Source organism: Clarias gariepinus, chromosome 5, assembly GCF_024256425.1.
Source record: "Clarias gariepinus isolate MV-2021 ecotype Netherlands chromosome 5, CGAR_prim_01v2, whole genome shotgun sequence".
Classification (NCBI taxonomy): Eukaryota; Metazoa; Chordata; class Actinopteri; order Siluriformes; family Clariidae; genus Clarias; species Clarias gariepinus.
The window spans coordinates 37,829,917-37,974,095 of NC_071104.1; the positions used below are offsets into that span (position 1 = coordinate 37,829,917).

Genomic DNA, 144,179 nt, shown 5'->3' on the forward strand with positions numbered 1-144,179 from the left:
AATTCAAGAGTGTGAGCACTGCTAGAAGGCTTTGTCACGTATACATTACAGCACAGAAGTCAGAATTCTGAGATAAAAATCAAGTTAAAGTATGAACTATGAGATTTAAGTCAGTTCTGAAAAAAAAGTCAGAAGAGAATTGTGAGACTAAAAGTTATCATTCCATAATAAAAGTCAGGACTCTGAGATCTTCTGAGTCTAAAGTCAGAATTTTGAGGGGAAAAAAATCTCTGAAAGTAAAGTCAAGACTCTGAAAAGGGGGGAAAAGTCAGGACTCTGAAGGGGGGAAATGTAAGGACTCTGAAGGGGGGAAAAAGTCAGGACACTTAAGGGGGGAAAAAGTCAGGAGGGGGGGTAGTCAGGACTCTGCGGGGGGGGGGGGGGGGGGGGAGTCCAGAGTCCAGACTCTGAAGGGGGAAAAAAGTCTGAACTCTGAAGGGGGAAAAAAAAGTCAGGACTCTAAAGGGGAAAAAAAAAGTCCGGACTCTGAAGGGGAAAAAAAAGTCCGGACTCTGAAGGGGGAAAAAAAAGTCCGGACTCTGAAGGGGGAAAAAAAAGTCCGGACTCTGAAGGGGGAAAAAAAAGTCCGGACTCTGAAGGGGAAAAAAAAAAGTCCGGACTCTGAAGGGGAAAAAAAAAAGTCCGGACTCTGAAGGGGAAAAAAAAAAGTCCGGACTCTGAAGGGGAAAAAAAAAAGTCCGGACTCTGAAGGGGAAAAAAAAAAGTCAGGACTCTAAAGGGGAAAAAAAAAAAAGTCAGGACTCTAAAGGGGAAAAAAAAAAAGTCAGGACTCTAAAGGGGAAAAAAAAAAGTCAGGACTCTAAAGGGGAAAAAAAAGTCAGGACTCTAAGGGGCGGGGGGGGGGGGTATAGTCAGGACTCTGAAGGGAGATAAAGTCAGGACTCTGAGATTAAAGTCAGAATTTGGTGGGAAAAAGTCCTAATCCTCTTTTGTATGTCGGGAAGCTGGGGTCAAAGTGCAGGATCACCCATGATACAGCGTCACAGAAGCAGTCAAGGTTAAGGGTCTCCAGGGCGTCTTGGTGGAACTTAGGCTTAAACTGCTGACTTTCTAATAAAAAAAAACAAAGCCTTAACCCGCTGTGCTACTACGAGAAGCAGGCCAGGCATGGGGACATAGTGGGAAGTTCCCATGGGAAGCTGTGATCATCAAGGGACAACTATGGACTAGTCAGAAAAAACGTCAATTCAATGCCTCAAACTGAGTTTGAAGGTTTCTGTAAACATTGGCTTGTTTCAAATCTTGCATAGCGTAGAAATATTCGTTAAAAGAAATTATCAGCATCATCTCCTACAACATAAGTAACAGTGTTTATGACGCTTCAAGTACTTATACAATCCTCACACTCATCCAAAAAGATATGCAAGATACACCTCACAGTATAGCCACACCACTTCTTCTACATCTCCATAATCACAAGGTGCCTCCAATTATTGCTTAATGTAGCACAGCGTTCTAGCGCACATCATCCTGACCGGCGGCCGCCTCCAGCCCTGCGTAGCATACGAGCTCACGGTCACCCTCATTAGACAGCTGGTTGATTCGTAGACAATAAAACCACGTCTGTGGAAAGTGGGCCGTGATCCTGACTCCTGCTGCAGAATGTCTTTTCGTAAGTTTGTTAGTGTAGGTGTGTGTGTGTGTGTGTGTGTGTTTGGAGTGCTGATTAATGTAGAGGAGGTTATGTAAATGATTAAATCCTAGATAACTTCATTTTGGCGTCTACAGTCATAAAAGCTTCAGTGTTTAATAGAAAAGAGATTGGTTTAAAATTAAACAAGTGTATTACTGCACACTGCGGATAAATTGCACATGAGGGAGAGATGTGAGAGAGAGAGAGAGAGAGAGAGAGATGACAGAACGTGGTCGGTGGTTTAGAAGGAACGGGTTTGTCTGGTATCGTACACTCAGTGTATGCATGTTCAATACGATTTCCACAAAGACTTAAATGATTCAATTTTTTTTTTCCATGGCTATTGTATTTCTGGAGAAAAATAGTGTATGTACTAATAACAGTCAATACACACTTAATGAAGCTCCTTGTGAGTCTCAGTTCGGCATCTTTACGTTTTTTTTTGATAATGCATTTTTCAATATCCTTCTATTCTCAATATACTGTGTACAAGAAGACAAAGTGTTTCCAAGTCACAATAGCTGAATCTCATTTCCTAGCACTGCATTTTCTGTAATGTGGTTAGCTCTTTATTTTAACTTTAGCAGAGAAACTCCGCTATAAACTCCTATACAAAAAAAAAAAAACCTTACAGCATCATCCTTCTCATTCGCTTCTACCATCGCTGATACCTTTTCTTCCCTCATCTGGACGACTCTGGTGTCTTTTGTAGGAGGTCAGCCATGCAGGGATGCATTAGGCAAAAACCAATTTCACACAGAGCCAATTTCATAAATATTGAAAGCGAGCCTACCTTCAGCTCTGCTTGAGTAGCTTTAGAGCGATACACAAAGCCATCAACAAGAGGCCTGGGCTTCAGCGCTCCTCTCCACTGACGCATTTTATTAAGCTTCACTTGACAGATTAAGGAAGCCCACGCCAAGGCTACAAGGCTAACTGACTGCTCGACCTACGGCAGGAAGTGTTCAATCCTATACCACACCACTCGACCCTGATTGGACAGAAAGGTGTTGGTTATTATTTAACAGTAGCTTTGGTGTATTTTAACGCACTCGTTTTTAATACATGACATTTTCTATGGACACAAATTAACAAGTTATGTGTCTGTTTCCTATCATTGCCAGCAGTAACTTGTATGTCCTTACAAAACACCCAGGCACCATAGCTATCTCCAAACAGATTAAGCGTGCATTCTTTCTCTAAGAGTATTTCACACTGGAAATCTAACTTTAGGTGCGAGGATAAAAGCCAGCAAAGAGGGCAGATGATAAAGCGTAAAAAAAAAAGGTAATAGAGGATATAGGATGTGTGGGGAAACCAGGTGTAATGATGAACCTTGCTCTCTTCTCAGCAGAGAAATCAATTTGGAGCAGCATGATGCGAGAGGGAAGGAGGTCGGGTCACAAGTTAACACCATGTTCCTTCCACGGTTCCACTTGCAAACTGAATACATCCTTTACTTTCTGGAAAGAGAAATGCTCTCCATGCTGGGTTGACCCACTTTCTAATAAGAAAGTTTGACAGTTTTTAGTAGAAACGGATTTGACAGCAGGAGAAGTAAGCTATAGAAAGTTTTACGAAACTACAAACGAGGTGCGGCAACAACTGCAACGTGAACATTTTTGATGTGCAATAGAATGAATTTCCAGATTGAAAAATCAACCTTTTCAGCATTTCATAAAGAAGAAGCTTGTGTACTTTGCTTAACCTCAGGAGCACTAAGGGCCAGCTTTGGTGAAAAGATCTGACAAGAACAAAGCAAAGTGAGATCCTCAAGCCTGCACTTGCTTATATTATATCTACTGAAATTCACCCATGGAGTCAGGCCTGGGGCTGGAGGTGGGTCTGCAGGTGAGCATCTGGTGATCTGGCCACCTCAGTCTCAGCCTCAATTAGTGAAACAGATTCGTCTTATAGTTTAAAAGGTGATGCCGGTTAGGGCTGTTCAAATCCAGTGCTGAAGGACCAGTAGGCCAGGAAAGTTTGGTGGTTTTTCTGCTCAAGTAGGGCTAATTTTCCACTCTTGGGAACTTTACCCTGTTTGCTTAGGGTTGCCATATCATCGCTCGGCTACGTAAAGTAACTAATTTTGTATTTTTTCTCTGTTGGAGGTTTGCCATCATGGTGAGCTCACTGTCCACTCGCATGAGCTCAAAGACACCCAGTGATTGGATAATATCGCTGTGATTGGTGTAAGAGTGTGGGTGTGCCACCCCTCCAAACTTTGAGAGCATAGCCAGTCTGCTCTTTAGATTCCCAGCTACAGATGGCTGTACCCGTATTGTAATATGCATGTGACAAATAATAGCATTCCTCTGTTTCGGAAGAGAGGAGCCCATCCAGTGGTGAGAGATTTACCCTTACACCAACATTTATTAGAGAATCTATGAAGCAAAAATGTTAACTAGAGGTTTACTCTGATCAAATTGCCTGTGAATTGTTATCATCTGTCCTTGTTATTGGTAAAACAAGCAATTACTTAGAAAAAGTGGGCACTATGTTACCGTGTGCATTGTTCAGCTGATGCAAATACTGTACCACCATCATCATTTTTCAGCTCTGATTTCTTCAGTATGTACAGTCAATACAGTGTCCCAAACCATCACCGGCAGTTGTAGTGTTTATGGTGCCCCAGGCAAACTCCCCTTCAGCACTATGCCAAATAAAATATACAGTAAAATCAAATCAAAGTTGTCTTGACAAACATAAGCAGTATACTAGTCCATTTTATTGCATGCATTTTATTATATTCATAAGGTGATGACATAATGCATATCTTTGCCTTTTACCCATTTGCCATTTTCTTTCCTCTTTTTTTCTTTCTAAACTGGAAACCTTTTTGAAAGTGCTTTAATCGTTTTGGTTTTTATTTAACAAGTAACAGAACATTCACCTCAATTAAGAGTCAAGTTAAAAAACTTATTAATACACACCTTGGCGGTGGTTAGACTGGTTACATGTTATAATTTATTATTATTATTTTTTTAACAGAAGTGTGAAATATGCCTGTGGAACTACAGGATACAGTACTGTATATATATTCACAGTGTTTCCAGTGGGGAGACCTGAGCTGATGTCCACTTACCCACATCCATCCTGGTCTCATATTTCTGAATGGGAGACTTTGCCAGTCAGTACCCTGCCTCACCCACAAACTAGAAATCACAGCACCAATATGTTTAATTGGTGTAAATGAGTGATAGAAAATCGATACCAAAAATGTTAACCCCCCCCCCCCCCATTGTGCTTTAACCCCACTCCTCCATTTAGATTCCACCTTAGGCGAGTGCCCATGTCACACCCATATACACATCCACCACTGCCCACTACATTCAAAAGGATAACAATGTAAAGACGCATCTTCTTGTCACCGTCTTGCTGCCCATCTTTGTCCCTGTTTTGGTGTTTCTTCTGATTTTACAGGAATTTTATGTTGATGTTGATGTTGAAATCAAATGAGGTCATTTGTATTCACTTACATGCCTACATCCCACTTCTAACATAACCTTTGGAGACCGTGGTGGCACCAACAGTTAGGGCTCCAGGTTACTCATTGCAAGTTTGGGTGTTCAAGCCCCAGTTGCCACTGTTGAGTCCTTAAGCAAGGTCCTTAACGTGAAAAATAATGACATATACACCTTTGTATAACTGGGATTAGTCAAACATGCAATCCAAGCCGCAACGGCTGGGTTAGCAACTATAGGCTAATGCTAACGCTAATTTTAAGAAAAACAATAGTGCAGATCACAAATGCAAGAAACAGGTTGTGTTCCGTTCCACGGCATGTTTTAAAGGGTTTCCTAAACCGACGTGTAGGGAATGTCAGTTAAGGGGACTTTTCTTGACAAATGTTTAACCAAAATCTCTCGAACTGAACCGGAACTGCATGCAGTGGGTGGGTGGTATAGGGTGTGGGCAACCCACCGACAGCAGTGCTCAAACCTAGATCCTCAGATGTAAAAATCAACAACCTAGACCCTTACCCGCCTGAGCCACCGCTCCCACATCTTATGTTCTTGTAAAAAATAGTTCCCCTTGAAGGTAGCTCAATCAGACAGCTTTGGTTTTATCCAAACTTCCATCTAGAAGCTTTTTATAATGAAACTTTCCGTTCAGCAAACCTACAGTAATGCGCCGTTATCACACACAGGCGGAGTGATATCAAACCGCACTGTGATTATGGGAAGCCGTTAGGATCAAACTTGGTCATATGATTCTTTTGATGATGAGAAAGTCTCTGCGGTTTGGAATTTTGCCTAACATGGCTGAACACTGTGCAATATACTTTTCAGGAACATCAAGCTAATTGGACCGCACCCTGAAACACAGACTACGTAGGTTTTTATAACTATAACTCTATGTGTAGATGAAAAGGTTAAAATTGTTTAAACTTTATTTAAATTGTGTCTACTAGATGATTGCTTCACTGATGTATCTAGCCAGATGGTTAGGCCAGACTAAAAGACTATGACAATGATTTTACTTTCAGTAGATCTGGAGTCTATTTTGCTACCATGTTGTTCGAGGTGAGAGGTCTAGCACTCACCCTGACTCTAAATCTGTCTTCAAAATGGGACTCGTTACAGATACACATCAAGCTGCCAAACTGAAGGAAGGAAAAGCGAGGAAGAAGAAACTAGTCATTTGAGAGTCTTCAGCTGATGGTGGTGCTGCGAGGAAATGGATGGTGATAGTGTTGTTGGCTGGGTATTGATTATCCACACTGTGCTCCAGCAGCTGATGGAGTTCATCACTAACTGCAGCTATAGGAGAAGACTGAGAGAGGAGCAGGGGAGTTAAGGACAACTTTTCCCCTATACCTGCCAAATCATTCTGTCACCACGGGTCTGTGTCACTCTCTGCACATGATTTATTAATAAGTAGTGAGTGCAGTAAACCAGCAGAATTTACACTTAGCTGTAACCTTTAAAAATGCTCTCCAGGATTCTGGATCTCCGAAAGATTTGGACAAATGCATAAGTAGAAACGATTCGTAAGTAGAAAAGAAGGAGCCTCAAGTAAACACAAGGCAAATTGTGTTAACCGGCCATCAAATTCCAGATAATCTTGTTCATACTTCTTCCATTTAGACGCCATTTCTACTATTGAAGGGTCTAATAAAGGGTAAGATTTGGCCTTTACAGTTATCAGTGCATAGCGAGTGCACATTTTATAGATTCCATCTCAAAAAGTGCACGCTCTTAATAAGCTTTTTGCAGTAATTAGGAGTAGATGACTTCCTCCCCAGAGCAACACAAAATCCTAGGATTTTCTTAAGGGCATTAATCAAGCTTTACCATAACTGGACCGTAGAGAAGCTTCCTTCACCGGCGGAATACTAACTGCATCGTCAATGCCTCTAATTGCGCATGTTCCTCAAAAAACATGGGAACTGATAAGACAAGCACAATTTTTCGCTACTGTATAGTGACTGCAAGAGGCTTTTATTTTTCATGTGCATTAACTCTTCCTTGAAAATACAACAAAGGAGAATTGCCGGACACGTTTTCCAGTTCTCTAACACAATCTAGGGCTAATTAGGACCTCAAAATTAGTGGTAAACTGAAGCAGTTCTCAGCAGTAAGTAATTTCAATAAGAATAAAGCAAAAAGAGAAGAAGAAAAGGAGAAAATGGAGGTGGGTGTGGGATGCAATACTGAATAGCTTTTTTTTTATTTTAAAGGAATATTTGCTTATTCAGATTGAACACGTGTTGAGGGGAAGTTTGCTTTGGCTTAGGTGGGTTTAAATTAATGTATCCTAACTCTTCTCACAGGTGACAAAAACATGATCTTGGTAATAAAAAGTGTCTCACCTACTGTAGGTGAAAAGGTGAGTTTTTTAGTTAGGATCATATAACAGCATTTTTCATACTTTATGCTTCTTATCTCCTGATTCACGCTTCACTGTCCATAACCTTTTTAAATTCAAAGCTTTCAATGATCTCTAATGTCATTCAGATCAAATTTGCCCAATTTACTGTAAATTTCACATGAAAAGACAAACCTGAAAAAGTGTATTATTCTAAAATGTTTAAAATATTGCACCATGAATTTGACATGGTTACAGACACTACTGATTTTTTTTGTTTTTTACCAAAAAACTATTTAAGCAACAATTTCTTACATGCCATATGCTTCTAAAAGCTTACACCAATTTTTGTATCAGTATTAAAACAAATATAAATAATGTTCATTTTTAATTATTATTGTTTGAAGCGAGACAGTATAACCCTGAAAAATTGCCATTTTTGGGGGACATAAATAAATCATCTCTCCAAAACGGCTAAAGTTTAAATTTTTAAGGAAGCAAGATTGGTCACTTTCATGTTGCATAAACTTTAGAAGTAGCTTCTTTGGCCAAACACATTTTCTGTATTATATGTATAACATAAAAAAAATTAAATCAGCACCAATACTGTTCTTTGGCCAAGGGCATTTATAAGAGTGGTTGGTATTTTGGTTGCAATTCAAAAATTTGTTATGATGGTGGAAGAAGGCAAATTAAATTTTAAATTCAAATCAAATTCTATTTGTCACATGTACAGTCATACACAGTACGATATGCAGTGAAATGCTTATACGACCGCCAGTGACCTTAAAAAATCAAAACTTATACGTAAAAAATAAATATAAATAAAAAAAACACTAAAAAAAATTTAACTAGTAAAATAAACTGTACAATAAGGGCATAATAAAAATATTACAAAATATAGAAATATAAAAGAAATATAGAAGAAAAAAAAAGAATATATATAGAGAGAGGAATTTGTAACATTTGAAAGTGACAATGGTTGTGCAAATATGCATAAAAAGTGTCTTATTAAAGTGTCTTGTGCAATGGTCCAGAAATGAAAATATAAATATATAGTGCAAGTGTGTATGAATATGTCTATAGTGTCCATGATTGTCCAGTCAATGTTGGGAGTTTAAAAAGATGTTATCAGTCTAAGAGAGCTAGTAAAGTGGATAACTTCAGACAGTGGAATGAAGAAGGCCAGGTAAAAGTGCTCCTAAGAGCTGGAGGTGCAGGTTCGAGTAGCTTCAGAGACGTAAAAAGGGCCACACCAACTGGAACGCTCCAGACAGTTGTGGTTTCAGAATTAAATAGATAGCTGCATCGCAATTAGAGGGCAGGACCAGGTGGAAGTGCTCCTAAGAGCTGGTGGCACAGTGTCAAGTAGGTGACTGAAGGGAATTAGGATGGGGTGGCCAGGTGGAAGTGCTCCTAAAACTGGGGGTACGGAAACAAGCCGACACGAGAGAGTGAGACCAAGGGAAGGCTTCAAAAAATGAAGGAGTGGGGTCAGCTATCAAATCGAAAACTCGGGATAGGGGCAAGTAGATGGCTTCTAAGAGCTGATGGTCAAAAGGGAAGTCTCAAGAGATACAAGGGTTAGGTAGAACGCAGCAAAAATGCTATGGGTGTAAGGTCAGGTCGACGGCTGAATACAGGGGCAGGGGGGCGGGTTTGAGGGCAGATTCCTGAAGGGGGCAGGTCTAGAGTCAAGGGCACCAGAAAGGTGAGAAGGCAGAGCTGAAACTAGAAGTTTTGCAGCTAAACACTCTACCTCCACTGATTTTGGTTTATAGTATAAGTGCATTAAGAATTTTAGAGTTAGAGGTTTTTAGTTAGAGGTTTTAAGAAATCGTAGAACTATCAGACAGGCTCATTTGCTTCATTCACAGCCACAGAGAGCTCATTATTTCTTTCCTGCTAGTGTGAGACATATTGATGTAATCTCCCAGGGCTTCTTTCAGCCAGTGGTGACACACCTGCTACTTGCACGAGCTGCCACTTCTTCCATTACGGCCGAGTCCTGTTTCGTTTAACTGTCAGTCACAGCACCGTGTCTCATGGCAGGACTCTACTTCTCACTCGGCCCTGTGCATGGATTATTCATTTGTCTCAGCGGGAGTAACCAGCGTCAATTAGCGCTTTAGTTTTTCCTTTCTTCGGTGAGCAGCAGACTTTCGGCCACATGGTGTGCATTATTCAGGGAGCTCCTGTCTTCACCCTCCATGAGCTCCGAGCCGTCTCTCGGCTCCACGCCACGACCGTCGCGTCCTCCTTGATGAGCTTTGGTCGCCTCTTGCAGTGAGGTACCACAAGGGTACAAAAGTAACCATCAAGAGAAGCCAAATTGTTTTGTTTTCTGTCTACTCCTTTATTTTTGTCCTTGTGCTCAGCTTAGCTCTCACGTTAGTGCTTGAGACTTAACAAATAAACATCTACTCACCCAGACTGATCAAAGTTTAAGGTTTTATATCAATACAGCCGTGACCTTTCTTTTATTTACATGCATTTAAAGCTAAGTAATATTGGTGGAAATAGATGCGACATGCTCAGGGATCCTCTAATAGCGGGTGGAAGTGGAAACAAGCAGGGACATTCATTAAATAAACAACAGCCACAATGTTGTCTCAGACTTTCTAGCGGCACAGATGTTATTTTTTTTAAACATGAACGAATCCCACATGTAAAACGACCTACACCAGCCGTCTCTAAGGTCCACAATTAACCAATAAAAGCAATAGGACAGCTCTTACCTGTGTTGGAGAAAATTTCATTACTTCACTGCAAATCCTCAAAGCTAAATCTTTTAAAACTCGACTTTCCAAAATCCACAACAATTTACTGGAAATCCTGAAAGTGTGACAAAACACCAAAGTAAAGAACAACTGAGGACAGGAAGTCAACGTACCAAATAAACCAATTGTAGCCAGAGTGCTAACCAGAAACTGTTTTCTTTGCTGCTAGAGAATAAACCGAATCCACATCGCCATCTAGTGGATTGAGTAGGCATAATATTACACGTTAAGTCAATGTTCACTGGTTTCCTTTGTTCAGAATAGAGCTGTGAGTCATGGGTGGACCATCGATTCGATTTAATTGCGATTTTCTACTAAAGCACACTAATGTTTTAACGTTTTATTTTGTATTTTATTTGCTTTATTAAGGAGCTACATTTATTTCTTACAGGCTGTATTACAATGCGTTACAAAGTAACGTTAGAGTACTTGGGTTACTTTTTTGATGTAACGAGTAATCTAACGCATTGGGTCCGCCATTTAAGTACTCAGTTATTTTTCAAAAATGTAATCCGTTATTTAGACAAAATATTTAGTAAAAGTCGTCCTACAAGCCCCGCCCCCGATAACCCGCCCCCTTCTGTTACTCCTGCTGTTATACCCCTATCTCACCTAGGCGGTTTAACTATGCCAGGACCGATGCGCGGAAAGATGGAAACCTAATCACAGCACCAAAACTTGCGGTAAATCAAGATGAACCGTACTTACAGCCACTGCGCGAATCCGCTAGGGGTATTAGTAGTTAACAGATTATGGGCCAAACTTCACTGAATGATGATGGTAGAATAATTATAAAGGTCTCAAATAAAACAACATGCATGAGGAACCACAAAGGAGTTTTAATTTTCTGCAATGGAAAAGTGCTCGAACTAGTTACTTTTATTAGAAAGTAACGCTGTAATGTAACTGATTACTTTTTAAAGACGGTAATTTTGTAATGTAATAAGTTACTTTAAAAAGTAACGTCCCCCAACACTGATTACAACTAGTACTAAAAATTATACTAAAATTATTAAATAAACGCTGAAACATTGTGTTACGTGTTGTTAATTGATTAAATGTCACGTCTCTTATAGTCTTTATTCCTGGCAATCTTCAGCTCCATACTCCAGTCCAGTAGGTGGTGATGTTGCACCAGCTAGTCATAAACTCGAAAGAAGAAATTTTTGCAGCTTTGCAGTTCTCACTAACATAAAAAGCCACATGTTTTTGATATTACTAACTTAAAGGTTCGGTTTCCAGATAACATCAGTTTGAACTACAAGGAGGTTTAAGGAGGGTCCCATAACACCATCTGATCGCTGATTGTTTTCTCAGACCAGCATATTATAAAGTTTAAATGTGTGTCCTAAAAGTGTTTAAAAGAATTTTATGAGCGATGTGAATCCTACAGGTGCATGTATAATATTTATCTGGTAATCGCCGGCATGTGGCCATGCGCTACAGCTGGCTCCTTCTTCCCCGAGGCGGAATGCTGAAGACTGAATAGCAATTCTGGAACACAAAAAACTCACACACACTCCTCTCTGTCGTTAAGATACATAACACACACACAGACTCAATGTGTATTTCTTTGGCGTTTCTGTCTGGGTTTCTCTCATCATCACTATCCTTCACCCTCTGTGCCTTTATTGCTCATTCTCAGGCCATTTTGGGTCGGTTCACAGGGTCACCTCTCTACTCATGCTGCATCATATCAGCCTTCACTCTGACAGCGGGGATCGATTCTGATCCGTCCGTCCCGCTGCGTTTTTTTGCTGCTGTATATAAACCACAATCGCAACCTACTGTGGATATACTGGAACATCAACAAATCAAAAATGCAGGAGCAGATCAGAAAACAGCAGCAAAACCACAATAACAAATAAATTCTTATTGAATATGCGCTTTGTTGATTAAACATGTCAGGAAAAAGTCCATAAATGGGAAGCGTAGTCCGCCATTGGAAGGTTAGAGATGAGCTTAGACTTAGGTTAGAGTTTAGGGACTCTCAGCAAACTCTTCGCCAATTCAGCAGAAATTGTAATAAATGTCTAGTGGCATTGCATCTGTTTCTCTGGGGATCCTGAAGGCTTGTGGCTTTATCGGACAGATTTCATTGAAGGTCCAGCCCTAGTCTTAGCTGAGTCAGCTTGTCTAGGCTTTTGTAGCTGATTCTGCACAATGCTTTAGTGGAGATCATAGTGAAAGGCCAACGTTCTTAACAATAACAATAAAGATTTGGCGTAATCTATTGATCCAACTGTGAAGGATCATGATCAAAATTGCAGCTGGATGGAAAACCAACATCCTACATCGCAGTTATCTGAGAGCTTCTGGGAGCAATAAGGCGGGTTAGTGTCCTCAGTGTACTTATCCAGTGGTGCTGAATTGCTGGTTCTCATTCAAAGGGTGAAATTCCGATTCTAACAAAACAAAATAGGGAATTTTGCATTCTTATGAATCTGTAGTGTTGTGCATGATACCACGACTATGATACTTGTTTACTTTAGGTCTACTGGTTTCTTCCCACCTGCCACTGTATGGACTGGTGCAGGAACAAGCATGTGCATGGTGGCCTGTGATAAACTAGTGTCCTCTTAAGAGTCAGGACGTCCTCAAGTCCAGTGTTCCCAGGTTAGATCTCAGATTCACTGTAACCCTGACGTGGATACTGTATGCCAAGCCCTATTCCAGAGCGATGGTTGCATTAGGGTATCATGCATAGTGTCCACTGTACAAGCCTCTGGAGACAGTGTTATGATCTGGGGTTGATCAGTTGCTCAGGTCTAGACTCAGTAACGTTATGAGGCATGTAAATAAAGTCAGCTGTTGATCTGAATGTACTGAATCACATATATGAAGTTTGTTTTTCTTCTCTGATGGCGCGGACCTACTTTCTTCCAGGACTCAGATTGTGAAATATTGTTCACCACATTGTGTAGGTATGAAAACTAAAGACAAAATTAGATATAAATGCTACAAATAAATGCTACTTTATAGAGACACAATCTTTTGGGGTTTTTTTTTTGTGCCTCTAATGCTTTTGCATCATATTGCATTATATCATTATCTGGCGGCTGTGTATAACCCATGTCGGCGCTTCACATATGATGCTTCATTACTTTACGCCTAACCGTCTTAGCAGCCTATTGTTAGAAATTCAACAAAGATGATTCAACATCCCTTTAGATAAGCTTTTTTTTTTTTTTTTTTTTTTTTAACCACAGGCAACACCAGCTCACTCTCCAGACCAGACAGTATTATTACCCTGCTGTGTTCGGAAACCTAGACACAAGGAATGGCAAATATGATGCGATCAAAATATTTAACTTAGAGAATCTGAGATGGTATAAAACCCACAGAGAATTTAAAGGCACATATTTCCTTCACTATCTAATTAGAGTCACAGTCTAAGGCACTTTGTGAGTTTTACACAAAAAGCGTTTTTGTGCCATTATCCAGCATCCATTCTTTTACATGACTGGGTTTCCTAGCGTCCTAGCTTTTGATTTTGGGCTTGTATAGATAGATGTTTGTGTTCAATTGTTGAAATCCTTGGAAACACCGTGTAAATGTACTGAAATGTTTGTATGAAACCAAACTTTCAATGGAAAAAGTTTAAATGGAGAGGATGGGAAAAAGGCAATAATGTGTAACTATTTGATCAGACTGACCTGAGCACTGTCGAGGATCTGGGTTCATGGAGTTTGCATGTTCTCCCCGTGCTTGGTGGGTTCCCTCCGGGTACTCTGGTTTTCTCCCACAGTCCTAAGACATGCAGATTAGGCTAATTGGCGTTCCCAAATTGCCCGTAGTGTGTCTCCTGGGATAGGCCTGGAATATTTGGGATGGGATGCTACATTGTTACTGTAGAACAGTTACAACTACTTTTCACTATTACTTTTACAAACAGTTACAATTGCAGTTACAATTACTTTTTTAATTTCTTTTTCACACACGTTGTGGAATTTACACACTACTTGGACTGTTTACAGTATATATATTTGATATTTTTTTTATATTTTCATATTCTGCTTTTAATTCTATGTTTAATATATAACTTTTTTATCCATTCTTTTTTATACTTTTTATATATTTATTTTGTTATTTAAGCCGCTAAAAAGACTTGTTTCTTACTTAGTCATTTTCAGCAAGATTTTAACAACTTGGTAATAAAATCTCCAAAATTAGCAAAGATGCCAGACTCAGAGTTGAAGCTCGTGGCACTGAGTCAATGAGACTTGAACCCCTAATATTCCGTCTGATCATCGCTTTAACCACTGAGCCGCTACTGCACCTCTGTTGAGAGAATGCATTTACTTTAAGCATTTCACTGCATATCATACTGTGTGAGATTCTAAATTTGAATGGCATTGTGGGTAATGTAGGAAAGAACTTAAAACAAGGTGTAACAAGTCAGTATTTGATGATCATAAACATGGACATTGAAATCCTTCATTGGACTCTAACTTCATTGCTAATTATGAATGCGATATTACACGTGTTTCTGTTTGGAATTCATTTTAATTCACCAAGCTAACACCTTCCAGATGAAGGCTGTGGTTACACGCGAACACAACATGGACCAGCCCAATCCGTTTCGGTCATCCTGTGGCGGTCGTTAGCAGAATTAGCAGAAAACAATGCCTTTGAATCCCTTTCCTTCAATCGCCCATTAATGTTTTCGAGCCCTCCTTGTAGAAGTATCCCACGCTGTAATCTTTGCCTTATCATATTTCAGCGTTCGACTTTGCCAGCTAAATTCAATCAAAAGCTCAGTCTTGTGTGACTACTTAATGATGACCTCCGCTAGTGTCTCTCCCAGCATGCAGATCCCCGAGGACGCCGCGCGATGACACTGAGGAGAAAAAGCCCGGAAACTGATTAAAGTATAATTAAAGGTTCTCGCTGCATACAGAATATCAAATATTCAAAGAGCATTCGCTTGACTTTCAAACTGCAGGGGGAAAAACACACACATACAGTACACACACACACATACAGTACATACACTTTATTTTCACATGCCGTAATCGTGCCTCTGCATTACCCTGGGTCTGTATCCTGCAGTCAGAACGGGACTTAAACAACTAGTAGTGAGACACTTTGACAGTGTTGTCGAACTCAATGTGCCAAATTCCCCTCAGCATAAGTGGCGCAGGACTGTATGGACAGGAGTTCAGCCTGAAAACACTAAACCGCCAGAGGCAAGACAACACCTTGTGTCTGTGTCTCTCCGTGTGTGTTAGTAAGCAAGAATTCGAGTTTTCCTGTTTCACCAAAAGTGAATAAATATCTGAAATTAAATCTGGTTAGCTGGCTCTTCGCCTAAACCAGAAAGCTGAAGCACACTTTCACAAAGACTTTCAATAGGATTACGATCTGGTTCATGTGCTTAATTCTTATTTGAGTTCTGGAATATATAATAAACCTCCATAGATGTGATAACCTGGTGATTCAGTACATTCAGGTGGTCATTTTATCACCACATAACGTTACTGAGTCTAGACCTGAGTAACTGATCAACCCCAGATCATAACACTGTCTCCAGAGGCTTGTACAGTGGACACTATGCATGATGGGAGCATCGCTTCATGTCCTTCCCTTCTTACCCTGACACGCCCATCACTCTGGAATAGGGTCAGTCTGGACTCATCAGGTCACATGACCTTTTTCCATCGATCCATAGTCCTGTCTTTATGCTCCCTACAGTAGCTCTCAAACCTAAACCTTTTTTTTCTGATGAGTCTCACTAACTAAGTGGTTTTCCTATGGACACACGGCTGTTTAGTCCCAGTCCTGTGAGTTTAATCCCACTTTGTGTGTGTTTTATATGGAAATGCTTACTTTCACTTTTAAACATAGCTCTGATTTCTACTCTCCATCCTTTTTACCATCCAAATTCATTAGGTGTCTTTTCATTATTATGATTATTGGACTATGATAGTGGCTTTCACTTACAGTACACACAGCTCTCTTAAGGTCCAGCCACAGCATTTCATTTCGGTTAAGATCTGGACTTTGACTAGGCCGTTCCAAAACCTTGATTCTTTCATTTTTCTGCCATTTTGATGTAGGTTTACTGGTGTGGATGGAATCCTTATCCTGTTGCATGACCCAGTTTCACTCAAGCTTTAGCTGTCAGACAGATGGCCTCACAGAGGAGTTCATGGTCGACTCAATGACTGCAGGATGTCCCAGGGGCTGTAAGTGCAAAACAAACACGAACAATCACGCCTCCACCGCCGCGCTTGACAGTGGGTTTGAGGTGCTTCTGCTGTAATGCTTTTTGGTTTTTACCAAACATGGCAGTGTATAACTCCACTTTGGTCTCATCAGTCCATAGGAAATTGTTCCAGACGTCCTGTGAAGTGGTTTGTTCAGATGCAGTTTTGTGGACCTCATTTGTGCTTCCATGATCTTTTTAAACAGAAGAGGCTTGCTCCCGGAAACCCTCCCAAACATGCTCATGCTTTTTATTTTTTGGGTTGAATTGGGTGAATGTGCTGGGATGTCCACTTCTGGGAAGATTGGTGACTGTCTCCAATGGCTTTCCACTTCTGAATAATCTTTCTCACTATAGAATGTGGAACTCCAAATAGTTGGATAATGGTTTTATAACACTTTCCAGATTGATGTGCAGCAACAATTGCTTCTTAAACACCATTGTCTTTCCCTTTTTGCAGTGTGTTAACACACCTGAATGTTCCAGATCAGCAAACTGCCAAAACTTCTGCTTTTATACAGTAGCAGTCTGTAGAGCTGCTGATCATCAGTTATTCATAGAAGATTAGCAACACCTGGCCTTAATTTACCCTCTTAAATCAAGTAGAGGCAGTTAGGGAGTACTTAGTTTTGCCCGCATGTTTTTTTTTATTTGTTTTTGTTGATAAAATAATGGTGAAAAAAGTTATAATAATGAGACCTGCTACAATCAGATGATTTTATTATGTTTTTACACAAAAAGAAAAACAAAGAATTAAAAGAAGGGACAAACTTTTGACTGTATTGTTACATACTTTATTAATGTATGCAATAATAAGGAAAAGCCTGCACTTGCGCCCCTCTACAGTATGTCCTAAATCCAGACACAGCAGGTATTTTTTTAGATAAATAATTAGCATTAATAGTATAACAGGAAAAACTACTGATATTGAAAATGTATCTGACTTCGCATCATGTTAAACTGTTTGTTTCCGTCCTTATCATAACCACTTCCTTTGACTTTATTTGATAAATGATTGATAGATCAGTACCGTAAGTTTATTTAACTTTGCATTATATCATCATTCTGAGCACAAACACATCACCTTTGAAGACTGTAAAAGTCAGACTGTGTTAGAGCTGTAATTTTTTTTTTTTTCCAAGGAAAGAAAGAACAAAGCTCACGCTGGGTTTATAGACTGGTGAAGCCAGTGCAGTCTCCCAGTTTGTGGAGCGTGTTCAGTAAAAGCTATCAGTCTCTGCGGCTCGGTTAACGGCTGGCGACTGGCGACTGGGAAGAAGGATCTCATCAGCGCCGCCAGGCTCTCTGGCTTTAATCGGATTCGCGCTCTCAAACACTCTCGAACAAATTAACCTCCGCTCGCTTGAGGAACGCTAAAGGAGTCTTCAAACTCGATCAGGGCAACAGAAGGTTGAAAAACACTCGGAGCTAATTGAAGCGATCTGTTTGGACCTTGGGAGAATTCCGCCGAGTTGCTTTTTGGGGAACGCTTCGTTCGCTTATCTGCTGGATTAATCAGCCTGCTTAATGAATGAGTTAATCTGCGGGCAGAGAAAAGCAGTGTTATTGATTAGGAAACGTACTCGTGTTGTGTGTGTGTGTGTGTGTGAGTGTGTTTGAGGGGAGCCTTGGGCTTAATTTGCACAATCAATCAAACAATTAATGGAGTTGTATGAAAGAATGTGGTGTGAAGCGAAACCAATGCAGGACCCTGATGTCCTGTCCTTAAGAGGTGTTTCAAACTGATAAAACTTTACTCAAACTAAACAAAATGGTTAACTGACCTCGAGTTAACCCTATCAGGTACACCAGCCAAGCTGTGTCTGAGCATTTACCCTGCCTGGACGATGCTACAGGACTGGCTGAAATAGCTATCTTGATTCATCAGAGGGTGTTGATTAATTTCCTACAACAGCATGACACGAGGCTATTCAATGTGCTTGTTTATTATTTCTATAATAACTTATACAGGGCCTTATGAGTACAGCAGACGCCCCGCATTAACAGATTAAAAATACACTGACTGGACAAAAACAGTAATGCACTGGAAGATTTCTTTGACCACCCTGGATTTTAGTTTTGATTACGGCGCACAATATGGTGAAAATGATTTCTCATGCGTCCAGAATCAGAACTACTCTTTCACATTTAGAGTTCTGGAATATATGATAACCTGATCATTCAGTACATTCAGGTCATCAGCTGACTTCATTTTATTGCCCCATAACGTTGCTGAACCTGGACATGAGCGACTGAAGCAGCCCTAGATCATAACACCGTCATAACACAGAGGACAAGTCTTAATCCAACTTAATTGGGGTTTTTTTTTGGTACTTGATGCAGGCCAATAAATTTGACCCTTTTAACGTGGGTTTTTTTTTTTTTTTTGGTGGCCAGTGTACATTTGAATTTTTCCCCTATTTATTTGCTGTAACATTCTGTAATTTATTTATTTATGTGCTCAATCTAATACTTTACTGTTTCTACAGTAACGATTCATTCCACTGGGATTTGCACCTGAACGATGGATGCTTCATATTATAAAGCCCAAAAAAAGTTTAATCACTAAAGTGGTGAAGTGTATTGCAAGGACGTTGTTATTTTATGTTTTATTTAACGCACATTTTTGATAAAATTATATTTTTTGTTTGCTCGCAACAGAATCACTCATTGTCTATACCGCTTTATCCTGTATATGGACCTGGAGTCTATCCCTAGAGACTTAGGGCACGAGGCGGGGTACACTCACTCACACACTCATTTACAGTACACACTAGAGGCATTTTGGGAACATCAATTAGCCTAATCTGCATATCTTTGGACTGTGGAAGGAAACGGGAAAACTTGGAGGAAACCCACCAAGCACACAGAGGTGGAAATCAAACATGGCCTGGAATCAAACCTGGACCCTGGAGGTGCAAGGCGACAGTGCTAACCACTACACCACCGTGCCGCTGCGAAAACAGAATCAAAGAGTGTAAAATTACGTGTACACGTCGAATTAATGTGCTGTTAAGGAATTTAACTAAATCAGGACATACTTGTATATGCTGGAAAAAAACCAATCGATCTCCTGAGTGGTATCAGGAACTCTGTTTTACACCCCTTTCACTGATAGTTTCTCTATAACAGGACACCACCGGGAAAAAACAATAAAAACACACACTGTAGAAAGTATTCATTAAAACCTCAGTAGTAGTACATGGTAATGGCGTGGATAGAATTGTTGCCTTACCGCCCCCAGGCCCTTGGTTTGCTCCTGAGTTCTGATGTTCTCCATGTGCCCTTCTGGTTCCCTGGAGTTCTCCTAGACTGGTGTAAATAAGTGATAATGTGCGTGATGGTAGTCTGGGAATAAATGTATTGTGAAAGCGATTGGAAATATCAAGGTAGAAAGTTTTCTCAGTACACCAGGAGCCATGATCGGACTGCCTGTCTGATTCACGTCTGAAACGCTGGCCTCCCCAGAACTCCTTTAATGGCTTCCCAAACATGTGGAAATGTGACAATTACTCCCAGCCAGGTGCAAGTGGGGTTGGTGGGAGATTGTGTGAACAGTTTCCACAGACATGCGTTTCTCCTGCAAGTTGGTGACACTGACTTTAAAAGATCACATGTTCCACTCGCTGACTCTTCACGAGAACGACTGCAGGATGATCATTCACAGACATACGGCCTTCACCGTTCAGATGTGGGGCGGCTAAGAGTCTCATCACCGTACTGTGCCTCTGCAAATTCACGAGAGAAATTTCATCAATTCGCAGTTTGACTTGAATGCCCCTTGCGTATCCTTTCACAGAAAGACATTTGAACAACCTTAGACTATTTCCCTTTGCTCAAGTAACAGGACACCAGGAGCATGAGATCAATGCAACACTCTGACCTCATTACGCCTTTAGGGAAACGCTAGCATCGCATGATCGGACCTGTTTCCTATCCGTATCTACCTGGCAGGGAGCGGTGAAGTTCCCCGTTCGTGAAGCGCTGAGAGTTAACATGAAGCTAACTCTAAATCTCATAACGTACCGCCACTCGATTGGGATTTCTTGGAAGGTGTGGTAAGCACGAGCGAGAAGTGAGAGACTCTGGCCTGATCGATGCTGCATTCTCCCCGATTGATAAACAATGGCAATCAGCTTTAAATTCATCAGGGAGGAAAACACTATTAACTCGCTCTGCTCGCCTTTATTAAGCCGGGGGATTTTTTTTTTTCTTCATTCCGAGTCGCTCAATGTCTCCCGCGAGTTCAGCCGAAAGCCTGGTTCAGCAAAGTGGCTAAATAAAGCGAGGGAATAAAAACAATTCACGAGAAAGAGGCGAAATGTAATGCCATTTAAAAGATTCATAAAAAAAAAAAAAACATGGTTTATGTTAATGAAAAGCAGAATTGAGAACGCTTATTACTTAGCATGATAATACAGTATAACCACAGCCTTACTCAACAGGGATTTACTGTGTATGTGTGTGTGTGTGTGTGGTGCAGTGCATAATAACCAAAGAGTAACGATATGTAGAACATATCTTTATACACACACATTTATTTATTAAGGAATGAACAGCTCTTGCTCCTTCTTTCTTACGGTTACAGTCACGCAGAGACTACGTACGTCATTTCAGCCTGAATAAACAGGCTACATAACAACACACACACACACACACCCCTACACGGAACAAATAATAAGAGGAATCCACAACCTATAAAAGGCTCTGGTGGTCCGGGAGCCCCCTTTAGGGCTAAGCGATAAACGTTTAAATGAATCCTACGTCCACTCCGCAGGAAAGTTAGCTGCAAATGAGTGTTTGAGAAGTTGCATTAAGGTTAATTTGGGCACAAGGCAGGTTTTAAACCCAGCGAGCGCCTTAAAGGCTGGAAACCTCCTTCAGGGGTGACGGAAACAGCGCCGCGCGGCTTCGCTTTGGACCGGAGTCTCGGTGGCGTGGATTCAGCAGAGGTCTCGGTGGGTGGATGGATGGGTTCGGGAGGCTTTAACCCTGCCGTCCTGCCTCCCGCTGGCGATAGTGGAAGAGACTGGTCGTGTCCAATTTGCTTGAATACTTAATGGCCTCTGCGAATAGCTTCACCACCTGCGAGAGAAAAGGTATTTAATTCCGAGTCAAGAAACCGTTTTATTACCATACAGCCATTTGGATTACTGACCATATATGGTGAAGATTAATAAGTATTTGGACACTTGCATCAGGCTTGCATTAGGTTCTCCACAACCTGCTCTTCTGCACAGCCTAATCCACTCATCATGAATTAGGGATGAGAGTCCAAATTTAATAGGATTTAAAAAAAAAAACGTTTACAGAATTGAAGGCAAAATATTAATGTTATATGTTTTAACATTCCATATATCTCTTCTCCTTTAAAGGGGACCAATTAAGCTAAATTCTCTTTACTATTCTATATATTATTTGATGAACAAAAAAAAAAAAAAAAAAACGCCCTGCTTTTTGCACATTTTTACACTGGCTGGAGTTTAAACAGGTCGATCTTACATTACAGCATGTGGCAGACGCCCTTATCTAGTGCAAATTACATCTCAAGGGCTGCAACTTGGTGGCGCTGGAGTTTGAACCTGGGACCTTCTGAACAGTAGTCTAATGCCTTAACCAGTGAGCTCCCCCAGCTTTCCTCCTATTGTGACCTCATAGAAGAGGAAACCCCTCCCCTGGCTGGCCGCTTTGCTCTGCTGTTCTCAGGAGAGGGCATGGCTATGTATGAGGCAATTGAGGAAACACACTTTGGGCGAGCTCTGAGACCTGTGTTAACTTGTCAAAGAGATAGTACAATAAGGGACCTTTGATTCTGAGTTCACTTTCGGTCTAATGTGGTGTCTTGAGCCTAAGTTGGAAAAGACGTAATATCTACTGAATAAGGAGTCTGGGGTATCAGCGCGTCCTGATGAACGGGACACGAGAACTAAAACCAACACAAACAGAATCAAAGTTGTGGAAGGCGGGACCAACCTGGAAGTTAGTGATAAGGGGGACGCCGTAGTCCACAGCCATTCTGCGGATGAGGAAGTTTTCCTTGACGAACTTGGTGTTGTTATTCGGAAGGTTCACCACCAGGTCGATATGGCCGTTACCGATCAGACTGCGGAAAAAGAAATGTCCAAAAAAAAATGACAAACACGTTTAGCTAATCTTTCACACAAAATTGCCATTGTGTTTATTTCGATTATTCATGCACGACTCGCACTTATCGCAGAAACTTCAAAAACAATGAACGTAATTTGCAAAAAAAAAAAAAAAAAAAAGCAGCGAAATAAATTGGCCTTAGGCACCATGTCCTCAGATCAGAATGCTAATCGAGGATTTGTGATGATTAGAACACTGATAAACCATCAGCCTCCTTTCACCAATCGTGACAAACTCCTACAAATCAGAGCCGTTAATGCAGGTTTTCAATGACTGGTGTCTGTGTTCAGGGTGAAAATCAGCTGGTGTGGTGTGTTAGAGACCCAGCTTTGCCCTTCCTACATGTTTTTTGTCAGCACCTCGAATGCCATCTGATAAAAATAAAAGAAGAAGCTGGCAACAATTACATAAACACAGAAAATGAGCACAAACTGATGCATTTCTAACAACTTTTTTTGCAGTTAGCTGAGAACTCGAAAAAAATCTTATGCCATGAATTATACATGAATAAGTACGTCTGGGATTTGTTTTTCCTGTCCTCGTGAAAAGAATCAACAGTTACAGGTACAGATGCCATTCTGTCCTATTTGGAAATTTAACTCTTGAGGATGAAGACAGTTCAGGAAGTGTTCGTACTTTTCTATCATCTCCAGACCAAAACCAAACTCATGGTCATGTGACCCATCAACAATCAAGTGCATCTTGTGTAGCCACGCCGCCTACAGCACACACTTATAGTAAAGTGTGAATCAATCTGTAATAAAATTGGGCATAAATAATAAACTTAACCTTATTTTTTTACATGCAGACAGTCCCATAGAAATATAGTCAAAGCAGGACTTTCGATTGTGCAGAATAACAGAACACAGTTCTGAGAGTTCAAACCCCCTTTATTTCTCTAGTCCCAGTGTGCCACTAGTACGCTGGAGCCATGATCAGACTGCCTGTCTGATTCACGTCTAAAACGCTGACCTCCCTGGAATTCCTTTAAAGACCCAAACATGAGAAAATGGCTTGGAGTGAGTGGGTAATGATTGTGTGTACAGTACAACGATTGTGTGTACAGTTCCTACAGACTTTTAGCCACAGTGAAACATCTGGACCGTGCAAACATTGTAAAAAAGGCCGAAGCGGCTTGGAGTTGTTACTGTGAACATTCTGATCCTTGAAAATCCACGGATTGTTGGATCTTGTTGCCAACTAGCGGAAGAGACGCATCTGTTTGTGTGAACTGTACACGCAATCATTCATCAACACCACTTGTACATAACATGAACTCGAATGGGAGTTATTGCCGCGTCCCCTGTACAGTACAGAACATCAGGACGCAGGGGTAAAGGGGAATCTACCCCGAGATACGACTTATGAAACTGGATGTTCTATAGTTTGGATACTGCCCCGACACCGTATTACATTACAGCAGTGCAGATACTGTACTTAGCAAAGCTTTACGGAGATACTGCAGTGTACGAATGCAACATGCCCACAGTATATCCTTTTCTCCATTTCTTTCTACACTGTAAGACAACAACGAAGGCGTCCAAAACACACAATAATCTCCTCTGAACACTTGATATTGAGATGTTTATCTGCTACTTCTGCTCTGTAAAGCTTCATAACGGCTCTAATCTGAGGTTCTGGTTGTTAATTGGTGATTTCTGAAGCTGGTGACTCTAAATGAACTTCTCCTCTGCAGCAGAGCTCATTTTTGGTCTTGCTTTCCTGTGAAGGTCTTCATGAGAGACAGTTTCATCATGGAGCTTGATGGGTTTTGCCAATGCACTTAAACAATACTGTTCTTGCAAGAACTGTTCCAGAACGGCTAACCTCCGTGTCCAAAAATAACAACTGACTGTTGTTAATTGATTACCTAATTTTGACATCTCCAGTATTGGGTTAAAATTTCGAAAATAAATCGCAAAACAAAAGACATTGAATCATAAGGCGGGTCCAAATTTTTAACTGGTACTATTATACTATAAATAAAATATGTTCTGTTGTTTTAAAGTTGGACTGTATTTGCAGCATTATTCCACCATCATATTATTAACATCAATTTAACATTTTTATTTTAGAAACAACACTGTCATGATGCTGAGTTTTATTGCAGACAAGGTTGCAACCTAATTGCAAACTTTTCCTTTTCACTTCCAATATATCACATGAAGCATGGGAGCATACTTTGGAAAGCAATTACAGGTAAAGAAAGTTGTATCTTGTATTTTTGTACAGTTAGAAATATTCATAAACACATTGGTGTATACACACGTCTGGGAAGGTCTTCATGGGAGACAGTTTCATCATGGTGCTTGATGGGTTTTGCAAATGCATTTGACACAATACTGTTCATGCAGGAACTGTTCCAGGAAGGCTGACCTCTGTGTCTTAAAATACCATCTGACTGTTGTCGTTGTTACATAATTGCCTAATTCCGTATGTGTTATTTTATAGTTTTGAAATACCCAGAATTTTTGTAGACTGTATATATATATATATTATACCTGACATGCTCTGTGCTATTTCGTTCATGATACAGTATGAATAGTCAGACATTTTAGTACTGACCTGCAGATAGTCGGTAAGGTGCTGTCTTTACTGTCCTCGCTGGGCCATGAGACCGGTGTCGTAGGCACATCGTTGGCATTGAGCCAGGCAGAGGTAGCTTCTGTGGCATAAAGCTATGGGCACGTGAATAAAAAGCTAGAGTATGCACATGCAATTTAATATTTGAAAATATATAAACAAGGACTAACAGGCAATAAAGTATACAGTGCGGAAATGATCTGATTATTGTGTAAACTTTCAAATAAAAAGACAGAATTAATAGTGAACATTGGCTTCGTTTATTTTCCTCTTGCGTCAAGATTTTGACTCCTGGAATTTGTGTATTTGTGTATCGCAACTGATGTCATGCCAATGGAATTAATCCCAGATTATATCTGATACTGTATGATTTCAACTTGAATCTGAATCTTCTGAGCTTCTACTATCAGGTGCTTCGTGTTCCTCTGTTCAAGTACAGCCTTTATTCGTCACATATACAGTACATTAATGCGCAGAGAAATTCTTTATTCTTCGAATATCCTTGTTAGCTTCTTGTTAGGAGGCTGAGGTCAGAGCGCAGGGTCAGCCATTATACAGCAACCCTGGAGCTGACAGGGTTAAGGGCCTTGCTCAAGGACCCAACAGTGACAACCTGGCAGAGCTGTGGGTCGAACCGCCGACCTTCTGGTCAGTGACTCAGAGCCTTAACAACTAAGCCACCACTGTTTTGGAAGGCACTTATCAGAAAGTGTTTGGTATTTCTCCAGCGATCCAACAAACACTTCCATCGTGCATTAGTTCTTCTCCCAGAACAGTCAAGTCCAGCTTCATGGCCGTGCTGTGGATCAGGAGAACAGGAACGTGTGATGAATGTAATGAGTGGTAATTGCTGAATGGTGGGGGTCTTTCAGAGTGAGCCATTTCCACTTGTTTTTTCATTTACTCCTGATAAACTGGAAGTGTGTTTTTTTCTTCAGCATTTGTGTGCAGCATCCTCCGAAAGTTATCACATTGTAGTGTCTCCAGTTGGTGCAGTTTTTTGGCTACTAACATCAGATCCATACATTTTTGATTGTGGCACAGGTTTTTACATCATATGCTCTTCCTAACTCAACCCTCACACATTTTCACCAGGGCTTCTGGTCTCCAGAAGATATGTGTGGGGCATTGGCTGGGATGTGAACCAAGGCCTTCCTCAGGCGCACAAGAAGCCTACTATTGGACCACCAATGCCCCCTGTAAGGTCTCCAGCATAAACCAAAATGCTGACTTTCCTAGAGCAAGTGCAGCTTGTGTCTTTCTTTAGTAAAGAAGAACCTTATCCGGCATGTTACTAGTCATCACACATCTGTTGAACTAAAGAATCTTCATTTCTTCAGCTTCAGCGCAGTGTCCACCTTCACACCTGACAGCTCCAGGGTCCCCAGTTGGATTCTTACAGTAGCTTATATGGAGTTGTCCCAGTTCTCCAGTTTCCTTCCCTTCTCTTAAAACCTGGCAGTATTCCGGCCAAATAAGTGTGTGTGAGGACTGGTGTCCCATTCATGGAGCAGTCCTGTCTCACACACGTCGGACCGTCCCACTGAGTTAATTCATGTTGAAAGATTTAACCTTTCTACGGATAACACATCCCAAATCACTAAAGCACAATGATCCTGCAACAGACGGGAGATAAAACAATATGTTTGACTCACTTTAAATCCTTTCTCCTTAAGCTGGTGAGCAGTAGACAGGAAGTCTGGTCTGAATGAATGCTGGGAAAAAAACAAACAAACAAGGCAGAGAGTAAGGGAAAGGGGGTGGGGAGGTAGAAGAAAAAAAAGGGGAAGGGGTCATCCAGTGCAGGCAGATAAAGAAGAAGATCGAGACACATTTCTATTTTTCAGCATGTCCGCATCAGAGGCTTAACCATGGCCGCGTAATGAGCGTGACGGATCCTCGGCCCTGCGGCTCGGCCATTAGGCAGGCAGCGCTGGAGCCGAGCAGAGCAGCAGCTCATTTCTGATGAGAATTTTACAATCTCATTTGTACTCCGGATTCCATTAGAAAATAATGCTGCCGTAACAACCTGACAATGACCCCGACTAGACATTCCGCATCTCAGCCCCGAGAGCAGACATGAATCCCAAAATACCAACAACAAATACTAAATAATAAAACCCGCTGCGTGGCACACACGCTAAAGGGCTGTGCTGTGTCAAAATAAACATCTCGGGGAGGCCTCGGGGTCAGCATGGCCAGCAAACATCTACACGCCCAACACTCAAAAACTTTCCAAACTTCATGATACTAGTTGAATAGACAAAACAAGCAGAGCTCAATGTCATCGAGGTCGCCGCCACTGCAACCCAAGTCCAGTCCTCCTCGCTAATAATGTATGGGCCACGAATATCCTTTAAATGAATCTGAATCAGGAAGGAAGCTCTTGAAGAACAGCTATTTCAGACATTTGACCTTGATGCGACCTTGGAACACTTCAAAAATAAAATCAGTTTCTCTTCTGGTTACATTAATAATTACAGTGTATAAATTCTACAAACATTCAGTCACTTGCTCTTAAGATGTCACATTAACAAAAATCCTTTACACTACGTGACCAAAAGTATGTACACCCCATGCTATAACACAATTATGTAGTGTTACCAATTCCCTTCACTGCAACCAATACCCATTTTTCACCAATTTTTTACAGTTTTTTGTTCTCAAAGAACTCTCTAGTCCATGGAAAGACATTTATTCGGAGGTTCACTTTTGAACCCAGCTCTGAACCAGCACTAGCACCAGACTTGAACTAGGACCTGGTTGTCTTTGGTGGAAAAGGTGTATAAAAGAGACCTAAGCCTATTCCACCATGGCAACAATGCACAAAGCCAGCTCCATGAAATCATGAATGGTGTGTTAGGGTTGGATGAGAAGAATTTGAAAGCCCTGACCAGAACCAACCCCAATGAACGCCTCTGGGATAAACTGGAACTGGCGCCTCATCAAAATCCAACAGCCAGGCTCCAACAGCTAGTGGAGAGCCTTCCAGAGGAGCTTTCCTTTTTATATAGTTTATTCAAAACAAACAATTCAATTAAATCCGTAAATATAACATTTTATCATTTGGAGGATGTGATAGGCTCCTTTTTAAAGTGCACATGTTTAGTAAAGCAGTTATTATACGACTGCGGTTGGCTTAGAGGTGTTGATGACCTATGATGAACTGTAAGACAAATACTGTCTATGTTGTGACCTTCAAGTCCAACCATTACTGGTTAGATCCAGTTTTTTATTTCCAGCAAAACAAAGTTGGAAACATTTCTCAGCTCATCCTCAGCCATCGTTCCCCGTTATTTTTTTATGCACCAAAGGTTTGGAAGGTGCACTTTAAAAGATCTTAAAAAGATTTACCTGCACTACCATCATAGCTGCTGTTCTCTACACCTTCTGGCCAATCAGAATGGAGAACTAAGCAGCGCGGGGTATAAATGAGTACATTACACAGACTGCAGTGTAATATGATGACAGATGGTAATTTGAACTTTAAGCTGAGTGCCAAGCTGAACTAGCGTATATTAAGTCTGAGCTCATGAGCCCTGAAGCTTCGGCGACAGTCTTCTCCGAAGTGATTAAATCACCAGATTTGCTTAGTTTGTTCTTAATTGATCTAATTATCTACCCAATTTAACATGTTACACATTTTCAGGGAAGACATGCACGACTAACTACTGGGAGACTGTTAAAATGTAGTGCTGGGAAACGCTGCGCTTGCAAAATTTCCGTTGAATAGTTGCGTTCGGATGTGCCTTCAGACGGCAGTTTAGGAAGTAGATGGGAGGAGTGCAGATTGTGTATTCATCTCTATTCAGGCTGGAGTCCAGCAAGACATTTATTTTGTCACAACGTTGTGGTGAGGTTCATTTGGCAAGCTTATGGACTTTGGGATAATGTTGGTTTTAGGTTGCTTTTAAAAGTTAGAATGATTTGATGAAATGTTGAATGGATGATTATGGAATAACATTGAACGAATGGCCCCAATGACCGCATTGTTGCAAAAAAAAAACAAAAAAACAAGAATTTATTGTCCACATTGTCAAGACTTAATTTCTTCATCTTCCTGAATATTGTTCCTATTATACCCTTTAGATGTTTTTATTACTACTTCTTTTTCTTTTTTTTTGCATGAGCCTGGATCACGACGCTTAATGATACTAATCGCAGGATCCTAATCGCACAATCTGATGAAGATCTAGAATCCAGATTATATTTTATCAGTGTAAAACTGCCTTTAGTGTTCACTGTTTGGAATCGAAAATATGACCTGCGTGCACTAAGACGATTTCCTCTGCACTGTTTTTCCCATTTAAACTAAAATCAGATCAAATCAAAGAATCTACACACATCGTCTTTATCACCTGCTGTCTGCTTTCCCGACTAGACTTTATTCACTCTGAATACCCTTTAACAACGTGGTTCGCCTAATTCGATGCTCACTCCAGTGTTTTCTAAGCAATTTGCCCTCATCACCTCGTTCTCATCTCTCTAATTTTGTCATTTTCTTCCCTGCATGGCTCTGAGGATGAGCCCAGACTGATTTTTACCCCAAGCCTGACTGCCCTGTTCATGGGCAACATGTAACTGCTTTACAGGGAGCATTTAAAGTCACCAGCTTGGTTTATATGCTAATTAAAGATTAAGGCCATTATTGGACTTGCTTGCTAGCGCAGAATGCAGCCACTTTATGCTTAACAATGCTGGACAACCTCAAATATCTTTTTTTTTTTCATCTTTTTTTTAATTAAATATCATGTTCTACACAATATCCTCATTTATGTATAATCATTTATTTTTTAATGAATGCCCTTTACTTACTAACCTAGTTCTGGTATAAACAGCCACTCTTTAACCAGAGGATTATGTTTACTAGGGATCAAAAACCAGGCCACACTTTACTCGTCCAGTTAGATTACTAAATAATGTCTGAATTGTAAATTTAAGAGGCAGCACGGATGAGTGAAGGAAGGCCTGGTTTTTGGGGCTTAATGGTTATCGCTGTCCAACACCTTCAGGGTTAGGGGTACGAAGCTTGTCTCAGGGAGTTTACATGCTCTCCATGTGCACATTCTGAAGATATGCGGTCTAGGCTGATTGGCGTCTCCAAATGTGTATGACCATGTGTGTGTGTGTGTGTGTGTGTTTGGGTCCTGTGGTTCAGGGTGTACCCCGCACTGTGCATTAAGTTTGCCTGCATGGGGGAACCAAATGTGCAAAGATAATAAATGTATATTTCAGGAGACCTACAGCTGTAATTGACCTGAGGGTAAATACTTATGCAACCATCAAACCAGTTTTTTTCCCCTTAACTTTGTGTCAATAAAAAATATAACTTTTTTTTGTTAATCATATGATAAATTTCAATTACATCCAGTTCCTGGTTGTTAGTTTACAAAAAGGTCAATGGGTGGTACTGTAGCTACTATAACACTTTTATGGCTTGTTTCTCTGATTTCTGATAAAAGAAGACGTTATGAGTGTGGGACACAGCAGAGCTGAACAGGAAAGCTTCTTACACTCTGGTCTTCTGAAGTGGAGCTGTATGTTAGAAGTGAAGCCGCTGATACTGCCGCTCCAGGCTGATCTGTGTATTGTATTTTACTAGGTGCATATACTGAAATAAAACTGTCAGTGTTGAAATGGTGTTGCAGTGTCCTTTAAGGCGAGTGCATGATGTAATAAAACGGCAGCACTCCCTCAGGTGAAAAGATATAAACTGTGAAAGGAGAAGTAAAGTGGTGTCGGGAGCAGCTCCATGCCTTCCGAGTATCCAGCACTTCAAAGGTCATGAACGCCTAACATAATGAGGGAAGAAGTGTGGTACAAAGAGAAGTCCTACAGTGATAAGGGATGACGACTGTTAGCCTTTACCTGTGCTCTGTGAAGCACAACCAGAAATAAACCACACTGGTAGAGGGAGATGTGTATGAGGCAGATGGGGATGACGGAGAAGTAGGGTGAGGGAGATGAAGATAAGGGAGATGGGGATGAGGGCAATGGGGATGAAGGAGATGGGAATGAGGGAGAAAGGGATATGTGAGATGGGGTGAGGGAGATAAAGATAAGGAAGATAAAGATAAAGAAGATGAATATGATAAAGATGGGGATGAGGGAGATGGAGATAAGGGAGATGAAGATAAAGAAGATGAAGATGATGGAGATGGGGATGAGGGATATGGGGATAAGGGAGATGGGGATGAGGGAGATGAAGATATGGGAGATGGGGATGAGATGGAGATTGAGATAAGAGAGATGGGGAGAAAGGTGATGAAGATAAGGGAGATGGGGACGAAGAAATTGAAGATCATGGCGATGGGGAGAGGGAGATGAAGGTGAGGGAAATGGGGATCAGAGAAATAGGGTGAGGAAGATGGCATGAGGGAAACTTTATTTAAACATTTTTAGGTCATCAGCAGATCTATAAGTATTCCACTTCATACCATAGTGTGTATGACTGTCTGTCTGAAAAGTAAAATTTGAATTTGAATTCGAGATGGGGGAAATGGAAGTGAGGGAGAGTGAAGAAAATGAGTGTAAGGGAGATGGTGGTGTTGATGAGGGTGGTGTTGTCCTGCTGTTGAAAGATTTGGGGATGACAGAGTTGGGGCATAGGAGATCAAGGGAGATGGACATGAGGAAGATGTGGATGGGGAAAATGAAGATGAGGGAGATGGGGAAAAGCGAGTTGATGATGAAGAAATTGGGGCGCAGGAGATAGAGATGAGGGAGAAGGGGCGTGATGGAGTTGGGGCAAGTGAGATGGGGATGAGGGAGATGGAGGTGAGGGAGATTGAGATGAAGAACTTCGGATGAGGGAGTTGGGGAAAAGGGAAATGGAGATGAGGCAGACTGGGATGAGTGAGTTCGGGATGAGGGATCATGAAGTAGCTGGGTGAGAAGAGATGGGTGTAAAATAGATGCGTGAGAAGGAGATGGAGATGAAGGAGATAGGGGGAGGTGTTGACGAGGGAGGTGTTGTCCTTCTGCAGCACCGCTCCACACACTCACCTGGATGCCGATGAGGATTCCTCTCTGAGGCAGTTTAAATCCTGTGGAGAGCATCGCCTTTAAAAAGGCTGAGTAGATATTGGGTCCAAAGCAAGCAACCTGCACACAGAGGCAGCGGTAATGTCATCATCCTCACCACCACCGTCATGGTCATTAACATCATTAACAACAAGAAAAACAACAGTGATAACAACACAAGAAGCTGAAAGCAGATTAAACCGATTATACTGCAGTGGATTTCAGACTGGCTCAATTCAGTATCTCTCTGCAAGACATGATGACATGTGAAAGTAAAGGAAAGAGGAGAAAGAGAAAAGAGAAGTATGGACAGAGAGGAAAGATGGAGGGCAAAGAAGATAAATAAGCTATAAATAAAGAAGTGATGAAGAAGATAACGGGAGAGAGGAGAACAGCAGTGATGTGGTAGAGAGGAGAAGAAAAGTGATGAAGCAAAAAAGAAGAAGATGAGTGATGCAGTGAGAGGAGAGAGAAGATAAGACAAGGTTAAGGCAGGTAAAGAGAAGAAAAAATAAAGAGAAGATAATAGAAGAAAAGAGAAAAGAACCATAAGGAAAGTGTAAGAATTGAGAGACGGATGGAGGTTGAGCTCGTCTGGACACAAGTTCAAGACGAAAGACGTCTCATTAGGAGAGACAACAGAGTCTACAGACCTCTCCAGTGGAGGCCATCTCACAGCGCAGGACAGGGTCGGCATCTCTCAGACGCGGCCAGGAAAACATCGGTGCCTGGAGAAAGAGAGAGAGAGAGAGAGAGAGAGAGAGAGAGAGAGAGAGAGAAATGGTTTTGAACACACTATTCTGATATTTCATTAAGATTTCTGCTGTGTTGAACATTTAAACTAAAAATATCCAGATAATAATATTACTGAGAGTTTGAAATCAAAACCAATGTGCAAAATGGACCCTTGAAATCAAATACTAAAAATCTGTCGTTCCACTGCCACCTAGAGGTGAGGATGTGAACACCTGTGTGGAAACCTCAAACCCACACCCACATTTGTATTAGAGATGTACGAGTTCTACAGGCCGACTGCGATAGGAATCGCTTTCTCCGTGCTGACATTTAAACTGATGCTGAGAGAACGCTCCTGCGTTAAGTCCGAGAAGAAGAAGGAATGCGGAAAGAGCTCCTTAAGTGGCCGGTTGTTATTCAGCAGTGACGACAGGCTGCTATCAGAGACGCCCCACGCTTTCAACATGAAAAGAAAGCGTAGCAGGCGACCTTTCCTACCTCCTTATTTTTTGGAACAGGACAAAAAGCGGGCAGCAGTCGTACTTAAACGTGTTTGAGACGCGTTGGCTGACTGCCCGTTGTGGTGGCTCGTCCTTATCACCTCAATTAGAGACAGACAGCTTTTGTTACCTGAAGGAGAAGAGGAACAGGAGAAGACAGAATGGAAAATAGAGGATAGTGGATAGGGAAGGTGAGGAGACAGAACCCTAAAGTTGGAGGGGGGGGGAGACGAACTCTAGGAGAGGAAAAAGGGGAGAGAATGTAATAAATGTAGGAGAGGGCAACAAAAGGGGGAATGTTTATAGAGTGTAGAGGGCATGTGATGTGGAAAATTGTTGTTGTAGAAAGGACATAAGAAAGGACATGAAGACAATGAGATAGGAATGAGGGAGTAAAAGAAAATAAAAATGTTATTTATTGAATAAGTTTAAGAGGACAGAAGAAGCACTGAATGTTGAATGGATAGAGCAAGGTGGGGGAAAGGGGACATGAGAAAAAGAAAATTCAATAGAGAAAGGAAAGGAATAGATAGATAATACAGACAGGAAAGACAGACACCCCCAGGACAGATGGACAGAAAAAGACGATTGAGTTAAGAAATTAAAAAAAAAGGTAAAAAAAACAAAAAAAACAATGAGTAGTAAAATAGGACAGAGTAGAGTGGACAAAAATGAGAGTGGATTGACTTAAAAAAAAGGGAGGAAACTAAAAAGAGGACAAAAAAGGAGACGAATGAATGAATGGAAAGAAGATGGAAGGGACAGATGATTGTAAAAGCAGATGAATCTGAGGACAGATTAGTCAAAAGACAAAAGAGAGAAGAGACAGAAGAGTATATGGAATTTAGCACGAAAGAATAGAAGGACAAAAGAGTCAGGGAAGAAAAGAATTGAAGAACAGAAGAGTGAGGGGCAGGTGAGTGAAGAGACAGAAAACTGAAGTGACACAACAGTGAGGGAACAAAAGAGTGAAAATGAAGATAAATACGGACACAAAAGTGTGCGAGGATAAAAAAGTGAAAGGACCAAAGACTGAGGGGACAGAAGTCCTCTGAAGGGACAGAGGAATGGGATGATAAAAAAAATTAGGTGACAGAACAGTGTAGTGGCAGAAAATTGAGACAGGAGAGTGTAAAGACAGATGAGTAAGGTGACAGAAAAGTGATGAGACAGATGAGTAAGGTGACAGACAAGTGGGAAGAAAAAAGTGAGGAGATAGATGAATGAAGAGATAGAAAAGTGAGAAGACAGATGAGTGAGAAGACATAAAGGTGAAAAGACAGAAAAGTGAGAAGACATGAATGAGGAGGCGGAAAAGTGGGAAGACAGCTGAGTGAGGAGACGCAAAAGTGAGGAGACAGATGAATGAGGAGATAGAAGAGTGAGAAGACAGATGAGTGGGAAGACATAAAAGTGAACAGACAGAAAAGTGAAAAGACAGATGAATGAGGAGACGGAAAAGTGGGAAGACAGATGAATGAGGAGACGGAAAAGTGGGAAGACAGATGAATGAGGAGGCGGAAAAGTGGGAAGACAGATAAGTGAGGAGATGGAAAAGTGAGGAGATGGAAAAGTGAGGAGACAGATGAATGAGGAGATAGAAGAGTGAGAAGACAGATGAGTGAGAGGACAGATGAATGAGGAGACGGAAAAGTGAAAAGACAGATGAATGAGGAGACGGAAAAGTGGGAAGACAGATGAGTGAGGAGACAGAAAAGTGAGGAGACAGATGAGTGAGGAGACTGAAAAGTGAGGAGACAGATAAATGAGGAGATAGAAGAGTGAGAAGACAGATGAGTGAGAAGACATAAAAGTGAAAAGACATAAAAGTGAGAAGACAGATGAATGAGGAGGCGGAAAAGTGGGAAGACATGAGTGAGGAGACAGAAAAGTGGGAAGACAGATGAGTGAGGAGACAGAAAAGTGAGGAGACAGATGAGTGAGGAGACAGTAAAGTGAGGAGACAGAAAAGTGAGAAGACATAAAAATGAGGAGACAGATGAATGAGGAGAGAAGAGAGAAAGGAGGCAGAAGATTAAAGTGATATGAGAGAAGCAAGGCAGAAAAGAAAAAAAGACCTGTAGAGGTGTAGTGGATGGAGTGGTGGGGGTGAAACAGAAATAAGACAGGGGACGGTGGGACAGGTGATTTGTGTCCCCAGTCCTATCTGAGGAGTCACGTCCAGGCCACTGGAGGAACACATACTTGAAACAGTCTAATCAGCTCTGAATAAGCCAGCCTCGCTTATGAATGTTAATGTGAGGAGGATAATAAACACCAGCGTCTCACACTAATCCTGCTGAGCTCAGGGACGCATCCATTAAAGATTCTCATCAGAACAAGGTAGACCACACTGACATGCTGCGCATGATCGAAACACAAACCGAGTCCTCAGGGACGACCCTGTCAGCACTGCACGCTCAGGTTCGGTTCGTACCTCACCCCAAATGCAGGTCCAATCTTCCTCAAATTTTTTTTTAGAAAGTGATGCTAATAGAACTAAAATTATCTACTTCACTTAAATTCGATTTGTCTGTAGATATCTACTTTAAACAGCGTTCGGTTCTTTAGGGATGTTATGGAAATGTATCCCTCTTCAGTTTTCAAGTTAATTTTGTTCGCACGGGTTCCTTAGGGTCCTCTGGTGTCCTTCCAACCCATAAAATCATAAAGTGGCGATTTTTGATTTAGAAAGTCACTTGAATCTTTCAACTACCCAGCATTGGGTAAAAATGTCAAACTATACTATATGACTAAAAGTTTGTGCACCCCTAACCATCACAACCACCAGTGCTTGTTGAACATCCAATTCCAGATTTAGTTCTACTCTTCTGAGAAGGATTTCCACTAGATGTTGGAGTGCGGCTGTATAGATATGTGAACATTCATTAATCTAAAAGAAGATTAGCGAGTTCAGATGCTGATGTTGGAATGTTGCTGAGGCTCCGGTTTCAATTCATTCCAAAAGTGGCTAGTAGATTTGAGTTCAGTCCAAGCCCTGTGCAGGACACTTGAGCTCTTCCAACCCAACCATGTTAACTTACAGCATGTCTTCATAGAGCAGGCTGGGTATTGTCATGCTGGAACAGGTGTGTTAAAATTGAATAGAATGATGTCCTCCCAACTTTGTGGAAGAGTTTGGGAAAGAACCATGTACTGTACTGTATGGGCATGATGGTAAGTTGATCCAACACTTTCGTTCACATGGTGTATTTCAATTCAATTCAATACAGGTTGGGTTAAAAGTAACTAGGAATTACACATTGGTAATGTCCATATTTCTCATACAAATTTATTGAAACCAATTGTACTTGTATTTAGCCAATCTTTAAATTTCAACGTAGGCACTGGTGGCATCCTATAACCTCCTGATTCCTTGCCTCCGAGTCCTCCAGTGTGCAAGACTTTGTCCTGTACACCCTCTTGCTTTGCAGAGCCGCACAGGGGGGAAAAAATCACATGGAGTGAAATCTGGACTTTTTGAAGGCCATTCATAAGGTCTGTGTCGTCCCAGCCAATGCTGGAAAATGCTGGTCTAACCACGCATGTGCAGTAATAGGGTGGTGCATTGGGCTGGTGCTCCAGTGATAAACATTCTATAGCCATTAAATATTGCCTGGTTAATTTTCAGCCACCCTGTAGATGCTAATCCACATTGAAACAAATCTCAGCATTGGCATTCACGATCATCTGTTTTTCAACAATATGAGCAATTAAGTGTGACCCAACCACAGGCAGATTTCTTGGTTGAAGTCCTCCCTCATTATTGACGACCCAAAAGTCTCCTGGGAGAGCAGAAATCAATAGTGTAGCAAGATTAAATTAGGGGAAAGTCATCAAGTAAAGACCCTCTGGAGTTCTCCGACTTCAGTCTTGGAGGATCAGTGCAGAGTGCAGTTTAATCGCCTCCTTGCTCTAAATAGCTTTGATGTAATTGAATTAGGTGCGCCTGAATAAGAAAAGTACTAAACCACATTAGACTTGAGCTAAAGGATCTGATGAAGTTCATAGTCGTATGGTCTGTCCTTATTTTCTCTCGTCCGTAGTTTGTAGCTGGACAAACTTTTTTGTAATTAAAATTATATAATATATGTATTATATATATATTAACTTAAGGAGAGGCTTAGAGGTTAGTACTGTACTGGTTAGTGCTGTCCTTTCATGCCTTTAGGGTTGCCTTCATTTAATGATGGAGATGCTTTGAAGGTTCCCATCAGTCAAAACATAGTTTTTTGTCTTTTCTTGGTGGGGGGGTTTGGATGGATTAACCCAAATACTTAAGAAAGACATAGGAACCCCATCCAGGGTGTCCCATGCCCTGTGTGTGCTTGATTCCCGTGGAACAGGCACCCTGCACAGTATAAGCAGTATAGATAATGAATGGATGAAAAACCTTAAGGGTCCTCTCAGGACCTTCTACTGTAGAATAAACACACCGTGCGAGACACCAACACAACCTCTGTGTGAACTCAGACGAGGCTGAGCATTCCCTCACATTGTGTTCCCTGCTGCAAGCTAGTTTTTCCCTCCACGAGGCGCAATTTAAACAGCATTCGTTGCGCACTTCAGGAAGGCAAAGCAAAGCGCACAGCGGGGGCTTGTTAGTCTGAGAAAACCCATGTTCGAGTTCTTCTGCTCCCTAAGCTGGAGAAAAGACAGCACAGAAATACCCAGCACACAATGCCGTCTCTGGGCACTGGAGTTCAGAAGCTGTTTGCAATATCTGTTACTGGAAGATGAGATGAGACAGCGTCCGAGAGAAAGATCCGGAGAGAAAGTGTAATATATTCACACATCCCGACGTGTTTACAAGCAAGAAAAACCCACAGTGGCAGGAGCATTTGTCAGGCAGTGCGATGGTGTGTGTGTGTGTGTGTGTGTGTGTGCTTACTGTCAGATGGAAAACCCATTCGTGGCGAAAAAAAACAAATATAATAATAATAATAATAATGATAATAACAATAATTTGTAAAAAAAAGATGAACAGGCTTTGCTCGGCTTCGAACTGTTTATAAAGTTCACGCAAAGTTTTTCATAAATCTACCAACATTACACATTATTTATAACTCTCAGAGCAAGCAGGCTTTCATTCATCTGACCAGATCTATAGTGCCGAGCTATGGGGGGTGCTTAAGGAGAAAGCAGAACAGAATTTAGTTTCGGTGGGAAAGGATAGGACTAGAGTGAGTTTCGGGAAACCTATTGCACCTCCACTCGCTCTAATGTGTCTATAGTTGTATTTGTGACCTTCCAGGTGAATCTGTTTGGGTTGTGCATCCGTCCATCCATCCATCAGTGATTCTCATTAGTGCATTATCTCTAAAAACTAATGAGTAATTGAAAGAGTGTATGATCAATACGGAATTATTATTGTTGGAACTAATGGTCAAGGTCACAGCAAGGTCAAAAGACTTAAGCTGATTTTTTCAGATAGCTTCCTCGCTGCTCGTCATGCATCAATGGGAGTATACAGACAAGTACACAGATGAGTTGGTAGAAATCCTACACTTATTTATTTATTTATTTATTTTAATAAACCGTTCCCAAGTGCATTCATTATAATAAATCAATAAATCAATAAATCAATAAATAAATAAATGTAGGATTTGTATTAACTTATCTGTGTACTTGCTACCACCAAACATGGTCACGGTGTATTTTAAAGGTGTTTGAGGAATACAGAGTCTATACGTTTTTTTCCCCCAAAAATGGCCATTTTTCAGCGTTTGAGCGTTACTATCTCACTTTAAACCATAATCATTTAAAATACAAATTATTCATATTTCTTCATGGGTATTGATAATAAATTTGGTGTAAGCTTCTAGAAGAATATGACCTCTAACATCTGTAGTGTCCGTAACCACGTCAAAATCATGTTGCAATATCTTAACAATTTTGCATCTTAGAATGATACACTTTTTCAGATTTATGTCTTTTCATGTCAAATCTAAATTGGCCGAGTTTCATCTGAACGACAATTAAGATCTTCGCAAGATCTGAATTCAAAAAAGTTCACCTGATTGCATCTTTCCTCTGATGGAATCAAATTAACCGCATCCGAGTGTGAAGAACATGAAAAATATAACAGATTGTTACAGTTCCACTTAATTCACAAATTTCCATGTTCTCTTTCCGAGCTCCACCTCTGCACAGGCCGCTAGAATATTCACGGCCACGTTTGCTATTCCTCTCATCGACCTGGCTTGGTATTTAAAACTCGCAGAGTGGCAGGAGAAGAGGATTATTCCTGCGCGATTGCCTCCTCATCACAGCCATTGTGCTTCCACTCTTCTGTAATTATACCGGAAATTACTTTGGGAGAGCAGAGACGGCGCTCAAGCAGCAAGTGCCCTAGACTCCAATTCCAAACCTACTGATACAAGTCAGTGTCTCAGCCACTCCTGGTAATTTAACACCTAGCTGGAGACGCCTGAAGCCCCCCCGTCCCCCCCCCCCCTACCCCCCCACCCCCCCCCCCTGGTGGCCGTGTCATTTAAAGACAGATTGAACGCTGTGAGACGGTGAAAAGTGTCTGGGGAGTACAAGTTTTTTAATTGGAGGGCCAGGTATCGGTCTCACTTTCACATTAATTACATTATCGTTTGTGCAGTTAATAACGGGGACGGTACTCACACCGAGGATGTTGGAATGATTTCAGAGCTCGAGCAGTAATTATAGTTCTACTAAAAAAAGCATAAGAGCATTTAAAGCCTTTTCTTATTTAAAAAGGCATGAAAATTACAGCATTGCTTCCAAAATGTCCATTCTTCTAATAAAACACACACACAGACAAACACACACTGTACCTTGATGCCAACGTAGTCTACAGGGATGATGGGGTTCTCCAGCGTGGGGAGCACGGCCTCGTTTATCGGTTCTCCCACCATCACCTGGGTCGCCACATTGATAAAATCCACACCGATGGTCTTAGACACAAACGGGAAGGAGCGCGAGGCACGCAGGTTACACTCGATCACCTGGGGACGACAGGAACTCTTGATTACCCTCCCCTTAAATATTGTAGAATTTAGAGTGTTAGGTCCTGGGGTTAAAGATCTCCAAGAATCTGATCGAGTTATACTTACGCTTACTAAGCGATTTAATTGTGAGTCTACAGTACAGTGTTTTACAGTACGATAGAGCGCGGCTACTTACTGTTACCATCTGTTTAAATTTCTAAAATGAACAGCACATCCTTACTTTTATGCTTTTTATTCAATTATACTTACATTTATCTCTGTACTCCAAAAAGTGGGTTAGTTCAAATACCTACTTATATTCTAGCGGCTCTAAACAGTCTCTCTCTCTCTTCTCCCAGCTTCTCTTATTTTCCTTTTCTTAAAGTTGTCCAGACTAAAAAGTAAAGCTTTTCTAGCCGTATTCACTGATCCAATAAGCAGACCGCAGGAATTAATAACCAGGTGTGCGGTATTAGCTATATACAACCTAAACTAATAATTATTTTAATAACAGTGATTTAAAAATTATAAGTGTGCAACACAAATCATTCTAAACCTCTTAAAAACTTTACGTCATTTCATTTCTTTAAATATATGAGAGCTTTTCAAGTCAAACCAGGACTTATATAGAATAACAAAAGACAGTTATTATAAGAGTAAAAACTTGCTTTATGTCTCTATATAATCCCCGGCTACACTAATGCACTTAACCCAGTGTTTCACTAGTGCTTGAACCTCATCAAGTTAGAAAATGTTCTTAAAACCATGATCTGATTCACGTCTGAAACCCCGGCCTCCCGGGAACTCCTTTAATGGCTCAAACATGTGGAAATGGCTTGGAGTGAGGTCAGGACTGTACGGGGGACGTGGCAATTCCCTTGAAGTCTTCTGTAAATGTCAATCAGTTTTACGCTTTCATTCACCAGGAATTTCATGACGGTTTGACTCGAACGGCCCGTAGTAATCAGTGTTTACGGCTCTGGGTTACTGATCAGAAGCCGAACTGTACTCTGCTCCACACTGTGTTATGGCTGACCTATGGATATGGAAATCTATGATCCAGCTAGGGAGAAAAAAATAAATCCCTGTACTGTCATTATTATGTGACAAAAGCTTCCTCTTTTCCAGCAGAATGTTAAGATAAAGAGAAGAGAAAAATAACCAGGAATAACTGAATAACTGAACTGAAAATGGACTATTTAAAGACTTTTTAAATACGACTCGACAATTTCAATACAAGAGATTAGACATAAGGAGAATCTGAGTGTTTGTACAATGCAGGTAACCTGGTCGATATCACATGTTTGCTTGCTCTTAAGTAGGAACTTAGTGTAAAATGGTGTCCAATTATAGACATTAATTGTTCAAGATAACTTTTACCTTCTTTCAGTGGCGGCTGGTCAATAAGGGGCGCTGGGGCGCCGCCCCCTTAAAGTTAGGCAGAGAAGAATGTTACTTTAACACGTAATTATTTAACATAATAATTATTTATTTGAATAATGAAATAAAGTCATTTAGACACAATATTCCGCTGTATTTCTTAATTTAATTTATTTACAAAAAAATCTAAACTGTATTATGTTTATTTGTGTTGGTGTACGCGGGGGCGTCGGACAAACCAGTATCTGTGTAGGCATGGACATTTCTGAAAAGCATGTGACTTGAGGCTGAGCTCTAATTGAATTTTTTTAAATCATCCTTGGGGCGGAGCAATGTGCGCCCCGAACCCTCCCACTTTTATTTTTAGCGAATCAATATTGTTTTAAAATATTTGGGCTCATGTGATTGGACCATTCTCGACGAGTCTCATTAACGGACAGTAGATTGTAGGTTAATGTACTAATGAGTGATTGACAGCTAAATATGAGCGGAAATTTCGTAATTTTTTTTTTTTCTAAAATACCCGATCAGACGAAGAAAGAAAAAAAGTTAAAGAGTTTGGACCGGATCGACCTGATCTTCTAATTAAGCAGAAGTCACGTGATCACGGCCGAACCTTACACTCGGGCCTTTCCAGCCCTTCTTATGGCCCGTGGAGCTGCTGACTGGATGTGATGTAAGTCATGCCTTTATGTTATACTACTAGTAATGATGCTCAATCACCTGATAAATGGCTACTTACAGGCGATTATTAAAAATTTTATTTAAATTCTGTTTGCGCCACCCAAAAAAATTTTGCACCAGCCGCCACTGACTTCTTCGCTTAAAACTTCACACCTTTTTCAACATGTTCCCCGACTTTTTCATGGTGAGTAGAGCAGCAATAACTTACCATGACTTCATTGCCTTTCACCAGAAATTGAGTGTTTAACGGCCCTGAAATCTCGAACGCCTTTGCAATTTTCCGTGTGGCGGTCTTCACCTGAAAATAGCCATAGGCAAGAAAAATAAATAAATAAATGACACAAAAGCTGTAGGAGTCCATAGCTCAGGTTAAAATGCGCAGGTATGCAGAGGAGGTTGAGAGGACATCCGTCACTGTCGAGGTTCTGCATGCCCCGTCGCTGGCGCTGGATGGAACGCAGGGAAGAGGAAGACATTACGGAAAACGAAACGCGATAGAAACTTCGATATGACAAACTGAGTTTGATCCCGCGGAGGCAGACGCGTACGGCGTGTCACTTGATCAAAAAGACGGGCCCAATCTTAAGCTACAAATGTTCCACATCGAATGGGTTTTGGATGTGAAACGTCTTATCAGATTCATGACCTTATTTCTTTCTTGTGATTTCAGATTTAAAGAGTGTAACTGTATATCTATAGATGTTAAATCAAGTGCGTGAAGTTTGGCTGACTCGCTCCGAATGAACAAATTTCATTTAAAAAAAAAAAAAAAAAAGAAGTGAATAAAAGAAATGTGACCTTCTCCAGAGCTCCTTGACTGATGGTCTGGGTGGGGAGCATCAACGTGGCGTCTCCTGAGTGAACCCCGGCGTCCTCCACGTGCTCCGTGATGGCGTGAGCCACAACCTGCAAGGACCTCAGGTATTAAATTAGCAGAAACACTCAACTCGGAATCTTTCTTATTCTTGCTTTCCACGAAAGTGTCTATGAAACAAATTCCCTAGTCAGCAAAAATGAATGAATAAATAAATAAATAAACGAATAAATAAAAAGAAACGCACTGTAGCAGACAGTTCCACTTTATATCTCAGATTTATTTTTCACAGCACACAAACATCTCCGATTGTTTTAAACAAAATTTCACAAAAAAAAGGCACCAAAGAACAACATACAGTAGGAACAACTCACCAACTCCTTTGATGTCACTTTCATCATCAAATCTGTTTATTATTAGATACAAACCCCCTTCGAGTGAGCTTTTATTATAGAAACGCTAACGTATTCAAATAAAAGCACTGAGTTTTTATATGACAAATTTTAATATTACACCAAAATGACCAGAGTAAACACAGAATGCAATCGAAGTCCTAGATCATGGGGACCGCGGAGGCCCGTGGTGACCGTTGTATTTATTCCCATTAGCACAACCTTGGTAGGACCTCCGATCAACAATCCCAGACTCACGCACATACACACACTCACAGGCAATTTGGGAAAGGCAATTAGACTAATCAGCATGTCTTTGGACTGTGGTAGGAAACCGGAGAACCCGGAAGAAACCAACCAAGCACGGGTAGAACATGCAAGCTTCATGCACACAGACGCGAAGCGGGAATCGAACCCAGGACCTGGAGGTACAAGGCGACAGTGCTAACTACCACTTTTAGGAAATCTGAGTTGAATTTCACTTGCCACATTCAAGCCTAATTAGCGCCAAACCTGTTGAATCAGGAAATTGCTTAAATAGATTCTGTGTGATGCTAAACGATCTCTCAAAAAGGAAGACATGAAATTCAAGAACAGATGAGAAACAAAGTAATTGACACACAGTATCAGTCTGGAAAGGGTTAAGGCTTTGGGACTCCAGCGAACCACAGTGAATCCACAAATGTAGAACCGGGTGAACCTACCAAACTTACTCCTAGAGCACAACCACAACTCAGCCATTTACTGTACTCTCTATGTTCCAGAACAAAACTGGATTTTTTTTTTTTTTTACAAAACTATGAAATAACACACCTCATTAGATAATTAAGATCCTAAAGATTAGCAGTTTCTGGAAGAGTTCCTGCAAGAACAGTATCGTGTCGAGTGCGTTTATGAAACCCATCAAGCTCCATGATGAAACTGTCTCTCATGAAGACCTTCACAGGAAAGCAAGATCAGAACTGAGCTCTGCTGCAGAGGAGAAGTTCATTTAGAGTCACCAGCCTCAGAAATCACCGATTAACCTCAACCAGCACCTCAGATTAGAGCCGTTATGAAGCTTTACAGAGCAGAAGTAGCAGATATACATCTCAATATCAACTGTTCAGAGGAGATTATTGTGTGTTTTGGATAATAAACGCCTTCAGTAATGTTTTACAGTGTAGAAAGAAATAAAAATCAGGAATTAAAACGTTTGACTGGGAGTGTAATCTTTCTAAAAAACGGTACTGTGGTCAAATTACCGTAAATTGTTTAGGATGATAGAAGAAAGACGTGATGAGGACAGACGATGACAACGTGATTATGACGGGTTGTGATCCCTTTGTGTCGACTACGTTTCGCAGGTGTTGATAATTAAAAACATTCACAAAAAATAGCTGAGATAAAAAACGTTAAATATAAATGATCTGTATAATAAATAGGAACTTATTCCTGATTCCATTTATTAATACTGTTACACACCTTTACTCTGTGCATGTGTGTGTGTGCATGTGCATGTGCATGTGCGTGTGTTTCCATGCTGTACTACACAGTACCTTTGTTTTTATCAGATGCTTGTGCAGACAAAATCATTAACGAGTTCATAAATATAATATTAAAAAGGCAATTCTATTGAGTAAACTACCATCATAAGTGTTTATTTGCTCATTTGAGAATTGGGAAAGGCAGCGGGAGCTGTGAAAGCGTCGAGGAGAGCGGGACGAGTGGCTTCAGAATGCGCCGTGTAACGTTTGTTTTCATTAAGGTTGTTATTATGGGAGGATCACGTCCTGTTCCAGAAGGTAAGCCACAACAGATGAAAACCTCCATCTGCTGCATAATGAAGTCGCTCTAGTGTGGCTCTGTGATTCACACACACATACACACACACACACACACACACACACACACATATATACGCACTCAATCAGATTCGAGGGCTTCGCACTTCACTTTTGACCGAATTTCATTTGCTGCGTTCATGTTCATCTGACCTCCGGCTCGTAAACATCTATCTGGGATGAGTTCAGTTTCAGACACATGTAGTACCCGTGTGTGTGTGTGTGTGTGTGTGTGTGATAATCAAAACTCTGACAGCTCGAATCTCAACTTGTCAATTTCCGCATTTTATTTTCGAGAGCCGTCGATGCTGGAATTTAAATCACAGGTTTATATTAATCCGCTCAGTCGAATCCGTTACCATTTCTATAGTAACTGCTCATTCACATAAGCTCTAATGTAAAGTGAAATAAATGGATTGTTATTTAACAAAGAAAAATGTGCATTTAATAGGTTTCAGTGCAAAACGCAATAAACACTGCTTTGGCTTCGAGTTTGTCAAACTGACAAATGAAATTCCTCAGGTACACAAAGTTTGCCATAAACAAACTTCTTACTAAAGGCCGCGCAACACTGAAGGCCACGTTACAGAGCAAAATGAGGCACATCCCCCCGCAAAAAAAAGAAATAATAATAAATGAATTAATAAATAAATGAAAATAAGGAGAAAAAAACTAAAGCCAGTGTCATCGATTCTATCTGTGGCACTTAATATATTATATATAATTATAAAGCAGAACTATCGAACAGAATGAACTTTTGGAAAATCATTAGCAGACATGTGCTTCCATAACAAAGTGTTACCTACTGAACTCACGGAACCGCTGAGAACGCTTTATAAACTCAACATCTTTTGTATTTTTGTAAATGTAAGATTCTCATTATTTTTGATAATGAAATACAAAAATACAACCAAAGAATACACTCGCTCTATATTTATAATCTCATACAACAGTAATACTGACACTCGATCACATACCCATATTACTACAGACACAAATTCAGGATGATTTGGGTACAACATGGTGTTTGGTGGAGTTGTAGCGTTTTGCAAAATCACACAACATTTACACTTATAAAACCAAAACTATTGTGAGATTATATATGTGCTTTTTAACACTTTTGCGACTCAAATACAAGATAAAGAAAAATATTCTCTATCAGTATGTTTTGTTACCTTTTTTTTACTAGATTTTCTCAAAACTTTCTAAATGTGTTTATCTTGTTTTGCTGTGATATTCATCAACTGTTGTTGTGCTGTGGGTAAGTTTTTTAAAAGGAGGCGTTAATTCATATAAGAGTTTTTGAACATGAAAAGCAAGGGAGATGCGAGAGAGCGAGAGAGAGAGAGAGAGAGTATGAAAAAGAAAGAAAGAAAGAAAGAAAGAAAGAAAGAAAGAAAGAAAGCAAGCACTGGAGCATCAAAAACTAAAATTTCTCCTTTGGATCCATCCATCCATCCATCCATCCATCCATCTATCCATCCATCTATCTATCCATCCATCTATCTATCTATCCATCCATCCATCTATCCATCCATCTATCCATCCATCTATCTATCTATTACAGCTGCATCACACCACATCTGTATTAACACATGCACTGCATTAAATATAATATATAATAAACTATACATTCTATAATAATATATAAAATATACCAGTAATTATAATTGTTGAATGACACACATTGACTCCTCTCTCTCTTGTTTGAAGTTAAGACATTCTTTACTTTATGATACTTTGGAAAACTCAGCCCACGTTGGTTAATGCCTTACCTTGCCTGACTTGGCCACGGCGTCCACCTCGACCTCTCTGGCTTCACGAATGAACTTGGTAATAACCACGGGATGCTCCTACAGCGAAGAGAAACAGATACTGAGTGCATTGTTAGACTGGGATTTATGGAAATGTGACCTTCCGCTTGATAGAGAACAAGAAATAGAAGTATCATTACAAGGTCAAAAATCAGCTCTCATATTCTTCACGATCTGTCCATAAGATCCCATATGCTTGCAAAACAAATATCAACATGCAGTAGAGGAGAACAACACATCTGAACAGCGCTCATCGTTAGCATATGGTGTGACCTGAGCATGAAGTTTACATTAACCACCAGGTGGTACTTCTGGAGAGGTGGAGAGGAGGAATCAGTATGAGAGTGTGTGTTGTGTTGTGTTGAGTAAAACTGCTCAGGGTCAGATTCCTCAGGCTCAGTTTCCCAGGCTCTATCATATAACCATCTCATTATATATTATAATGACTCTCTGAGCATGTGTTTAGGTTTAGATGAATAAATTTAGCTTAACGGAATGTTTTATACTAAACCTTCTCATGACTCTTTAGTCTCTGGGGGAAAATGAGCAAACTGTAGGATGGCTCATGTCTAATATAAAACCCCTTACCTTCTGGTCAGTCTGAATGTGTGTAAAGGTACAAGGTTTTAGTGTGCTTTGGACATTTGCATGTGCATTATTCTTTTTAGTGGGTATGTAATTCCTGCAATTCATTTTGCACAAAACAATCAATGCTTAATGGTATGAATGCAACTGTTTAAACACTGAACTGCTAACAAGTTTTCGATTTGAGAAACGTTCTAATGATTTCACTACGGCACCCTGTGATGTTTCTGGGCCTCACAGGCCCCCGTGATAAAACTCCTGTTTTTTAGATTTATTATGAATATTTAAAACATTGTAAATTGTATCATTTTTGTCTTTAACTGGTGAAAATTTTTTTGATAATTTAATAGAAGCTTGCTCGTTGTTCACAAAGTTGCATTAGGGTTCTAGTGAATCACATTCAAGAAAAGGGTCAAACTGTTTTAGCATGTTCTCCCCGTGCTTGGTTTGGTGGGTTGTCTAAAAGTTCTCTGATTTCCTCCAATAGTCCAAAGACTTGCTCTATAGGCTGACTGGTGTTTTCAAATTTCCCATAATGGGTAAGTGTTTTTAGCCATCCAGGGTGTACCCTGCCTCAAGCGCCAAGTTCTCTGGGATAGGCTCCAGGCCTCCTGTAACTCTACACAGGATAAGCCATATGGAAAAAAGATAGATGGATCCCAGACTATAATTATTGACGTAAACCCTGTTAGTTAATCAGCTTTTTCAAAGGTGTTTTCAGGTTTTCCAGCAACATACACACTTTAGTAAATCAGGTCCACATGAGGTCTATCTTTTCTTTCCTATTTATGTCAAACTGGGTGATGTATAACCCTTGAAGATCAATCTGGTTGACAGGTTCAGCCATGTTGCCTTGAGTTGTTGGTTTACATACTGTACACACACACACACACACACACACACACACACACACACACACACACACAACGGAAAAACAGTTTTATCGGAAAAATAAACAAGAAATCTCTCTCGATTAAGCGATACACTAATGGAATCACTGCTGTAAAGTAAAAATAAAACAAATTAACCTAAACTTTACCTTTGAAAAGAATCGCGACAGTGCAGTTTTTCTGTTTAAAGCAGAGATTGTGTGTGTGTGTGTGTGTGTCTGTGAAGGCGAAAGTAGGAGGGGTCTGTCTGTGTGTGTGCGTGCGTGTGTGTGTGGCATGGTGTCCAATGATGCGCACACACACAAGCACAAAAAGCAGCTGATACAGAGTGAGAAAGTAGAAAGTAAACTAAGAATTGTTCGTTTTCCAAATCAAAATTTATTAAAAATCTTTGCTCGTCTTGCGGAACACTCGCAAACTGAGTTACTCGCAACTGTGTAATTGTAACCAAGGCAAAAAATAATGTATAGCTCAGTAAATTTAAGTGTCCACATGGATTGCAAAGGATATTTAAATTTTAAATTCGGTAAATCAGGGATGCCAAACTCAGCACCATTATTGTACATGTTTAAAGGTTTGTGGTGTAAGGGTATCCAGATGATTGCTAGATGGTGCTCAACAGTTGCTATATATTATACATAGTGGTGGTTACTAGGGGCAAAACATATACAGTTATTTATGCCAGGTGGTGAGGAGTTCTTAAGATATTCCAAAAGGTTGCTATGGTTATATAGTTGTTTATGCCGGGTGGTTTAAAGGCTTGGGCAAAGTTGGTTGGTATGATATTCTGAGTGGTTGCTAGGCAACTGCCATTGTATCCTTGTAAGTGGATGATATGATTATATTAATATTCTTATAGGTTTAGTTATTTTTACAGTCATCTGATTGTAGCAGGTCTCATACAACCTCAGACGAACAACAGAATATACCTTTTTTTACCATGCTATTATTTATTTAATAAAAATCTGAAGTAACAAATTGAAGTAATAGTTTTCTGTATGACTTTCCACGTTTCTCACATTGTTCTGGTCATTGCTTCAGTTTAATGAGGTTTTTGGGCATTCGCTTATGCACAGCTTTTTTCAGGTTCAGCCACAGCATTCATTTGGGTTAAGGTCTGGACTTTGACTAGGCCGTTCCAAATCCTTGATTCTTTTATTCTTCTGCCATTCTGATGAGATTTACTGGTGTTGTCAAATCATTGTCCTGTTGCGTCGCCCAAGCTTTAGCTGTCGAAAGACTAGAATATACTAGAATACTCTGGTATACAGAGGAGTTTATGGTTGACTCAATGACTGCAAGGTGCCCAGGTCCTGTGGCTGCAAACACAAACCCAAATCATTAACCCTACACCGTTCCTAACAATGGGTATGAGATGTTTCTGCTGAAATGCTGTTTGATTTTCACCAAACATGGCGCTGGACATGAAGTACAAACAACTCCATTTTGGTCTCATTAGTTCATAGGACATTGTTCCAAAAGTCTTGTGATTTGTTCAGATGCAGTTTTGTGAACATCAGTTGTTCTTCCATGTTCTCTTTAGACAGAAGAGGCATTCTCCCAGAAACCCTTCCAAAAGCCAACCTGTACTTGTTCAGTCTTCTTCTAATTGTGCTGTCATAGACTTTAGCATTTAGAGAGGAGATGTAACTCTTGGGGTTTTTGAGCATGCCAAAAAATTCTCTGAGCATTGCATGGTGTTTGCTAGACTGTTGCTAGGTGGTTAATGTGAACTTGCTAGCTGGTCAATCTCATGTTGCAGACGGTTGCTAGGCAGGTGATGTTGTATTTTACTGTAAATAGTCGCTATGGTTGTAGCTATGAAATTATTGATCTTGGTATTACGTCAGGCAGTTACTCAGCTGTTAGTTGGCTGCCACGTAGTTGCTAGATGGCTGATATGGCAGTGCAAATAGTTGCTAAGGTATTACTAGGCTATGACTATAGTATTCTAAGTAGTTGCTATCGTTATGAAGTTATTTATGCTAAGTGGTCGCCAGGCTGTTGCTTGCTGATTTCTGTAATGTTGCTAGGTGATAACGGTATAACGGTCCATGTGGTTTCAGTAGGTAGTTGCTACGGTATAACAATTCCTGGGATGCTGCTACACCATAATTTTAGCAAAACCATAAACTCAGTGAGGAAAAGGAAAGCTTTTAAAGCATGTCCTCTGTGTTTGTTTGTTTCTTTCTTTCTTTCTTCTAAAGCTTTAGTTTCCTGCAGAACAACGCAAATCCTGTCAGTCAAACTGGAGTCATAAACAAATCATAAATCATCCAGTGTGACAGATGAAGAAAGGATGCGTTCCGCTCAAACAATAGAGGAGTGTTAATCTGTAACATACTGTGATTGTCAGATGCATTAAATACGGAAGTGTTTACATATTATTAGCAGCTATTCAGTACCTAATAAAGTGACAAGTCGGAGATATAAATGGAGGACGCTCGACACATCTTAAGGCTAATAATAAATAAAGTTTCGTTTGGGAAATGCTTGTGAGACACAAGGCGAACTGACAATACTGAGATTAATGTTTTGCATTGTAATGGTATAATGACTGAACCACGATGATATTTTCCTTATTTTTTCAGAGGAGGATTAAAAACGCTGTGCTAATATTGAAGAACGGCGAGGCGACAGTGAAAAGGTTCCTTGAACCTCTGTAGCCACATACTGTATAGGAGTGTTGGTCAGGTTTGTGGTGTAGCTCAAGAGTACTGAGGTTTACATTAATGACATCAGAGACTAGCTTTGTTCCTGATGTTGTTCCTGGAGGAATGGAGGTCCAGGTCCTTGAGTAACAAACTAAAACCAAACCAAAAAAAAATCCAATAAAAAGTGTAAAAGAGCGAAAAAGAGAGGGAGGAGGTTAGGTTCAAGGAAGGATCAACATATGACAGAAAAAGAGAGATAGCACGAGCTAATCAAGTGACAGACGACACAACAGACAGGTGTGTGAGAGGTGCAGGAAGAGAGATAAGTCCGAGCAAATAAAGAATGCCTTCGAGTCAGAGAAGAAATAAACATGACATAATTGAGTGCAACCTCTGTGTGTGTGTGTGTGTGTGTGTGTGTGTGTGTACACTCTGACAGCCCAATCATAATTGTTCTTTTCAATACATTTCGCCATTCCTCCATAACACAGCCACATACACATCTCCTAGAATCAAATGTGCAGTGTGTATGACTGCTGAATAAACACACAATATAATAAACTGCTTGACACGGTACTTAGGTAACACGGTAGCATTGTGATGTGCATGGACATGAAGTGCTAATAATGATAATAATAATAATATATTTGATGCTAAATCCCTATTCAGAATAAATTCTCTGTTTGTTAAGAAAGTTAATGCATGATACACATGACTAAAAGACTATTCCTGTCTCCGCTCATGTCCTGTCACTTTTTTTGGGTTGCTAATGTGTGCACCCGTTCTGTTTCTGTGTTTAATCTTCAATTTCATTTGTACTGTACATTTCCTTTCTTTGTTAATAAGCTGTGAGCTTTGTGTCCACGTTTCCTTGTTTAGATTTTTGACTCATGTCTTTTATTGTAGTGAAATATACAGTACATTATAGAGCTTTATACGGGCGTGTTATAGTATATCTTATATTACACACAGTTAGTTCCAACTAAGCCACCTCACTAAATGTGAGGCGTTCCATGAATTGTGGTAATGGACAGTAACAGCACTGGAATGTTTTACTATATGTACCCCTCTATATCACTGGTGTTCTACAGTGCTTAACAAAAAAAGAGGTCAGTACTGAGGAGAGAGCAGCTGCCTGCCAAAACCCACATTCACAACCAGTCACAGACGCACTTTCAGCAAGAACACACATCTGATAACGTTATGTCGTTTTAAACAACACGCCGTCTCTGCAGTAATCACTTTTAAGTCGTTCTGAAATGTATCTGAAACATAAGTGTTCTTTTATTTACAGCTACGTAGCTCACTAGCCTCTTTTTTTTTGTTATTGTCGTGGCCAATTCCTCTCCGTCACTAGGGGGCTCCCACATTAAGGCTACTACTACCACTCAGCCGGGAGGGGCGAAGACTATCAAGTGTTACCTCCGAACCGCGTGACGCCAGCCGACCGCATCTTTTCGAACTGCTTGCTCACGCACTGTTAGGGGCGGAGTAACACACTCGGAGGAAAGCGCTAGCCGCTCCTTCCGTGTGCGCAAGCTCACAGACAGATCGGCCAATCAGCTTTCTCTAGACCTCCGGCTGCGAGAGGTTACAGCATCAAACGGGAATCAAACCAGTGATCTCTGGATGGTAGGGCGAGCACTTTACCACTGCGCCACTCGGAGGCGGCTCACTAGTTTCTAACACAAGGCTGAATCCCAAATTCTTCCAACTCCTGATCAAAGACACTACTTCGTATGTGGAACAAGAAATTATACACTTTTTCCAGTATATATTAGCTTTCCATTTAACACTATTTGGGATTTGACCCCAGAACCCTGAAGTCAACGGATCTGATATTCTGAAGCGGAATAAGTGGAAAAAATAAAGTAAATCTCATAAGTTATGGTTTATTCTCCTCATATTTTGTCTACATAGTATTCGTAAAAAAATTTATTACTTTTACTCCTGTTAATTACGCTGTTAATAAACTGTTTTGCTCGCTAACTGTCGGTCACCAGCTCCACCAGTCGCGGTTAGTTAGTTCCACCAGGCGTGAAAGGATATGTGCTGGCGGAGCAAAATAAATATATATATATATGTATATATATATATATATATATATATATATATATAAGCAAATCATAGCATGATGATAATAATATTTTTTTGTATACCCCCCCCCCCCCTTTACGACTTTCTTTGTAGCAATATATAATTTTTCATATATTCGAAATATAATTTTACATAAATTTTTACTTTTTTACTTCAGATACATTTTTATATAAATACTGTATACATGTTTTTAGTACTGTAGAGAGTACACAAAGCAACTGTAGAAGAAAACACAGCACATACCAAAGAAAATACGCATGAATTACAGTACATACAGTATAGTGCGGTAACAGCTGTATTTTACATTCTAGCACTGTGGGAAACACAGCAGTACAGTACTGTACCTTTTTTTAAGGGTAATGTATTAAGTTGAGTTTGAAATGAAAAGAAAGTATTTTGGGAGCAGATTTATGGTTTAAACTGTAAAAATTATTAGGCATTTTTGACCACATTCAAAATATGTGGTTTTTCTTAATTCGCGGGTGCTCTGGGAACGTAACCCCAGTGAATTTCAGGGGTCAACTGTACAGTATATCTGTGTAGTTTTACGAAGTTCTGTATTACTGTTGTCTGTAGCACCATAAAGTCCTGAAGGAAAGTTGTTTCATTTCCTTGCACTGTCCCTGCAGTATACGGTTAAAATGACAAATAAATCCACTTGACCTTACTCGCCTTGCTGCAAGACTTTGTTCTAGCTGACGCACGCCAAACAGGACTCACCTGAGACACCTGGGTGGCCTCCTCCAAGAAGCGCTTCATCTCCTCCTCGCCGTAGGCCACGTTCATCGCAGAACCGCTGACACCAGGAAAAAAAAAGGAACACAATAAGCACAAAAAAACACACCTCTAATAACTTCTTTAAAGCAGACGCATCTGTTGTGTGTAAATTAGCCCTCAGGGATATTCAGTGACACGACAAAATGTAGAGGAGAAACGCTAAAGAGGACGACAAGCAACCGAACTGCAGGGACATTGGGGTCAGCCAAAGCTTCGAGCTCTTCAGAGTCAGTGAGTTTTTTCACGCTGAAACACAAACACTTGTTTTGTGCGAGATTTTAACTTTAGTACAACTTTCTGCCAACATTCAAGGCAGAATTTGAGAGTTTTGGTAATGTGAGAAAAGAGAATTATCAGCCAAAACGTTGCCTGAAATAAACGAGAGATCAACTAGTTTCGAAGTTTCTATGAATCTACTCAAGCAGAACAAAAGGACAAACCAACAGCCAACTGTTTCATATAAAACTACTTACAACATGGACAAGAAGTTATTCAGAAGAAAAAGAAGCAAAAATCCCCTAAATTCCCTAAATTCTGTGAAAAAACAAAACCTGTATTTAGTGCTGTGATAAGGTCTGTTAATTATTCAGTTGCAAACTATAATGGTGGGGAAAATTACAGTGCATTAAAATCTATAATTAAAGTTCAATACTACAAATAAAACATTTACACATTTCATATTGTTTGTTTCTGATGAAATAAGTCCTTTGTGTTAATTATGAACAATAAACAAAAACTGATGAATAAACAGATTTAAATCATCACAAATATCTTCAAGAATAAAAACAAAACATGTCTGTCTACATTTTAAATATTTTATACATTTTAAACTTTAAATGTCTAGTATTTTACTACAGTATTTCTTTAAAAAAAATGCATCCAGATAGGCTATTTCACTGTCTAAGTACAAGTGCCCCAAAGTGCTTCATATAAATAATAAAATACTGTACTATAAAAGACATAAATAAAAAAGTCAAAACACATCTGGCAACAAATACAAGAGAAAAGAAAGGGACCAAGGATAGGTCCCTGTGGGACTCCATACGTCAGAGGAGCTGATGAGGACTCGAATTCTCCAAGGCTAAAGGAAAATTTTCTATAGATGAGGTAGGACCAATTGATGAGGTGGGACCCAGTCTATGGCTGTCACTAATTCCCTAAGTGTTCTAAGTGTGACAGAAAGTGTTCCCTAAGTGTTCTAAGTGTGACAGAAAGATGTCATGGTTTACTACATCAAAGGCAGCTGGTAAATCAAGGAGCAGTAGAATCACAGAATCAGTAATACAGCAAATGTCATTCAAGACCCTTAACAGAGCTGTTTTAGTAGTGTGAAGAGCATTAAAACAAGACTGGAAGAACTTAAAGAGTTCCATGGTCACTAAGATACCTTCTTAGTACTTTCTCCAGGATTTAAGAGAGAAAAGCTTAAACCAAGCGGTTAAAAAAATCTCCATCCATAAAAGACATTAAGACATTTTTCCCAATAGTTCTCATTTTTCTTTCACTTGCTGTGTATTCTTTCTCTCTTTTGAATTTGCTCTCCATTTTTCTTTCACTTGCTCTATCATTCTTTTTTGCTATTTTTAGTCCAATGTCTGTTTTTAGTTGCTTTGCTCTTTTTTCATTTTTATTCTTTTGCTTTTTTCTTTTTTTCGCACTTCTGTATCTTTCTTTTACTAGCTGTTTTTTTCTTTCTTTAATTTTCCTTTATTTTGAATAGTCTAGGCTATAATGTATGGTCCTCATTTTTCTTTTACTTATCTTTTTTCTTCTCACTTCCTAGCTCTACTAGATGTCTAATGTTTTTCTTTTTTTTATTAGAAAGGTAGTAACTTTGTGATGATTGCTTCTCCTCTTTTATAGCACCCGCACATCATAAAGGTTTGCAGTAATTAATGGCACCCAGGCACTGTTACAAACACAGACTGATGCCATCTATATAAATAAAAGAAAGGTTTTGTCTATACATTGGTCAAAACTAGCTCTTTTTTTGTTTCATCCAATGGAGGTCCAGAAACCAACAACACTACTTTAAAATACATTAACATATATAACACATATAAACCGATCAGCCATAGCTAACTTTAAAACACTAACAATAAATTCAAATGGGGTTCGTTTGTGCTGTCTAGCGGTTCTGGCCTCTTGGCATACATATGACTCCACAAGACCTTTCTGTCACAGCCAGCATTGATCTATTTATTTTTTTTAGCAGTTGTGTTCAATTGTTTTTTCTGTGAGTTCGTTTTCTGTTTGTTACCGGTTTACTTGTACTCTATGCAAACGATAATCAATGTTAATGTGTTAATATTGTGTTGTGTTAATGTTCCAGCTGATCAATGTATGATATACAAGTCCTAAAATGGTTAACTCACCTTAAAACATAAGAGGGCCTGAGGAGGCAGGGGTACCCCACTCTATTAGCGAATGCAAAAGCGTCTTCCTGAAAAATAGACACAATTCTAAATCAATTACCTGTTCCACTTTCTTTTACACAACATCCAGTAAGACACACCAGGGGATAAAGTGTCTTTAATAGCATTTAAAAAAGAATAAACATGCACAAACATTTCGTTGTATGTAATATTTACTGAAAACGACACTTCAACAAACCGGGCCAATCGCTGACAGCCTTACAAAAACACTCCTGAGGTCAATGAGGTGCCGTGTGTTTTAAGAAGCGACGTATCCCTGAGCGTTTCCCTCGCTCGCTTACTCGGCTTGCTTCCATAGCTGGGAGAACTCTATTAAAATGTGACAACAGCACCGCCCTGCCCTGTAAAATCTGGAGCAGCTAATGGACACGCCGTCCTCTTCTACAACACGTTTCAGCACTCTGAGCTTCCAAGCTTCCAGGAGCGCTCGGGACACCTCGGGAGAATCGGACAGCATGTGTCGTGCATCTTAGCAAATACGAAGTGCACAAGTGTTAAAAGGGAGATGGCCTGGTTAACAGAATTGTTCATATGCTTGACATGATTTGAACAGGAATAAGCAATTTCAACAAAGAAAAAAAAACGCTGTAACGCAATGTGGGTGGAGTAGAGTTTGTCCAAAAACTCAGAAGTGTGTCTCCTTAATGCACAATGACCCTGATTTTTTACTGAGTGACATAATCTAGAAACATAGCATGAGAATTTGCTTATTTTATTGTTAAAATAAGTTTATTCAGGAATTAATATGAGTATGTAGATATAATGCACAGAATTTTGTAGTATTTTCTGTAGTTTAGGCACAGAATTTTGATCATTATTATTAAGTTTTTCTCATAATATCTGAAGCTTTAACTGTTTGATTTTCCGCGATCAAATGTAAAGTTTAATCAAACAATTATACCCTGCCTGGCCAACAAAAAAAGTTGAACACTGAAATATTTAATTAATCTTTTCGCCTTTGCTTTGATTACGCTGTGGCATCGTTTCGATAAGCTTCAAGTCCAGAGTCGCATTAGTTTCTCTCCAAGTATTGATGATGCGAGAGTTGGACCACCATAAACATGCACTATGCATGATGGGGGTGCATCACTTAATCTGCCTCTCTTCTTCCCCTAAATCCCACCACCACTCTGGAACAGGGCAAATCTGGACTCATAAGATCACATGACCTTTTTCCAATGCTTCATCGTCCATTCTTTATGCTCCCAGCAAACCGAAGCCTTTTTTCGGATTATTCTCATTAATAAGTGGTTTTCTTAAGGCTACACAGCTGTTTAGTCCCAGTCCCTTGAGTTATCTTCGAATTGTGCATGGCGAAATACTGTTAATTTCACTATTAAACATAGTTTTACTGTTGTTTTTTTTAAACCATTTGATTTGACTAAACGTTTAAGTGATCTGATGAACGCCTATTAGTTTCAGTAATCTCCTTAGTTGTTTTCTTTGCTTGATGCAGGACAATAATTTAACCCTTGAAAGCTCCTAAGTATTTGCTTAGTTAAATACAGGTGGTATTGTTTTTTATACTGCAATATATTGCTTCCTTCCTTCCCATCAACTCGCCATGAACAGGGAGAAGAGCACATTATTATTTTGCTGAATAACCGAAGTCTCACCAGTGAGCTCAGAGCTCTCCACGGTGCCTGCGCGACTCCCAGCTCATCCAGGATGCTGGAGAATATAGATCGCTCCTCAGCCCGGTGGATCTGCGCCGGGTTCGTGCCCAGAATCTTCACTCCGTTCAGGTGCAGCGGCATGGCCAGGTTGTTAGGGATCTGCCCTCCTACTGAGACTATGCAGCCCGTACATCCCTTCAGAAAGGATAAAGGACAAGGTCAGGAGGTTTACATACAGTCACGCCGAGGGTTCAGAGAAAAAAATCAGTCAGCATGGAAGAATACTGTGGATAAAATATGTAGATATTTCTACAGTAACTAAAATCTAAAAATATTAAAGCACACTACAGACACAGGACAGGGACCAGTTCAGGTATACATCAGTGAAAGCTGTGTTCATTTGTCTTTTCATTTACATAGACTCACCTATAGTCTAGATTAGTACAACATAAAAAAAAACTTGAAGGTCCATTAATTAGCTCAGGCCATGTCAACATGTTGTATTTTTAAAAACTGAGATTTTTATTTGCGGTTTTGGCCTTTTGTCTTCTTGCAAATAGAGTTTTGGTCGTTAGAAAATTGAGCTTTTGGGAAACTCCGTCCAAAGTAAAGATTTTCCATCCCTCTATTTTTCAGTGGTGTTGTGTGGACAGGGGAAGCGGAGATTTGGGCTTGCTGTAACGTCACCTCAGGGGCGGATGATGTAATTGTCTGTGTGCTCGTCTCCTTGGTTTGACGTCAGCTTCGTTTATGAGGATGTTTGTGCAATTGTGGATGTACGTACAGTAAAGTAGTGACTGTGTTAACGCTGCTTACTCGACTCTTTACATACGTGTACATCCACGCGCAGTTACGCACACGTTACGTTAACAAACGGAGGAGCCTGAACACACTATAAAGCTCACTGCTGCTACATACTGTGTACAGTCCCAAGCAGGAATTCACAACATACAACTTCACTCCTTCCTTCCATCTATCACACTGCATTTCCATAGCAACAGCATGCTCATTATTTATACATAAATACGCAGGTTCTGGGCATCTGGGAATAAATAAATAAATAAAATATACTCGTGAACACACCATGTTCTGTGATCATTACTTGTATCAGCTTATAACAGGAATAGAAAGTCAGGGGGTATAATCAGGCACGTGGAGGCAATCTTAGTCTTAGGGAGTTTTTTTTTAAATACAGTAGTATGAAGACGTGATCAGGACTTTGTAGTCTCTATGGAGATGGAGATTCAGGTTAATATCAGTTTGCCTTATGTCCTGAAGCAGCTCCTGGTAAGTTAATTGCTCGTAAGACGAGAGGATCGAGTTATTAGCTTCACTGACATTAATCAGAGATCGGTTCTCCGAGAGAGCCTCATGGCTTTTATTTTGAACACACTTCACTTTATTGGGATTTTACTAGTGGGCTGATGATCGTCTGACTCGTGTGGTTTGAAAGGTCAAAGCAAACCACCGACACAAGACTGTAAAAAGAAAAGTTTTTGGGAAAAGAAAAAAAAAAAAAACAGTTACGTTTGACTCCATATGGTCAAGTTTATGGTTTCTAACTAGGGGCATTTTCGGATTTCATTTGCAAGTGTAATATTCAATCCAATGTTATGGTTACATTCTTTCGCTGAATCCTTTATATAGTTGTGATTATTCGGTGGTTCCAAACTTTTAGCTTTTAGCTCAGAACAGACGTACAGTATAATATACTCTGCACTATTACGTACTGTACTGTATGTGTCGTTCGACCGGCTTTAGCTTCGTTTATGTCCATCTCATGTGTGAAAATGATTCTGTGTGTTCCCAGAACCACATTTTCACTAATCAGGTCCTGGAGTAATGACCGTGCCATGTGCTAATCATTCAGTACATTCAGGTGGTCAACTGACTTCATTTTATTGCCCCATAACGTTACTGAGTCTCGACCTGAGTAACTGATCAACCCCAGATCATAACACTGTCTCCAGAGGCTTGGACACTATGCATGATGGGAGCATCGCTTCATGTCCTTCCCTTCTTACCCTGACACGCCCATCACTCTGGAATAGGGTCAGTCTGGACCCATCAGGTCACATGACCTTTTTTCATGGCTTTAAAGTCCAATCTTTATGCTCCCTGGAAAACTGAAGCCTTTTTTCTGATAAGTCTCACTAACGAGTGGTTTCCCTTTAGACACAAGTCTCACAATGCTCTTACCTTCACTATAAAACACAGCTCTGGTTCCTATTGTGCATTTTTTACAATCAAAGGTGGGTAAAGTAGCCAAAAAATTAGTAGCTAAGAGCTAAGAGCAGTAGTAAGATTAGCTGTCCTTTAAAATAATATTACTCAATTAAGAGTAAAAAAGGATTCAGGGAAAAGATAATTGAAAAGTACTGAGTAACTGTTACATCGTAATGTCCGATTTTTTTTTTATTATAATTATAATATATATATATATATATATATATATATATATATATATAGTATATGTATATATTAGATAGTATAATCATAATAATTATATATGCTAACATTGCAACATTAAATGAAGCAGCTAACCTAGCTAAACTTACCGCGACATGTTTCCTCAGGTTAGACGTTGAGTTTTAACATGCTAAAGTGTTTGTTTTGGTAAACAGCGAAGACACCGCAGTATGAAACATGCTTTGTGTATGATGCCAGGGATGCCGGCTGAAGATTTTTTTTTCCCGCTATGCCGCAAGTTTGAGTGTGGTCATGTGACTACATGTGGTTATTATTACTGTGGCTGATTGGACAAACGGAGTCATGTGATTATTGTTGTTGCGTCTGATTGGTGTAACATAGTCATGTGGTAAATCCACCGGTTGCATGTGTAGAATAAAAGGTTATAAAAGTAACAAGACGAGTGTAGCCGAACGTAGCGGAGTAAGACCAAAACGTGGCATCGGTGCTAAAACGTGTCTCATCCAGGTGAAAAAGTGAATTTTTAAACAGAATCATATAAACCATTTTTTATAATACTTAATGCTTCTTACTGTATCTCTTAATCCACACTTAGTTTTTCGTAATTATGCATACACATTTATATTTTTATCAGATAAGAAGAAACACATTTGCTAAATACCATTTCATGCCCTTTCATGTAGTGTCCAAAACTTATTTAAATGTAATTTTAATGATCTTAATTAAAACAATTTGAGAAAAACATTTTACAGGTCATTTGCTTCTAGAAGCTTACACCAATTTTAGTATTAATACTAAATGAAATATAATAGAAACAATACTGAAAGAAATATGAATAATTAGCATTTTAAATGATTATTGTTTGAAGGGAAACAGTATAACGCAAAAAAAATTGCATTTTTTGGAGCACATATAAAAATATTTCAACTGTCTCAACAAAAGGAACTCAAATTAACATCAAAAGGAGAAACCTTTGACCTCTGACCTCTTGATGGTTTATGTCCAGGATGCGTTCAAGCGTGAGTTCCTCAAAATAGAGGCGGTCGCACTCGTCGAAGTCTGTGCTGACCGTCTCGGGGTTGTGGTTGACCACCACCGTGCGCTTGCCCATCTGTCTGAGGGCTCGGATACTGGACACGGCACACCAGTCAAACTCCACACTGCTGCCTGGAACACCAGGACAGGGTTAAACTGAAGCAGCATTCGCTTAACACCGATCTTAAAGGAGATGGAAGTTAAATCCCTGGAGTGATTCCTTACTCAGAGTGGAACTGACTGTACAACAAAGATCGAATGAATGAGTAAATGAATGTTGGTATTGATGTTGTAATTTAATGCATTAGCTTGAGTTTGGTCCAAAGACATGCTCTGTAGGCTGATTGGTGGTTCCAAATCGCCCATAATGCTGCCATGTAATGTTATACTGTAGTTTACTGTAGCTCTCCATCCAGGGTGTATCCCACTGTGTACCCCAAGGTCCCTCGAGTACACTTCAGGCCCCCACACGATAACCAGTCTAGATGATGAATACGCTTTAAAACCTCTTTATACACCAAACCATCACAGTGGTGTTTCGTTTTATTCTCCACTCTATAAAGTGCTGTGGGTTTTTACACACAAGAATAAACCTTGAGCAATGTGCACTTTGCTGCAAAAACATCCTCTGGCCTTTAAATTGTCCACTTTATTGGTCATCCCATTACCACCGAGTGGCTCATGCCTCGTGCCCAAACCATTTATAACTCAAACTACACTTCACCTGATCCAGCAAGTCCAGGGTTTGGAAGCACTCCAATGTCAGAGCTATCTGTTTTATGATCACCAGGTTACAGCTTATGATTTCAGAGAAGTCCGCTGAAAACATGTCAAGCTGCTGGGAAACTTCCTTTTACAAATAAAGCATGCTGATAGAGGAAAGTAAAGACTAGAGAAATTCTATGAAACAACTCCCTTACATGTAAACACAAACCTGTATGATCATAAACAATGTAAAAAAACAAACAAACATGTTTTTAACCAATCAGATTCAAGAATTCAAACTTTTTTGGAGGACAACACACTCTTTTTTATCATTTATGCATCCCATATGAGACACTTCTCAGCCCAGCTGTTATGGAGTGAATGGGAACACCACTGGACCATGACATAACAACTAATCCACACCATGTGTGGACAAGAGAAGAGCTTTATGATCTTATTGTAATACCAGCAGTACATGTGTGTAGTGTTTAAACCCCCAGCAAAGCTCATCTACAGTGTCAGTTGGTGCTGGTAATAAACCATCATCCAAATGATGCATGCTCTGACTTGGGCTTTTTTTTTGCTGATGGATGAATGGTTACAGTATATTTTTAAAATAAATAAATAAATGAATAAATAAATAAATACCCACCAATGTGATAGGGACCACACCCTAAAACCATCACACTCTGATCTCTAAAGTCCAGGTCATGTTCCTGTTAAAACAGATGTGAAATAAATTTAAAAAAAATAGCTACCTAGCTAGATAGCTAATACTGTAGATAGATAGTCTGGTGTAAAGTTGATGTAAAAGTCTGGTGTAAAGCTCATGTAAGAGTCTGATGTAAGAGGCTGATGTGAAGCTGATGTAAGAGTCTAATGTAAGAGTCTGATGTAAGAGTCTGATGTAAGAGTCTGGTGTGAAGCTGATGTAAGAGTCTAATGTAAGAGTCTGATGTAAGAGTCTGATGTAAGAGTCTGGTGTGAAGCTGATGTAAGCGTCTGATGTAAGCGTCTGATGTAAAGCTGATGTAAGCGCCTGATGTAAGCGCCTGATGTAAGCGTCTGATGTAAGCGTCTGATGTAAAGCTGATGTAAGAGTCTAATGTAAGCGCCTGATGTAAGAGTCTGATATAAGAGTCTGATGTAAGCGTCTGATGTAAAGCTGATGTAAGAGTCTGATGTAAGAGTCTGATGTAAGCGTCTGATGTAAGCGCCTGATGTAAGAGTCTGATGTAAAGCTGATGTAAGCGTCTGATGTAAAGCTGATGTAAGCGTCTGATGTAAAGCTGATGTAAGAGTCTGATGTAAGCGCCTGATGTAAGAGTCTGATGTAAGCGTCTGATGTAAGCGTCTGATGTAAGCGTCTGATGTAAGAGTCTGATGTAAGCGTCTGATGTAAGCGTCTGATGTAAGAGTCTGATGTACGAGTCTGATGTAAGCGTCCGATGTAAGCGTCCGATGTAAGAGTCTGATGTGAAGCTGATGTGAAGCTGATGTAAGAGTCTGATGTAAAACTGTAGCTTGACATTTTCCAACATAAAATAGACTTTAGAGTCTGCCTAATTTATAATTTATCGTTCTAACTAAAAAAATGCACACAGTGATTAAGGGAACAAACCTGTTTGGGGACGTAAATGTAACTATAAACGGATTAAAATTACGATTCGTGAACCAAAATGCAATTACAGGTAATTTGTTGTGGTATAAAGGAGGAAACGCTTCAGGGTGTGCTATTATTACTATTATTATTCATATCAGTTAGACTGTTTCTTATCTTGAGGTTTATGTGAATATGTGATTAGCGCGGCGCCTCACCTGGCCATGGTAGGTACAGTACAGATAGTTAGTGACAGCGGGATATTCTGCAGCCAGTGTGTCGATCTGAAAGACAGAGCAGTGTATGAATATCGTTAGACCAGCTGTCTGAGAGAGACGGCAGGCATGCATAGGGCACGATGCCCTGACCTGTTTGACCCAGGGCTGGATGTTGTGGCTTAGTCTCAGGGAGCGTGCCTCCGCCTCAGACGCCCCGAGGGCGTGGCCCACCTGCCGGTCTGAGAAACCCTCCTGCTTGGCCCTTAGCAACACATCACCTGAAACACTGGAGCTGAGAAAGAAAACACAGACGATTAGCATCACACACCTAAAAACATGCATCTTACTCCGTATAATATCAAAAAAATCTGTAAATGCTTTCGAACTCCTAAAATTGCTCAGGTACAAGAATGGCAATAATGACATTAACATGATGATGACTGCAACATAAAAAAATAAAGTGACGCAGGGGTATGATCCGAAGATTGCAAGGGTGATGCTGTAGCCTCTGACAGCCGGGGGCCCAGAGCGAGAGAAAGAGAGCGAGATTAAAGAGAGCTCCAGCATCAATCACGGCTCTATAGCCAATCACAGGCATCCGTGAGCTCACGCAAGCGGAAGGAACAGGATAGCGCTACCCTCCGAGTGTGCAACGCCGCTCCCAAAAAGACAAGGTCGTGATTTCGAAAAGATGCAGCTAGTGCCATCACGGGTGGGAACTGGATACGACTAAATTAGGGAGAAATTTTGGGGGAAAAATCCTCCCCAAAGAAAACAAAAAAGAACGATCTAATCAGATGATCGAGTAAAGTTTTCCACATCATGATTATAAAGAAGCATGATGTTCACATTCAAACGATGTAATCATGAAGAAGAAGCGAAAAAAGCCCTACGCTACCACGGGATTGCTATAATTACAGTCAGCCCTGGAGTGTGCACACACACACACACACAGGGTGCTGTTATGTTCTGGTGGGTGGTTTCCATTGGCATCGCTGCCTCTGCTGCTGCCTAACTGCCTTTGTTGCTGCAACACCAGAAATCCAGCCTGCCAGCTTCCGCGCTCCTGATTGGTTTAAGGCGTTTAACGATGCCGAAGCACAGACTCGGTGTGTAAACACAGTGTGACGGGCTGTGCGCTAGTACGTTCCAAACAAATGTGCCGTGCATTACGGTAACGAAAAACAGAAAGCCTGCAGATTCTGAGAGAGAGAGAGAGAGGGAGGGAGGGAGAGAACGAGCGGCGGCAGACTCGCGTTTGGAGATGCACCAGCATGGGGCAGCGGGTCTGTTACACTCCATACTGTCGCTCTCTGTGGACACACAATCTCACCAGCTATCCCACACACCAACTGTGAGCTTTTACTACAGCCAGTCTCAGAGATACTCACGGACCTGCGCAGCTCAACAACGTTTCAGCAGCTCATATGGCCGCTTTACAGTATTTAATATAAAATTATAACAAAAATGTAAAATGATACCCAATGCGGCGTGATTAACGATCCTGATTAGGTTCAAGTTTAACACAATCACTTATTTTTGTTCCTGATTTACTTTAATTACTGTGTATTAGCACTGTATTAGCCCCTCCCCCTCACTATTCTGTGACATGATTTGTTAATTGAGCCAAAGGTGCCGGTAAGTTTTTCTACATGGGTTTAACTTATAATGAACAACAAAAAGTAAACATTACGATTTTATAAATATCCTGATTCTAACAAATTATTCGCTCTTACAGGATGCTGTGCTGCCTGCCAATATGAGAATAGTCTAGAGTGCGCCACCTGTAGGTTGATAGAGGAACTGCAACATTTTACCCCCTCAGACATATCACTCATCATCTACTGTATACCGCGTTATCCTGTTTACAGGCTGGCAAGGGGAATCTGGGAACGCCAATTAGTCTAATCTGCATGTCTTTGGGCTGCAGGAGGAAACCAGAGAACCCGGAAGAAACTTGCACGTAAAGAACATGCAAACTCCATGCACACAGAGACGGGATTGAATTTGGCTGGGAATTTAACCCACACCCTGGTGGTGCTACAATTAATTTACTGTACATAACAAAATCAAAATTTTTTCTCATCTCTAATGATTATCTTCATTATAATTAAAATCATCATTACCAAAATAATTTAGTCAACTGTATTTTTTTCTTCACACAGTTTTTATTTATTTATTTTTTAGCTATAGCATTTATGTTTATTTATTCAAAAAATCATATAACAAAATTTGTGAAAAAGTGTCTATGATAAAAACATACCGTAGTTATATTTGGAATACTGCATATTACTATAAATGCAGTCATCGTTTTAAATATTTTAAGCATATCTGAAATGTTTGATATTTTCGTACAGCTGCTTCGTGGTAATGCACATTGTTGGAAATGCGATCTGAATAAAACTGAGCTGATTTAAATGAAACATGATGTATGAAGCAGTCTGGAGCTGAATGTCTAGACGCAATGTATGAAAGCTTATAAACTGTTTAAAACCTTTTTCATAGATAATGATATCGTGTCGAGATAAACTTGTCACACATACAGTACAGCGTTCATGAACACTCTTTCCAATGTGCATGACTGGACATTTCACTGGACACAGAAAAACACATCTTTTGTTGGACACACATACATTCAACAGACCACTTGATTTTTTTTTTCCTCCCTTCCTGTCTATCACGCCCCACTTCCTATTGTTTACCTGTAGAGTGATGAAACAATAAGCCGCTGAGTGAAATGCACTTTGTCTACTAACAAAAAAAGCTGGGTTATGTGACAAATATAAGCTAAAACATAAAACTGGACTACTGAAAGGAAGCAAGGAGCGAAGACTTTCACGTGTTTCCTCCGAGCCACGTCACGCCATTTTTTCAAAACTGCGAGCTCACACACCATTGGGAGTGGCGTAACACACTCGGAGGACAGCGCTATCCATGATTGATGCGAGAGCACTAAGTGCTGCCCATCCCTCCTTTGGCCAATCAGCTCTCTCTAGACCCCCGACTGCATTAAGCTACAACATCATGTGGGATTCGAACTTGCGATCTCCAGATGATAGGTTGAGAACTTTACCGCTGCGCCACTTCTTTTGTCACATGTGAAAAAACACTTGGGAACCGTGCCCTCATCCGCTGGAAAAGGTGGTCTAGAGTACGGTATGGAACGGTACTTGTGCACTTGTGCATGGACTAAATCAGATAGGGAAGAGAACATGACCCGTACCTGAAACTAGTCAAGTGTGCCTAGTGTAAAAGTGCAGTAAATGTCATGTCTCTTACAAAGCCTTCATCTTTTTTTTTTCTTGCCAATCTTAAGTGCCACACTCCAGACCAGTAGGTGGCGGTATTGCACCAACCGGGTTATATCACTTTTGTTAAATTTAGAGCATCTGCACAATAACATTTTAAGAAAAACATTTAAAATCGTGAATCGATTCTGAACAATCCAACATACAAATCAATCCAAAACAACAATCGATTGATTAAATCGCTTTGAACTAGTCGGAGCACAGGGTCCTTCATGGCGCAGCGCCCCCTGGAGCAGAGAGGCAGAGCAACAGAGGCGACTTGAACCCCTTGAATCCTTAAAACCTTCTGATCAGTAGCTGTGAGCCTTCACTCTAAGTGAACGTGTCCTGATTTCTTTAAAGCACTGCTGCAGTGTGGATCACTGACTCACTGGGGTCGGCCCACAGAACACTTACTGAAAACTTAATCTATCCCAACATCGCCATCTAGTGGCAAGCACTTCCCTCCTCTACAAATCTAACTGACGGGATATATAATCTGTATACTGTATACTTGTGGTGTGATCGTCACCTGTTGTACTGACGCAGGTGCTGCTCCAGCTCTGTGATGCGCCTGAGTTTGTGCAGAAACCATTTATCGATAGCTGTGAGCTCATGAATCTGATCCACGCTCACTCCATCATGCAGCGCCTAGAGGGACAAAAAAAACAAAATAAAGCAAAACAGAACGTCAACACTTAATGCTTAGCGCTGCTTAAACATTCTGTTATGAGAAACCGGTTGTTCAGAGCGCTGGGACGAATCACATGAGACGTCGGGTGTGTTAGTAAACGGGAACGAGTAACATATTGTTAGGTCGTTGGTAAATAAGGGATAATAGCTCCTGATAGCGAGCCGCCAGCGAGCCGCCTCCGCTGAATATAAAACGCCGACGAGCCGTGACCGCCCGGGCGCCAATCGGAAGTCGGCCCTTGCTCGAGTGGAGAGAGAAAGAGAGGGAGAGAGAGAGACTGGAGTGAAAATTACGGTGTAGCAATTACCGCAAGGCTAACCTTGAGAGTTATTGATATTTCCTGTCTTGATGCAATTAGGGCCATTTGTTCCTAATAAGCAAGAATTTCACGGAATGCTTGCTTTCACACGGCAACTGGATACGTGTGCATATTTATATTTATATCTCAAATCATTTTCAAGGTTACTCAAAAACAAGTTTGGAAAATGATTATTAGTAATTACGTTTCAAAAATCTATTTCAACAGATTAAACAGGTGAGAATGTTCTCCCGCCCACTCACAGGGCAGCACAGTCACGCTGAAATCCTCTGATAGATAGATAAATAAATTCTTATCCTGACTGGATGTTCGATCATATAACCGCGTGTGCTGGCGATCGCGTGAGAGCGTACACAACGCGGTATGAGCCGCCTACGCCGGGCCGAGCGGAGTGAAGCTGAAGAGAAGTGTGTGAGGGTTACTGAGAGCCACAGCGGTCCTGAGCTCTACCTTAGCCAGGGAGAAGATGCGCGTGCTGGAGGGAACGGCCAGCTCCCGGTGCAGATCGTGCTGATCGCTCCACGGCTCCTTCAAGGGCAGGTGCGGGGCGAAGCCGTCCACGGAGGGGTGGCACATCCGCAACGCCTTCTGGATGCTCTCTTCAAAGGTACGACCCACCGCCATGACCTGGGAGAGGAGGAGAAAAGAGGAGAGAAGGAGAGGAGAGAGGAGGGGAAGTTAAGAGAAGAGGAGAGCAAGATGATGTGGAAAAAAGAGGAGAAAGGAGTAAAGTTAAAGTGGTGTAGAAGAAGAGAGAAGGAGAGACAGGAAGAGCAGAGTAGAGCAAAGAAACAAAAAGAAGAGAAGGGGACAGAAGCGGCGGTCCCTCACCTCCCCTACGCTCTTCATGGCGCTGCCGATCTCGCGGGACATGCCCTGGAAGCGGTCCAGATCCCAGCGCGGGATCTTGGTCACTATGTAGTCCAGACTGGGCTCGAAGCAGGCCGTGGTCTTTCCCGACACTACGTTCTTTATCTCGGGCAGAGGGATGTCCAGGGCCAGCTTGGCTGCTACGAATGCCAGCGGGTACCTGGGGTGAGACATTTCACTCCAGTCATTCAGACATACGAGGACTCGTTACTGACAACAACTGCAAGAGTTCACCATCAACATCCAGGAACCAAACAAGACAAGAAACAGTCATTTTAATTACATCTTAGGAAGTGTTTAATTCCTCAAAAATAACAACTTTATGTAATACATTTTATTAAATAACCATAACAATTAACAGTAAAATAAATACATAATAAAATAAAATATATTCTAATAAATAAAATAATAAAAATGTATAATAACAATAAGAAAAAAAACAAATTCTTTGATTGATTTCCTCAACAGTTGTATTTTATAAAATGTATAAAATAATAAAAAATGTAAATAAATTAAAATAATAATAATAATAACAATAATAATAATAATAATACCTTTATTTTAGAAATGTTCTGAACAGTTTTATTTTATAGATTTTATTTTATAGATTTTATAATAATATTTCATATATTTATGTAGTTGTATCTAATTTCCATCCATCAGTAAACGCTCCCGACCAGGGAAGGCGCAGCGCTTGGCCAATCTGTTCTCTGGACCCTGGACTAAGGACGACTGTAAGCATCGCCCGGGAATAAAACTCATTTCCGGCGAATGTGCTTTTGGTGTTGGCACTCAGGGCTACGATGTGTTGGTATGTTGCTTTTACAAAAGACAAATACATAATTTTTCAACATAATATTTCTGCTTTTCGATACATTTTGTCCATCCGTCAACAAGCTTCCGTGTTCCCTCATTAAAAAATGTTTTAGTCTGAGCTGCGAGCCATGAATGCACCGCCGTCTCAGTGTAACGAGCACTGTTGATTGTTAAACCTTTTTCCTGATGATGTTCCAATACTTTTGGACCTTGAGAATCCCAGAAAACTGCAAGCGTTGATGAATTTCCCTGCTGATGGTCGACCTTTGAACTTTTTCTCGGCCTACGATTAAGGATGTTTCCGTTCCAGACTCTGCCATTTACTCTCAGACTCGTAGTGATGAATCCGTCTCTCGTCTCCAGTAATAATTCTCTTTAAGAAACTTTCACTTTCCTTAGAGTATCGGTAAAAAATTCTGACACGTTCACACCTGCACAGCAGTGACGGCGGAGCTGAAGGAGCTGATTAGACAATTATTAAAGGTTTTAATATTATACCTGGAGTGCGGTTAATTTTTGACTTACCTTTATACATCGAAACTCTAAGCATCCACAAAAACAAGTATATTAAAGAGGAAAAGTTTAAAATTATATAAAACATCAGTGAAGCAGCTACCCGTCTCCATCACTTTATTAATGAACAGTGAACCGTGGACGCTAAAATATCCGCTAGTGAATAATCTGTACTTCTCATAACATCATTTACAGTCAAACATCTCTTCATACAGTCTGGCTCTCGGACAACCTCTCTCTCTCTCTCTCTCTCTCCTTCACACCGTCTTACTAGGGGAAAAAAAACCCTATTGTTTCATTCTATGTGGTTTTATTCTGTTTTTTTTTCGTTCTCTTTCTAAAGTCTGAATGTCTAAATGTCTTTCTAAATATACGGCGCAGTTTCACACTGAACAGCCTGACTGGTGGGTGGGTGTTGTCAAAGTCTGGCATCCAATGTGTTTAACATTTGGCAGGAGTCGTTTCTCGATAGTTCTGTGACAACGAACACAAAGCCGGCGTGTTAATCGCTCACTTTTCTAACTTTCTGGAAAGTTTCGCAGGTGAGGCGCAAAAAACATTTTCCCTCCTGTTTCTCTCCGAAGCTCGATAAATACCTGCAACTGCGTTACCTAAGGGGCGGCACAGCGGTATATTGGTTAGCACTGTCGCCTTGCACCTTCAGGGTCTGGGTTTGATTCCCGGCCAGGCTTGATTCCCGTCTATGCGTGCATGGAGTTTGCATGTGCTTGGTGGGTTTCCTCAGGGTACTCCGGTTTCCTCCCACAGTCCAAACATATACAGATTAGGCTAAGTGGCGTTCCAAATTGGGTTGGCACCCTGTCCTAACCCTAACCCCGCCACGTGCCCTAAGCCTATTCTGGGATAGGCTCCGCCCCCCGCGTCCCTGAATACAGGTTAAAGCGGTATAGAAGATGAGTGAATGAGTGAGTAAATGCTTCACCTACAGAGACTAGCTTTTATTATTAAATTGATACCAGAAGCCGTGATACAACGCTAAGTATTGTATGTACACTCATTGCCAAAATTATTCGCTCTTGAGTAACATCCAATTCTTACTCCATAGGGTTTAATATGATGTTGGCCCCGCCTTCTTTGCAGCTATAACAGCTTTAACTCTTGTGTGAAGGCTTTCCTCAAGATTTAGGAGTTTGTTTATGGGAACAAACACTGATGTTGGATGAGAAGACCTGTCTCCTCGCAGTCTCCGCTCTAATTTATCTCAAAGGTGTTCTATCGGGTTGATGTGCAGGACGGTCAAGTTCTTCCACACTGAACTCGCTCATCCATGTCTTTGTCACGGAATATAACGTCACTTAATTACAAGGCTCAAAGTTATATTATTTTTCAGTATAAGTTAAAGGCATTATCACGGCTTATAATCCCCTAGGAGGAGTAGATCAAGAACCATCAGGTGCGTTTTGGCAAACGACACAAAATAACTGACTTCCTGTTGAGTCGAGCCCAGGACATGCGACAGTTGTTCGGCTCAATGAGTACTAAATGTGTACCGCATTTCGTGTGTATAAGCTATGCAGCAAAATCTGGTGTGGGGGCCCCTGAAGGCCCCGGGCCACGCCACGGTCAGGCATCCCAATGGCAGCAGATTCCAACTTTCTGCCAATTTTCATGAGTTTTTGAGCATGTCAAGACCCCAAAAAGCCCAAAAAGGTAGAAAAAAAAGATAAATAATCCCGGATCCTGGAGGTGTGATGCCACAGTGCTCATCATTACGTCACCGTGCCACCACTATTACATACGTATCAAGGCCCAAAGTGCAACCACTCATTACCATGTTTTGGTGAATATATATGCATGCAGGGGTGCCATAAAGTCGGGGCTGAAAACTGCTTGAGCAATTGAAAAACGCTGGCTTAAAAATATACATTTATACTGTGATATAAATTTTTTCTTTAAAACTGCATGACCCACCCCCTTTATCTGTTATCTTCTCATCATATATCCTCAGCATAATCCTAAAACACCTCTTATGATTTATAAAGCTCAAGCCCAAAGGTGCATTACCCAGTAGCTTTAGACGCCAGCGCTGAGCTTCTGGACAGCCGGGCGTTCACCTCGATGATGCAGTACTCCAGGGACGCCGGGTGCAGGGCGTACTGAATGTTGCACTCCCCGACAATACCGAGGTGACGCACCACCTTAATGGCCGTCTCCCGCAGCATGTGGTACTCCTCGTTGGACAGCGTCTGACTCGGTGCCACGACGATCGAGTCACCTGGAACAGACAAAAAGACACCAGCGGTTTGATCTGATCTCTGTTAATATGTGACGTTATTATTCATTCACGTTTCTCTAGCGCTTATCTTATACAGGGTCAGGAACAAGGCGGGATTTTATGTGACAGACCAACACAAAGTGGCACATCGTTGTATTTACTAATCAGGAGACTTCTGAAGGGGGATCGGGGGGATCAGAGTAAAGGGGGCTGAATACAAATGCACGCCAAACTTTTCAGATTTTTATTTATAAAAGAAAAATTTTTAAACCATTTATGATTCTTCTTTCACTTCACAATAAGGTACCACTCTGTGTTGGTCTGTCACATATAGAATCCCAATAAAATACACTGACGTGGCAAAATGTGGAAAAGCTCAAGAGGTGCGAAAACTTTTGCAATGTATTAGCATTGCACTACATTTGGCTTTTAAACTCAATATAGATTAAAATGTTTCAGATCGTTATAGATCTTCATAATACAGAATCATGCAGAAGAAATACATTTGAGAATCCCCCATCAGCAGTTAAACCTAAGTGTTATTGCATCATAAAATAGACGACCCAATCACACTGCAATATGCAAATTTAGGCATATCAACGGCCCAGAATGTTTGGAGTCGTTTAAAATTTGTAAATTGATGAAACCTAGATTTCTTAATGAAGGTAAACTTTTAGACAGAGTTTTATGCTTCTGTATCATTAGACATGATGAACACGGTGCTGCACCTGTGTGGATCCCTAACGGGTCGAAGTTCTCCATGTTGCAGACAGTCACGCAGTTATCAGCCACGTCTCTGACCACCTCGTACTCCACCTCCTTCCAGCCCTTCAGAGACTTCTCCACCAGGATCTGACTGCTCATGGCTAAAGCCTGACATGTAAAACACAAATTGAAAAAATTCAACAGTTTTGTTTATTTGCCCGTTTTCACACACACACACAGCTCAGGAGGGGCTCGGTAATTAGGTCATATAGAAGCAGACGAGCCAAATTAGAAGAAAAAAAAAAGGTATGAAAAAAAAAGTGCGGTCCTCAGGTTTGGGACTCCCAAAACGAGCGTTCCTCAGGGCCAGTGAGAAAAACACATCTTATTAAAGGTATATTTCAAGCAAAAAGCTAACAGGCTGGTGGTGGTGTCAGCGTTATCACGAGTAATCGAGGCATTCAGCACTTTTATAAGGTGAAAAAAAGAAGGAGAAGGGAAAACTAAACCTCAATCAGGGGGATATCTCAAAAGGAACGCATCCGTGCATGAATTTTTTTTTAAATGGTTTAACACGCACACACCTTGGGAGATCTGAGGAAAGCCGTACCTTGCGTGCCGTCTCTTCCAGTTTGCGCGGGTCGCTGCACAGGCCGGAGCCCAGGCCGCCGAGGGCGTACGCCGAGCGCACCATCACAGGGTACCCGATTTCATCCGCAGCCTTCAGAGCGTCTGCCACCTACAGGACAACGTCAAGCATTACAACATAGCGCTCTTAAATTCTTTTCACTAGCGGCGGTTTTTACGTTATGTAAATCTTGCTCGAACTCTGTTCTTCATTCAGTCGTGTTTAGAATAATAACGAGAGGAAAACATGAGATATTTGAGGTATGTGGTGTAAATCTAATGACCTGAGATTCTAATGCATTGCTGCAGACAATAAGGAAACTGATTTAAATTATATTAATTTTATATATTTTTTAACATTCCTATATTTTTTTAACCAATGCTCACTGTAATACACAACACAGACAAAAAAACAAAAAAAGTAAAGTGCAATCATAAATGATTTACATCTGTTTTAATATAACCTGCGGGTCTGCTATTATTGGACATTAATCAACAACAGGGAAGGTGAGGCTTAGTATTTATATTCATCAAAAAACGACACAGTGGGCCCTCATGCAGCAACATCTCTTAAATTTCTCTTACATTTTTAGGTTAGAAAGGAAAATAGAAGAAGTCAACACCAGGGGCACCAACCCATCCTACCCTGCTCTTACCCAGGTGAGCTAAACGATCAATGCCACATGGTCTTAAAATGATCATAGGAATAGCTAAATGTAACACCCCTAAACACCATATAAGGGCAGGTGCTAGAATTGATTTACATGAGACACTGGAATGGTGTGTTTGGAGCAGGAGCGTAACAGAGTACACTTCGGGGTGTCAACTTATCAAATGTAGGACCTTTAAATTAACATTTCCTCTCATTCTCAAAACTTTAAAACATACATTAAATTAAAATAATTTCCTTATTAATAGACGTTGATTATATGAATCATCCATGTGAGAAAGTAAGCGTGGGTTAACATAACCTAATCCTATAAAAAAAATTCTTCGCATTTATCATTGCTGTGACGTCCATATTTATTGAGTAACTACACTGTTTTTGTTCTGATCATTACTAAAAATAAGACTACGATGATTAATGTTAAACTGAAAGTTTAATTAAGGTTTTCGGAGGTTAATTCAATGTGACGCCATAATAAAGCCTACATGGTGTGTTCCAACATTTACATCCACTAATCTGGGTTCAGTTGATTAACCTCTACTGGAAATACATTAATAATAAGAAGTATTAATAAGCTTCCTGACAATAAGGCTTAATTAATGCTTAAATGTCACCATGGATGTTAGACAAAAGAGCATTAATAAAAAAACACAACCATTTTGCTCCGATTGAGAAGATCATGTAGGTGGAGAGCGAATAGATGAGCGCGTCTCTCACCGACTCCACGGCGACGCTGGGAGCGATCATCTCGCCGATCTCCTTCAGCTTATCAGCAAACAGCTGTCTGTCCTCAGTGGCGATGATGGACTCTACAGGCGTGCCCAAAACCTTCACGCCGTACTGCTGCAGCACGCCGCTCTGGAACAGCTCCACTCCTGAACGCACACACACACATATTGGATGTTTTATTAAAGACGACTCAAGCCGAGTTATTGATTCGATATTGATGACATGCAGGTAAGAAGTGTGAAGGCAGTGGGCCAGTGCTGGCTCATACGGTTATGACTGTAGATTACTGGGTTACTGATCCAAAGGTCGGGGGCTCAAGCCCTAGATCAAGGCCCTTAACCCTATCTGATCCAGGGGGCGCTGTATCCGACCTGACCTTGCACTTTGACTCCAGATTCCTAACTGGTATATGGAAGAAAATAAAAATCACAGTGCTGTAAGCTACATGTGACAAATAATAGAATCTTAACTGGTGTCACAGAACGTTTAAAACATGGTGTCAGACCATAAGAAGTCATATTTAATACAAACAAAGGTTAGGACAGTACTGATCAAGGTTTCTTAAACCTAATTACAACATTTTTAAATGTATTTATTTATTATAAACAATATCTTGTGGCCAACACTTTTGTGGGAAACGCTGGTCTAGCCCACCAGGCAACCTGCGGTTGTGCTAAACCATGCAGTTCTTCGAAATGTCCACTGGGGGCAGGCTCCAAAAGCAAGTCAATCCCCACAGACACCCATGTTAAAATTACTAACTTTACAACAGAAATAAACATTTACAGAACAGTTCAACAAAAGTGTTTTTTGTCTTAATAGCTATCAATGACAACTGTATGAGTGAATTTTAATGTTACTCATTAATTTAAATTATATTAACCCATGAAGTTAGCAACATGGTCGATTTAAGCGGCAGCTGCATTGTAGGCCTTCAAACTGCTAGCTGGCTGCTATGCATCGCTTTAGCTAATCAGCTAACTAGAATCGTTGTTGTTTAATTTACCACAAGAAAGAGTAGAGGTTGACATAGGATGATGTGTAGAGAAGGGATGACGAAGTTCAATTCAATGTATTAGCATATAAGTTAACGTTAGCCACCATAGCATTTTAGCTGAGCTAAAACTAAACTCACTAGTAGGTAGCGTGATTCCAAACAACAGCCAGGCTCTGTCTGTTCCACTCATTTGCCCCTTTATGTATTAACCAAGCTTTAGCCTTTGTCAGCTTCTGCCAAGTTGCCGCCGACCCGGTATTAAGACTTGATTAAGACTTTCCAAAAAATATTTTAGTGTAATAAGGGCGTTAAAGTACTGTATAGTCCCGCTGTCCTTCAGGGCATTTACAGCTGATGAGGACAGTGGACTGGCGCAGCAACCTACAGCAGCTAAGGAGCAAAAAGAGGTGGTGTCCAAAAAAGCAGAAGAGGCACAAAACTATAAGCTATTGGCTATAGAGCTATGCCATCACGCTTCCTGTCCAATGTATGCACCATGGATACCAAAACAGATCTGGAAGATAAGGAACTGTTGTGCTTTTGTTTTTACTGAAACTTTGCTAAATGGCATCAACCGGACTCAGCTTTCGAACTTGAGGGCCTGCTTCTGTTCTGAGCTGACAGGAATCAGCTGTCAGCGATGTCCCTGGATGAAGGACTATATATGAATAAAGATTGATGCACGAACTGGTCCCTGATTAGTATCCACTGTTTCAAGACAGTAGAACACCCAACAGTAAAATACAGGCCACATTACTTGTTAACGGGGTTTACGGCTGTGTTTATTGTCGCTGTTTACGTTTTCCAGAATGCTAATGCTAATGATGCACGGAGGGAGCTTTATGACAGCATTAGCTCAATCCAAGCACCTGGAGGCACTCTACATGACGGCAGGAGACTTCAATCATGTAAACTGACAGACATTTTACCAAAGTTTCAACGGCACATCAACTGTGTCACCTGAGGGAAGAGTACGCTTGACAGAGTGTGTACCATCAGAAAAAGGAGATATAAAGCCATCCCTTGCCACCACCTTGTCTTCCCCGAACATATCTCCATCATGAGGGTCCTAACATACTGTGTGAGTTTAAGACTATCACTGTATGAACTATCAATTCTGTCCTGGGTTGAACTGATTGTCAGATGTTCAGCGAGGCGGCAACAAGGGAATAGTTGTGGTCCTCAATGAGCAGGCGTCCCAAGCTACATTTGTGCAGTAAGGATGTTATTTTCACCAGAACAACTGTCACACACCCAAACCCTGGCTGAATGCAGAGGTCTACACATAACTAAGAGTTTGCATTCTGGGGATGCCACAGAACTCAGGGCAGCAACAAGAAGTCTGGTGGCAGGATACCAAGTACTCCACAGATTCATTTCTTCACTGATTAACACAGAAGTGTTTGGAAAGGCATTAAGAGTGTCACAGGTTATAACGATGAGGCCCTATAGACCTGTCTGTACCTGATGCCCTTAAACATCCTTTAACACCATTTACGGAACACCTTCTCCACGTCCAGCCTCCCCGCTACACCAAAGGATAGTTCGATGAAGGGATCCACCCCTCCTTCTCCATTTAAAGATGCAGCAGACATTAAAGGCGCACCATGCTTTAAATACCTGAGGGGGTGTATTTTGCAAACAACCTCACATGGAGCTACAGCATGGCCTGTCTTGTTAAGAAGGTCCTCATTCCTTGTATGGCAGTGATGTTGAGAGCACCCTCACCTTCTGTAGTGAAGCAGCTTCTTGGCTGCAGCCAGGAAGGTCATGGAGATGGTGGTGAAGTCTGCTCGGCAGATCACCGGCAGAAATTTGTGCGCTTTTGAGGACGGCTGGATCAGTAGATACAAGTGCAAGGTCTCCTGCATCATGAGGTATGACTGCATCATGGTATGCTAACAGACTGTTTGCCCCATCCCGTCTGGCAGGAGGTTACCCAGCATACGGTCTAGTACCACCAAGATGAGAAACACCTTCTAACATGACGCCATAAGACTTATGAATAAAACACCACTGGACACTCTGTCTTAATACACTTTGCATTAGTTTCATGATCAAGCCATTCTGCCGTTACCTCCTTTTTACAGTTGCAACTCAGATTTATGGATTTGTTTGTATTTTTTAGATTATTGGGTGTTTTATAGATTACTGTCATCTCCTTCTTTAATTTTCCAGAACCTGTTTTACTTAATTTTGCTCCAGCATGACAGTTCAAAGGAAGACCTTCAAACCTAAGATTTTCGAGGATCTCACCACAGTTGAGTGCCGTTTGTCCACCCATGGAGAGCAGGATGCCATCGGGCCTCTCGTTTTTGATCACCTCCGTCACAAACTGGGGTGTGATGGGCAGGAAGTAGACCGTGTCTGCCTGTTTGGTCCCCACCTCGTTCGTCTGCACCGAGGCGATGTTCGGGTTCATCAGCACCGTTTTTAGGTTCTCCTCCTGCATACACAGCAACATGACGAATGTTTTTTTCTGCCCCAGTGTAACATTTGCTGCATTTCCTGATCCATTGTAATATTAATAAAAAGTCATATTAGCAACGCCCACAGCGCCCGGTCTCACACGAACACTGGGTTGTAATTCCAGGATTCATAAATCATATTAAAAGACCAAAAATAGATTATTTCAGGACAAAGCGACTACTCCGACATACTGACACTGATTTCCTTCACCATGCAGGAATATCCACCCAGTACTAATTCACTAATTATATACGTATCCGCAATTCGCCGAGAGCGCCGTCTGGCAGTTTGATTGCGTGGGTGGTTAACACTGATGTGGTTATAAATCACACATTAAGGAAATGTGGCTGTACTGTAAACAGAGATAAAAACAGAGCAATATCATTACTTAGAGAAGACCTACGAGTGTATAATTGGCATTTATTTACACATCTCATGAGCTGGAACAGTCATTTATACTAATTACGGATACCGCAATACACCATTGGTTCAGTCACTAATCAGCTGCTGTGTTGGGCTCCAGGGTGAAATCTTATAAAAATGTAAATAAAAAAACGACTCATTTGGTGAAAACCTGAGGAACGTATACCATATACCCCGGGCGTATACAGACGTATTAAAGACGTATTACAGACGTGGGCTAAAACATTACTCGTTCCACTTCTGAGTGAACTCCAGAGGGATTTGATTGCAATGAAAAAAGTGATTCAAATGAACAATCAAATGATGTCATTGTGCGTGTTTTGACTCTCAGTGGTCTGGCATGTAAGAACTGATTGGAGGAATGTAAGCACACTGCCACATGTTATTCACATTCTCCACTGTTGTTTGTCCATTCACTCTTACCTGATTCTCAGTCTATTCAAAGTGTGCCGTCTGACCACGCCCATCTCCACCTGACCACGCCCCTGACACCACAGGCTTCTTATTATTTTAATTTAATTGCCATAATTAAAACTTTAAGATGTTATATTGTACTTTTTCAACTCAATAATTTTTTTATATCAGCTTTAAGACTTTAAAGTAACAATGAATCTTTATCATCTTTACTCCTGCTTAGTGCACGGCTAAAACAACCAGAGGCTACATTTAAAGGCTGTGACTTGAATAAGAGCCGGGATTTGTAATCAGAATATTTGATTATTAAAACAGTCATTAGTTGGACCTGGTTATTTAAAGGATCCACTGCTGGTCTTCATGTTCTGGGGAAATGTTTGTGGTACATGTACTGTACAGGGGTACCTCGGTATATACGAACCGTGGCCCCACCTTGGGAATTTTTACCTTAAGAACTGAAATTTTGCAAGAAATTCGTCTCGGCACGCAAAACATTTTCAGCACATGAACGAACTTACCTGAACCAAACGCAGGCTAAGTTAGTTCAAAACTTTTTTTGATTACAAGCCAAACGAAGCATGTTTAGGAAATTTTTGTAAGTTCTTTTTTTCTATTTGCATTTTGTGCAAAATTTACTGCGAATGTTATCAAGGGCGGTATCAAGAAGAAAAGGGAGCCGCTTTCAGTGCCGAGAGGAATCATAAATTATGGTAAAGTGAGGTTTGATGTCTATTTATTTTATATTTAACTTCAATTGCATGTCTTTTCTGAATGTTTTTATTGTTTTTATGTGAAAACATATGATTATAGTGTTGGAAGTTGGTAATATTGGTAATATTTTTGGGTGGCTGGGACGGATTATCTGCATTTACATTATTTCCTATGGGGCAATGAGTTCCACCTTAAGAACTCGCCTCCGGGACGGATTAAATTTCTATGCAGAGGTACTGCTGTACTTTGAAAATATTTTTCCCCTATCATTGTGTGTTTGACCAGAATTTCGGTGTTAAAATGACAATTTAGTGATTTTCAACATAAAAATAAACCACACTAATGTAGGTGTAAAACAGTAGGTTGGAAACAGATGTAAAAGCATCCCGAAGAACTGTTAGTCTTACCTTCATGGCTTTCACAGCCTGCGAGCCCGAGTAGTCGAACTCACCCGCCTGGCCGATGGACAGACCACCTGAGCCGAGCACCAACACTTTAGACACCTGCAACAAAAAAAAAATAAACAAAGTCTAATTTGTCTTAGAAATCCAAAAACACATCAAAAACTTTGAACCTGTTTTGTATTCAAACTGTGCTGTATGGCTGTGATCTACATCCACCTCTCTCTCGCTCCTTCATACGTGTGGCTGCAGCGCTCTCACCTGGGCTCTCGGTGGAACTGCAGGCTTCTTCGGCATCACAGACACTATGCTGCAGTTTTTCCCCTTCTTTATCAGAGACAGGAATGCATCAAAGAGAAACTGTGCAGAAACAAAAGAAATCAAGGCGAATGATTAAAAAACACGAACGTCGACACGAACAATAAAACATCCCGAGTACGAAGTGTTCCTGTTATCTCCGAACAAGCACAGCGTAATTTAATTGTGTTCGACGTAGAGCATGAAATGAAAGGTTCGGGATGTAATTACAACAGATATTCATGCATGACGCTGGAAACAAAACAAATCAATCAATCAGCAGCTGCAGTACCTCTGTATCAGTGGGGCCGCCTTTGGCTTCCGGATGAAACTGCGCCGTGAAGATTGGCTTGGTGCTATGCATGATGCCCTAATGTGAGATGAAATCAAAGTAGAAGAAAAAGAAGATTTCAAGCTGGATGAAAAAAAAACATGACTACACTAAATATTTTTAGCTATACTAACAAAATAGTTCACAGACCATTAGACCATTACTAGTTCACTATGGTTTACAAATCATAGTAAATCTCTGGTAGCATCGAATATACATCTGTGTCTTTTTGTTTTTGTAGTGTATTTTATAAGGAAAGTGCTTGATTTTCAAGATGGGTGTCACAGTAATGCTGAACACTACCTCCCCCAACCAGCAGAGGTCCCCATCTCCTGAATACTACAGCTGATAACTTACTCACTCTTGGTTTAGGCAGGACACTGTGGTGATGGAAAGTTCAAATCATTTTAGTGACTCAGATGTTTGAGTCATTTAGTTCCTTCCGCTCACCTCTCATATCTTCTGGTCTGAATCGTCTGTTCCTTTACGCTATTAGCGTCTATGGGAGTCACGTTACGAAAGAACGAAGCAAAATTCGGACCAAAAGACTCGAAGGTAACTACTCATTCCTGTTCCCTGTACACAACCTACAGGGGTTTTGCGATGCTTTGTGATGTGTATTTATCTTGTCGGAACATTAACCTATAGATTCGATGTTACAGACATAACAAGCAAACGTGTCTGGATGTTACTTGCTAAAACATGAAGGAACTTCCAGTTAAGAAAAGGTTAGATGACGTTTCCTTTTGCTTCTTTCTGGTCTGAGGTTGGAAATAACGAGTTACAACCTCTGCGTAAATGCCACAGAATTACTATGTATCCAAATGAATTTAATCAAACTGTCTAATTTACATTCAAACACTCTAATCAATCAAACAGTAGAGTGACTAAAGTCAAATCGCTGTGATAAGTGATGCTGTTTCTTAATGAACTGTTAATAAACTTTTACATATGGTGTACGACTTATTTTGAACTGATACACATACACGAGGTTAGGCTTAGAACCGGCAAATTAATTTCGTTTTTATGTAATCCCTTCAGCCAAATACAAATCCCTAAAATACATAGAATTATTTACACCCTGAAATATCTAGTATTTTATCAGTATTATGGATCATGACGAGTCTGAATCAGCCCTCTACACACTACATGAATTAAACAGTGAATTTTAACATGAAACTAATCAGGATCATGGTCACCCCAGGCCCACCCTTGCCCTCTGGGACCAAGACCAGCCCATCCGGGCACATTCACAGAAATGCCAATATCACGCTCAAATCACAAAAAAACGTCAGTGCTGGACACCATATTAAGGAACCAGAACACCCATACCCCTTTTCCACTGCTCTGGTTCCCGTGCCGGTTCCGTGCCGGTTCCCAATTTTGGAACCAGCTTTTCCACAGCAAAAAATTGGTGATGGTGCCCTAAAATAAGCACCGAACCGGCCCCTAAACTCTGCTGGTCTAGTTGCGAGAACCCGTGACATCACGAGCGGTGGGCGGAGTTATAGGAAGCGTTAAAAAAAAAGGCGGAGACCCAAAGTCCGTTAATGTGGAGCGCGGACGAAACAAGAGCGTTTTTTCTGCATTTTTGACATCCGCCGAGATTCAGCAGAAATTGGCAAGTGCTTTAAGAAAAAAAAAAGTGTATAAGGAAATAAGAGAAGAACTAATAGTCGCAGGCTTCACACGAACAACCAACCAAATAGTGTATGAGCTAAAAAAACTAAAAAAAGACTTTCAGCAGTTATAACACGTCGAATAAACTGCTTTTGGATACTGAAATACATTTTCATACTAGTTTGGAGAATAACCAGTAAACTGACTTCGGCCATGGTCGTTTCTGTTTAGTGGGTATGGTCTAGTGTAAACACACCCCCAGAGGCCCTGCAGAGCCACGCCCTGAAGGGGCCAGAGCCACCCCAGTGGGACAAAGGAAACCCAAAATTTAGTCAGGTTCAATGTTATGGTTGATGGCTGTATGTATGAAGTGTTACCATCTCAAATCTAATTCAAAGACAGACCACATGGCTTTAAAAATCTCCAATAAAGTGTGGAGAACAGACCTCATTGGTTCCATCGTTGGCATTGATGAAGAGTGGACTCCAGTCTCTCGGCAGAGACTCGCTGTCTATCCCATAGCCGTGATTCTGGGCCGTGATGAAGGCTTGTCCCGTCATCATATTCAACACCGGCTGGTTCTGGCCTCTGAGGGACAGACAGGAGTGGTCAGGAGATCAAAACTCCTCACTGTGACATTTCTAAAGATGCAAAAACCTACACAAACCAACACGGTTATTACCCCACCCTCACCCCTCACTTACCTGTTCCCCATGGCCAGTTTGTACGACTGCGCACCTGCAGCCAAAGCCACCACCTGGTTCCCCATACAGATACCAAACACCGGCTCAGGACGATCGCTCTCCAGAACCTGACACGGAAACACCATCAGACGAGAACGCAGAAACATAACATGAGTTCTTGGGAAGGCTGTATCCAGGTCTAATCTTACACTGCAGTCAGGAAAATACTTACACAACTACATGTTTACTTCACAGCTCTGTCTGTTGTGTCATGACCAACACCTGAGGCTTGTCTAAGGCAGGTCGATATTACGTTATGTCTCATTTTGATACAGATGTCAAGAAAATACAATGTCCATATGTTTACATGTCGCTGAAGGGTAACGAGTTAAAAGGTTAAAGCTAAAAATAATCTGCTGATCTTTAATGTAATCAGTGATATTATTATTATTATAATTATTATTATTTGTCTGTCTGTCTCTCTGTACAGCAGAACTCTCTGTCACTTATACCACTTCAGCGCTGTTATTTCAGCCAAAGTGAAAATATGAACTAATCCCAGTAAAAATATTCAGATTTCTGAAAAAATATGGTGGTTTTTGCAATTTTTCTGTTATTTGTTTTTTTTGTTGCCTTGTGTTAATGTGAATTCAACCCAGAATACAGAAGTCCGAGTCTCTGAGATGCTGATGCTACATACTGTAATATGTACATACTGACCTTAACCATGACTGAAAACCAGATTCCGCACATCTTTTACATAAATCATGTAGCGGTTTGGAGCTGTTATATGATATTTATGATGATCCTGAGTGTATGAGGAGTGTATGAGTGTATGAGGAGTGTATGAGGAGTGTATGAGGAGTGTATGAGTGTTAGAGGAGTGTAGCATGCTGGATGAGGTACCTTGCGGATATTCTGGATCAGAGTTCCAGCCAGGGCGGGGTTTCCAGGGCCGTTAGAGATGAACAGGCCGTCGTATTCGAGGCTCATGAGGTCCTGATCCCACGGCACCAAGTGCACCTCCGCACCTTGCTAAACACACACACACACACACACACATACAGTATATACGTCAGATGTACATGTGTTCATCCAAAAGTGTATAAATGTTTGTACATCTAGATTGTCTCCCCTACATAGTGCACTAGCTTTCCATTTAACGCTATTTGGGATTTAAGTTATTGAAGAGATTCTAAAGTGGAAATCTAAAGTAAATCTGGTGAGTTTCCCTGGACTGTCCAACACCTACATGGTTTATTCTCCTCACCTTTTGGCGACAGAGTACCGCTAAGAGTTTAACACTATTTCACTTCTGTTAATTCCACTAACTGTCAGTCGCCAGCTCTGCTAGTCGCGGTTAGTACCAGGCGCGGTAGGATATGTGTGGGCGGAGCAAAATACCTGGTTTAAAAAAGAAACAAATCTGTTAATAATAATTGGAGTTTGTGGAACACTCGAGGCCATGATGTTGTGCAGAATATCGTCACGGCTGTGACGCGGTGGTAGGCATAAGGGTGTGTGATACTGCTTAATTGTATTATGACAAATCCGCCCAAAATAAATAAATGTGTTGATACTAGTACTGTAAAGGGGTGCTGTAAATACTGGGGGCATATTGTAGTTGGTTTTTTTGTCTTTTTATCAACGATATTTATGTACTTGGCATTAAATTTGCATTAATGAATTCAATTCGATTTTATTTGTATAACGTTTTAACAATTGTCATTGTCGCAATAAATCTGCTTTAAAGTTTTCCTGTTTTGCATTGTATTTATTTTAAACTTTCAGAGTACCAAAAAGCATTTTATTTGCCTAATTTCAGGCAAACTGCATAATTTTTTTAAAATTTTCAGGCATGCAAATAACTAGGTTTTTTAGGTTTGTACAGTAGATTAATATAAATTAATATAAATTAAAACACTTGATTTACACACTAATGACATAACATTTTTTTAAACATTAGTATAAAAAGAATTTTCATTGAAAAGGTTTACCTTTGAGGATTTTCCAGATTTTGTTTCAAAATGTAAATTAAGTTTCTTTGGTTTCGTGATTCACACAGACAACCTGCGTTATTGCTAACACCTATGTCACACACACACACACTCACACACTCACTCATCGTCTATACCGCTTTATCCTGTATTCAGGGTCGCTAGGGGCGGAGCCTATCCCAGGAGACTTAGGGCACAAGGCGGGGTACACCCTGGACAGGGTGCCAATCCATCGCAGCGCACACACACATATACACACACTCACACACTCATTCACACACTATAGGTATTTTTTACTTAATTTGTTTATACTGAAGAAAAGAAATGTTTCAAACTGATAGAGATTGTTGTCCGCTTGGCTTCTTTGAGTCACAATGATGCTAATTGTCGTGGTTCAATGTGATGTCTGTGTAATTGTGCAAAACGTTATGTGTCGATGTGGAAGTGAACAAAAAGTTGCACTTTATAATATATTAACCACAGCGCTTACACGATCACTAGTGCTTACAGCATCCCACATACTGTAGCGTCGTTAGGTATATAACATGCTTTATATAACATTTCACAGAACGTATCACAGACTGCGGGTGTGAAGGTACAACGTCCACTTTCTTGGCTTTAATATTATCCAAAAATTAAATAAAAATCCATTCCAAGCACTAAGTCCACTAACGGCAGCCGCATTTTTACGAAGCTGGTAGTTTTTGAAACAGTTTGCAGATTAAACGTTTTGTAATTGTGTGCAAATAATTGAAAGATGTCATGATGAGTAAAAGTAAATGTCTGCATTGCTCTACTGAAAGTATATTTTTCCTTTATGAAAACACAATTGTTTTTTTCCTATCTTTAAATACGCTCTCTGTCTTAAAATAACGGTGGCCAGGGAAAGTTTTGGCCCGATACACTCTAGCTAGTATTATTAAACTTACTACCGTCACTTTACCTCTTTATTAAATGTTGTGATCTTTAGTATTATTTAATAAAGATAAAATAAAGTTTGGGGTAAGAGGCGATTAAAAGCTGAAAATCAAAAGAATTTGAGTTGTTTGCATCTGGTATGAGTCTACAGTAAATAAGGCCTAGTGGATGCCCGTTACCATAGCAACCTATGTGTCACCTTGACGAGCAGCCTGATGATGTTGTGTTTGATTCCACAGTCAACAGCCACCACTTTAATACGATTGCCTTTCCCATACACCTGGACTTCCTGGTTTAAAAAAAAAAAAAAAAAAGAGAGATAAAGGGATATAGAAGTCAGTGTTACTGTAGTGCAGACGCTGTGAATCAGCTCAGGTCGCGTTACCTTCGTCGACACTTCTGCCACCAGATTTCGTGCGTTTGGGTCCGTAATTTCCACCGGCTGGCCCTCGAACTCTATCTTCCCCAAAACTGTGCCCTGATTGAAGAAACAATAGGTTATGACCTGCATAGTGTAATGTATTTTTCAAAGATTTCAAAGATTTGCTGCAAGGAATCTAGTTCTCTACACACACACACACACACACACAGTTCTACAGAAATGAGTAAACTTTCTACCTTGTCTCGGATGATTTTGGTCAGCATCCTGGTGTCCACGCCGTACAGAGCTGGAACCTGAGTAACAGACTCGAATCAGAACAACACAAGGACTCGAATTTGGAGAAACAGAAACATTAGCGGTGGTTTAGCAGGGTTAACTATTAGGATCAGCGTGAAGAACCTTCTCCTCCTGCAGCCACTGAGACAGAGACTTCACCGAGTTCCAGTGACTGTAGTCGTGACTGTAATCCTGCACCAGCAGCCCTGATACCTGCACACACACACACACACAGAGGCCCTCACATGTTCTTAATGTTCCTGTGTTACATAGGATGGAAATCAAAGGGAAACTCATCACAGGAGCAATCTTAAAAGCAACCCATCATGCAAAACCTACTTTTTAGTCATATGTAAACATTTGGATGAGTCTCCAATTTATTTATGCATTTTTTTTTATAAACGCCCCCTGCTGTTTGGATTTAAACAAACAAATCAGATTTTCTGCCTATTGTGGTCTCCTCCTTCAGTGCTTATTGCTCAACTCCACCAGGTTCTACTGTACCTCCAGTATCTCTGCTGTTCTCTGTGTGCCAAGAACTACAGGAAATAAGGAGTAGTGGCTAACTGCTAAGAGCTAACTCAGTGATCTTTAGCTCTTAAGCTCGTTTCATACGATGTGACAAGTAATCATTTCGAGAAAGCAGCTGAGATCACACAGTCTAAAACTGCCTGAACATGGCAAGAACACGCTGCCTTGTTTTTTTTGGCGTTAATTATTTATTTTGAAAAAGAAAACAAGTGACGCTGGTAATGGAACACTATGCCGCTATATCCTGTATTAAGGGCCCCTTAATACAGGATATAGCGGCATAGTGTTCCATTACCAGCGTCACTTGTTTTCTGGGGGGGACTTAGGGGGGGGCCTGGAGCCTATCACAGAAGACTTAGGGCAGGTGTCCGGGTACACCCTGGACAGTGCTAACTATTACACCATAATGCCATTTATGAATAGAATTCGTTAAATTACAATTACAATATCACATTATCCAGCTCCCTATAAAGAAGGTGAGTCTGTTACCTGCACAAACCCAAACCCTCTGATTGACGAGTTGAACAGGACAATAATTATCTGTAATTGCAGGTTATCAAAAAATTTTTCTGGATTTTATTAGGATCATTAAAAAATATATAACAAGTAAGCATTTTAAAAAATCAGCTACGATCACAATGTTACAGTGGCCCTGAAGTGCAAAAAACTGAAAACAAAATAACAAAACCCAAAACAAAATAACAAATTCAAAACCAAATTAACAAAACGGAAAAAAAAAAAAAAAAAAAAAAAAAAAAAACAAAACATCCCCCCTCCAAAAAAAATAGTTTGGGTTTTGTTATTTGGTTTTTAATTTGTTTTCCGTTTTGTTAATTTTTATTGCACTTCTCAGCCAGTCAGATATTAGTTATTTTGTTTTCCGTTTTGTTAATTTGGTTTTGAATTTGGCCCCTTGAATTTACTTCTATTAGGGATGGACCGAAATTTCGGCCGCCGAAAATTTTCAGCCGAAATAGCATTATCGGTTTTGGCCGAAACGTAAGAAAGCGCCGAAAATAAAAGCCGAAAGTGTCGCCACACCTCTCCCATCCTCCCGTCTCGTTCGCGCTGTCATTACGCATCAAACACGGAGTATGTCGGCGGTTTGGAAGCACTTCAAAGTTTCAGATGAGGACAGCAAAGTTGCAATATGCAACATTTTTTAATACAAACAAAAAGAAAATATTTTAAACATGTTTTTTAATGAAGCCATTTTCGGTTTCGGTATCGGTTTTCGGCCAAGTGCATCCAAAAATTTCGGTTTCGTTTTCGGCCCAGAATTTTCATTTCGGTGCATCCCCAACTTCTATAGTATAAAATTCAGATTAATTCATAATTTACAATCTTAAGTAAAAGTAAACGAGTTAGCATCATGTGACCCTACACTAGGTAAAGCCGTTCCATAGAGGTTCGGTCACCTGAATGCGATCCGACTCCGTGTTCTTCCTCAGCCCTATTTCATCGAGCTCCTGGGTATTTGGGACGCCGTAGTTGCCCACAATAGGGTAGGTAAGGGTAAGAATCTGCCCTCTGTAGCTGGGGTCGGTAAGGGCCTCGGGATATCTAAATGCCAGAGGAAGATTGAAATATCATTAGGGTATAGTGATCATCACAGAGATCATAATAATGTAGTAAATCAATATTGTACAATACATATTAATATTATATAGTAGGTATGGAGTAACAAGGAGGCGGAGCTAGTCAGCTCGATTTCAGCCAATCAGAGGCTAGACGAGGGTCAGTGCCAGCCAATCAGAATCTGTAGGAGAGCTACAGTAATGATCAAAAGTATTAAGACAAAAGTAAATTTCAAATTCTGTTTTTATGACACAAAATTTTATATATAAAAATAATATTTTATAATAATAATAATAATAGCCTAATAATAATAATAATAATAATAATTTTTTACAACAGTCAATAGTTGAATAATCACACATCTGCAGTACTTGAGCTTCCTGAGTGTCACGTATAGAGATTTGCCTCAGAATATTAAAATATATAATATATTATAATAAAATAATACTTATTATACACACTGTATATGCATAAGTTTTTTACATGCATAATATTTTACATACACTCAAAATACAGGAGTTTAGATGCCTTAGATGTTTGCTCACCCCACCAGCCCTGTGTTGAACACCAGCTCTCCGGATGCTGACTGTCCATGGCCGAAGGAGTAGCCCTTCATCGTGGTGCCATCTTCAAGAACCAGGTGAGCGCTCTGAGCCTGCGGGCACACAGTAAACAGCATTAACATACCATCCAGCTGCAGGACTAAAGACCTATCGACGTATCTGTTTCTTAGATATTTGGGTTAATTCCCCATAAAGTTTTTTTTTTTTTTTTTTTTTTAAAAAGCTTCCCAACAATGTTCGACTGATTATACTTATAGTAATCAGCGTACTGTAGGTAAGTTTCCAATGACTGAAACTTTAAAGGACTTTTGGAAAAGAGCGTTTGCCATGTAAATGCAGGAATATCCAGAAATTGTAGGACAAACAGATGTGCTGGGGATTTCATGCCCATGCATGCAGAGGTGATGCAATATTACATCACCCTGTGTAGTTTAGTTTCAGATATCAGAATCATATCAGGAAGTGTTTTGGGGTTTTATAAAATATAAAACAAACAGCAATAAACAGCAAAATAAAGTGCATGGCTTGATGAAAACATTCTGTGGTAGGGATATAATCTGTTACCTTGACGCTGAGGGAACGACACGCTGGTCTCCAAACACACTTTGCAACCGTCAGCATTCTGCTCATGTTTCTGTGATTCCACTTTAATTGTCCAGTCCTTGATTACGCGCTTAATTACTAATCAACGCAAGTTTTCTCACACACTGTACGAACTCTCTACAGAAATGAATGAGGCAACGCTGTGTCGAGGGCTCGTGCGTGTGTTTCGCTTCAGTAGCCAATCAGCGAGCAGGATCCGAAACGGCAGCCAATCAGCGCTCGGCAAAGGGGCGGCTCGCGCCTGGCACGTGCTGACAGAACGGCGCAACCTGAAATATGAGATCTGAGAGTTCAATGGATAAAAACTAACACGTGCGTGCGTGCGCGCGTGCGTGCGTGTGTGTGTTAATATAACACCTATTCCCAGCAGTTCAAAACTTTAAAGTAATGAGTAAAAGATTAAAATGTAACAATTTATTTTCCAAATCACCCGGTTTAATCCTGAGCCTGCATGTGTAACTGTCTGTGTGCCAAGAAAACATGCCAGGAGTTAGGAGTGGTAATTCTAAACTGCTTCAGGACGTTAAAGAGTAAGTGTGTGTGTGTGTGTGTGTGTGTCCTGTCATACATCAAATATGTTATCCCATACTACATCCACATTCCCAGGACTCTACATCCACATACGAGTACCATCATACTGTACATTCAAAACATGGCATTATTGTACAAAGGAAAATGCGCTCTGTAAGGAAGGTGATACTTAATCGCTTTTAATGGAAGGAGTCTCCAGTGTCAGTGGTTCAGAACATTCTGTAAAACTTATGGTATTCTCTGTAACATGCTAAGAAGCATTCTGTCTGTGTGTGTGTGTGTGTGTGTGAGAGAAAGAGAAAGAGAGAGAGAGAGAGAGAGTGTGTGTGTGTGTGTGTGTGTGTGTGTGGTGGTAGAACAACTGTTTGCATCCATCCATCTATTGCTTTTAATGGAAGGAGTCTCTGGGGATCAGTGTTTTCAGAACAATCTGTAAAAGTCATCATTAAAAGGATTGTGCATTCTCGGTAACATAAGAAACATTTTGTTCATTTTGAGAGAGAGAGAGAGAGAGATAGTGGGAGGGGATGGTAAAAAAAATACCAGTTTGCATCCATCTACCCATCCATCTATTGTGTTAAATGGAAGGAGACTTCAGTGTCTGTGGTTCAGAACAATCTGTAAAAGTCATAAAGAAAGGGAATATGCAATTTCAGTAACTTGATAAAAAGCATTTTGTACATTTTAAGAGTGAGACAAAGATATAGAGAGGGGATGGTGGAAAAATGACTGTTAGTATTCATCTATCCATCTATCTATTGCATTCAATGGAAGGAGTCTCCAGTGTCAGTGGTTTAGAACAATCTATAAAATTCATAACTAAAGGGAGCTTCTCTTTGTCAGAGAAGCTGGTGAAAGAATGAGTGTTTGCATCCATCCATCCATCCATTTAAGCCACCATAACTACATGCTGCAAAGACCTTAGAAAGACTTGACATCTGAGATTGTTTTTTTCCCCGGGAAGCCGAATATTCAAATACTGTTATAAAATATACAGTTATAGTGAAAATACAGAAAAGGAATAAATAACATACTGAATAACAAAAAAAAGGTCACAGTCCCGCACTGAGCATCACAATCACACAGTGACAGATGAACATTGCATCAGAGAAATATAAATAATACATTTATTTAACATTATTTATTATGAAATTACAGTGTACAGTAATATATTAAGCTTAGAGTATTTTTAGACTTCATATTGCTTCCTATTTAGAAATTTCTTAAACAGTATTGCTCCTTGCCTTTTTTTTTAATAGTAAATATAAATAAACATCTGCGGTAAAACAGTTAAAGCCATAAACATTATTATATAGAATAACAGAACACAGTACTAAAAGTAAAAACTCCCTTTTTTTTTCTACTGTATATAATCCCCAGTTACACTAATGCACTTATCCCAATGTTTCACCAGTGCTTGGATAAGATCAAGGTAGAACGTGGCTTCAGTACGCAGTATCTGTCTGATTCACGTCTGAAACGCCGGCCTCCCAGGAACTCTTTAATATGCAGAAATGTCTCAGAGCGAGGTCAGGTCATAACTCCCAGCCGAGTTCCTGTGTTGGCGAATGATCATGTGTACAGTTCCACTTTCATTCATTCATCTTCTACACTGCTTATCAATTAAAGGGTCACATGATCAAAGATCAAAAGTACTTAATTTTGAATTTATTTAAATAACAAATAACTTAGCTTAGCTTACAGTAGCCTTAACGTTTTAGTAAGAGTCTCTGTCCTGTTTTCGTTGCTGTTCAGAAACCAAATTCGCTTCTTATTTCAATCACCTGTAACGCTACTGTTTCATGGTCAAAAGCAAATTACTCAAAATAATCACCAGGTGGCGATCTTCATACTTGCAATACTGTACAGCACTCTGGTTATGTAACGTAATGGCATGCAGAAACATACTGAAATAGAAAGTGCAAATTTTGCTGTAGTATGTAGAGATACTGTATTTAACAGTATCTCTGTTTAACAAGTTTAACAAGTAAAGAACAAATACGTAAATACAGTAAAGAAGTAAATTTCTAATTATAACTTTATTCGTCATGTACACAACCATGCACAGTATAATATGCAATGAAATGTTTAAATGACTGTTCGTAATTTAAAAGGAGAAAAAAAAATAGAAGAAGGAAATAGAAGAATTTTACTGCAATAAGAAAAAAGATGCACAAAAAAATATATAAATTATGATGCATCAGAACACTGAAGTACCGGCAGCTGTCCACTCTCTCCACTGGGGTCTTGTTAATCTGGTGCTTCCTGTCCTGCTTTGTCCTGAAGTCCACGATCAACTTCTTTGTCTTGCTGAAGTTTAGGAGGAGGTTGGTCCCTTTGGTACATTCGTCTCATTGATCAGGCCCACAACAGTCTCAAACGTACTGAGTTATCTTTCATCTCTAATGCTCGTATGGCTTTCCTTAAAACTTTTGCAACATTCAAATGTTTTACTGCATCTAAGAGTCTCATCACCTGACTGTGCCTGAAGTCTTCTGTAAATGTCGATCGCTTTTACGCCATAATTTACCAGAAATTTCATCACAATAATAATATATAAATAATATGAATATGAATAATAATATCATTTACACAAACATACTTGTCAAGACAGATGGTAGCATTGAGTCATGAGCTACAGTTTCCGAGACCACTATCTTTTTTGGGGCAGCTGTGGTTCAGTTGGTTAAAGCTCTGGGTTACTCATCAGCAGGTTGGAGGGTCGAGCCCCAGCACCGCCAAGTAAGTAGTACGTACCTGCTCCAGGTGTGCTCTACCCTGGCTGACCCTGCACTTTGACCCCAGCTTCCTAACTGGGCCATGTAAAAAAAAAAACTTTTCACTGTTCTGTAAGGTTCTCCTCTCGTAAAATAATTGAATCTTGATCTTGTTCCAGGTCAAGTACACCACTTTTTGGAAACAGTGTCAGAAAGTAGCCTTTTTTTAGCAGGATGATGAACCCCCACACACTGCGCTACAAATCTGATCAAGCTTCTGATAGACAGACATGTCTGATCCATGGAGACTCCACCTAGTAACTTAGAGAACTTAAAAAAAGGTCTTGGTGCCAGATAACCACCGTGTTGCTGGAGTCCAGACCTACAAGGGGACCTACACAATATCATACAGGTGGTTTTAATGTTAACGCTATTTGCACAGAACAGGACGTACAGTATATGGAGAAAAAGGATTTGGCGAAACCTGGAATGACATTGTATCTACAGTAAATACTGTACATAAACTTCAATATGGAGTCAGACCCCTTTTGCAGCTACAACAGCTCGCACTCTTCTTGGAAGGCCTTCCCCAAGATTTTGGAGAGGTCGAGGTCGTCCACACCAAACTCTTCACACCATGTCTTTAAAGTCCTTGCTTTGTGCACTGAGACACAGTCATGTTGGGCCTGATTGATTGAAACACCTGAATTCAATAATGAACAGGCTTTACATATAATTATTTGCTCTGTATACACTGATGATTATTCTATTGAGTCTCTGGTGTCCACAGTAATGAACCTTCCCGAGGAGAGAAGCCTCAGTCGTAAAACGTGACGCGTCAGAGCTCCCGATCTATTCTCAGACTTATGACTGTGAGAGAAAGGATGGAAGAAGAATTGGCACCAGAACGGATAAGATGTTTTCTGTCTCCTGAAAAATGTTCACCTTGGAGTGTGTTCCAGACGTACATGTACATGAGCTCTGTAAATAGCCAAGGATATCGCGGTCACACTGCTCAGGGCTTAGTCTGAAAGTCTGACAGAATGCTGGGTCTTTTAGTGCGCCAGTGGCAAATACAGGGTCTAGTTTTAAAAAAAATAATTTGAATAGTGAACATAGAAATATATTTAATTGTATAGGTTATTATTATTATTATTATTATTATTATTATTGCTAGGAGTGATAAGTCACATTTTTTACTTTTGTAAAGTATACTAATTTATATATATTTTTATATATGTTGTTGTTGTTGTTGTTTTTGACACTGTTTATTGTACTCCTACTGTATATATGGTTGGCATGACAATAAAATATATTTTAGTTTGACTTGTATGGTAGCAATAAGGCAATGGTAGTTCTAATAATTAACACACAGGGGCAGCACTGAGCTAAATAATTATCTGTAATAGGTGATAGCATTTTTTTTTAAAGCATGCAGTGATGTCTAGGTTTTTCTGCTATGTTCATACACATTATTGTTTTCTAACAAAATTAAATTAAATTGAAATTCATATGTAATTCATCATTTATTGTATTTAAATGCTCATGCTTTTTAAAAGAAATTAAAGCCCTCTTTGATTTTTTTTTTATATCTGAAAATATAATAAAATTTAAGTAAATATTTTATTATTAATTCAAATAATTAGCTTTAACACAGGTTATTAAAAAAATGCAACAGACACAAAAACACACTGTAATATTATTAGAATAGTAATAATCACCCAAAGAGTCATCACATATATATAAAATGATACATCAGTCACACTAAAACGATGAATTACTTCACTTCCTGCAATGCGATAAAGATGGAAGAAGTTCCTTGAAGCATGACTGAGTCAGTTCTTAAAAATATAACATATTTTTTTCCCCCTGTAATCTGTGATGTTGGTTACCATTTACAAAATGGGGTGGAGGACGGCAAGGTTTCAAAAATTGCTGAAATGGATGATATATATTTAATAATAAGAACTAAAAATGAATTAAATAACTGGAATAAGTAAATTAAGATGAAATAAAAAAAAAAAAGCAACCGTTAATATGTCCAAAAAAATATACTGTTGTATCATTTTAATTCTGTTGTTTCGTAATAAAAATCATCTGATTATAATAAAAATCATCCAATCATAACGGGTTCCAGTATTAAGCAAACACAACCTCAGATGAACAACAAGATGTAGTTTTTTTCCCCACCGTGCCATTATTTTTTTAAACCAAAAATAACAAGCAGGTGCTTTTCAATTGTCCTTGATTAATTAATCATCAGCAGGTCTATAAAAGCAGAAGTTTTGGCAGTTTGCTAGTCTGGAGCGTTCAGGTGTGTGTTAACACAACGCCAAGAGGGAAAGAAACACAAGCAATGGACTTAGAAAAGCAATTGTTCCTGTACATCAATCTTGAAACCTTTTCCAAACAGTTTGCACTTCAACATTTTTCTACAGTAAGAAAGATTGTATAAAACCATATATAAAAACACATAAACATTTTCTTAATTAAACTCCTCCAGAAACTACTTTTGCGTAATCTGTCAATTAAAAAACAATATTTACTAAAATTTGTATGTAAGAACATAAATATACAGACTTATAACTACAATACTTAGTGCTTTATATAACTACGAGTGTTCCCACTGACAAGACAGCATGCCTGAGAGGGTGGGAGGTGATTAAGAAGCCTTTATTCGGAAAGACTGGCGATGCTGGAAATCTTTCTGTGACTTCATTAATACCGAGTGATAATAATAGGGCTTTTTCTCCAAGGAGATGCGGATCAGATTGCTTTCAAAGAGAAACAAACAGCATCCGAAGCCAAGTGCAGCTTTGTTTAGCCCGTACCTTTTATACTCTCAGCGGAGAAACCAGCTTTAAAGGGGAAGGCCCCGTGGCACCGGACAGGCCCCTTAAGGAGCTGAAACCTCTCTGAGAGATCCCAAGAAACTTCACACATCTCCGGAAACCTATAAATAGAAGCCATCTGTCTCTAGACTCAGTTACAACCCCATTCCTTATGTAGCTGCCGGGGTGCAGCGCAAATGACTGAAAGAGTGAATGGATGAGTGACAGGACCTACATTCGAAAAAAAGAAAACCCAACCTCATCCATGATCTCTTAAAGTTGTCCCACTTTCTGCTTAGATATAAATGATTTGCTTGCTGTTTATTTACTGATTGATGTAAGATCATTAGATGCATCATCAGTATTCTTAGAAACAATACAAAGTAAAACAAAATAAATATTAAAAAAAGAATTTAAAATGCGGAGTTTTTTTTTTTTTTATCCTTGTCTGTGTTTGGATGCACCTCCAACCAATCATTTAACACGCACTCTACACTACGGGACAAGTAAGATCCTCAAGGTGGAGCTTCATGAGCATGCCAAAAGTGACGGGGCAGAAGTGGGATTGAAGCAAAATAAACATATTACATAATATTAAAATGTCTAACCCAATCATCTTTAAACCTAAAGATTCCCCAGATGTGTGTATTAATTCTCTTTTAGATTGTATGACAGGTGGCTTGCACTTTTTCCTATCACCTGATGGGGGCAGCAGATGGTGTCAACATGGTTAGCTAACATGCAGAGCCTTTCTTTCTGAACAATGTTTAGTCATGGCTATACGCAGGAAGCATACAGCTAAACAAAGGAGATAGTTCAACAGAAACTAAAAATATACATTGGACTAAGTCCAATGAGAGGGCAGAGAATCTAGAGCAAATGGTAGCTGTTTGAGCAAAAGCACATTTTTTTTTGAGCAAACGATAAACAGAGTATTGCCAAAGCTAACTTTTCTCAGCCAAGGGAGTGCGCTTAATCATAATTTTGCGTAAGAACACAATCATGGATAAAGAACAACCTCCAGAAGCAACATCCGAGAACAGTTTGGTGATAACCAATGCCTTGCTGGAGCTCCTCGCCATAAAGTCATGGTCATAACCAAGTGACATTTCAAAACATTGAAATTGTGGGTCCATGGACGAGGAACTCCCCAGACCCTAAACCTATTGAGAACTTGTGGACAATCTTCAAGAAGCAGCTGGATAAACAAAAGCACACAAATTCTGACAAACACTAAGCATTGATTACGTAAGAATGAGCTGCCATCAGTTAGGGTGTGGCCCAGAAGTTGATTGACAGCATGTCAGGGCGAATTGCAGAGGTCTTGAAAAAAAAGGATCGATACTGCAAATACTGACTCTTTGCATAAACTTGATGTAATTATCAATAAAAGCCTTTAACACTTATGAAATGTTTGTAATTATACTTCAGTATACCAGAGTAACATCTGACACAAAGATCTAAAAACACTGAAGCAGCAACAAACCAAAAAAAAAGCAGCAGAAAATGAATATTTGTGTCAGTCTCAAAACTTTTGCCCATGGCTATGCGTGTATGGGTCAATCGAAAAAATGTATACATACTGTATTTCAGGTAAAGAAAAACTTAATATTACATTTATATCTATACAGTATATAACATATATAACGTATATAATATATAACTATACAGAGTTCCATTAAATAAAAAAAATTGACCACTCCTGTATTAGAAACAATCCAGTCATCAAGGACAAGATGTTTCACAATCATCGATCTGACAGTTCCATCTCACACCACTCACCTTCACTCTGAAAGTCCCTCCAAGTCCAAATACCTAAAATAGGAATGAGCTGAATAGGGAGGAGATGATCCCTGTTGTCACTGGAGTCTAGAAGGTACTGGAAAACTACAGAACCCTTTCTGAATCTAAATCCTAGGAAAGATCAACAAGTTCTAGAAGATTATTCTAGAGCTTAGATCCATGTTGATAATAAAAACAAGTCAAGTTGAGTAGAGGCTATATCATTTATTTAGTTCTTTATATAACTTGCATACATTGCATACTATAAGAGTACGCAAAGTTACACAGCATGTGAAACAAGTATAGAGGAAATAATACAGACCATATGAACAATAAACTGGACATTATTTAGTCAAATGTAAAGTATACTAATTTTATAAGGCTTTTATAACAGATTTAATTATTTATCATATGTAGCTTACAGCAGAGTGAAATCATTTTTTCACATATCATATTTAGGAAGCTGGGGTCAAAGTGCAGGGTCAACCAGGATACAGCACCCTCTGGGGCAAATAGGGTTAAGGGTCTTGCTCAGGGTCATAACAGTGGCAAGTTGGTGGTGCTGGGGCTCGAACCCCCAAGCTGCTGGTCAGTAATCCAGAGCCTTAACCTTTTGCACCACAGTTCTCACAGTACCCCCCAAAAATATATATATATTATTATTATAATCAGTACATTATAATACAAGTATTAGTTTTTTTAGCACCAAAACAAGGTGGTAACATATGACTGATATTACATTTAGGCATTTGGAAAGCACCGTTATACAAAGCAAAGTACATTTTTATCTCATTATATAACTGAGCAGTTGAGGGTTAAAGGCCCAAAAAGGACAACTTGGTGGTCAGGGTATGTGAGCCTGGGCCCTTCCAAACCATAGTTCAATGCCTTAACCAGTGAGCTACCCAAGTACCCTTAGTAGCCTCATCAGCCCTATTTAGTTATTTATCCAACCATCTATCTATCCATCCGTTTACAAGTCCCAAGAGGTAGTCATATCTGTATCATATCTCATTAGTTTATTAGTTGGTAATAATTATAAATATCTGCTAATTCTGGCATGATGTGTACCCACACATGATAAAGCTATAAAGTGACTAATGATTCACAAATGGCATATGTAAATTATATATAAGTGAAATGACTGACTTACAGTCTAGACCTGACCATGAGCAGCTGTGTTAGAGAGAGTAGACAGGAAATGAACTCCTCAGAGAGGTTACAGGCTTTACAATGCTGTGGGAGTTCAGGGCACAAGGTGAGGTACTCCCTGGATGGATGGTACACAATGGGGGAAATTTAGAAACACCAATCAGCCTACAGTGACTTATCTTTGTACTGTGGGAGGAAACAAAAGTACCCTGAGGAAACCCACCCAGCACAGAGAAGAAGACGTGAACCCCACGCACGCATGGGATGAAGGCAAGATTCGAAACACCCCAACCCTGGAGGTGCAAGGTGACAGAAAATAGAAACTTAAATCATTCTGTCTAAAATAAAACAGAGGACAGAAGTCCTGTTATGATGGCGAGTCAAGTTGTAGAAAGGAGCCCTGTTATACTCGAAAGGCATTCCTGAGTGGCTAAAGTTAACCTCAAGTGCTCAGCTGGCCTGCAAGGATATTGTATAAAGGTTATTCTGTCATCCCTTCATGGGGTTTGTGTAGAGTGATGTGGTGCTAAGGGAAGGGAACAAACTATATATGCTGAGATAAAAATAGAGCTCTCATGTACAACCAATTCCTTCAAGCTCTCGTGCTGAATCTTGATGATCGAATCTAAGATCTGATTGTGTGCTATGGACTATAGGTCACTAACACATCAAGAGCACACACAAAAGTCAAATGGACTCTGACCTGTAAGCTGATGCAAGCTGACTAGCATTCGTTCAGTCATTTTCAGTAACAGTTTTATCCTGGTTTGGGTCCCACTTGGCACACAGTGGGAATACACCCTGGATGGAACCCTCTTTTATGTCAGAGCACCCGCACAGACTCCAAAGCAATTTAGACTCACCAATTCCGACAGTAACACAAGCTTAGGATTGAACCCGGGTCTGTGAGGTGACTAATAAACTAATGTCTAAATAAAAGGTCTCCAAATGTTCAAAGAAGTCCTTGTAGAAATATTACATACAGACATACAGTAATTTCAACACAACCAAAACATTGAGGGCTGGTGGTGTCTCAGTGTGTTATGGCTCTTGGTTAGTGATTGGAAGGTCAGCAGTTCGAGCCCCAGCTCTACCAGGTTGCCGCTGTTGGGTCCTTGAGCAAGGGGGCACCATATAATGGCTTACCCTGCGCCCTGCCTGAGCCTACTAATAAGAAGATGGGACATGTGAAGAAGAAAGAATTTCACTGTGTAGTCACGTATATGTGACAAATAAGGCCTGAACTAAAAAAAACACTGTATATGTTTTTAAATGTGATTTAAATACAATAAAGCAGTCCAATAAAATTATGCGATAGCTTTATAGGCTAGCACAGTTGTCTCGCACATCTGTGATTGTGGTTGGCGGATGTTTTCAAGAATCAGGAGTTCCATTGGCTGAATGTAAATGGGTGAGCCCCCGAAGGTTCCATAACACCACCACCACCACCAAATGAACTAAACAACATTGATCACCAATTATATACCAGTAAACTGCTGACAGGATCATGGGCAGCCAACCTCTCCCATGCTCACTGGGACCAAAGTCCATCCTGTCCAGTCTGATCGCATAGAAAAACCAATGAAACAGTAAAGAAAGTCAATGCTGTCCATGATAGAAAGGCATCAGAACACCTAGTACTGTTTCCATTGGGAAAAGAGCCCAAGGTTGTAGACCCAGACCTCCAAATTCCTCAGATACAAATCCAATCAAGGGCCCATAAGATGTGCCAGACAAACAAGTAGATGTCCCACCTCTCAACCCAAAGGATCCTCATGCAAACCTACTGGTGCCAGACACCTTGGCACACACCAGAGGTCTTATTGTCTGACACCTAGAGGAGTCAGAGCCACCCCAGTGGCACAAAGGAAACCCAAAACCTAGGTGGGTTTAATGGTAATGGTTTTAATGATGTGGCTTGATATTATAATATTTAGAAAAGTAAAGAACCCATTTAACCTCAAGCAGCTGGATGCATAGATGAGAGTGAAAGGCTGTAATTACAAGAATAATTGTACAGATCGAGGGTGCGCTTATGTTCTTTGCATCCTAATGACTACAATTACACGTACAGTCAGGAACCGATCCTCACTCTGAGCTGAATAAAAGTCGAGGGTTGCTTTTAGACCTGGCAATGTTATTTAATCAATCATACATGTAATGGGTACGTATGTGCTGAACAGTGATCATCTGACTTCTGTTTTAGTTAAAATAAATATTACTCAAGAAACAGCTGGAATGAAGCTAAAAAGAGCAAGCATGAAATGCAGCCTCATCTCTCATGCATCCCTCATTTCCCAGGGAATCCTTTAATTTAAGTCATGTGGAGATGCTAATTTTATTGAAGAGATTTTCCTCTAGCGGTTTCCCATGAGCTTTATTAAATCTGTCATGAAAAAGAAGTTCTACGCCTATTAGTGTTATTAATATTATGTGTAGATGTTTGCGCTAACCAAAATTGGACGAAGATTGGGAAAACTTAAATGGTCTCCACAATTACCAGATCTTAAGACCAATAGAGCACTTTTGGGATGTGGTGGAACGGGAGATCCGCATCACAGACGTGCAGCCAATGAATCTGCAGCAACTGAGTGGTGCTATCACATGTCAGTATGGAGCAAAATCTCTAAAGTTAAGGCATTCTTTTAAAATAAAGGAGTACATTGAAACAGATCTCCTTGTTATAAAGCTCAAAGACAAAAGGTTCACAAGATTAATAAGAAGTTACTAAAGGACAGTTTGAGACGGTGACCAGTTGTTGCTTGTTGCTTAGTAACTGAAAGGGAAAAAACTCAATGTTTCATTTACCTATCTACCATTAGCTTAGTCTTGTTGATGTAAATGCAGAGTGACGGGGGAAATACGTATGACCAAACTGGATGGAATGTCATTATTTTGCGCAGATGTGTTAGAAAATTTCAAGAAAAGGAAAAAAGTATTTTGCTGTACTTTTCCTAGCATCAACTAAGTGCCAGTTTAGCATCAGGTGCTAATCAAACTGCCATGCCTGGTCTGTCCAACCAGATTTCATCAAAACATCATGCAAAACTGTCTGGACAAAGTTCACGGAAACCTTTGCAGTACTACAGTAAGATGCTGTAATGCCTGAAGTTTAACCTGAAATCAAAACGTTGAGTAAAAGTGACGTTATGAACAGTTATGTGTCGGATTTATTAATCTACTTTAAAATAACCCACTAACGCGCTACTGTCTCAATGTAAACAAACACCTGCACCAATAGATATTAATTAGAAAAGATAAAGTGAATATTTTTACTGGGATTAGTTCATATTTTCACTTTGGCTGAAATAACAGCGCTGAAGTGGTATAAGTGAATTTTAACACGCTGGAGTGGTTTTAAGACAAAACTTCATCTTTATCCTTTTATCTACTTTTTCCATTTCTCATCTGTGATTCACTCTCCGATTACCGAACAGGGAGTGTATTTGTCTGACCACCAAAGAAGGACAACTTAGCGTAAACAAGGCGTTTTCTTTGGCCTAGGGATTTCTTTGTATTAATAAGTTAGACAGAGAGTTCTGCTGTACAGACAGACAGACAGACATGTACATGAGCTTCAACCGGTAATATGTAATCACTGATTACATTAAAGATCAGCAGATTATTTTTAGATTTAACCTTTTAACTGTTTCTACAAACTCTTTAACCATCAACGATGAATACTAACACTAGTGTGTAATAAATCAAAGGCTTAACCAACTGTTTCATGTTTCACCCAGATGCTTTAACATGTACAATTAGATCATCTGCTTTTAATGTGTTTTTTTTTTTTTTTCAAAGTCAGTTTCAGTTTTCATCCAATAATCTGTGAGATTTTTCTTATACAAGAACTTGAATGCCTATCTGGAGACTTTTAATGTTAAAAGTAAAATGTGAAGAAAAAAAAGTTTACATTTTTTGGCTCTATCTTTGAAAATCATTACCATATTTGTATTTTTTGAGGTATTTCTAGTCTTTTAAATTAAATTTTATAAATGTCATTTTAATAACCCTTAAGCAGCACAGATCCACGTATTTATATATATACGTATTTCTCTTCTTCTGTCATTCCGTTCTTAACGTGTAAATTTTACCACTACCGGAATATGGGAATTACATCGCAAAAATATAGAACTCTCAAAATGAGCATATTATAAAAAAAAAAATTTCTGGTCATAGAAACAACCAAAAACAATCATGTGTATCTGTGCTATTTCTTTGCCTTTGTGACCCATTTGTAAATTTTTTGCTCAGTCATGTTCGTATATTTAGTTAAAATGAAATAAAATTCAGTTTATCATAATACCTATTTTGTGCAAAAAAAAATAATAATATGTCACTCATAATAACAAATAATGGCTAAAATGCCATACTAGCACAATTAGATAATGGTTAAAATGGTTTAAGATCTATGAGCATGCTCAGTTAGTAAAAATAAATTTTTAAAATAAGTAGTCTAAAATTGTTCATGGGTTGGTGTTTGTCAGTGGTGGATGGGTTAAATGGGGGGAGGGGAGGGGGGTTAAGAACCCCTGTCTGGAGAAACAGTTAATACTCTTATAATACGCATGATTTCTTGCATCATTAAGGAAATGTTAATGAAGGAATGTCCAACAGTTTCTGATGCAATATTGAGAGGTTTTAAAATCATTGTGAAATTTCTACCTAACAAAATGATGAATTTACATAAATGTTCTACATGCAGTAAACATGCATTATTTGTAGGCATTAATTCTCTAGTACTTTATATGGAAATATAATTTGTAGGTTGATTTTAATGTAATTGTATTTTAATCCAGTAATATATATTTTTTACCTGTACCTCTTTACCTCTCTACATGTCACATCACTTTCCTCATCCGATAAAATTATATTGATTGAAAATGATATTGAATTTGATTTCATCTTTTGAAATCTACCTCATTCTATGGTTAATGTTTCCTGATGTGCTTAATGGCCTCCTACATGCTGCTGTAAAGTGCCAACAAGATCTCTGGGGCTTCTTTCCAGGTTTCTGTGCACTGTTAAACTCATTAACCACTGAGTGGAGCTTGAGCTCGGACAGGTGCAGGGTCTCCTGTAGAAAACATGGCGGGTGATGAACGCTTAGGACAGCTGAGCCGATGAGGCTTTCACTGGCGATCTCTTTGCTAGGAGAGGTCAGCGAGAGAGAGAGAGAGAAAAAAAAGAGTGGCGAAGGAAGGGGGAGGAGAAGGAGGAGGAATGTCTCGAGCCTGCGCCTTCTCAGATTTAGACGGATTTAGATGTTTGGGAGGATCCAGATCATGCTGTGTGGCAAGAGGCGACAGCAGCTGAGAGCAAGTCGCACTCCAAACCTTCAGCTCCAGAGTCTGAGTGGTTTACTGTAAAACACAATGCTCAAGCTTTGTAAAAGCTAACAAAGTTAATGCTAAACCAGGTTGAGGAGGCATGGCAGACAGAAGGAAGAATAGATCAAAGCAAACTATTCTTCATTGATTTGATTTAAATGGTAGTAATGTACAGTATAAGACATGTCTGATCAAAGACCCCCCCCCCCCCTAAAAAAAAAACCTCTGTTCCCACGAGTCCACTGGAGGTAGTTTAAAATGGCACACTGTCATAGTGTCTTATTATAAAAAAAAATTCAATAGTACTATAATAATCAATTACCATACATTACTTTTGAACATTTGCTCAAATCTACTGTATCTAGTTGGATCTTTGCAGTTTTGCGATCTATTTCTTTCTTCTAGAACCGTCACAACAAAAATAATCCGCGTGCCCCATTTATCTGCGAATACCTTTTATGGCTTTCATGTTAAATTACATTCTCTGCATACCTAAGTCCAAATCTAAACCTGCACGTACTTCAGGACGTCATTTCCTCTTGCAGATGACGCTGGGGTTACACCCCTCTCAAACACTCTCTCCTTTCTCCCCCTCCCCATAGCTTTGAAAATGAAAAACATTATACTGACTTTGAAACACTTCCAAAAGAATATCAGGTGTAATTGGGGGTATTTCAGGGTATATTCCAGGGTACATAGCAACAGGGTGAATTAATTGGCGGGTGTATTACTGGACATTAGGGGCAGGGTGGACAGTTTGGGCATTTTCCCTGTTTATTTGAGGTGAAGTCTTGGTATTTTAGGAGACATTTGCTGGTGGGGCGTTTGGGAGCAAAAGAGAGATCCTTGCTGGGTGTTTTTTAAAAGAGTGGGCATATTATTGGGCAGGATTAATTCTTTGCTGGGTATTTTTTTTGGGGGGGGGGTAAGCATACTTATGCGGCACGGTGGTGTAGTGGTTAGCACTGTCACCTTGCACTGCCAGGCGTCTGGGTTTGATTTCCGGCCAGGCTCGATTCCAGTCTCTGTGTGCTTGGATGTTCTCCCCGTGCTTGGTGGGTTTCCTCTGGGTACTCCGGTTTCCTCCCACAGTCCAAAGATATGCAGGTTAGGCTAATTGGCATTCCCAAATTGCCCGTAGTGTGTGAATGGGTGTGTGAGTGTGTGCCATGCGATGGATTGGCACCCTGTCCAGGGTGTACCCTGCCTCATGCCCTAAGCCTCCTGGGATAGGCTCCAGGCCTCTGCAACCCTGAATACAGGATAAAATGGTAAAGAGGATAAGTGAGAGTGAGTGAGTGGTAAGCATACTTGGGGATTCAGGAAAAAGGATGGGTTCCTTCTGGGTATTTTTGGAGGAGTCTAGGTATATTTATGGGTATAGGTGGAAAAGATGAGTATTTTGGAGTAGGGTGGGCATATTTAGGTAATTGGTGGAAAAGGTGTGTGTTTGCTAGGTGTTTTGGGGCAGGGTGGATTTGTTGAGACTTGTGGAGCAGGGTAGGAATACTGTTGGGTACTTAGAGGAAGCAAGATTGGTTCTTTGCATGATGTTTCTACGGCTTGGTGGGTTTCCTGTTTGAGTTTCGGGGGCAGGGTGCCCAAATTATTGGGTATTTGAAAGGCAGGGTGGGTTCATTGCTGGAGTTTTTGGTCAGTGTGGGCACATTGTTAAAGAGAATGGGTATTTGGGAGGGAAGGTGAGTTCTTTTGCTAGGTATATAGGAGAAGAGTGAGTTTATTGCGAGTTGTTGGGAGTTTTGGCGCAGGTTGGCTGTATTATTTTTTCTTTGGGAGGCAGGGTGGGTTCTTTTGCGGTTTTTGGTCATATTATTGAGTATTTGGGTTACCCTGGGTTCTTTGCTTGGTGTTTTGGCGGAGGATGGGCATATTTGGGAAATGAGGGGTATCAATATCATTTTGGGATATGATTTTGGGAAGCAAACTGGGATCTCTGTCGGGTGTTTTTTGGGCAGGGTGGATATGTTGATTAGAGGTTTTGGACCAGAATGGTGATATATGGTGGGTTCTTCGCTGGGTGTTTTGGCACAAAATACAGCTGTTGATAGGAGTTTTGAGGACAGAATTGGCGCATATTAGATAGATAGATAGATAGATAGATAGATAGATAGATAGATAGATAGATAGATAGATAGATAGAGCTGGTGTGCTAATGGGTATTTGGTGGAAGGCTGGGTATATTGTTGAGTCTTCTGTGGGTTGGTAAGTGTCCTCCTGCAATTTATTTTCTTTTAATTAGTCATTGTGCACCGCTGGGGGTTTAATGGCAGGGTATTTGAATTGTTGGGTATACAATTAGAGCATTAGGGGTACTGTATGGTAGGCATTTAACCCATGTCGGGCATTTAGTGTTTGAAGTGCTTATATGCAGGGGAGGGTATTACTGAGTATTTAATGGCTGAGTGGTTTTATTAAGGGGAATTAATTGTCAAGATGGGCGCTATTACTCAGTGTTTAGGATGACAGCATTGTTGAAAACAGGGTAGTTTTATAGGTCAGGATCTAGTGACAGGGTATTAGATGGCAGAGCAGAGTCAATGTGTCACTGGGTTTATGAGCAAGGCTTTGTATGTTTGTTATGTGGGAATGGAGGTCTGTTGCTGGGCATGTTAAAATAGGTATTTAGTGTGTTATCAAGTGTTTATGTTTATATGGTGAAGTATTTGAGTGCATTAGCTGATACAACTTTTAGGGTCTGAAATAAAACTCTGACTGCATTCCGTACAGGATTTCCAGTTTCTATAAATGCTTATGACTCACAATTCATATGGAAAATATGTTTTTTCATGCACATATTAACACATAGATTGACTTTTAATACAACAAAATACCTTAGTGCTAAGTCAATGCTCAGAGAGAATGTAAAACATTTAACCTTGTGGATTTTGTAGCCAAGTCAGCTTCTGTTGATTCTCCGCTGAGAGACAGGTGGTGGTGAAATTCTTATATTTTGTAAAAGCATGGCTGCACTTTCTCACCTCATGACCCTGTACGCCGACTTTCACTCCTCACCTGTTACCCCAAATAAGTGTTAAGCATGTCCTCTTCATTCTGTGGCTCTGTCCCCCTCCCATGTCCATTTAGAGAGCACGGGGACCAGCCTTCAGCGCTCTCCAGCCAATCGGCCCACAAGCTCCGAAATCAAGCATGGAGTAAAACAGGGGCGCATATATACATCCATGCTTTCTGTACGAGCGCTGAGCATCCTCCAGGTCGTGGTCCACTCCCTCCCCGGTGGTGTAAAACACTAATTCTGCAGCTAAACAATGGCACCCAAGAAGGACGTTAAGAAGCCCGAGCCTGCAAAGAAGGCCGAGCCCGCACCTGCACCTGCTCCTGAACCCGAGGCCAAACCCAAAGTGGCAGCAGTCGATCTGGCTTCAGTCAAGGTATTTACAAGTATAAATATAGTATAATATTTTACCATGATATAAAGAATACTAACAAACAAAACAAAATGCTTTCAGTGACGGTTTCTTTGCAGTTTAACTTAATTAATGTATATTTTATACTATAGATTACTGATCTAATAAGAGAAAGGGAAATATCTGATGATATTTACCTGTATTTATTGTTTTTGCAATGTCATTTTGTTTAAGAGATTTGTTTAAGATTTTGTCTTACTGTTTGTACCTACTGTAAGAAGAAATCTACAAAGAATGAAGACTTGAGGATACATATATCCTAAATTCACAAATTTAAGAGAAAATATTAAAGAAAAGAAGTGCTTGTATCAGCAGTATGAACAATCTGATCATCAATTCCCCTTCAACGCCGCCATCTAATCAATTAATCTTAACGATTAATCTAATCGATTAATCCAAATTATGCGTCTTAATCTTAACTTTACAGTCTTTACAGTAAGGACGCTTTGGGGTGCATCATCTCGCAACCAAATGTAGACAAGGTTAAGACACCCAAAGATAGACTTCCCGTGGTCATGTTACTGTCACAGAAGAAGCTAAATAAAGCATACGGAGCGGAGTAGCTCTCCCTCCATCACTAAGACTTTCACTTTTTTTTTATTACTCTCTTAGTTTGGCATTTATAGAATTCATGACTCACTTCCCAGGAATCATTATTCTTGGCAGCTCATCCGTATTATATTGTAAATATTTTAAAAGTAAAACCTATTGTGTATTGGTTAAGAATTATATTCAAATATTACATATTCTTATAAAATATTAAATTTTAATTATGAGGTCACAAAATTCTTTCCTAAACATTCTTTTTTATTCAATTTTTTTTAAATATATATATATAGCGCTTTTAACAATGTTCATTGTCTCAAAGCAGCTTCACAAAGATGAAGACAAAGATTAATACTGTTTAAAGTTGGAATATCAAAACAAAAACAAACAAAAATTAATAAAAGGCTGAAATTTTTCCCTGACTAGTCTGCTATTAAAATAGTATTAAACTCCATTAGTGTAACTCCATTAGTGTGTCTAATCTATTACTATTCATTTAAAAAACAAATGTAACAATATTTTGTAATTTTCAAATTGTCTTCTTCTTCTTTTTCCTCTGCTAGATAGATAGATAGATAGATAGATAGATAGATAGATAGATAGATAGCAAAAATAAATAAATAAATAAACTTTCCTTTTCAGGAAAGAAAAAAATTGTATAACGTATATAATTATAATAATCCATCCCCTTTACCATTGCCATATAATATTATATTTAATATAATAATATAGATAATTATATTTTATATAAAAATAATAATAATGATTATTATTATTATTTTTGTTGTTATTGTAATTATTATTATTATTATTATTATTATTATTATTATTATTATTAATAATATAAAAATATTTATATTATATGTGTATATATATATAATGTATTTATAGACATTTTGTCAATACATAATTTTTTTTACTAAATGTCCATAAATACTTTTTCCTCAATATTATACCTAAAATTCCCTTTTGTGGTGAAAGTTTTTATTAAAAAAAAAAAAAAAAAACTAACAAAAAAAAAACACCTAGATGATATTTATGCAATTATTACCACTGTTATGTTAAAAAAAGCAAACTGTTTGTTAATGTTTGTTAAATTATTAAAAAAAAAAAAAATCACATAAAAACTTCAATAATATTCGAACACTTTCCTATCTTTGCCTTGTTATATGACACATGAGTAAACACCTGAAATGATTTTTCTTCTCTCTGCAGGTTCAGTTCACCCCAGACCAGCTGGAGGGTGAGTTTAACTTTTTATTAAATTACAAACATTCTACTCTCTATTTCCATTAGACAAGATTCAGATCTTTATAATTCCTCTCTCTCTATATATATATATATTAAACTCCAACAGCTTTCCAGGACAATCAAATAGAGTCAATCAGGGAAATACATTTACCTATACCGCTCTTCACTAGTCAGAGTGTGTGACACCATTAAAAAGCCTTATTGCCCTGTGGGCGGTCAGACATTCTTCAGGCGTGGTGTTAGTTACACACCGGTCAGCATTCTTGGTTTTACGCGGCTCACTTAGACGTACCAATGCCTTTATAAGGACGGAGTTATATTCTTAGGAGACCGTATTGATTCCAAGTCGAAGTGCTGAACGCCTTCCTCAGGCTTAACTCAGTTTGTGTGTGTGTGTGTGTGGAGAGAGTCATTAATCTTTCCAGTTAGCCCAGAGCAAATCCTATTTAAATGGGTCAATATTGCCTGCTTAAAGCCACCAATAGTGTGTGTGTGTGTGTGTGTGTGTGTGTGTGTGTGTGTGTGTGTGTGTGTGTGTGTGTGTGTTAGTGCAGCTGTTGGGCTCAATGTCTGATGATCAGTTGGTGAAACATCTAGCATGGCACGCATTCTTCACCCATCTGACTGGCAGGTTGTGTATAACGGCAGGATTTTACATTAGTAGTGGGAAACATGCCAAAACCAGTCAGTTTCCAGATCAGCATTACATCCTTACTGACAAATCAAAAACACATTCCATATTGGGCCGAAATTCTACCAGGACACAATAGACACAACATCCATAATTTATTAATGAAAACAAGTCATATTTCTTTTAAAATTAAATAATTCATATGCATCCTAAGCAAACTCTTTGTTTCCTTTCATTCACACAGACTACAAGGAAGCCTTTGGCCTTTTCGACAGAGTTGGTGACAACAAGATCGCCTACAACCAGGTCGCTGACATCATGCGTGCTCTGGGCCAAAACCCCACCAACAAGGAAGTGAACCATCTCCTGGGAAACCCTACTGCTGAGCGTATGACCGAAATTCTCCCTAATTCTCCAATACATCGTAGTATTTTTCAATAATTTACTCTAAAAATCTATTATTTAGAAACACTCATGAGTTTCAGTCATCACACTTTGATGTACAGTACAGCAAACATCTAGATTTAATGTTAGATAGTCCATTTTAGGGACTTTTAGGGTGTATACACACTTGACATTTGGTTTGATTCAAACGGGATCTGGTGCGGTTGTTCTGATATCTGAACCTCGGTGCACAAAACAAGTGATCCGTCAGCTTCCTCTGTCTGCTTCCAAATTCAATTCAATTCTATTCGATTTTATTTGTATAGCGCTTTTAACAATTGTCATTGTCGCAAAGCAGCTTTACACAATCAAAAGAAATAGAGAAAAAGTCTTAGCTACGGCTCATGCATTAGTTAGAATGGCACTAAACAAACTGACAAGATTAAAAAAGGAAAGGTTAATGAACGCATGACGTTGAACTCGTCATATGGTTGTGCACTTGTTAATAAACACAGAACAGCAGGAAAGGGAAGAGTCTATCAAAGGATCAAGGATGGCATCACTGCTGGCCTTTTATTATTCATTTCTTTTATTTAATTTCTTTTTGGAGGCTCGCCATTGCCAAGTGTCTGGATATAAACCAGTTGGAAAAACAAAAGCATTAGAGCTTTTTATTTGCCATCTGGAGCCGAGCTTGTGTTGTTTTCAACATCTACCTTTACATTTCATAAACGCTTTTCAGCACAAGTTTCAGCTGGTAAAGACACCACCGTATATAATTCTCATGCCTTCTGCTGTGTCTTTTGTGCCAATGTTGAAAATGTTTAATAACATGAACGATAAGTGAACCAGTGAGTCAAAAGTAATGTAAAAATAATCTAAAAACGAAATAATAAATAAGTAATCTAAAAACTAAATAAAATAAAAAAGGATAAAACAACATGCTGTAAAATACGATAAATAATCTTAAAATATCTAAATTTATAAGATACAATTTTATATTAATTATGCATTACAATACATGTATAACATATTATATAAAGTATATATATATAATGTATATTGATGCATAATGAAATTAAATGAAAGAAGAACTAATTATTAATAATAGAACAACAAATACACTTCAATTACAGAATGCAGATTTAAAAAAAAAAGAAATTACAGAAAAATTACAAAAAATATAAGCCTATGATATAAACATATAAATATATTGATATAAAACCTCTATAAACCTCACAGCCAGCATTACTGCCACAAGCTCCTATTTTATGCTACAGAAGTATTTCTTCAACATTGGGATTTCTCTGTGTGTGTTATCTTGCTTCCTCTTGATCATAAACTCACCGTGACCTCTGACCCTTCCTTCTCTGGACAGAGCTGGCCAATACAAGAGTGGAGTTCGAGGCTTTCCTGCCCATGCTGCAGTACATTGTGAACAGCCCCAACAAGGGTAGCTTTGAGGACTACGTTGAGGGTCTGCGCGTCTTTGACAAGGAGGGTAACGGCACAGTGATGGGCGCTGAGCTGCGTATTGTCCTCTCAACACTGGGTAAGAGCCTGCACGCTACAGTACATGCTATGTAAGATCAGAAACAAATGCTTTTCATTCATAAGTTTTGAATTGAATGCACATTTAAAAAAAAATTATTCTGTCGCGCTAAGTGCAGATGGTTGTTTTTAATTTTGCACTGGAAAAATGTATATATCGAAAACTTTACATAGTATTTGCACAGTTAAACTACATTGTTTAAATCTTAACCACATTATTTTGTAAAACAGCCATGAAGAATTTTTTTTTACTATAATAAGTACTACAGTAGACTTTACCGTAGAACTCTAAATATATAGTTATATAGTAAAAATATATATAATATAATACTTTCCACTTAAATTCCTGTTTCAATAGGAGTTTAAAGACTGGTTTTAGAAAGTCTACTTTCTAAAGTGTTTTTTTTTTTTTTATTACAACAAAAACAAAATACACTGACTATTTATAAAATAAGGTAAATTTGGATATAGGATGAACAATTTAGTGCAAAATAGTAACATTAATTAGCAAACAGACCTCATTAATAGCAATTAAGTTTGTAAAGCTGAAGATCATATTTTTAAATATAAGAGTAAAATTACATTAATCTTTTTTTAAGTGAATGAATATCTTTACAAATACAAAATAATTTCTAAATAATAATGAGAATGTATCAGTAAACCTCATGTTTGTTTATTTATTTATTTATTTATTTATTTATTTTGTGTGATAATGCTCAGTGGGGTAACATTGGGGTTTTAACTTTCTTAATAACTAAAAATTCAGAAGTTAAAAAAAACTTTTACAGGGTTTAAACATGTTTCAACAGATGAAATGAGGTTTTAGCAGTCCACTGGTCACTGGAATGTGACAAATGTGAGGTTTTAGTTTAAGCTTGCAGTACGTTTCCGTTCCCTTTTGCATTACTGTATATTCATATTTAGTGTATAAAATTGTGTGTGTGTGTGTGTGTTTTTTTTCTCTTTTTGCTTACTGTCCATCTGAATAACCGACAGGTGAGAAAATGACAGAGGTTGAGGTCGACGCTCTCATGGCCGGTCAGGAGGACGAGAACGGCTGCGTCAACTACGAGGGTTAGTGCTATTAAACAATAAAGAAAGTTAGACAACATGGCGATTAGGCAAGACCTCTGTATACAGTACTGTGCAAAACCTTTAATTAATTAAACTTTTAATTAATTTCTTCATATTGAATGAAATTAAATGATAGGAGACTGATTTAAAGAAATAGGAGCAAATGACAGACTGTAAAGTGCCTACAGATACATTAAAAAAATTGATTGTTTTTAAAGATTAAAAATTTGTCTGGATAAAATTAGCCAATTAATTATACCATGTAAGGAATAAAACATGGCCTACGGGAAAATAATCAGTCGATGAAGTGTTTTATTCCTTGCATATTCAAACGTTTGACGTTCAGTACAATATTTATTAATGAATCATGGCAAAGTGCTGCAGTATAGAATACATTAAACAGCTTGGCAAGGTTGTTCGTCAGTGTTAAACAGCTGGAGTGTTTAATCTATCCTCTACTGCAGCACTTTCTCATGTTTCATTTATTATCAAATGTACTGCTTTTGAATGCTTTCAGAATCGAGACCTCATTAACACTGTGATAATAATAATAACCCTTTAAAAATGTTATATAGATTTGTGCAGATGAACCACATCATTGCTGATGAATCTTTCGTCCTTTTTCCTCTCTTCCTTCCTCCAGCTTTCGTGAAACACATCTTGTCCGTGTAAGAGGAATCGGTTGCGAGGAAGCTCGTCTATTTCTCCCGACCCCATGGTGTCAGGACGTCCATGCACTGTGTCCACAACCAACTGGGAAATGAATTTAGATGAAAGGACTATGGGATGTCATTTTTAAGCCTTTCTTTTTGTCAATGTTTTTCCCTTCTTTTTGTGTCCTCCTTTGGAAGCCTTTTTTTCATAGTTGCTCGTGTCGGGCGAGTCTCTCCACAGTGGGGCAGTAACAAGGCATAAAAACGGGGTGCTCTCTTCGACAGGGCACCTCAGACACATAGACACACACACACAACCCCACACACACACACACACACACATCCTCCTTGTCGTCCGAAGGTGCTACTATACACCGCCTCCACTGTGGACTGGTTGCCGGACTGCCTTCTTCTTCCCTTTGCCTGAAGTCTTTATTTATTTTTCTCCTCTGTCATTTCTCATAATAAACTTTTCACAAATTCCACCATGAGTCCAGACTCCTGTTCTTTATCATACTGTACGGGAAAGTCTTAACTTTTAATTTCATGTTTATGGAAATTAGGTTTCCCACTAAATGACAAGCAACAATTAGCATAAGAATGTTAGGAATTACTGAGCATCGTTTACAATATGCGACACAAATGACATTGTCTGGCCTAGTGAGAAAAAATGTCAGAGGTCACGGTGACTGAATGCTGGGAAACTTCAGCACTACTGTTCCAGATGTTGGACAATTCTTATCCCAATACCAGTCATTTAATGTTTTCTTATAGCATGATCCAGGTCCATTTAGAAAAGACCACACAGTGTACTCTGACCTCACGCAACCAAAACGGTTTTTACAAAAAAGTAGAAACGCTTCACTACTCATCCAAGTAGCTTTGGCAGTCTAAGGTAAGTTGAAAAGTTCCTCATATTATTATTATTAATAATAATAATAATAATAATAATAATAATAATAATACAATGTACTGCATTCCAACTGCATTAGGATCCTTCTAAATGTCTAAATTCATTAAAGTGAAGTGATGTGTGTCTCAATTGTAGTTTGTGAATGCCAGAGTCATCTTATTTTTAATAATATTATTGATATAATAATATTTAAATTGCGTATACCAGTATATTTAATTTGCAGTACAACTACTATATCAACTGCAGTAGCTGTTCAATATTAACTGTACTGTAGTATTGCAGTATTACTGCATTATATTACAGGATTACCGCGATATTATTCCATTATATTGCTGGATTACTGCAGTAAAAGATACAAAATGCAGTGTTTTCGTGTCCAAATTACCAAGTTTCAGGCATATGTACTGCATATGTAGAAAAGTTATTTTTTGGGTCTAGTGCCCATTTGCCCCCATTTGTCTGTGGCCCTTATCAAGAAAAACATTTAACATTTAGAAATAATTTAGCTGTAACTAATTGTAATTAACCTTTTTATAACCTTAGCTGACGGTAAGTGAAATTTGCAGCAGTATTATACTGTATGCATATCATTTGATATATTTCACAAAGTGACATGTCTAAGTGTAATGTTTAATGTCACAGCTCGGTGGTTTTTAATAGATGCCAAACGAGTTTGTGTGCGTCATTTTCAGTCAATAATGGAAGACAAATGCAGTTTTAACTGTATCTTATATTGTTTAAGGTAGGGCATTAGACTACGGTTCGAAATGTCCCAGGTTCAACTCCCACGACTGCCTAGTTGTCCCTATTGTGCCCTGGAGCAAGGTCTTTAAACCTCACCTGCTCGTATGTACTGTATAATGGGACACAAATGTAAATCGCTCTGGATAAGGGCGTCTGCCAAATACCTAAAATGTATGTTATAATTTCTTTTATTCCTTCTATCTGATTTCACCTCAATGAGGATGGGTTCCCTGTTGACTCTGGTTCCTCTCAAGGATTCTTCCAGTTGATTCTCAGGGAGTTTTTCCTTGCCGCCGGTGCCCTCGGCTTGCTCATCAGGGATAAACTGATCATTATGATTTATACATATTTTCTTACACATTTCATACTTATTTCCATAATTTTCTTTTAATTCTGTAAAGCTGCTTTGTGACCATCCATCCATCCATCCATCCATCCATCCATCCAGGAACCTCTGTAGTCCAAACTGTATTTATGTGGTAGGACCTCCGATCAACATTCACATACTACAGGCAATTTGGGAACGCCAATTAGCCCAATCTGCATATCTTTCGACTGTGGGAGGAAACCGAAACACCCAGAGGGGGGGGGGAATCCAACCTCACCGCTGGAGGTGCGAGTCCACAGTTCTAAAGCCATTATGCCATCATGCCACTTTGAGTCACTACAGATATCTTTTAAGACGTCATCAGTCCCACCATGAGCTTGAAAAGAACAACATTCCAGCATTTTTTTTTCATCCATTTTCTTTATTTTTGTAGCTGTTAAGAGCTTTTGTAATCAGCGTCATATCAACAGGAGAAAAACTGCATACATCTACAGAACCTTTTAAATAGGTTTACAGTTGCTGTTGGGAGTGAGCAAAAGGCAAACAGGGTACTGAAAAATACAGAAGCCGAAAAACAAAGAGGGGGGGGGGGGTGTTTTGGGGATAAAACACGGGTTACCACAAATGACGACAGAAAAAAGATACTGGAGCACTTCAAACATGTGCAAGTTGAGTTTCCTCATTTTTTTTATGACATTATTTTTGAATATTTTTTTTTTGTTTGTTTGTTTGATCTCTTTATTTCCACCTCCTACGAGTACGTGTAAAACAAACCTAAGTATCTAAGAAGAACACGGCAGAGTACAGAGGGTGTGACTGAGAGTCCCGAGTTTACGCTCCATACAGTGGATAATAAAATAACAAGCAAAAGCTTTCTTGGACAAACACATGCCCAGAGGCAACGACTGCACTGCGATGTACAGGGACAGCTGGGACTATAATACATCATTTTTACGTTCCAACAATCTGTAGCTTTTCCTTTAGAAGAATAACCTGTAATCCAAATCAGACATAAAAATCTTTATGTAGGTGAATAGGGTGACTTGCTTTCTAACCTCTGTCCACCAAATCCATGCCATGTGTGTGCTAACTACTGTAAATGCAAAAAAAGTTTTGCTCTTTTAAGGAAAAAAGAAAATGAATCCTACGTATCAAAATGTATACGACCATAAACTGATATTTTCTTCAGGTTTCATTCATAAATTCTCTGGTCTATTGTGTTAAATGTGTGTAAACTTTAATTTATTGATTATTTTATCTGGTCCTGATGGATCTGAAACCCAGAAGTGATAAGTCCCATGTAGCTTTTAAACGTAACTATAGAAATGTTCAGGATAGCAACTGTATTTGCTTCATTGGAAGATTAGTAAAGCGAGCTAGCTGGACTAGTTATGTACACTCACCTTTAGAGATTGTGGGATCGGGTCAATGACAGGATGTGATCGAACCACGATTAGATGTCTTTGGACGTCCAACGGTATAGTCAAGTCATGAGACAAACACTGGAGATATGGATAAGGAATTGCTTGTAATTGCTTGAATTGCTTGAAATGGGTAATAATCGTTCTCAAAAGCTCTTTTTAGTCATGGAATATGTAACAATTTGGGCTTCGTCAATCCATAAAAGCTATTTTCTATAACTCATGCGTACCTTACTTTTATATACTGTAAATAGTCTTACAGCTTCCTTTGCAATTTGCCATTCTCAAGAGATCTCAAGAGTACAGTACATCGAGTCGTATAACCCAGGGTTGCCAGATTGAAATCCCCTCATACAATCTACAGAAAACCGTTCGATTTTATTGACGTATGAAGAGTGCTAATTTCATGTCACTTTTTTTAGCACAGAGTACACTATTGGCTTGATTCCTTAGTGCACTTCAATACGTTAACGTTATTTGGCAGATGCCCTTATCCAGAGTGACTTGCAACGCGACTTTAGCAGTATCATTTTTTTTTCTGTTGTGATTGGCTGGCGAGCTTTGTGCATCACGTCCGACATCAATACGTAATAATCGTGTGAGTGCTGATCTGTACGTTATCTTATGCAGCTCAGACTTGTTCCAGGTTTCTAGGTTTCGACTTGGTACGGTTTCCGGATAGATTTTTATGAGTTGAGTGCATTCAGGCATGGAATCGAGCCCTTAAATTTCAGTGAAATCTTTAGCGAGCGGTGTATGTACAGTATTAAGAACTACTTGGCAGTAGGTTTGTCGCTTATTACGAGTTTGCTAGAATTCCTCACTCTCACTCATTCTCTATACCGTATACCCTGTACAGGTTCACGGGGCCCTGGAGCCAACCCCAGGGGACTCAGGGCACTAGGTGGGGTACAGCCTGGACTACCTATCAATCTCAGGGCACAAGCATGAGCCACTCATACACTAGAAGCAGTTTGGAAATCTGCATGTCCTTAAACTGTGGGAGGAAACTGGAGCATCTGAAGGCAACCCACAGACCCAAGGTGTTAATGGAACCCTTGACCCTGGAGGTGCGAGGCCACAGTGCTAGCCGCTACGACACCACATGACTTGGCAACTTAAGACATATCATATAAACCGCAAAGCTGTTCTTTTCCTTATTGTTAAAGCTTGTGAGTGTGTCGTGAGTTTAAATACATTCTGTTTCATCTCGTGACCGGCCTCAAGGCGAGAACAGATGTTCTTGTTCTATCAGGAACCGTGTTGAAATTCCTTTCTGTAATAATCACATGCACACTACAGTATACTGTAGATTGAATGGATGGAGATTAGATAAAAAAAACAAACAATGAAGTATTTCTTTAATTGCTATATGGGATCAATTCCCTGTCTGATGTCTGGACCCCTGGGCAAAGCCAACGCAGTCGCTTAAAATGATCGAACGAGCAGAACATCGTCGTGACTAATAGCTAAAAACATGAAGTGTCTGTTTTATTCGATGACTCAGCAAATAACTTACTAAATCTTTTTTCTTGTTGTTATTTAGTAGAAAATAGCTCTTTTTTTGTACTAAAATCGACACATGCGCACCACCACTGTTTCCTTTTTTTTTTTTTTCATTTGCAATAATGTAGTTAGTACAGATATTACGGTGTGAGGAACTGTTATAATTATTATATTCTGATCAAAAGATGCTGTTGAGAAATATTCAGTGTAATTATACATATAATAATATACATCATATATCGTTTTGATGGTCAGACTTCTTTTTTTTTGTTTTGTTTTGTTTTTTGTTTTTTTTTCCCAGGAGGTGGGGTTTGGACTCCATGCACTGGCTCTGCGGCAAAAGAACGAGGAGGAAACAGCTGCCCAAAAAAAAAAAAAAAAAAAAAGACTTTCCTTTCTGTTCCTAGCACTAAACCTGATCTGAGATCTGTACACCACCGTAATAATAATAATAAAAAAAAAGAGAGAGAGAGAGAAATCACACTGCATACAGGGAGAATAAAAGCACGGGTACCTAGCTAATGAACTAGAATTCTAGAATAAAAATGATTCCAATACCATAAAATAGGAATAAAAATCCAACAACAATTCTTTTTTTTTTTGTTTTCACCGGTTTCTCCTCCTGCCTTGATAAAGTCCGCTCCAGCTGCGGGTGGCTGCTCTCGTTCCGGCGACTGAGATGTGGATGCGATGATGTCGGAGGGGGGGAACGCAGTGCCCCAGAAACGTTCAGAGGGTCGTTAGCCACTACGACGACACCACTACAGGGATTGCTGTATATACCGTATATATTTATGTAGAGATTAGAGGGGCTGTTGGCGTAGCTGGAGGATGGAGAATGGCGAGGTTTTTTTTTTTTCATTTATTTTATTTTTTTCTCTTTCTTTTATTTTTCTCTCGTTCTCTTTAGAGTCCCTGCTTGGCCAGAGCAGCTGTGACGTCCTCGGCGAGCGTGGCCAGCTGTGGGGACTCGAGCAGGTTGATGCTGCCGGATGACGACATGTGGTGAGGGGACAGACCCTCAGACTGGGTGATGATCTCAGCCCCGTGATCCACGCGAGCCTTCGCTGTCTCACGGAACAGCAACTTGTGGCTCTCAATCTGAGAGGACAAGAGCAGGAACATTTTACAGGGTATTTTTTTTTTAATGTGCAATTCTGAAAAAAAAAATCTAGTTTTTCTTGAATTGTATTTATTATTGAATATTTATTTTCTTGCATTGTGTTTGTGTTCAACCTGATTCTGAAGCTTGTGGACAGAAAGGTGTTCAGAAAGTTACAGGCAGGAAGAAGACCAACAGCATGCTAGTAACTGAGCAATTACTTAAGATACCTAAATCTTAATTAAGAAACCTGACCTTAACCAATGTCAGCTATCTAATTATATAATAGTTGGGTCACAAATAATTGATGGTGGAACACATTATTAAAGAAATAATCAATGGATCATTATGTATTAATGGTAACGAGATGCAAAATCCAAACACATAACAGCGATACCTCTGCATACGGACTTAAGAATTTTCCACTTAAGAACTGAAATGTTGCCACATTGGCATACAAAGCATTTTTCGGCATACGAGCGACTGGGCCGAACCGAATGCGTAGTTTTTGGAGTTTTTGTGCAAGATTTAGTGAAAACACCGCCCCATGAGTCCCAAGAATGTTATCAAGGACGGTAGCAAGTAGAAAAGGGAGCCGCTTCCAGTTTGGTTTTTAAAGCAGCCGGTGCCGAGAGGAATCATGAATTTAAAATGTATTTAAAATGTATTTTCTAAATGTTTTGATTATTTCATTATATTCCTTTTCAGGTTTCATTCATTTGCCCCAATTAATTCATTTGTTGGGAACTCGATTAATCGATTATTCATTGTTTCTGTGTTCCACTATCAAATATTTACGACTTATCATATAGCAGTAGTATTACGAGTCTCGAAGAAGGAGCTCACCCACCATCACATTCCCTCCTCCTGGTACATGATGGGCGTTATCCAGGGAGCCAACTTTAGCGTGAGCTTTATCTTTAAAATCCAGTTTTACACTCTCAATGCGCACATGACCGCCACCTGCAGGAATGGAGACACGAGAGAAATCTTAATTGGCGTTTCGAGATGCTCACAATCCTCGTTAAACGCTTTGGTCAAAGCCAGTTTATTGGGACTTCTTTACATTCCTTGGCACTAATTACCTACTGATACGACAAAAAATTAAAATGAATCAACTGAAGTCGGTGAAGATCCTCGAGGTCATCCAGGTGAGGTTAACTGGAAGTTGAGTCGTGTCACCTGGACGTGTTTCTTAATAGGTAGAAACATCCCAAACTGAATGTACTGAGCAGAATCACTAAATGTACTAAGCCATGCACATCAGTACATATTTCTACTTAAGTTAACATTTTTAAAAGATTCCATTTTACTAACAAATGGAAAAAAAAGGAGCTGCACACAAAACATGATGCTGTACCATAACAAAAATTTCTTGAACATACTAGAACCTATAAATCTAATAGTGTCCATTATAACACTATAATAAAGTTTATTAGAAATATTCATATATACAGTATTAACATTTTTAACTGGAAACGGTTTTGTTCTTTTATTAAATCCTTTTGTTTCTTTTTTACAAACAAAATACTTAAACATTTAATCATATCATATGTACAGATGTATATCATGTTATTTAAGCTTATTATCTTCTTGACACCTACAGTATCTTAGTGCACCTTCTGTATACTTATCACTTTAACCCCTGCACCACTAATCTCATTTAACTCATGGTTATTTATTGTGAATAGACTGCTTATGCACTTCTGGTTAGATGCTACCTGCATTTCATTTATGATTTATTAACACTTTGCCTATCACACCATTTTTATAATCTATAAACAATTTATAGTTTTCATTATTATGTTTCCCTCTTGTTCTTCTTATATAAATATATATATATATATATACTTTTTTCCGGTGTTTTTTATTCGTCTAGACATACAATTACCTCTTCTCTAAAATTATATCATAATAATATTAGTGTATCCCCTTTAAAGGCATGTGCAGAGTGTGGCGCACTTTCTGGTGCTCCCGGGTGGCAATGGAACCGGGTGCTTGGGCCCGCTTATCATTGCTTGCAACTATATTAACTTTTTTTTTTTTTTTTTTAACAAAAAAACAAAAAAATAACATTTTCTTGATCTGACAGAATTTAAGTGTAAACAGCACCACATTTAAAATAAATAATTTTTACAAGAAGCAAATGACCAGCAGGTGGTGCTGTTGTACTGTGAATTATTATTACTCAATCAGAGCAATAGAATGTGTGTGTGTGTGTGTGTGTGTGTGCGTGTGTGTAAAACCTGGTTTGTGATGGATGTTGTCCAGAGAGCCGCATTTGGAGGTCACATGACTGAGATCGAGCTTCTTTGATTGAATTTGTATCTGTGAAAGAAAGAAGTTATGTTAGGTTAATGCAGAATAGGGGCGAGGCATCATGTCGAAAAAGAAAAAGTGAAGGAGGAAAAGTAGGATGAGGAATCGCGTGTTAATATGTACAGAACAATTTTTTTGCCATTTGTTCTTGTGCATAATGACGTCTGGGTTGTGTATTTACGCACACTCTCTTCACCATATATATATATATATATATATATATATATATATATATAGGTTTTTTATTATTAATGTTCCTTTCATTAGAAATTATCTTTGCAGTCTTCTTTCCACAATATTAGTCCATTTGTTTTGTTTTTTATTGTTTGTTTTTGTTTATTGGCTCAACTGTCATTTGAATATTTGTTCATTTGTTAGATGTATAATATTTATTTAATAATCTAATAGCTTTGTGTTATGCACAACGATGTGTGCTTATGCGGTAAAGATATTTCTTAATAAAATAATAATAATAATCTGCTTGGTTGTTTATTTGTTTAAACTGTTAAGGCAATACCGTAATACAGGGTCATCTATCTCTGTCTCTATTTATTTCTTCCTTTATTGGTTATGCAATAATTGTTGCTTATGACTGTGAGAAAATAAATAAACAGGTGAGTATACGCAAGAATGGCAAGCTTGACGCCAAGAAGGAGGTTTGTCCAGAGAGAGAGAGAGAGAGAGAGAGAGAGAGAGAGAGAGAGTGGAAGCACAGCAGCGGGTCAGATTTCGGCTCTTAGAAGAAGAAGAAGAAAAAGAAGAGGAAGGAAGAAAGACTCCAGTGAATAGAGCAGAATAAACACTCGTCAAACTGTCAGAAAGAGACTCAATAACACTGTGATTGTAAGGGACAGCATGTGTAGACTGCAGCAGGTGATAAATGTGCCAGCAGCAGACAGTCTCTGGGAAAGGACAGAGAGAGACGGAGACAGGAGTGCGGAGACTGACTGGGTTGTGCTACGATGGCGGTACATACGTTGCCTCCGTGGGGCGAATACATCACGTTATCCTTGGATCCACACTTTGACTTTATCTGACTGAAGTCCAGCTTCTTGTTTGAAATTTGAATCTAGAATAATACAATGTGACATTTAATGAACACACACACACACACACACACACACACACACACACACACACACAAGCTGTATATGTTTGAGTATAACGCGGGCCGTTACGGAGCGAGATGAGAAACAGATTCGACTCAGCTGCACATGACAGTGATGTTAAACGTTATAAAAAGATAAACAGATGAAAGTCCACGGAGGGAGATGAAACGTTTCCTTCAGGCAAAACCAGTTATTCATTTAATGTTACACTGACGTCTTAATCTAAAGCCGTTTAGCTCGTCTCAAGTGAGGCACCATGAGGTTTTCTTCTTCTCCTTCTTCATTAGATGAATGATAAAGGTGGTATAACAGTAACTGTAAGCACTGACTTGTGTATAACAGTAATATACTAATATTCAAATCGATTATGTTCTTACATCATATATTCATACAATCAGTTTCTAATGTGTGTGAGCTCAGTTACATTTATGTTTTATTAATTTTCCAAAACAGCTTATAATTAACTGATGGGGAGGTAAACAGGTCAATAAGTGAATAGATGGACAGACTCATGAAGGACTGGATGAATAGGTAGATGTGTGAAATTGGATAGAAGATTAGAATAATGGACAGATGATGGATGGGTAGATTTATGGATTTAAGGCTAAGGAAATGATTAGGTAGGGTGGATTCCTGAACAATTGGATAATTGGATCATAAATAGGTGAATGGAGATATAAATGGATAAATAGACACAATGGATGGATGGATTGATGGATGGATGGATGGATAGTTAGGTGGGTAGATTTTGGATGGATGGATTGAGTTTTGGATGAATAGATGGATGGATAGTTAATTGTATAGATTTTTGGGTGAAGTTATAAATGGATGGACAGTTAGGTATATTTTGTGGATGGACGGATGGATGACTGTATGGATAAATGGACAGATGGATGGATGGATAAATGGATAGATGGATGGATAGATGGATAGATAAATGGGTGGATGAATGGATGGATGGATGAATATATGGATGAATGTATGGATGGGTGAATGGATGGATGAATAGACAGATGGATAAATGAATAGATGGCTGGATGGATGAACGGATGGATGAATGGATGGATGGATGAATAGATAGATATATTTTAAGATAGAGATATAGATAGAGGTATATTTTGGATGAATAGATGGATGGATGGATGGATGGATGGATGGATGGATGGATGGGTAGAACTTTGGGTACAATTTTGGATGACTGGATCGATGAATGGATAGTTGGATGGATATTTAGGTGGGTATATTTTTGGATAGATAAATAAAAGCAAGAAATGACAGACTAATAGAAAAATGGATGGATGAATAAATAAAAAAATAAAAAAATGGAAAAATAGAAGAATAATGAATGGATAGATGGTGGATTGGTTCTTTATGTCTACAGGAAGAATAGAAAAGTAAAGTTCAGCCCTATTAAAGTAATGGATGTACAGTGTGATGTATGAATAGACAAACAAGCAGATAGAAGCAGAAGTGCCAACATTGTCAACAACACAAGTGCTTTACTCATCTCGCTGGCCTTTTAATGCGCGAGTTCTATCATTAACACACTGACACATCTGACAGCAATCGCAATAAGCAGCCCATCACACACACACATGCATGAACAGTCAGCCTGGTCTCAGTCACAAAGTGACCAGACATTCAGCCCAGGGTGTGTTACAGCGTGCTGTCACACTCGATTAGCCCCTGTGTATGAGTTCTGCTCCAGAGAGACATTTCCACATGAAAGTGAGTCTGGGGCCAGACAGATTGAGACTGCTGCAGGTGTTACATAACCTCACTCTCCAGCGAATCCAGGGCATCCAGTTCAGCAGGCTGACCTCCACACGTACCCTAAGTGCACTTTAAGTTTATTCTGATTTAGGATTGAAGGAGTAAAGCACTGATATACGTTCACACATCAACTAGAACATCAGCAACATCTGTAGGCACACACACATACACACACTCACATGTTCATGCACACACTACGGGCACACCATTTAGCTTAATCTGCATGTCTTTGGACTGTGGAAGGAAACCAGAGTACCCAGAGGAAACCCTCCAAGCACGGGAAGAACAAGCAAACTCCATGCACATACCCCCAAGGCGGGAATCGAACCCGGACCCTGCGCACTTGTCTGGTTTCTCTGTCGCATCCCGACTGATACAGGATTACTCACACCAATGTTCTCTTGCTCGTGTCAGACGTAAACATGTCACTTCACACACAGAGGCGTGCCGCCCAGGGCGAGACAGTTACAGCGGGGCTCGTACGAGCTGATCTCCACCGACAGAGTGTTTTTTTGTGTCAGGATATCATGCTGAGCTTTCTGTGGAGACCGGGAGAACGCGATAGACTGTGAGGTGCGTGAGCGAAATGTGTTTCGGTTTTCCTTATTTTACCTCCCAACTTATCATATTCTAATAATTATTAGATTATTATTATTATTATTATTATTATTATTATGTTCGATTGGCATGATGACATAAGCACTATGATGTCATTGATCTGATAATGCTGATGCTTTAATAATGCTGATGTTCTAATACTGCTGGTGTCATGTGAAGGCCCCTATTGTTCTTCTAAAAACTTTTTTTGAGGGGTGTCTTAACATGCTCGGAAAGTCATGAAAATCAGCACACAGGTCGGAATCTGCTGCCATTAGGACACCTGAGTGGTTGGGCCCTGGGCGTGGCCTTATCCGGGGAGATTTAGGGCACGCATCAGGGTGCACATTGGACGGGGTGCCAATCCATCACAGGGCACGCACACACATACACACACTCACATATTCATGCACACACGACAGACATGCCAATCAGCCTAATCTGCATGTCTTTGGACTGTGGGAGGAAACCAGAGTACCCAGAGGAAACCCACCAAGCACGGGGAGAACATGCAAACTCCATGCACACAACCCCAAGAACCCCGGATGTTTAAGGCGACGGTGCTAACCACTACGTCACGCTGCGGCCGAAGTGAGGACACGGTGAAGTGAAAATACTCGCCTGTCCTCCTTTAGGCTGGTACTTGATGTTTTCCGTGGAGCCGATCTTGGACTTGATGTTCTTTAAGTCGGGCATGGGCTGGTTAATGACACGCAGCTGCTTGGATGCCGTGGCAGGAGATTTCGGAGGAGTGCAGATGACGGCCACCTTCCGATCCTGTGAGAGCAGGCTGAGAGATTTGGGGGTGCCCGGGGTGCGTGGGGTGCCCGGGGTGCGACAGGATGAGCTGGGAGGAGTGCCGGGAGTGATGGCCGCCGAGCCGGGAGTACGCGGAGTGGAGGTGCCAGAGCGAGCAGAGCGGGAACGCATCGACTCTGTGCCTAGAACATTTTAGAATTATGTTCAGATTTAAGTACAGAAATTGATTCATTTCCAAAAAAATATTAAAACATAAAAAAAAAATCCTAGTAGTGACTCCTAGTGGTGGAGGATGGTATGACACAGAAGGTGTCTACCTGTCATGCTGGCGGATCGACCTGTCCGGTTTTCAGCTCTGACTTCAGAACGGAAAGCTACAGGGGGAAAACAGACAAGAGAAGAGAAAGTGGGAAGAAAAGAGAAGAGGAATTTTAAAAGAGAAAAAGGAAGACAGGAATAGGACAGCCAAAAGACGCGTTAAGCCTCATGTTCCGTCTGTTTATCAGTTATGTTGAGAATATTAGCACAATATTAGTCAATACATGTAGTTATACGGTTCATGGTTTGATTTCACACTCCATATAATTAAATGCACCAAAAAACTAAACCAAACACGGCGACCTGAAAAAATCTTGCGCAGAGGCAAAACAGCAAAATCACCCGAGCACTCGAAGCATGGCGCTGATGCTAAATAACTAGCCTGGGCAACATTTCCGCCATAATCAAGCCACACCTTCTCTGCTTTCACTCGAAGGAGTGTTAAACGTGTGTAAAGGCTTACATGTAGGCCTGCGCGGTGCTGTCGACCCAGAGCTCGTGATGGACGCCGAGCTCTCCTCGTGTTCGCTGGTGTGTGCGCGCCGTGTCAGGATGGAGGCCGGCCGAGGCAGAGACGACCTCTTCTCAGGACTCCGGGATCCTCCGTCCTGAACAACACACTCGGGTTAGGATTTAAGAACGCCTTACACGTCAACCGTAGCACATCGACACACCACGCTCCGCAACGAGCACACACTTAACGCTTGGAATACACTCCTGTACAACTGTGTGTGTGTGTGGGCACTGCTTAAATACTGTGTGCAAAATGTAAGCTGTTATTATAACCATGAATCAAAGAGCATCTTAATTACTGGTTCAATTCAATTGTACTTATATTGTGCATTTACAAACCGGCTTTTTTTTACTTTAAGTTGACAGTTATGTAAATGTACAGTCTTCTTCTTTGTCTTTCGGCTGTTCCCTTACAGGGGTCGCCACAGCGAATCATCTGCCTCCATCTAACCCTATCCTCTGTATTCTCTTCTCTCACACCAACTAACTTCATGTCCTCTCTCACTGCATCCATAAATCTCCTCTTTGGTCTTTCTCGAGACCTCCTGCCTGGCAGTTCCAACCTCAGCATCCTTCTACAGATATATTCACCATCTCTCCTCTGAACATGTCCAAACCACCTCAATCTGGCCTCTCGGACTTTATCTCCAAAACATCCAACGTGGGTTGTCCCTCTGATGAACTCATTCTTGATCCTATCCATCTTTGTCACTTCCAAGGAGAACCTCAACATCTTCAGCTCTGCTACCTCCAACTCTGCCTCCTGTCTTTTCTTCAGCGCCACTGTCTCTAAGCTGTAGAGCATTGCTGGTCTCACCACTGTCCTGTACACCTTTCCTTTCATTCTCGCTGATACTCTTTTATCGCACAACACACCTGACACTTTTCTCCACCCATTCCAACCTGCCTGTACCCGCCTCTTCACCTCCTTTCCACACTCTCCGTTGCTCTGGACTGTTGACCCTAAGTACTTAAAATCCTGCACCTTCTTTACCTCTGCTCCCTGTATCCTCACCATTCCTCTTGGGTTCCTCACATGTATTCCGTCTTGCTGCGGCTAACCTTCATTCCTCTGCTTTCCAGAGCATACCTCCACCTCTCCAAATTTTCCTCCACCTGTTCCCTGCTCTCGCTACAGAGCACAATGGCATCTGCAAACATCATAGTCCATGGAGACTCCTGTCTCACATCATCTGTCATCCTGTCCATCACCAGAGCAAACAAAAAGGGGCTCAGAGCCGATCCTTGATGCAGACCCACCTCCACCTTGAACTCTTCTGTCACTCCTACAGCACATCTTACCACTGTCCTACAGCTCTCATACATGTCCTGCACCACTCTAACATACTTCTCTGCCACTCCAGACCTTCTCATACAATTCCACAGCTCCTCTCTCGGCACCCTGTCGTACGCTTTCTCTAAATCTACAAAGACACAATGCATCTCTTTATTACCTTCTCTGAACTTCTCCACCAGCATCCTCAAAGCAAATACTGCATCTGATGTACTCTTTCTAGAGTATATAAAATGTACGATATGAAACGATATGAAGTTATGAATACGTATGGCACTGATATGATGCTGTAATGAGAATTTTTATATTTAATTTGTTGGTTATTTAAAGAAATATTGTTTTACAATATTTCACTTGCTATGATGTGTAATGAGTTAATCAAACATATTATAAACACCTAATGGTGCTGGGATCATACTATAATAACAGTGTTATATTTTAACAAAGAAAAGTGTGTTATGAATAATTAGTAATCTGATATGAGCACGTACAGATAGTTAGGTAGAGTTAGAACATGTTATGCACTGTTACGGAACGTTTTTTTTTTTTTTTTAAGGCTTTACTTTACTCTACATAAAAGATCTCACTCATGAAGGTTTTCTTTGTCTTCTGATCAAAGTGGTAAATCAACCTCGCTGAAGTGATCTTCAATAACACCTGACCCCAGTGAAAAATAAACACATAACGTATCTACTTCAACGTCACTTGTCATAAACAGGCCTTTGTGAAGCTCAATGAACACCACTTTTAATTCAAGTGTTTGCAGGACAGTTTTCCTTTTTAGGCCCTTCCTTACCTTTTCTAAATTTCTGTTAATTGAGAGGAAATCCTGCGGGCTTGATGGGAACGGGCGTGGCCCATCAGCCTCCACCAGTGAGGCTGTTTTAATGTAGGAGCAGGCGGAGTTAGGGCGGAGCTGGGGAAGAGCTGACGCCCGTGTTCTACAGGTGGGGATCTTTGTGAGTGATGTTGGGCTGGGGGTCTGTGATGAGCGGTGGTACGAAGATGAAGATGTTCAGTTCATGCAACAACAACAAAAACAAAGCACTGAACCAAAATCAAAAGCTTTTGAGTGAAAGAATGATATCAATGGGATGGTGATGAACATGACACAAATCACACACAAATGTTCTAGTAATCTAATCTATTCACCGCATCCTGTCTATGAGAAATGGCCTGTATGAAATCATATAAAATTCTGTTACACATTATGTGTAGATTTAGGTGGGTGTGTTATTAGTCACATTTTTTTTTCTATGTTGTTATTCTGCCATGGTATTTAGAGAAAAAAAGCCAAAGTAAATTTGCATTTGTGGTAAATAACAGCAATTATAGGAAGAATCAGAAGGCTGAAGGTCTTTAGGGTTAGGAAGGCCAGAGCAGAAGAAATGTCATGTCTGTGGTAACGCTAATGGAAGGCCAGCCAGAGAAAAGAGTGCATGCACGCAGAAGCACAAGACTGCGGGAATGGAAAAGAGGTGCGAGTGCTTGAGAATGAGAAGCGTTAGTGGGATGCATGGGTTATGCTGAAAGGTTGGATGGAACATTGTGGTGGTGTTGTTTTTTTTTTCCTTTATATACAAATTTTGAGATTAGCCCTTTTCATGCATATATATTTTTTTTTATAGGAATTTCGACATTCTTTAATTTTATTTTGCCGGGTTTAAAACTGCAGGATGCAAAAAAAAAAAAAAAAAAAAAAAGCAGGTGCGACAAAGTGCTCAGAAGGACTGTGTGTGAGGTTCTGCAGAAACCAAGTAAAACCAAGCAGCTCATTTCCATATTAAAATGCAGACATTATAGCTGAGACTACATTTTAAAGCAAAGGCTCGCCAGACCATCTTTCACACGTAATCAAACAAAGTCACGGTATTGACTTTGGCCTAACTTCAAATAATTGGACACTGGCATTAACAGGATGTTTGCCAATACTTATGTATCACCCCATAATAAATAATAACAATTACTTATATACAGTACTCTATACACTGTGTATTAGTCTTTAAATGATCAAACTTTGACGTTTAGCCCAGCAAGCGCTCAGAAATCATAAAGGTTACAGATAAACCTGATCATGGCGTGTTAAGTAAGCGATTTATTTTTTATTTTTAATCATTTATTTAATTGTGGATTGATTTTTAGTCATAGATTCAAGACAACACATCACTGTAGGAGAATTCCGTTAACACTTAGAATTAAATAAAGTCAATTAAGACAATATGTCAATAACCATAATGTCAGTAAGCAGAATGTCAATACTATTAATGGTAGTTAAAAGAACCTTACTACTGTATAAAGCATTAGCAATTGAATTTCAAATCATTTAAAAAATGATACCGTACTGTATATAATCCTAAAACTACTAAAACACACACAAAAAAAAATGATTCAGGCATACATGCACACATGCGATATTTAACTTAAAAGCAGAATTTCCTCTTAAATAAGCTATGTAAGTTTGACAAACAAAAAAAAAAAAAAGTTAAATAAGCCAAATGTAAAAGTTCTACTCACAGACGCCCTGTCTCTGGAATGCCGCACCGAGCTGAACGGCAGCCGTCCATCTGCTGATACTGGAAAGAGAGAAAGATATTCATATTGTTCATTTTAATTTTAATTCTCATGACTGTGAACGTCCTATGAACATAGATACGAAGACACAGAGTAAAACATTCTCTCTCTCTCTCTCTCTTAAACATCCACCTCTACGTCTAAGTGTACAGCGTCTACTAACAGTGGCTTTACAACACACATATGGAGACCCGATCACAGATTATAGAATTTCAAACAGATTTAAATATTAAGTTGCTGCTTCAAAGTGATTTGATGTAAGATGGAACCTCTTTAATGAAACGGAATTAATGTTACCTTATACAACCTTATATATATATATATATATATTGATTAAAGGTTTAATAAAAAATAATGATACATACATACTTATGACATTTTAATAAGCTTTGTAACTTAAGTGTATTTCATTTCATCAGAGTAAATATTTGCTTTTTATAAACATTTCTGTCACTGATGTGAACGAGTAATAAAAGGGTTAAACAAAGTGATTATAAACACTTAATATAGTTATTAAGAATATACAGTAGTTACATTTGTTGACAGTTTATTAAAGTAAGATGAAAACAAATCAAATACAAAATGAATTTTCACCCTAAGAACTGAAAGCTCGGCATGTGAAGCATTTTCAGCATACGAGCCACCGAACCGAACATCGGCTAAGTTGCGCGTACGCCTGGGAGCCGCTCAAAACTTGTTTGCAATTTGTGCAAGATTTAGTGAAGACAACGCACCACGAGTCCCAAGAATGTTATAAATTATTTGCAATATCTAATTTACAATGAAAAATGGACATTTTATCCACTTAATGTTACTTTTAGTGTTAGAGAATTCCTAGAGAACATATTAGTCCCTGGTGCTGATTATGCTATAGAAGCAGAAGCAAGTTTGATTTTGTCTCTCTCGAAGATCATAAAACAATATAAAAAATACATCATTAGTGAGATTAATAATATAAAAAAAAAACAGAAATGAAAATAAAATCAGTTAGCAATGAACAAGAGACTTAAAGTCATTAAAGTTAACCTTAAATAAGAGGCGTTTTTGGAGACTTTTAACCGAGCCACTGAATCATTTTAGACGATTATTAAACATAAATGTAATTGCAAACAGAGCAGAAGGAGATGGATGATGACAGAGGGAGCTCAGATTCTCTCTCTCTCTCTCTCAGTCAGCAAGCCAAGTTGTCTCCTACTCAATCGGTTGCATAGCAACCACCGTAGACGTCGTGTATCCTAGAGACAATTCTGCCAGATTTGTTACATAAACTGGAGGCAATAGATTGCAATGTTCTTTCAGAGAATCTTTACACAACTAAAATTCACACAGTACACACACACACACACACACACACACACACACGTTAATTCAGGAAGTGGTGTTAGAGTTTGTTCACAAAACAACAAAGCTGAGATTAGCGGAAAGAATAAGACGGAGAAACAAAAATAAAAAAGCAGCAATGAGCAATAATAATAAGCAGAAAAAACATGTAAAAAAAAAAACATAATTTCAGGAAAAAAAAACACAAAACCAACATAATAATAGAAATAATAATAATTTTGCCAATACAAAACCGTAAACCATAAAAGACGAACACCATCTTTAACGTGACATGCCCGTGTTTTTGCCAGCCACATTGCGAGTACTCTCCCTGTGATTGTGTGATCACCTGTGGGTTTCCGCTTAGCACAGATGTGATGTTGGGTAGCTCTAGGGTGCCTTACGGTGCCCTTTAAAGCACTCTTCCTGGAGGGAGAGCGGCTCAGATTTTCAGATTTTTTTGTGACCTCAACCTTCTTAATCACAGCTACAAAAGGGAAACACAGAGTCAGGGAAACTGCAGTATTCTGTTCATGGGGTTTCGAAATGATACCGAAATAAATACAAATATTAGGCTTATCACAGACGTTTACAAGAAGCTACAATAAATTACAGCAAAGTTCATGGCTTGAATTAGCATTACTTCTTAATACCGATTTACAGTATAAGCAGTTACAGAAAAAAAAAGAATCTTATATAATAACAGGCAGTCAGACATTTTTGGCATTTGTACAGCCACTTCTAGATCAGCAACCTTTTTTCTTCTTCAGATCCTCTTTCTGGGCCAGTCCTGGATCTTTCCAGATGGGTTTGCGCTCCGGAGTGGAAACTCGACCTTTGCCCCTTCCTCCTTTAGCCTTCTGTTTGATCAGCTTCTCGGTAGAGGGTTTCTTAGCAGGGCTTCTCGGAAGAGGTTCGATTCGCTCTGTGGCCATGCTCTTGTCATCATCTGCGGTACGTACAGAATGTGAAACTTATATGACAGATGATGCGAATATGATGACAGCGTTCAGCTACTAAAAAAAGTATGAGGACATTTTTACTTTTAAAATAATTATATATTGTATATATTACTATTTTACATACACTACCAGTCGAAAGTTGCAACACACCTTCTAACTCCATGGTCTTTCCTGATTTTTATTTCCTTCTACATTGTTAAACAATGCTAAAGGCATCGAAAATACACAATAATCTCAATAATAATTGAGATTAATTTGCTACTTATGATCTGTAAAGCTTCATAACGGCTCTAATCTGAGGTGCTGGTTGTTAATTGTTGATTTCTGAGGCTGGTGACTCTAAATGAACTTCTCCTCTGCAGCAGAGCTCAGTTTTGGTCTTGCTTTCCTGGGAATGTCTTCATGAGAGCCAGCTTCATCATGGTGCTTGATGGGTTTTGCAAATCCATTTGACAATACTGTTCTTGCAAGAACTGTTACACTAAATAACAACTTACTGTTACTTATGACTGGTACTGTATGATAAATAAATGGAATAATACTTTAATTTTTCTATGCCTTTTATGCCACAGCAGCTGTGATATTGACTTATGAAAAAGTCTGTGTAAGTTATTATAAAACGATAAGGCATTAGAATGGGGGCATCATTATAAACTTTCCGACCAGAAGAACTGTCAGAGCAGCAGCGCCGCTAGAGATTCTGCACTCCAAAACCCTTATGTACTGGGTCCCCAATCATGACCAAGGCCACAACTTTTAATTGCCATAGCATTTAAAGGGGTCACTTAGTGGTCCATGGAATTGTTCTTATCTACCCAAATAGACCCACCCTTTTCCTGCCCCCAGTACTGCACCCCTTCAGAGCAGTTGTTGTAAGAAATTACTCAACATTTTCTGATTAATAAGAATCTAGAAGTGATCAGTGCTGTGGCATAAATATACGAAATACATTTTTTACTGCATGAAAATGTTTAAAGACAATTTTCACTGCACTAAAAACAGAATTTAACCACCTATAAATAAAGTCATTTGCCTTACATTTATTTAAATACCAAAATAAAAAGATCATAACTAATAATCACCTTGAGCATCCACCCAGGAGCTGTCTAAGATAGAGTCATCAATAGTGGTCTCATCCTTGTAGTCATCATAGCTCTCAGTGGGACCCTCACTCACTGGTACCTCTTGTGTAGGAGGACACACTGGGGACTGTACAACCTCTGGACCATCCTGGACCTCCTCCAGGCTAGCAGCCTCCATCTCTGCTTCTTGAGCCATTTCAATAGAATCTTCTTCCTCTTCTTCATCTTGAAGCATCTGAGGTGGTTCTTCTTCAGGAGGAGTCGAGAATCGTACACTGTGCCCAGGTCCCTCTCGTTCATCAATGGTCTGCACCACAGTGATAAAGTCATCTTCGACTGTTACAACTGACTCAATGGCAGCTCTTGGCTCTATGGTTTCCTGTACTGCTGCCTCAGCCCCTGCCTCTTTTAACTGGTTAGGCATTTCCTCTTCATCTTTCTGAACAACTCCAGTTTCTTTATCTTCCTCAGCAAGTCTTGGTTCATCCTCTTTTTCTACAAATTTGGGTTGTTCATCTTCCTTAACAACTTGGGGCTCTTTATCTTTTTCAACAAATTTGGGCTCTGTTTCAACAAGTTTGGACACTTCCTCTTTCTCAACAAGTTTGGGCTCTTCCTTTGTCTCAACAAGTTTGGGCTCTTCCTTTGTCTCAACAAGTTTGGGCTCTCCCGCTGTCTCAACAAGTTTGGGCTCTTCCGCTGTCTCAACAAGTTTGGGCTCTTCCTCTTTCTTAACAGGTTTGGGCTCCTCCTCTTTCTCAACCAGTTTGGCCTCTTCATCTTTCTCAACAAGTTTGGGCTCTTCATCTTTTCCAATAAGTTTGGGCTCTACAGCTTTCTCAACTTTAAACTCTTCATGTTTCTCAACAACCATGGGCATTTCATGTTTCTCAACAACATCGAACTCTTCATGTTTCTCAACAACACCGAGCTCTTCATGTTTCTCAACAACACCGAGCTCTTCATGTTTCTCAACAACACTGAGCTCTTCATGTTTCTCAACAACACCGAGCTCTTCATGTTTCTCAAAAACACTGAGCTCTTCATGTTTCTCAACAACCGTAGGCTCTTCATGTTTCTTATCAACTTTGGGCTCCTTATGTTTCTCAAGAAATTTGGGCTCCTGATGTTCCTCAACACCTTTGAGCTCTTCATCTTTCTCAATACCTTTAAGCTCCTCGAGTTTCTCAACAACTTTGAGCTCTTCATCTTTCTTAACACCTTTGGGATCTTCATGCTTCTCAACAACTTTAAGCTCTTCATCTTTTTTAACAACTTTGGGCTCTTCATGTTTCTCAACAGCTTTAAGCTCTTCAAGATTCCCAACATCTTTGGGCTCTTCTTGTTTCTCAACAACTTTAGGCTCTTTCACTTTCTCTACTAACATTGTTTCATTCTGTTTCATTTCTGATTTAACTATTTCACTCATCTGTAGTTCAACCTTCTCTGGGATCTCTGGCACATTTGGCAAATCTAAAGGCTTGTCTGATTTTTCTTCCTGCATGTACTCCTTGGGTTCCTCAGCCTGCTCTATTTCTTCCTCTGCAATTTGGGCAACTGAGAGGGAAACAGAATCCTCTGCTGCCTTTGCAATTTCCAGCTGTGTGGTATCTCCTGCCACAGTCTTCTTCTCCTTGCCAGGTTGCTCCACAAGATTATCATCTTTACTGGGTTTCTCAATGGATTTAAGAGGGGATAATTTTGCAGGCTCCACTTTCTGACCATCTTTCGCTGGTTTAGGCTTCTCTGTCTCAACATGCACTTTTTCTTCCTCCGTAGCACTCTCCACTGATGATGTTGGTGATGGTTTTATTGGTCTAGCAATCCTGTCTTTGGCAACTCCAGTGAGCTGGTACACATCCTCAGCATCTACCTCCTCATAGGCTTCCTGGTGAACCAAATCTGGCTTATTCTTTACTTTCTCTCTGAGCTCCTGGAGCTCCCTCTCCTCCTCAACACTTAAAGGTCTGTCTTCCATTTCCAGCTTCCGAATTTGCCTTTCATAATCAGCTATTTCAGCTTCCTGTTCAGCCGCAAGTTTAGCCTCTGCATCAAGATCAGTCTTTACTCCTTCCAGAGTAACAGTAACAGTTGGTGTGGCAAAGGTTTCAACACGTTGGATTGGCTGCTCTGTCTCAGCGCCATTATTCTGGCATGGCTTTCCTGTTGTATCCTTTTCTTGCTCTGTGTCTGGGGGAATGTTGTCTTTCAAAACTTGTGGGCTTTCCTGTCCAATTGTGACTGGAGTTGTGTCTTTCTCCTCTGATATCATCCTGTTGAAGATTTGTGTTGGTGGAGATTCCAATGGACTGTGCACATCTGCTGGAGATGGCATAGGCCCAGAGTACTCACTAAAAACACAGTATCCATGTTCCTCCAGTTGAGTTTCACTTTTTGCAACTCGCTGACCCTGAAATAAGTGCGCTAAGGAGTCACTTACAAGGGCTGGCATATCAGCAGGAACTGACTTTCTTCTTATAATCTCAGGATCATTGTTATCAGACGATAGTCTTGTACGGGTACCTGCCAGGTCCAGCATTTCAGGCAGATCTTGTGCCATTACAGCACCATTTTTATAGCTGAACTTATTAGCTAAGGGAGATCCTGGGGATTCTGGCTGTGGACTTGGGGTTTTCCTATCAGCTGCTGTATCATGGGGTGGAGATGCTGATGGAGTGGTGACAGAGGCTGATGTTTCCAGAATTTGTGGTGGGAAAGAAGGGAGTTTCTCTACTGACGGAGTTGTCACAGGAAGGTAGTCAGCAGATTCATCAAGGCTACCACTGGTGTAAGACATGATGTCAGTTGCTAATGGGGAGAAGTTTCTGGGTCGTCCTTGTCCTCCACTCTGATCTATAGCTCCAATAGTGATATTTAGGGAGTAACTTCTTTGCTCCAAGGCCAACTTTCCAGGAGACAGCCTACAATCATCCCTTTTTTCAGCTGATGTAAGGACCTGTTGATGCTCTTCGGTACCCATTTGACTTTCAGGTTTGTCATCTATAGACTGCGACTGTGCCAGGGTACTGTAGCTAATCTCTGGAACTGTGGAGGTGGCAGGGGGAGACTCAGGTAATGCAGTACTAAGCTCATAATAACCTTCACCTTGTCCCGTTATTTCTTCAGATTTCAGTGTTGTTGTTTCAAAATAAGCAGACATTCCAGACTTGTCCATTATTTCTTCTGCTTGTTTATCTAAGCTACCAGACTCTTTTCCAGGCACTTCTGGACTTTTGGCACTTACTGTAACATCTATTTGCTTGTCTCCTATTGATTCTGTAGATTCAACTTCTAGTAATTGCTTTCCATAAGTTGGAGACATACTTGAGTCTAAAGAAACTGCATCTGTAGAAGCTTGCTTTTCAATATTGAGAGGGGAGACAGGATTCACTGTAGGCTCTTTGGCATGGCTTTGACCATTTGGGGAAACAGCAAAAACGTCTGTGTCACTTAGGCTGGGTAATGGTGTATCTGGAATTCCTTTGCCAGGAACAACACTCTGGTAAGAAGTCAGATCCTGCGGGTGCACCTCTGACTGAATGAAGTCCATGCTTTCCAGCGCAGTCCTCTCTTCACATGGCTTTTCTGCATCCATCTTCACAGCTGAAAGCAAATCTTAAGTGATCTGGTTGTGTTGCATAACTTATAGATTTGGACTAAAGGAATTGCCAGGCCAACCACAATAAAGACAGGCAAAGCCCAGCAATCGTCACGGCATAGTCTCAGATGAAACAAAAGGACACATACCAATTCAGTGATGAACAAGGTGAAGACATGGATGTGAGCAGACCAACATGCAAAATGTTGGATGGATGAGATCCACACAATGAAGATGAAATGTCCAAGAACACCTCATCTGTATATCACAGATAAGATGAATTCAATAAGCTTTACCAATTACAACTGATAGAGAGAGTTTTTAAAATACTTTATGAAGTTTTTTAATATTTGTAGCTGATTGTTGTTTTTTTACGAATATGATATTGCTTGTATAAAATTTTTTTATACAGATTTTTTAGTGGTTTACAGTTAAAACTTGAGGTGAACAAATGATACATGATAATAAAAATTCATGTATACATTCACATTTGGTAGTAAAAACAAAAAAAAAATGACATGACTGCTTGATATTGCAAAAAAGAAAATAAATAAAAGCAGACGACCATGTAAAAAGTTAACATGGTCAGGCAAACCAAAATCATATGGGTTTAAATTCCAACAGAATCATTTACTTAATGGAACAAGTGATTCACCAGGGCATGCAATAAAAAGCAAAAAATGTACTGGCAATGTAGCTGGCAAAAAAAGACACCAAGCAATGGATTACACTTTATGGATCAATGGGAAAAAGGTCAGCCTGGCAGCAATAACAACAGCATAACATAAAGCAATACATTTCCAAAAAAGCTTCACCAAAAGCAAAAAATGTAGCATCTGTACCCATAACGATAATTCGATAATGAGTAGAAAACAAAAGCAGGAAAATGATAAACAAACACAAACAAAGCTCTGGCCACAGAAGCGGATCACCATCAAGCCTGTGTTGCCTTGCAGCATCAGCAGAGAAGAGGACAATTTCGAGCCATTCTTCCGCATTGCCTTAGCTCATAGCTGTCATAAGGCTTTAGCTTTTCTTTTCTGGAATGCAAAAAAAAAAAAAAAAAAAAAACATGCAGGCCACAGAGAAGGGAGGACACACCTTTCTCAGGGCACTCGCCCTTCCCTGCCTCCTCAGTGCTCCCGTTAGGAGCTCCAGACCCAGCAGTAAGTGCTTGGTCCTCGGCCTGCAGATAGGGCAAAGTCTGGGCCCCGACTAGCACTTCTGCCTGTTCTAAGAGCTTGGATATGGGTTCTTGCTCAGGCTCCTCCCCACTCCACTGCTCCTCCTCTTCCTCCTGCTCCTCTAAAGCTGCTGCTGCTGCAATGTTCTCATCTTCCTCCGCTGCAGAGAGAGCCTCTATGGTCTCTTCTTCTTAGTAAAAAGGGGGACAAGTGGAAACATCAAGACTTTGGACAACACAGACTTGGGTTACAGGGGTTGGAGGATACGGGACACTTTCAGCTCTGGGATAGAAATGAAGTCACATCGGAATGTTGTGTACTGTTTCAGTAAGGATATGGATTTTTTTTTTAACTAATTGTACTAATTGTTCTTACACATCTAGTAAAGATTTTGCTTAGTTAGCGCAATTTATATGCATTCACCAAACATAGAAATAACCTTAAATCAGTGTCAATAAAAAAAGACTCCACTAGAACACCATATAATGTTCATAGCAGGCCCTGTCAAGACAATAGATTGATACTGGGATTTACTTCCTTGCCTCCGACTATAAATATGGTTATTTCGATTATAACCAGACTCTCAAACATATTTCATTTGAAGCATTTAGTAATAAAGAGGATCTGTAGCAAACAACAAGATGTGTATTATCAAAATCTGTTCATTGCTGTCGATATTCAGAACCCGTTTTATGACAATCAGGACATCTGAGCTACTTATAAAATCGTGATACTTACAGAATCACAATACAAATTGAATCGGCACAGAGGCATCGTGATAATATCGTATCGGTTGATCCCTGCTGATTACTGTCTCTAAAATGTAACTTCAAAAAACTGTACACAATGAAATATGTAGAATTTAGACCCTTTTTTATGTGGTAGTATACCGGAATGAATCAGAGAATCAGATGCTGACCTGTATTTGGAGGAAGAGCTGTAGCAGAACCTTTGGGTCACACACCAATCGTTTCCCATGTAGCATCTCAGTGGTACTCATTATAAATTCTCTATCCTTTTAATTAAGCACCAATAAGGCAAATCGTGAAAATAAAACTCAAATGAAAACATTTATTGTGTAGGTAAGTAAAGAGAAAGCAAATATCCTTTAGAGCTAGTTTATATCTGCGACAGCTTGGCATGTTTTTTAGCATTAGGATTCAGCCGGAAGGCAGGATGTAACAATGTCTGGACTGTCAGAGTGAATAAGGGTCTGAGATTCAATATTGCTGCTAAGAAGCAAAAGTCTGCAGCCTACAGTGCGCTTTATGAAGGCTGCTGGGAGACTGGGAGCACATGGCATACTAGGTCAGCTTTCAGCAGGATGCCACAGTGAGATAGAGACAGACAGAGAAATATAGAAACACATAGGCTTTCATCTCTAATGTGCAGTCCTTCATTCGCCAATAAACCAACAAGACCTGACAACGCATGCCCTGACTTTGAAGCATTGCAGTAATAGGTCGAACAAAGTTGTGTGCGTGTATGCATGTTTGTGCTAAATGTAGAAGAGCTGAAAGTCTTCCTGTGATCTACAGCATATGTACATCAGCAGGGGGAAAGGAAATTGGCTTGGTGATGGGGCAGGGCAATGGACAGATGAGTATGGACCAGGTGATGGAAAAACAGACAATCAGACAGACACAAAAGCAGACCCACAAAACAGGCAAAGAACAAAAATAATGCACACCATGCTGGTCTGACCTGCTGATGTGGCAAGCCGTTTGGCTCACATTTAAAACAAGTTTTATTCAAAAGAGTGGCATCACTAATGTATCAGGCAGTGAGTGCATGTTGTTGTTTTTTTATTTTATTCTCTATTTAGGCACCATTTGAAAAAGAAAGTAAGGAAAACCTGGGCTGGGAGCCAAACGACTTTGAATGAAATGTCCCAAAAAATGCAAAGAGACAAAAGAAAGGGCAAAACGAGGATAAGGAACGCTCCACAGACAGAGCGTGCACAACACAACAGAGACAAAAGACGGAAGGTAGACAAGAGAAAGGCCAGATAAAGAGAGAGAGAGAAAGAGAGAGAGAGAGAAAGAGAGAGAGAGAGGGAAGACTAAGATTTGGATAAACATGACCAAAAAGAATTGAAGATAGAAAAGTCAGAGAAAGAAAGGTAAAGAATGGGGGAGGATGGTGGAGAGGAACCATGCTCGGTTCACCTTCAATCTGGCTAAAAGCAGCGGCCTGCCCTGAAGGGCGCGAGCCCGAGAGTGTCCACTCAGGGCTGAATAAGGGGTGGTCATAGTACTCCTCGTCAGAGTAGGAGGGTTCATCCTCAGGCACTGAAACTGAGATGGAGGGGGCGAGGAACTTGCACCTCTCCCGAGAATTTTGGAAGCGGCAGAGAGGCCCAGCCTCCTCCTCATCCCCTACATCTACAAACAGACACAAGGAGAAGGAAATGCAGGGAAATCTGGACACAGAGAGAGGGGAATATAGAAGGGACAGGAAAGAATGAACAGAAGGGTGGACAATTCAAGAGCAATAGGAAGACAGAAGGAGTTGAAAGGCATGGAGAAAAAAAGAAGAAAGAATAGACAAAGGGTAACCAGAAGATGATAGAGGTATACCAAAGTATGCCAATGTAAAGAGAAAGTAAAATGTGACAAAAGAGAAGAAACATGGAGATGCTAAAGATGAGAGGAAGAGAAAGAGCAGGGACAAGGGGACAGGCAGCAATAAAAACTGAAAGAGAAAATAGGTATGCAGAATAGGTACTACGTAAATGGGTTGTGAAGAAGTGGCACACATACGCACAACCTTGAAAGACACATAGAGATACCAGACATAATGGCCACAAACAGAAATAGCTGCTGTGGAGGCACTGTGTCATTGTCTAAGACAGGGTCTAATTTACATCTCGATAAATTGGGGGAATGGTTAGCTAAAGAATCCATGCCATACAGCATTGGGTTAGTGGACAAGTGTGGATAATGCAAACTCTATAAACTGTGAGACAGCATTACCAACATGGCAGAGACTAAGAAGTTTGGAGGCCATAACGGAGCATAAGTTCCTCGAACTCCATTAGGGCGCGAATAAAGATGATGCGATTTGTGATTGGATATAAGAGGGGAAAATAGTCCTAGCCAGCAGCAGGAATAGGCACAGGTAGTAATACACTGTAAGATGCTGTGTCATCTGTCTACTGCTGATCATAGGTTCATTTGATCTTGGTACCTTTGGACTGATTCACAAAGGGGGTTTTCACACTAGGCACAATTGATTTGTACCGTGTCCAGGAATGACCGGTTCCCCCTCCAGTGTTTACATTATTATTATTCTAGATTCTCACAGTATCACTTACTCCGATGCATCGGAGGCAGTATGCACATAGTTGGTTCGTGAGCCGCCATTAAACGCAAAGAGAAAAAGAGAACAAAGAAGCAAATCTTCACTGTAATCTGTGCATAATATTACTAATATTTCGGAAAAATCGTCTAGAGCAATGCTCTCGCATGCCTTCCTACTGTACTTCATCAGCTATTGCTGTGTAGGTAAGAGGAAGTGATTGCCTAAAAGGCTCAGTTGCTCAAGACAACATGCATAGTCTAGACTGTCATGTATCACCAGGGTGATACCTGTTACACCCTGTTACCTGCTACACTACCTGTTACTGCAAGTAAAATACAATTTTACTTATTTCAAATAAGTATTCCTGATTCCTCCTCTCTGCTGACTTTACACACACATACACAACACACACACACACACACACACACACACACACAGCGCCTGCGCGCATAAACGGAAACACTTATCTGTCAGGATTTATTTTTACTTTTGTTAAAGGTAAAGTGCTTATTTTACTTATTTTTACGTATTTATTTTTTTGGGCTGTGGAACGAATAATTTATTATGGGAAAATTTGC

General features: G+C 39.8%; 3 protein-coding genes across 17 annotated transcripts in view; 1 reads left to right on the forward strand and 2 right to left on the reverse strand.

The window, feature by feature from the left end:
- Positions 1-20,989: 20,989 nt before the first annotated feature.
- Positions 20,990-91,125, reverse strand: cps1 (carbamoyl-phosphate synthase 1, mitochondrial). Its single transcript, XM_053497132.1, has 38 exons — positions 90,968-91,125; positions 90,386-90,495; positions 89,681-89,825; positions 87,855-87,944; positions 87,692-87,748; positions 87,459-87,551; positions 87,273-87,362; positions 85,065-85,193; positions 84,180-84,286; positions 83,922-84,063; positions 81,817-81,894; positions 81,489-81,587; positions 81,234-81,329; positions 79,066-79,255; positions 75,801-75,958; positions 74,400-74,528; positions 73,813-73,957; positions 72,874-73,084; positions 69,481-69,679; positions 69,100-69,276; positions 68,169-68,287; positions 64,500-64,641; positions 64,350-64,415; positions 63,184-63,247; positions 61,777-61,958; positions 58,362-58,556; positions 56,686-56,753; positions 54,254-54,329; positions 47,269-47,346; positions 43,263-43,370; positions 42,673-42,762; positions 40,248-40,418; positions 32,860-32,934; positions 32,189-32,287; positions 26,839-26,898; positions 25,166-25,278; positions 22,427-22,556; positions 20,990-21,538 (listed from the first exon to the last, which is right to left on the reverse strand). Exons 1-38 carry the CDS (start codon positions 91,031-91,033, stop codon positions 21,440-21,442), a joined length of 4,446 nt encoding a protein of 1,481 aa, XP_053353107.1. The 5' UTR covers positions 91,034-91,125; the 3' UTR covers positions 20,990-21,439.
- Positions 91,126-108,542: 17,417 nt separating this feature from the next.
- Positions 108,543-115,370, forward strand: myl1 (myosin, light chain 1, alkali; skeletal, fast). Its single transcript, XM_053497140.1, has 6 exons — positions 108,543-108,759; positions 110,557-110,584; positions 111,468-111,611; positions 112,986-113,159; positions 114,155-114,232; positions 114,876-115,370. The coding sequence occupies exons 1-6, from the start codon at positions 108,637-108,639 to the stop codon at positions 114,902-114,904; spliced, it is 576 nt and encodes a 191-aa protein (XP_053353115.1). The 5' UTR covers positions 108,543-108,636; the 3' UTR covers positions 114,905-115,370.
- Positions 115,371-118,212: 2,842 nt separating this feature from the next.
- map2 (microtubule-associated protein 2) overlaps positions 118,213-144,179 on the reverse strand; it is a 118,014-nt gene continuing 92,047 nt past the window's right edge. For 6 of the 15 annotated variants that reach the window (XM_053496448.1, XM_053496451.1, XM_053496450.1 and 3 more), the window contains 14 exons: positions 142,467-142,682; positions 140,216-140,485; positions 135,517-139,119; positions 134,227-134,421; positions 133,822-133,959; positions 132,096-132,154; positions 130,378-130,563; positions 128,238-128,382; positions 127,774-127,830; positions 127,319-127,638; positions 124,195-124,287; positions 123,146-123,227; positions 121,750-121,862; positions 118,213-120,898 (listed from right to left, as the gene is read on the reverse strand). In XM_053496448.1, coding sequence (XP_053352423.1) covers positions 120,704-120,898; positions 121,750-121,862; positions 123,146-123,227; positions 124,195-124,287; positions 127,319-127,638; positions 127,774-127,830; positions 128,238-128,382; positions 130,378-130,563; positions 132,096-132,154; positions 133,822-133,959; positions 134,227-134,421; positions 135,517-139,119; positions 140,216-140,485; positions 142,467-142,682 — 5,672 coding nt within the window. In that variant the 3' untranslated portion in view covers positions 118,213-120,703. The other 9 variants (XM_053496455.1, XM_053496458.1, XM_053496459.1 and 6 more) reach the window with 9 other exon arrangements.

Coding starts and splice junctions, on each gene's coding strand:
- cps1 (XM_053497132.1), bottom strand. CDS start 91,033: ATGAGCAGAATGCTGACGGTTGCAAAGTGTGTTTGGAGACCAGCGTGT. Junction 73,958..74,399: donor TGGAAGAGACGGCACGCAAG/GTACGGCTTTCC, acceptor TTTACATGTCAG/GCTTTAGCCATGAGCAGTCA. Junction 61,959..63,183: donor GTGTGGTCCCTATCACATTG/GTGGGTATTTAT, acceptor CTGGTGTTCCAG/GCAGCAGTGTGGAGTTTGAC.
- myl1 (XM_053497140.1), top strand. CDS start 108,637: ATGGCACCCAAGAAGGACGTTAAGAAGCCCGAGCCTGCAAAGAAGGCC. Junction 108,760..110,556: donor TCGATCTGGCTTCAGTCAAG/GTATTTACAAGT, acceptor TTCTCTCTGCAG/GTTCAGTTCACCCCAGACCA. Junction 110,585..111,467: donor CACCCCAGACCAGCTGGAGG/GTGAGTTTAACT, acceptor TCATTCACACAG/ACTACAAGGAAGCCTTTGGC.